Genomic DNA, 137,411 nt, shown 5'->3' on the forward strand with positions numbered 1-137,411 from the left:
CTCATGGGCTTTTCAGCCGGATCCGCATGCCTTAAGGGCTGATTATGAGGCCAGAGTGCTATTTAGGACATCTGCCAATCTATGGGTCTGCTGTGTATCCCACTTCCCATGTTGGATCGTTCTCTCCCTTTTTTATTCTATCGGTTAGTATTTGCAGACACTAGTCTTGTTTATGTGATCCCTTTGACTCTTAGTCCTATCATTCTGATCAATTGTGAACAGAAACTGATCACTTGGACTAGTAAGATGGCATTGGTACATGCCACCTTGATGGGATTGAATTGGAATCCCCTGGTATGTTTCTAACTCTACCGTTTGGATACTCATGGTCTTATAAGACACATCTCATTGGCTACCTTCCCTTCCCCATATGGGTTCTCTGCCCCCCTACCAGTGTCTCTGAACCTCCCAGATTTCAAGATGGCAAGACCCACCCTCTGCAAAATGTGGGGCTGGGCTGGATCTTGGTTCAAGAGGCAGAGCTGAGACCCCTAGTGAATGTAAATACAAACAGTAAGCCAGAAACTTGGAGTTCCATGGAAAACACTGGCACCTTAGCTTAGATTATCTGGGACTATTGCATCTGAGTACGCCAAGGAAAAGGAAAGTCTTGGGAGTCACAGATGAGCATCCGGTGTGTCACCTGCCACTGTCTGTGTGAACTTGGAGGATCACTCAGTCTCTCTGAGCTTTTGAAGTGAATATGTCTATTAGAGATGGCAATATCTGATTTGTAGAACAATTTTTAAGAATTAAGTCAGTAGGATGATGGATGTGAAAACCTTAGCAAAGCACAGAGTATCTGGTCCATGGTGGCCCTTTAAAGATGTTATTTCCTTTTTAAAATCAGAAATTATCACAGTCATTGGTGAGATCCCTGAGGTCACTGGAATGTTTGGGTCTAGGGTTTGTGTGCAAAAATAAGCAAATAAATAAAAATAATGAAAATACAACCAAAACAAGTGGGAGCTGGTGAGGAGGTAGGTCCACAAGAAGGGGTTGGGGGAAGGCAGCTGTGGGATGGATAAGGAGCTGCAAGTCCAGGCTGGTGGTCTCGGGCTTGTGTGTGACCTTGGGTAACTCCTGCAAACTCTCTGAGATGCTATTTCCTCATCTGTAGAATGCAACAGTGTGTTATGAAAGCTGATAGTGGTGCTGGCTCAAGTCAGCAGCCAAGTCCATTGCTCATCCCAAACCTTAAATGAAATGGTGAACCTGGGGCGTGGGCTCCAGAGAGAACAATGGGGAAGGAGGTCTGTCCCTACCACCTCCCTCATGAGGGAGGTCTCAAGCTGGAAGTCCAGAGACTGGGGCTTTGGATCCTGGCATTAACCAATCCTCCCACAGTCAGGTAGATAAGCTGAGGGTTTGGTCCCTTGGGCCAGGCAGATAATGGCTGATTAGTAACGGCCACTGCTCTGCAATCAGGTCCAGAAGTGACCTCCTAGTTACTTATCTATTTGTGGGTCCCTTGGGCTAGCAGAGGAGGGGAGAGGAACCCAGGCTCTCTGGGCCATTTCCCTGCTGCTCTGGAGAGTTGGACTGCAATGTGGGCAGCAAAGATGCATTGTCCATTAGGACAACCTAGAATTAAGTCGCCCCCTCCCTACCCAAGTGGTCCTGGTGGAGAGATCCAGAGTCAGAGCTCAACCTTTGCTGGCCTCTCTTCGAATGGCAATGAATTTGGCTGGAACTCAGTCAGTTAAAATTTTGATATTTTGTTCGTCATGGATATTTTGCCTTAATTCTTATTTTTAAGAAAGATCTCATGTGGCATAGCAGATTAAGCCGTTGCCTGCAGAGCTGACATCCCATATGGGTGCTGGTTCATGTCCTGGATGCTGCATTTCCAATACAGCTCCCTGCTAATGTGCCTGGGAAAGCAGCAGAGGGTGGCTCAAGTCCTTGGGTCCCTGCCATCCATGTGGAAGATCCAGAAGAAGCTCCTGGCTTCAGCCTGGCCCAAATCCGGCCATTGTGACCATTTGAAGAATGAACCAGCAGATGGAAGATCTCTGTACTTCTGCCTTTCAAATAAATAAATAAATATTTTTTAAAAAGATCCCACTAAAGTATTATTTCCCAAGATTATTTCAATCCTGGGTCTTTTTGGTGCCTCTTTAAGATTTGTACTTGAGAGAAATGCCTCATTTGCCTGACCCTGGGGGAGATAGAGGACTGGCCAGAGATGGGAGGTGAGGGTAGAGTGTGAGGGTGATTGTCAGAGTGTCTGCATAAGTTTTTTTTTATTAGATAGGCAGATAGAGAGAGAGAAAGGTCTTCCTTCCATTGGTTCACCCCCAAATGGCAGCTATGGCTGGCGCGCTGCGCCAATCTGAAGCCAGGAGCCAGGTGCCTCCTCCTGGTCTCCCATGCGGGTGCAGGGGCCCAAGCATTTGGGCCATCCTCCACTGCCTTCCCGGGACACAGAAGAAAGCTGGACTGGAAGAGGAGCAATCAGAACTAGAACCCGGCACCCATATGGGATGCTGACGCCGCAGGTGGAGGATTAACCAAGTGAGCCATGGTGCCGGCCCCTGCATAAGGTTTTTTATCCCAGCTCTTTGCCAGCCCTGAAGACACACTCTGAGGTTGGACAAATTGGCACATCACTGGTGATCCCCAAATGTTCTTCTCCTATGGCACAGACCAGCAGGAGGCGCTCCTGCATTGAAGGGTATTGTTGAATGCTATAGGGCCACTTTGGCAGGCATAGATAATAGTTATGCCTGGATAACTGGCATGACATCTAGGGCTGTTTCAAGCAAGCCAGAGTGTATGAGCTAACATGTGAGGCACAGACCCTGCAGGCCCAGCACAGACAAAAAGGCATGACTGAGCAAACCTTATCAGTTCCATTGCTGCCCACCCCAGCCTGAAGCAACCATCCTGGCCCCTCCCCACATCCCCAAATGCCTAATATAAGAGCTTCTCCTGGGGGCACAGCAGCCAAAAGCACTGAGAGCAGAGGCCTCAGATTCTCAGACGGTGAGTGCTATCTTGGCTGCCCAGGGAGGTGAGCCCAGTATCTGGGGGTAAGCAGGACCTTATGTGGCCACTGTCCTTCCCCTCCTCCTTCTGAAGCACGAGTGAAACCAGCTCCGACTTTGCGCAGCCCTGTTCCTGCAGGGGCGGTGTCTGGGCTGAGTGTGCTCCCAGGGAGCAGTGATAGGACGTCTCAGGAACAAAGGATTTTGTTCCCGGATCACCTGTCTTCCCCATTCCTTTCCTAGTCACCCCAGCCCAGGGTAGGAGGGAGAAGCCATCTCGTTGGCCTTTCAATCAATCATTTAGACAAATGTCTCATTTACACCACCTGCCACAGGTTGTGCTGGACCCACAAGGACAGACCCAAGAAAGAAGGCGAGGCCGTGTCGCCCACAAAGGACTAAGCAGAGATGAAAGCCTCCTTGCTCATGCCCTTTCTCCTGCTGGTGACAGCTTCTGCTCTTCATCTGGGTAAGTCCTCTCCTTCCTTCTCATCTACCTTTCCCTTTTCTATGCCCTTCGATTTACCTTCAGTTGATCCAGCTCCTCCTGGTAAGATTTCTCCTGGACTCGGAGCTGGGAATGTTGGGGATCCTGCTAAGGAAAGGACACTCATCTGTCAGGAGGAAGGCTGGAGACTGTTCTATGCTCCTTATATGTGCTTGCTCTTTTCCCACTGTACACAGCTGTGATGTCAGCCAGAAGTCAAGTGTTCATGAATTTCAGTGTGTGATCTCTGCTTGCTCTGTCTTGGCTCCACATGGCATCTCTACTAGCAAAGCTGGAGAGGGACTGTTGGAGCTGTCCGCGGTCCTGGAATAGGGAATGCCCTATTACCCTGTTAGCAAGTGCCCTGTTACCGCCTCTCCCCAGAGAATGACGCCCCACGTTTGGAAAGCCTAGAGATGGAAGCAGACTGGGACCAGGATCTGGATGGCTCAGGGGAGCAGGAGGAAGAGTTGGCCCTGACCGAGGAAGGGATTCAGTCAACGGGAGAGGATGACCAAGATGCCGTGGAGTCAGACACAGCTGTCTCAGATGAGGACTTGCAGTGCCCCAGGGAAGAGGACACAGTTGAAATGCAGGGAGGCCCTGGGTGTAAGACCTGCCACTTCCGGTTGGTGAAGAGCCCAAAGAATTTTCAAAAAGCTGAGGTGAGTGGTGGGAAGCTTCTGTGGGGTACCTGGGGGAGGGGCAGAGAGTGGCTGCAACCTTCATGCCTTATTCCTTTACATTAGTGGTTCTCAAAGCCTAGTCTCAGGATTGTCTGGAAGTCTTACATCAGAACACCTGCAGGTTTTCTTTATAGCGAATTCCCAGCTGGTATTGACACGTCGATGGTATGAAATTTTGGAGGATGGCTCTTTGAAAACCACTGACTTAGATACAAGCCTTTGCTATTGGATACATCTGTGTTAAATCCTGCCTCTGCCTTCCTTTGGCTGTGCTACCTAGGAGGCTGTTTCAACTCCTAGTGCTTCAGTTTCTTTGTTTATAACATGAAGAAATACAGTTGTTGCTCAGCATAAGTGGAGGACTGGCTCCAGGACTTCTCATGGATACCAAAATCCATGGATGCTCAATTCCTGTAAATAAAATGGTATAGTGGCTGCCTGTAATCCATGCATATACTTCCATATACTTTAAATCATGTCCAGGCTACCCATAACACCTGATGCTATGCACATAGTTGTAGCTTTTTGTCTAGGGAATAGTGACAAGAAAAATGACACATGAATTTTTTTGAATAATTCTGATGCACCATTGGTCGAATTCATGGATAAGCAATTGAAGGATACAGTAGGCCAACTGTAGACTGCTACAGCTTTAAAGCTGTGGTGAGGTTAAATGTGATAATATGTGGAGAGTATTGGGAGTAAATGCTCAATAAATGGTGGCTATAATTATTAAGAATATTACCATTTTCTGCAAAAATGTTCTGATAACTGATTAAGAGGCAAAAGATAGGATTGAACAAGGCAAGTACATCCCTCCTTGCCTACCTGCAAAGGGATGTGGGGCTTTCCTGGTGGAAATACAGGAACTTGAGGGAAAGGAGAGTGAATTCTCTACCCTATCTTGTCTCTCTGCAGAAAATCTGCAAGAAATGCTATAAGGGCAACCTGGTCTCCATTCACAGCTACAGCTCCAATAAGCGTATTCTCTCTCTGGCCAGTGCAGTCAACCGGGGCCAGGTCTGGATTGGAGGCATCCGCAAATGCTGGGTAAGTCAGAAACCAATTGCCAGGTCCAAAGAGTTTTTTCTTTTCTCACAGATTGATTGATTGATTTGGAAGAAACAGTTACACACACACACACACAGAGAGAGAGAGAGAGAGAGAGAGAGAGAGAGAGAGAGAAATATCTTTCATCCACTGATGGTTCATGCCCCAGATGGCCACAATGGCTGGGGCTGACCCCAGGTGAATGCAGGAGGGTGGAACTCTATCCAGGTCTCCCACATGGGTGGCAGGGGCCCTAGAACTTGGGTCATCTGCTGCTTTCCCAGGTGCATCCATAAGGAGTTGGATTGGAAGTGGAACAGTGGGGACTGTAAGTGGTGTGCATGTTGGATGTTAGTGCTGTGTCCGGTGGCTTAACCCACTGCACCACAGCTCCAGCCCTGAAGGATTCTTTCTGATTGATTGTCCTAAGGCAGCACCTGATAAGGCCACACCTCAATCCAGCTGCCGAGGAGTTCTTGGAGTGACATGCTGGAGCTGGCTTGTACTGGCCTGGGAGAACTGATTCCACACTTCTCAGTGACTACATTCTTATAGGTTGGGAACCAGCATGATGGAAAAATGTACACCTAGGCAATGAGCAGTTGCTAAAATCAGGGCCCCTTCCTACCCCTCAGCTTTCCCCCAGGAACAAGATATCTTGAAACATGGATCAGGACATCGCTGGAGTCAGAAGTCAGGCACCAGGCACCAGGCTCAGCTCAGTCACTTCCTAGTGGGAGGGCTTCCCTGCAGCCCCAATTTCTCCAATTCTTTTTTTTTTTTTTTGACAGGCAGAGTGGACAGTGAGAGAGAGAGACAGAGAGAAAGGTCTTCCTTTGCCGTTGGTTCACCCTCCAATGGCCACGGCGGCCGGCGCGCTGCGGCTGGCGCACCGCGCTGATCCGATGGCAAGAGCCAGGAGCCAGGTGCTTTTTCCTGGTCTCCCATGGGGTGCAGGGCCCAAGCACCTGGGCCATCCTCCACTGCACTCCCTGGCCACAGCAGAGAGCTGGCCTGGAAGAGGGGCAACCAGGACAGAATCCGGCGCCCCGACCAGGACTAGAACCCGGTGTGCCAGCGCCGCTAGGCGGAGGATTAGCCTAGTGAGCCGCGGCGCCGGCCTTCCAATTCTTTTTAAATGAGGACTTTCTCTCAAGGGCGCTCTGGGATTGTGAATTAACAAGTGCATATATTGGACCCAGACACTTTGGTATGAAATCTTGGCATCCCAAGTAGTGTCTTAACTCCTGTGCCAAACGCCCACCCCGATGTGCTGTTACGGTGGGTGCTCAAGGTGTGCCAGTATCACTCGGTAGCTTGTCAGAACCACGGGCCGTTGAGCCCCTTGCAGACCTCTGGAATCTGCCTGTTAGTAAGCTCCCGAGGAGCAGTGTGTGTGCACAGTACACATACGGGAGGAGCCTACTTGTGTGACAGCCCGGAGAGAAGGCTGCTCTCCCGTTGCCTGCGATTCTGCAGGGACGGGTCTCCAGGGCCCTGGCAGTGACAGTAGCCAGCAGTGGGTGTTCTCTGGGGCCCCTGGATCTGCCTGTCTTCCTGGACATTTGGTCCTCTGATTTGACCCCTAGTTTCTCCTCTTCAAGAAATTCTACTGGACAGATGGGAGCTGCTGGAATTTTACCTTCTGGGCCCCAGGGGAGCCTGGGAATGGGCATGGCAACTGTGTGTCCCTGTGTACCGGAGGTAAGGGGGATGGGTCCCAGGGCGAGAAGAAATCTCAAGGCGGTCCCTCCCCTCTCCACAACTCATACCTCTCCCAGACTCTGCCTGGGGGGAGGGGTGGAGTGCTCTCTAGGGCACGGGGTGTTGGATGGAGGGTCCTTTGCCGCCTGTGATGCAAGGGCGACGAATGGAGCGCCCGGCGAGACAAATAACAGCAGATGTGAATGTAAGGTGTGGATCGGGGAGAAGGTGGGACTGGGGTGGCTGTGAGACAGGATTCCAGCTGCGGCAGCTGCAGGGCTGCCGGGTATGGTGGCTAAGACCACTCGGCTGGCTTGGTGCCACGATAGGGCACCATTCACATCCCAGCTCCCCCCATTTGCCGGGTGAGACCCGGGCAAGTGTTTATCTACACAAAGCCTTGATTTTCTCATCTGTGAAATGGGGATGATGACGGCTCCCACCTTTTGGAGTCACGGTGGGACACAAACTCTGTAGTCCATGTAAACCACTCAACACACAGCCCGGGCCCGACAAGGCTGGCGGATGACAGTGGCTGTCCAAGGGGCCGTGTGAGGTGTCTGAGAGGTGGGGTGGGGAGAAGGGGCACAAAGGCCAGACCCAGGCACGCAGCTGACGTCACTGCATTTTCCACTGCCAGATGGCCGCTGGCGACGCATTCAGTGCAACAGGAGGCGGCCCTTCATCTGCTCCTACTAGGCAGCGGGCGCGGGGACCACCTCGGAGCCTCCCCCTTCCCAGTGCCCGCTTCCTGTCCCGCCCTCTGCCGGTAATAAACGCAGACTGCTCACAGCACTTCCCGCCTCTCGTTTCTTCAGTGCCCATTTTGGGGGACTTCCCCGGGTGTGTGTGTTGCGGCGGAGCCGGTGGGAGGAATCCTGGAAGCGTCCACTTTTGCTGGACGGGGACCGACGGGCGCCACCTGGAGGCGGAGCGCGGCCTGGCGGGCGCCCGGCCGTGGCCCGTCCCGGCGCGGCTCTGAGGCTGCCCCATCCCTGCCACCCGCGAGCAGCACTTGGGGTTCAGCGTGGGGTGCACGGTGAAACTGCTTTCCAAAATGGCAGCGAGGGCGCTGATGAAAGAGTCGGCGTGGAATGTTGAGATCCCACTGGGGGGACCCAGGGACAAGTGGGGGAGAAAGTGGACTTCTTTTCTTGGGCTTCTGATAATGGCCTCCGTTTCCCATTCTCTGAGCCACCTCTGTGTGAGTGCACAGCTCTCGGCTCCTTCTGGGATGTCCACCATCCCACTCCCAGGAGGGGCGCAGCCCCCCTCCCTCGCTCTCCTCCTGCCTGTGTGTGTGGGGGGGCACAGTTTGGGGGGAGCTGCCTCCCTCCAGGAGGATTGAGGGCCAAAGGCGAGCAGGGGTTGGGGTGTCAGCATGGCTCCCACTTCCTGGCTGAGAGGGGTTGGAATTCTTTGCTGTGTTCTGTGTGGGATGTTGGGTTGCAGGAAGGATTTGGTGGATGAAGCAGGGCACCCAACCCTGAGATTGGGGGTTAAGAGACTTCCTCGGGATGTATTTCTGCAAGGGACCCAGGGAGAGTGTGCAAGAATTTGTGTGTGCATATGCACACAAGTCAGTCTTTGCATGTACTCACCTGTATACATGGGCATCCATGTGGGTAAAAGTTCTGTATGAGGCCCTGTGCAGTGGTCTGTTATCTGGGTTACATTTAGAGCTCTCTGTATTTTTCTGGGTGTGTCTGTGTGCTTGTGTAGTTTTACAACCTTGCATGCTTGGATCATGTGCAGGCACATATGTGTAAGCTCTTTCTCTTTGACCAGCTGATGTGTGGGTGTGCATGTGTCAGGGTGTTTCCTCACATGGTGCGTTTCTGTGCGCATGTGGAGATTGTGTGTGTGTGTGTGTGTGTGTGTGTGTGTGTGTATACGTGTCTATTTAGACAGACGGCTGGTGGATGTGGGTTTAGGAACAGAAAGAAGAGTTTCCCCAGATGTGCTGTTCCCCAAAGTGCTGGAGTTGAGGGAGGATAAGATCAGAGAGCCCTGGGGAAAGCGGCTGTGGAGAGGCAGGAGGGATGGGTCCCTTGGACAAGCCTCTGGCAACAGGAGAATGGGCCCTGGCATTGCCACAAACTTTACCAGTGCTGGGCCCCAGGAACTGTCTCCAGACAATGGGCCTGTCCTCAGCAGAGGTGCCTGTGGCTCCCCCAGGAGGCTCCCCTGGGAGTAGGGCCCCACCCAGGTCCCTGTGCCGCACCTGTGATATGACAATTCCTGATGCTGTGCTTTTTAAAAAGAACAGTGGGCTCTGGCTGCAGGGGCTGGGAAGGAGAGGCAGTAGGGGAAACTGCGTGGGTCATTCGGGAGTGGGATTTCAGCTGAATGCTATGCCCCTTTTTATAAACCTCTGCTTAACTCTAGCCCAGCCCAGTTGCCCAATATCAGCCAAAACCAGGGGTGCATGTAGGGAGGAGAAGGGAAGGGGGCTAAGACCCCTCCAGACTAAAGACTTCGTGGGGCAGAACGGAGTAGTTGACTCTCTCAAATCTCCAGCACTATCAGTTACTGGGCCTTAACTTCAACCCTTATATATTCACTCCTCTGGCTTTTTAAGGCCTTCCCATCTTGACTAAGCCTTGATTAAAAAGCACGTACTCCAGAGAGAAGAAATTACCCAGAACGTTATCTATTAAAAGCCCTGGGAGGCTGATTGGCACCTTGCTGAGAACAAGGTCTTGTGAGAAGGAACACAGAGGGGAAGGATGTGTGGAATTGTCAGTGGGTTTGGCGGAGGTGGGCTGGGCGGGGGAGAAGAGAAGTTATTTTTAAAAAGAGAGATAATGAAGCAGAGACAGCGCTGTGTTTGCCATCTTCTCTCCCTGGAGACCCACAAAGACTACATTTCCCGGGATTCCTAGCAGCCAAGGTGTGCTCTGCACCTGGCCGCCAAATCCAAACAAGGGAATGTTATTGCAGCAAAGCCTGGTTCAGCCTGACTACCACATAGAGAAGAGAGGGTGCCAACAACTTTTCTGGCTTTTCCCAGACACGTACAGCACAGAAGCCAAGATCCCAGACTCTGGAGTCACAAAGTTCCAGGTGATCCGAGCCCCGGTTCTCCCATTTCAGCTTTTTAAAATTGGAGTAAGCCCCTGCTTCTTCATCTGTCTCGCATTTTACCCACTGTTTGTCAATGATGAGCAACTGAGGCATGTTAGCTTTTATGCTGAGTAGGGCAAGGAATGACCATGGGTGCCAGTTCCAATGTCCCTGGCCCTGTGCATTTCATTTTCCTTCAAGCCGGCTTGATAACCAATCACCCAACCTCTCCCCACGGTGGGTGTGAGGGTCCCTGCGATTGTGTTGGTGCCCGGAGTAAGTTAACCACGACACGACAGAGACACGAGAGCTGCTGTTATTACTACTGAGAGTAACCTTGCGTCTGGTACGCAGGAGAGTAACTGGGTTCAGACATGCGGAGGATGGCACCAGGCTCACACACACGCGCTGGCAGGCTCAGGACGGCCTGGCAGGAGGACCACCCCAGTCTAGGGGCTGGGGAGGCCCTGGGGTCCCTCCCAGGACACTGCCATCTCCGTATCCCCCTCAGAGAGCATCCCTGGGAGCCGGCCTCAGTCCAGCCTCGAGAGCTGGAACTCCGGGTGGAGAACGTGGCGCTGCCTTCACTGATACCTCTGTCTGCTGGAGAAATGAAGTCTGATCAGACCTCCAAGCACCGCTCAGTTCCTGGGGCTGGCCCTGGTCGGAGGGGGGCACTATCCCACTGTCCTGAGGATGGGGCTGTGGGTGAAGGAAGGGGCAGGGGGCCTCGACTGGGGGTCTTACCCCATCTCCCCCAGGATGGGGGGTCATTGGGGTGGGGCCCGTATCTGAGCCCCCAGCATCTCCCACCGAGGGGCCAGCCCTCCATCTACGGGCAAGCTCATTCCTGCTAAGACCTCGAGGTGGGGCCCACACGCCAGATCTTCAAGAGGCCGGTTCACTGTGAGGCTAATGAAACACTCAGGGCACTCACTTGCGGGTGTCCTTCTAACACCTCGCTTTGTACTGCTTTTGGAAAGCTATCCCCCCCCATCCCCGCCTCATACACACACACTGAATATGCTTAAGGTTTCACAGAACCTGGGTGTGTCCTGAGCTCTGCCCTGGTGCAATTTCACCCACCCTGGCGGTGGCCAAGTCATTTGCCCTGTCTGGCTACAGTCTGTTCATCAGCAGCAGGAGCACTGGACAGGATGGTTTCGGAAGCCCCTTTGGGCTCCAGCCTGGCCAGTTTCTTAGTGCCCAGAGAGGACCAGGCCTGGCTGACCAGCTTGCAGGGCACTGGGCCTCCTGGTGCCTTTTCACCACTGTTTTAGGTGAGGATAGCCAGCCAAGACGGGACCCTAAGTCAGGGGAACCCCTTCCACCCCGGAGGTGTCCTGAGCTGGCTCCTGGAGCGAGGGGGTCCAGGTCTGTGTGTGGTCCCAGAAGGAGGACAGGAATGGCCCCTTCCCTGGTTTGGGTTCAGAGCTGTGGGGTGAGGTAGGGAAAAACTCACTCAGTTTCACCTCTTGTTTCCTTCTGGGTTTGGAACACGCCTCCCCAAGTCATAGATGAGAACCCCACAGGCCCCCTAACCTGTGACCTGAGTTCCTAGGAAAATGGGGACTTACTCTATGGACCTGGTCAGGGGGCAGCTGAGCCACAGGGACACACGCCTCTCCCAGGGTGGGGGCTCATTCTCTCGTGGGTGTGGGCGATGGAGTCAGACCTGGGGTTCAGAATCCTGCTCTCTGGCTGTGTGGCCTGGGGAAAATGACTCAGTCTCTCTGAGCCTTCAAAACAGGGAAACGAGTATGTAGCTTGTGGGATTATTCTAAGGATTAAATGAGATAGTGCATGTGAAAGTGCCCGGTAGCACGTAGCCCTTGTGGCCACTTGTCCCTACTATTATGATCTCTACTTGTTGGAAAGGGGATGACTCAGGTGCTGCTGCTCTGGGTCAGGTAGAGGCAGGCGGGGAGCGGGGGTGAGGGTGTGGTCTTAGTGGGGAGCAGTACCTGTCTGCTGGAGCAATGGGAGGCCCATGGCCTGGGTCCTGGCAATGGCCTCATGGAATGGGCAACAGAAATGACAGCCCCCCTCCCCCCATCCACCTTGCCCAGGAAGGGCTCCCCTGTCGGAGATCTGCAGCCCATGGGTGAGTACTGGGCTCTGGGCAAAGGCCCTAGTGGCCAATGGAGAAGGCTCCGGAATCTGTAGACTGCTTCTCCTCCGTGGTCTGGTCACTGGGGTCCATGGTGTTGGCCGAGGCAGTGACCTTCAGCGTTGTCTCGTTCACCTACAGGTAGAAGGACTGGCATTGTCATGCTCTGCTACGGGCAGGCTTTGACAGGCGCGGGAGTAAGGCCCATTAGGGGAGCTAGGGCAAGTCTGTGTAATTCCAACGACTCTTTCCATGCCTCCAAGGGCAATCAGACACTGGAGCTGTGCCATGCAGGGTTTGCGTTCCCCAGAAAAGGAGGGGGGATGAAGTTCAGGTGAGGATGCTGGCGGTGATGACCCCGAGATTTTCTGCAGGGTCCACTCTTAGCCAAACCTCTCTCGTCTGAGGTTGTTTGTATGCTGAGGCCCAGTGAACTCCCCTGAGAGCCCCCAAGAGTCCCCCGAGAGTCCCGAGGTCCAGCGCCCCTCCATGCCCTGTGCCCCTCTGCCTTTCATGCTCCCCCGCCTCCAACTCACTTCCTCGAACTTCTTGGCTTTGTACTGGTCGGCCCCCTTGAGGAAGTTGAGCAGGATGATGTCGCAGAGAACAGTTCCCTGGAGAGGGGAGGCGCGCAGGCTCAGAGGAGCTCTCTGGCCTGGACAGGAGCAGGGTGGCTGGAAGAGGTGGGCTCGGGAGGCCCCTGAGCTGCCCGGGCCCTCCCTGGACGGGACTGCCCTTGGCAGACAACAGACCAGAGATAGGCTTCGAGTCCCTCAGCGAGGGCTGACTGAGGTTTGCTCTTAGAAAAGATCCCAGGGGCTTTGTAGGACGTCTTTACGGCCCCCTTCCCAGCTCCAGACCACAGCTGTGCAGACAGAGGGTGGAGATGTGGAGGGGCAGAGGGGGAGGAGTCCCCACCTTGCCCAGGTGGGTTGCATTCCTCGTTAAGGAGTCTCGGGTTTGTGGAAACCCCTGAGTTTCTTTTCTCACCTTCACGGTGAGACTATAGGCAGGTAACTTCAGGAGGAAATGAGCTCTTGAGACTCAAGCCCTGGGTGGGCTCAGCTTAGGTGGTGGGGAGGGGGACTTTATGTTCAGGCAGAAGCAGGCCTTACGCCTGCCCACCCAACCATGCCACCCTGGGCTCCCTGTAGGGGCTGAACTCACCACTCCCACGGATGTAAAGGCTGCCACGGAGCTGATGATGGTGGGGATGATGTTGAACTTGCCTGCCTGGATGCACAAAGACCGAAGCGAGTGGGCGGAGGGCTCAGCGGGGTAAGGGTAAGGCCTAGGCTAAGCCAGAGGGACTGTGGAGCCACAAGGGTCCTTGGTTGATGAGCAGATTCCACCCCATCATAGTACAGGTGGAGGCGGGAGATGGGATCAACCCAGGGTTTCAAAGCTGGTCAGTGGCAGAACCCTGCCCCTCCCCCAGGGGAGCCTTTTCAGGGCCCAGGAACCGGTCTGGGCCACCTCCCCGGTCCACCCAGCTGCCCGGCCTGGGGACTCACATTCCCGTACACCAGCACGTCGAAGCGGATGCCGAACGCCTTGAGCAGGGTGCGGTACTCACTGCCGTTCTCCATCTTGTAATACTTGGCAAACCTGGAGGCGAGAGGTGAAGGTGGGTCCCACCACGGGCTCCTTTCTCTTCTGCCTGAATGCCAGTGGTCCCCTAGAGCCCCATGGCCCTCACCGACCTTGGCAAGACACCTGCCGCGGTCCTCCCGGGGGGCCATCTGTGCAGGCATCATCCTGGGGAGTTGTTAGAGACCCAGGAACTCGGCAGCATTCCTGTAGGTGGGGCCCGAGACCCTGCCTTCTAAACACTTTGTCTAAATGATTCCGATGTATAAGGCTTCTCCAGTGCTACATGGTGGGGTTTCCAGGACCCAGCTCATTACAGATGGCTCCTCCCGCCCCAGGGGCTTCTCAGCTTACCTGGGCTCAAAGCCTGGCTCTGCCACTTGCTGGCTGTGCACCCTTGAGCCAGTTACTTAACCTCTCTGAGACTGTCCTTGCTTCTGAGTGGAAACAATACAAACGCCCAGCTTCAGGGGGCTGCAGTGAGAACTGAGTGAAACCGCATGTCTTGGGCTTTTACGCTCGGAAGGTGGTTCAGCACCTGGAAAATGCTCGCTGATTGTTGGCTGTTGTCAGTGCTGAGGAAACAGGTTGTGCTTGCGGGGTGACACCTCATCTCATCTCACCCTGGCCACACACCTATGGGGTTCTGTTTTGCAAATGAGCCTCTGGGGGCCTCAAAGCACCCAGAGTTCCCCCACTGGTGGGACTCAGCACTGGATTTGCCCCAGTGGGGCACCTTGTCTGCTACGCCTTCTCTCTGCGTTGGCTGCTGGGGTCTGGGAATGGTGCTGGGGACTTCTCAGGAGGGGCTCATCCTCACCACCAACAGCCGTGGGCGTCCTGTCCCCACGGTGCTGATGGCTGCGTTGGGGAAGGACTTTACTCAGTGCCGGGCTTGGGATTCGAGTTGCATGGGTCCTTGGCTCCCTGAGCCAGGCCATTTCCCCCCTGGTTTTGCCCAGTGTAGGCAAGACCCCTACACTAGCAGAGTCACCCCTCTGGGCCACTGCTCCACAGCTGGAGGATGGGTTCCTCATGCCATTGTCTTTGGAATGTGGTGAGGAGTACGTGAGCCGAGTCAGAGGCCCAGCAGACTGAACACCCTGACTTTTCCTGTGAGTGTGTGGGGTTGACACTGATGGGGTCCTGGCTGCTCCCCTTGCGGGCTCCCGATCCCTGCAGATTCCCAAGCCTCTCCCAGCAGGAAAAGGGGCTGCAGATACTCCTCCCCTCTGTGGAGGGCTGTGACGTCCCTCCCCAGGGCACTTGCTTTGCGCACTGCACAGCAGTGAGAAGGAACTCACAGCCCAAGCAAATCAATAACGTAGGGGCTACAGATGTGGGAGGCGTGAACCTGTGATGGGGAAGCGTCACCTTATACCAGGAAACACAGGCCGCCGTCTGCTCTGGCTGCCATGCAGAAATCTTTGCAGCCAGAAAGAAACCAGTCTAAATCCTGTCTCCACCACTTTCCAGGGGTCTTTTATGTTGCTTAGCCCTTGGGGTGTCAGTGTCCTTATTTATACCAATGGGTATGCTAGGGACACCTGGCAGGTTTGCTGGGAATGTGGGTAGACAGAGACCAAGCCTTCCATGCAGGCACCATTGTGGGGTCCCTGTGTTAGACTCTGTCCGCTCCTAAGCATGCATGTGCTGTCCATACTCTGCCCAGCTCTGGGCCCTGGGCACTGCTTCCAGCAGCTCCTAGGTTTAGCCAGTGGCAAGGGCAACAGGGCATCAGAGGGTGGGAGGCAGGAAAGGGCAAGGTGCTTAGTCTCCCAGGCCTCTGACAGGGGCTTGATCCCACCTCCATCACCACTAAGGCCAAGAACCTGTGGGGCAGCCCCTGTCCTGAGCCTCGGCTCCCTCCAGGTTCCGGGACCTGCTCCCTCTGCGTGCCGCGCCAGCCTCAGTGGGAGCCGATTCCAGTGTCTCCAGTGCTAGGCTCCTTCACTGGCCTTTTCGAACAGTCCCTCCATGCAATCGCTCCTCTTGAGCCTGTCCACTCTTTCCTCCCAGGACACCTCTTGCTCCCACCGCACCCCATCACCCCCATTCTGCAGAGGAGGTAGCTCAGGCTTGGAGAGCTGCGTCTGGGCCATGGAGGAATGAGTGCAGGAGAACTGGGGCCATATTTTCTGTCTCTGCTGTGCCTGAGCATGGCCAGAGACATGAGGCCTTGGTGAGGCACCTGTTGCCCTTGTGAGGCTGAAAACTGTGCCAGAAAAGTGTGTCGGGGGCAGCTTGACCCCATAAGGTGTTTCACGTAGGCTCTGCAGTGGAAGGGAAAAGCAGGCTTAGGCGAGAGGATCTTCTCCAGAGAATAAGACCTGCCGTAACCATCAGTAGGGCCACAGCAAGGAGGTGGGAGGAAGTACAGCCCCTTAGCTGGAGAAGAAAGGCTTGGAGGTCAGGGAAAGTGGGAAAAACCAGCTATGGTGTGGGAGGTGGCCAGAGAGAGTTTCACGGATCAAGACAATGAGAGCGACTTTGCTAGGGCCCAAGTTCTTAGGCCCCTGCACCCACGTGGGAGACCCAGAAGAAGCTCCTGGCTCCTGGCTTCGGATCGGCGCAGCTCCAGTTGTTACAGCCATCTGGGGAGTGAATCAGTGGATGGAAGACCTCTCTCTGTCTCTACCTCTCTCTGTAACTCTGTCTTTCAAATAAATAAAATAAATCTTAAAAAAAAAAGAAAAGACAATGAGAGCGAATTCAAGTTACAGCTGCCTGAGGATAAGAGGACGGACACCAACAGGGGTGTTTCCAGAAAGATGATGCTGCGCAAGAACCTCACCTCCAAGTAGGCGTCCAGGAGATTGGAAACAGAAGTACCTGGAATGGCTAGAAGCTTCCAGAAAGTCCTCCCTGAGGCTTTCAGACAGATCTGAGGCTAAGGATAGCTTGTCACTCACCATTTGTAAAGCCCCAGAAACATGCAAACCTCATACTATAAGCACCCCAGTGAATCTCATGAAGGATGCACTGCTGTGGACCCATTATACAGACAAGCAGGCAGATGAGAAGGTAACTAGGCAGGATTCGCACCCACACCGGAGACGCCACAGTCCCTGTTGCCCCCGCTGAGCCACCTTGCCCACCGGGGCTGCTAAGGAGAAGCAGCCCTTGTGAAGCTCTCAAAGCCCTCCCAAACTCTGGGTCTGTTTCCCAGGCGGGGAGAAGCCCAGGCCCCGCCTCTGAGCTGCGGCAGCTGATGCCTGGTGGGGACTGAGCCAGGGTTGGCCTGAGGCAGAGGCTCGGGCCAGGGCAGAGGTGGGGACTATGGGTCCTGCAGTCTTCATTCCCGGCCTAAGACTTCAACCATGAAAGATGCTCTGACATCAACTTGGAGAACGAGAAGCCGGCATCCTGGGCACTGCTGTTCAAAGCGAGGGCTGGCTAAATTTATCCTGGGAAGGAATGTGAAGGGAACAGGGAGAAAAATGCAAGCGGACTTGGTTTCCCTCCAGCACCTGCCTTCCAAGAGGCAACAAGCATGGGAAGATCATTATCTCACCACCACCCGCCCTCAGAGGAGGCTTGGCAGGGACCTGTTCCCTGCCTGGGTGGGAGGGAGGAGGAGCAGAACTCAGGGAGGGAGGGCCAGGCTGCAGACAGGGGAGGGGCCCAGGAGCCCTGACTACTGCTGGCAGGGACCCAGCCCATCCCCTATGGAAGACATGGCTCGGTGGTCACCAGGGACTGGGGTAGCTTCTCTCTGGCACCTGGCTGGGCCACGGTTTCCATGTCCCTGGCACCGAGGTGGGGCCCTGTGACTAGCTCTTGCCATGGAATGTGAATGCAAGCAAGGCTTGTGACTTTTTCCTCACCAGCTGGCCAGCTGCTCAGGTGCCACACGGGGAGGACCCTGAGCAGAGACAAGTCACTCCTTGAATGACTGTGTGGAGCTCCCCACCCCACCAGCCCACAATGCACCGTGCTGTGAGCAAGGAAACAGTGTGCCAAGCCACTGAGGTGAGGGGCTGCTTGTCACAGCCGGGAGCGTACTTAACCCACGCTGCTACAAATGCCCCTCGTTTTATGATCGAGAAAATTGAGCCTCAGGGAGGGGAAGTCATTTGCCAGAAACCAAAAGTTAGAGTTGGATAGTGATTCCAGAAAGAGAGAGAGAGAGCAAATCACTACACAGCTCCATCCCCAGGAACAAGCCCTCTGAGGGCCCTAGCAGACCTGGGTGTGGTGCTGTGGCTTCCCCACCAGGCCAAACTGCTGACCTCTCCAGGGCTTTTATCTCCAAGAAAAGAGGAAGGAGACAGGGCTATGAGGAGGCTGAATCCAGAGAGGGCCTCTCAGTTCATCCAGAGCGTGCCCAGCCATGGCGAGCACCTTCCTTTCTTATCCTAGGATCAGGATAAAAGGAAAACGTAATTCCTGCATTTTCCTTCACCATCACACCCTGCCGACTCTGGGAGACAATCAGGTTCTGCAAGGGACATGGCTGGGACGTGAAGTTGGTTGCAATATTAACAGCCAACATTTAGTTGAGTGCTTGCTATGGGCCCTGGCATTGCACCAAGTGCTCTACACTTAACTCATTGGGCATAACCACCTCCATGAAATTAGGTATGGTTGTTCTTCCTATTTCACAGTGCAGAATCGGATTCAGAGAGGTTAGGCCACTTGCCTAAGGGTGCTAAGCACCGCTGGGATTCAGAACCAGGCAGCTCAGCGGCTGAGGCCATATTCCTAACTAGCAATCTCATTCTTTGTGTTGCCTGATTTCTGTTAGGTCCTGACTCATTTCTTTCAGATCTCCAGTAGGGGCTCTTTCAAATGTGCTTGCTGTCGCTTGGCTGAGGGCAGAGCAGGAAGCACAGGAAGCACAGAGTGTTGGAAGAAGGACCCCCTTGGCTGAGCTACACCATGCCTGGGCCTTGGTCTCTTCCAAATTCTCCCATTCTCACCTCTCTGCCTTTAGTGGTCTTCTCTGGGAAATGGGGTTGGTGGGGACAACCCTACCTTAGAACACCTTGGCCTGGGATGCAAGTCCCCCAGCCTGGCTCAGTTGCCTTTCTGGCCTCCTCTGTAGGTTCCACTCTCATCGCGCTCCTCAGTTCCAGCTGCACCACACCCCCTGCCTCCCTGTGTTTCCCCCAACTCACCCCATGGACACAGACAGATGTCCATGCTCCTGCCTGCATGTCTCCGCTCTTCTGCCCTTTCCACCTTGCAAACTCCTGTTCATCCTTTAGGGCCCAGCTCAGAGAGCCTCTCAGTCAGCAACCAACAGATGTTGCACCTGCTGTGTGCCAGACCCTGTGCTAGGCACCGCTGATAAGGCAGCAAGCTCTGCTCGCACTAGAGGCAGAAGACAGCGATCAATCACATCACCCCATAAGCAGCTAACATGAGACAGAAGGGAAGGGCTGGGAGGCAGAGGGGCTCTACTCTAGGAGCCCAGATGCCAGAGACATTTGACTTAGCTGGGGCTCTGGCAAGGCTTCATGGGAAAAAGACACAGAATTTGAGACCTGACGAGTGGGCAGTGGAGAGGGAGGCAGGCCAGGGGAAGGGGCAGCTTTCTTGGCCGAGGGACCTGCAAGCCCTCTTGTGGGAAATGAGTCCCGAGTAGGCTGCACGCTGGACATGGATGGAAGCCCCTGCGGCCGTGTCCACCTTGCCCTGGCCAGCTGGGTGTGGGCTTTCCCAAGTCCTCCTTTAGCCACTTCTCGCTTGAGATTGGCCGCAGTGGTGAATTCACACCGTGGAGGTCAGCAAGCACCCCACATCTGGGCTTTGCTTTCTTTTCCTCTCCCGGGTGGGTTTACTGGTGTGAAATCGAGGCTGCGAACCGCCTGAGTTGCCGTTCCTATTCCCCACTGCATCGAGACCTCTAGCGCAGCACCTGCCACACCGGCTCAGACACAACCATTTGGATTGCAGACTACGAGCTGGGCGTATCTCACGGCCCGTCTGCCCAGCGGCCTAGAGCCGGAAGTCAGGGGCTGGGCTGGATAAATGCTTGCTGGGAGAACAAATGGATTTCTGAGATGCTTGAACATCTCAGAGACTGAGTTTTGCAATGTTGGCCTTAGGGTTTCCTCCTGCTAACTTGGGCCTTTCTGAATTCTGCTTGGGCAGGTGGAGCCAGGATGATGTGGTAACAACAGGCTGTTTCTCTCCCAAACAGAAAACATTTAGATCTGGCAGCTGGTGAGGTGGGAAAGGAGGTGCTGCGGGTAGGAACCAGACTCTGTGCTAGAAAGTGGGAATAAGAGTAGGGACACAACGTGTGTGGCGCCAAGCTCTAGGCTACAAGCTTCTGCGCCCATCATTTCTCTCAGGCCTCACAACAACAGCTCAGAGGGCCAGCTGGTGGCCTTGGGACTTTGGAATGAGATAGTTCTGGGCCTGAATCCCAGCTCAGCCACTTGAATTTGTTTATAAGGCCTCCTTGGGCAAGTTACTTGCCCTTGCTGAGTCTCGGTCTCTCCATCTGTAAAATGGAGATAATAGCAGTGACTGTAGGGTTGCTGTAAGGATTTAAACAAGCCCACTGGATGTGAAGGCTGGCACAGGACCTGGCACACAACTTTCAGGGAATAGTACTCATGACTCAGCCCGCAACACAGTCCCGATTTTACAAGGCGGGAGAAAGGCCCAGCAATTTTCAGGCTATTCCACCTTGTAAGGGGTACAGCTGGGACATGAACTTGGCTGTTGGAATCCAAAGCTCCTTCCTACCCTGCTGCTTCCCATGAAGAGCCAGAAAGGAGCCCTGGCTGCAGCGTCAGGGAGCGTGCTAAGCTGCTGCCGTGGAAACACCACCGAGAAGCTGTGACCACCATGGGGCCCTAAGCAGCAGAGGAGGGGACAGAGCCCAGACACCTGCCAGGGAAGGGGAGGGAAAGAATGCAGGGGCATAGGCAGGGTGGGAGCTGTCGGGGGCTTGGAGCCTCTCTGGGGGTGGGGGGGTCTGGCTGGAGGGGCCACCTGGGCCCAGATGCTTGACAGTGAGTTGGGGCTGACTGCCTTGCCCTGGTCCTGGGACCCAGGCTCTGGTCCTGGGAGATCTGCAGCTGCCTTCTGTAGGCTACACTTTCTGGCTCCCTGGTCCTCTAGTTGCTGGGGCATTTGGTTCGTGGGAGGCCCCAGCAGGGCGGGAAGGAGAAAGGTGGGATAGGATTCTGCTCACTGCTTCCCTATTTCATGCTGTGTTTGCCTGGGGCCCTGTCACTCTGCTCACTGCTGCTTCTGTTGGGACTCCAGTCCCAAACTGAGCTCCCGTTCCTCCCAGGGGCGTCGGCGGGTTTCCCACTCTGTTCCTGGCTTGCTGGGCCTTCCAGGTTGCTCCTCACAGACCTTGGTCAAGTGTGTTTTCTCATGGGCCCTTCACTGAGACACCCAAGGTGTTCTGGACTCCCTCAGGGTGGGCTGAACACAACGTGCATGTGTGCGTCCTTGTGCCGTTAGCGCTGAGAGATAAAGAATGAGTGAGTACAAACGTCAATTACCGTAATAAATCACTTGTCATATGTGCTTGTGCGGGCAGGGTTGAAGCTCCATCCCAATGTGATAGGTCTATAAATAACGGTGTGCACGCTTTGGCAGCGCCAGCCTCCAACGCCCTTCCTCACACACCCACGCATGTTGACTCAGACTTTCAGCACCTGAAGGGGGCTTGAAGGTGAGCACCTTTAGCTAACCCATTTTATAGAAGAGGAAACTGAGGCCCATGGCAGGGAGGCGACTTGTACAAATTCATACCCAGGATTTATGGCAAGGCCTGAACTGTAGCCTGACCATGGGTGATCACTCTCTCTTTCTGTTGTGTGCTGATTACTCTTTGTCCTAGCACTAAACATGTTTTTATTTTTCAGATGACATTTATGCGAGCTGGGTTCAGGTTGATCATTCCCACTCAATTAAAAATCCCTTGATCGTAGGAACCGGTCTCATTTGGCTCTGTTTTGGCCAGGAAGCCCAGAACACGCCACAATCTGGCAGTTGGAGGAGACACTCCATGTCCTCCCCACGTAATCCACAAGGGATTTCCCTCCTGTTGCCTGAAAACACCAGGCACAAGGAAACTCACTACCTGTTGGAGCAGCCCAGCGGCTAGCAGTGCTTCCCCACGCTGTGCTGACGCTTGCAGCAGCCAGCAGACGCCTGCTGAATGGAGGAGGGCTCTTATCAGCACACACGCAAACCTGCGAAGCTCTCAGACATCTGTTTAGAGATGATCCACTCTCCCCTAGAGCGGTGGAAATTCCTTCTTCAGGCAGGGACTCGTAACTGTTACAGCAGCCCCGAAAAACAGCAACAAACTTTCGGAATCTGGGTTTGACTTGCAAGAGACAACTTAGGCCTGGAATTTGGGTTTTGAAGTGAGGGAGGTGGCGTTCTCAGTAAAGCTCTGTCTGGTGGGAAGTAATTTTGCCAGCTGAAACACACTTGTGCAGTTGACTTTATGTGATGGGAAAATATCTCCTGGCAGACCCACTGCATGTGCTGGGGCCACATCCTCAGAGCATCCTTGGAGGAGGCTGAAAAGCTCCCCTGGGCGGGGGGGGCGAGGCCGTGTTCATTGTCTCCTATTCTAGGGAGCTAGTCGAGGACATGCAACCCACTGGTTCGTTGGTGACCTTTCCTTGAGCACATTCCTATGAATTTACCTTTGACTAACAAGGCAGGGAAGGGCCAACGGACACAGAGCCCAGAGCTGTACCCGAGAGCCAGGTTACTTAGCTGGGAGTGGTGTTGGCCTCAGTTTCCTCATCTGGAAAATGGGGGGAACCATACTGGTCCCACCAGGACACTCGTGGTCGCAAGCTCAGGCTCCGGAGCCAGGCTGCCAGGGTTGAGTTCAACACTGTGAGGTGCTGTGGGCTGCAGCAGGTCAATGAAACCCTAAGCGCCAGTTTCCAGCTGGAAAAAGCTGTCTTTTCCAAGTCAGAGAGATCATCTGTGCGGAGCACCTGTCAAGTCCCTGGCACACAGGAAAGTGCTCAGTGGCTGCTTGCTAACATTTTCCACTGCTCATAACTGGGTGTGAGGACAGGATAGACGGGAACGTTACGCAGGGCTTCATCCAGCCAGGATCTCTTGAATTGTCTCGCCTCCCACTGGCACCTAAAGAAGGTGAGGAAGACGGAAGCACGGAGAAGTCGAGCAAATGTGCTCCATGGGAGAGGGCGTTCGCGACGTCTGTGGCAATGATGGGAATGGCAGCTTTTTAACACATACTCTAGAGCTTCTGGAAGGAGAACAGTCCAGATTGCAGCGAGAGCGATGGAAGCCAGGGGCGCGCTTCCACTCCGTCTCTGTGGGATCGGCCTCAGATCTGGCTGATCTGCGTGTGCTGCCGCGCTGCGGGGAAGCAGAGCTGGTGCCAGATCTCAGAGATGCAGGGAAGCTGCTGCGGGTACCTCTCCAACAGGGCACGAGCGCTAGAAACGCCACACGCACCACGAACATCTAGCCGCTGAACAAGTGTTTTCTCTTGGGCCCAGACAACAAGGGAGGAAATCCAAAACTGCGTTGCCTTTTAGTAGCAAAGCTGTCTTAGGAACTCTCCAGAGAGAAGCAGGCAATCAGACATTGCTAAATGCACCATTTTACTTCTCACCCATCAAGGCAGCAATCACTGCTCCGTATATCTCTTACAGCTACTAGAAGCAATAGAGATCGAGCCCTCTGGGTTTGAGTCCTGATGTGCCTCTTAATTAGGCTGGGTAACCTTGGGCAAAGTCTCAGAATCTTTCTAAGTCTACCTGGGTGGGTGGGGTGGGGTGGGGGAAGGTGTGAGGAGCTGAGACTTCCATCCAAAGCAGGTGTGAAATGGCTTTGCAAACTAGCAGCTCTTGATCTGAGGTCTATAACAGGAACTTTGTGCTGCATAAATTTGAATGTATAGAGAAAGGACTAGAAAGAAACTCGCCCAACGGCCCTCGATGTTAACTTCCTGCACTGGAGTGGTGGTGGTGGTGGGGTTTGTGTGTTATTACTCTGCATGTATATCAGCACTGCTGGGTTTATTGCTCTCACGTGTGTTTATATCTTACTTGTGGAAATAAAGCGTCCTGGGGCCAGTGCAAGTTAAACTGCGGCTTGAGGCACCAGTATCTCGTATCAGAGTGCTGTTCTGCTGCCAATCCAGCTTCCTGCTAATGTGCCAGGGAAGGCAGTGGGAGATGCCCAAGATGCTTGGGCCCCTGCCACACACATGGGAGACTAGGATGGGGCTCTTGGTTCTTGGCTTTGGCCTGGCCTAGACCTGGCTGTTGAGATTCATTTGAGGCCATCTGGGGGAGTGACCCAGCAGGTGGAAGGTTTCCCTTCCTCTATCACTGTCATTCTGCCTTTCAAACAAACAAATAAATACATTTTACCAAAAAAAAAAATAGAGTATCCTTTAAAAAAAATTGCCAGGGCTGGCACCATGGCACAGCAGGTAAAGTTGCCACCTGTGGTGCTGGCATCCCATATGGGTTCTGGCTTGTGTGCCGGATGCGCCACTTTTTTTTTTAAGTTTTTGTTTATTTATTTGAGAGGTAGAGTTACAGACAGAGAGAGGGAGAGAAAGAGAGAAAGGTATTCTATCCACTGGTTCACTCCCCAGATGGCTCCAGTGGCCAGAGCTAAGCCGATCCTAAGCCAGGATCCAGGAGCTTCTTCCAGGTCACCCACATGGGTGTGGGGATGCAAGCACTTGGGCCATCTTCCACTTCTTTCCCAGGCCACAGCAGAGAGCTGGATCAGAAGAGGTGCAGCCGGGACTTGAATTGGTGCCCATATGGGATCCCAGCGCTGAAGGCAGAGGCTTAACCTACTACGCCACAGCATCAGCCCCACTGCTCCACTTCTGATTCAACTCCCTGCTAATGGCCTGGGAAAGCAGCAAAGGATGGCCCAAGTGCCACATGAGAGACCCTGAAAAGCTCCTGGCTCCTGGCTTTGGATCGGCCCAGCTCCAGCTCTTATGGCTATTTGGGGAGTGAACCAGTAGATGGAAGATCTCGCTGTTTGCCTTTCAAATAAACGAATGAATCTTAAAAATAAATAAATAAATAAATAAAAGGGGCCGGCGCCACGGCTCACTTGGTTAATCCTCCGCCTGTGGCGCCGGCATCCCATATGGGTGCCGGGTTCTAGTCCCGGTTGCTCCTCTTCCAGTCCAGCTCTCTGCTGTGGCCCGGGAGTGCAGTGGAGGATGGCCCAAGTCCTTGGGCCCTGCACCCGCATGGGAGACCAGGAGAAGCACCTGGCTCCTGGCTTCGGATAGGCGCAGTGCCGACCGTAGTGGCCATTTGGGGAGTGAACGAACAGAAGGAAGACCTTTATCTCTGTCTCTCTCTCACTGTCTATTACTCTACCTGTCAAATAAATAAAAAACTAAAAACTAAAAAAATAAAATTGCCAGGGGCTGGCATTGTGATGTAATGGGTTAAGTCACTGCCTGCAATGTCGGCATCCCATATGGTATGGTTCTGGCTGTTACACTTCCAATTGAGCTCACTGCCAATGTGCCTGGAAAAGCAGCAGATATGGTCCAATTACTTGGGCCCTGTACCCAGGTGGGAGACCCAGATAAAGCTCCTGGCTCCTGGCTTTGGCCTGACCCAGCTCTTACTGTTGCAGCCATTTAGGGAGTGAACCAGCAGATGGAAGATCTCTCTGTCACTCTGACTTTCAGATAAATAAATAAATCTTTAAAAAATAAAACAAAATTGCCTGCAAAATTGCTTGTGTCTAGGAGGGTGGGCATTTTTCTTGAGCGATGGTTGGTGCTTTCAGTAGGAGCATAAAGTCAGTGAGGGTGGGGGGTGGTTAGGACTCCTTCCCAGCCTCTGCAGGTGCCTCTGTCAGGCCCTCCTCTCTTCACAACCTTGTCTGTCTCCAGCAACTGCTTCCCCCACCTTGCCCCTTTTCACACCTGGGTGGCAACCAGCATCCTGTTCCTGGCCCCAGGCTCTATGCTCTCTTACATGGTTTCTCCTACACCCTGCCCACACCTTTGAAACAGTCCCTTCATTAAACTCCCCTCAAATTACCCAATTTAAATGTGCCATCTGCTTCCTGCTGGGACCCTGACAGATACAGTATTATTAATCTGTCATTGCACCATCAATGTCTGCACATTCACACACATGTATGCACATACACACTCACACATTCACGCACTACGAACACGCCCACTCTCACAGGCTCACATGTGCACGCACGCACGCACACACACACACACACACAGTCGCATAGGACGTTGCCTTCTGTCCTGGCACTTTGGGGAGTGCTATGCTCCCGTCACAATCCTGCTCTGGTGAATTGAGGTCTCCTTGTCTAACCTGCAGGCTCTGCCTCTTGCCACTGGGGTGCCTTTCACCTGCCCACTGCTGAATGGGTAACTGGCGCAGGTTCCTGGCTTTGGAAGCATTTTGTCCACTGCAACGCAGATGACCCCAGCCCTTTACGTTCTGTATGCGAAAGGGGCTTCATCAAAACGCTATCTGAAGGCGCTGCACAGAACTGTTAGCCATGGAAGTTAGACCCAGGAATAAACACAAAAATCTAGGAGACCACATAAATGATGACTGTTTTACATGGAGAGGACTGAGTACGTTGGCAAGAGTTGAAGGGGACACATTTTGGCCCATTTTGAGGCTGCCTTTCCAATAACTGGAGCTGTTCTATGACTGACAGGGCCACCTTGTGAAGCAGACCCTTGGCTGAGGCTGTGTCACAGAGAGGCTTGTGATGACTTGGGATCTAATACCTCTAAGGGTGCCCTAATGTGCGATGATGACCTTGGGCAAGGCACCTCTCCTTTGCGGCCTCTGCTTCCACATCTCTGAAATGCCCCCTTAGTCTGCGTGTCTTCCACAGCCATAAACGCACAGAATTTCTGATTTTGTAGGCACAGAGCTGCAGAAAGTTGGGGAGGGGGTGGCGTTTGGAAAGGAGCTGCAGAAGTAATTAGCGATGGAAATGCAAATCTCTAGCTGCCTCTGGGATGTCTGCGTTTGCAGATTAAAACAAGGCCGAATCTTGGATGAATAATTCCATTCCCTCCAGAGTCAGCTGCAACAGTAGGACATGGAAAACCCTGTTCTCTGTTGCAGGGGGAGACTGAGGGCCAGGTTATGAGTTGTGCCCCCAGCATCTGCCAGTCTTAGAGCCTCCTTGCAACTCAGTCTTTGTTTTTCTGCAGGGATGAAAATACCAACCCCAGAGGCACGCTTCTCTGAGGAATGATAAGTGCAAAGCGCATATCTGGGCCTTTCTGGTTGGGGTGAGATCATCCAAGAAAATATTTGCATCCAGGGCTCCCACACCGACCTACTCTGGGATCCTGGAGATGGCATTGAGCTCTGCGAGCCTCCATTTTCTAATCTGTAAAGTGGGGGGCCTGTAGCATTTCCCTCGTCGGGTGGGTGAGGCACACTTTGCAGACAGACAGGGTAACTGGAATTGTTCCTACCGAGTAGCCTGCGAGGTTCTAGGGAGCAGCCTACAATTCCTGCATCAAAGAAGCCACGCCTGTCTTAACGATTCTTTCTCTTACTCACTCAGAAGCCAGCCTTTCAGCCTCTCAGCATCTTGTGGCTTAGCCTTGGTGTCGACGTGGTGCCAGCAGCCAGAAGGGAGTGTGAGGGCCATGGGTGGACACCCAGGTGGAGGGTTCCGGGGAGCTCAGGCAGGGCCCTCTGCTTGCCATGGCTGTCAGATATTCCCCACGTCAGCCTCTGGAAACTGTTTTAACCACAAGGGTCAAACCAAACAGCCTTGCCTCTTCCCATTTTGGCCCGGAGGGTTTTGGTGAGAGTTGAGTCAGTTACTTGGGGCTGGTGGTGGTGGTGGGGGCACGCTTCTGAGACGGCTTCCTTTAGGACCCTGGGGATGATGCTGGCAAGACCCTTGGAGACCCTGTCCCCAGCACAATCCAAGCAGCACCAGGCAGGCCTATCTCCCCATCCTGCTGTGCCTTTGTGGTGGGGGGTGGGAGGCAGGGGGTGGCCCCTGCACAATAAATTGGAGATAAAGAACTCCAAACCAATTCTTCTGTAAATAAAAAGATGCTCTAAAATGTATGACACCAGCTGTCGGGGTCTTCATAATAGTTACATTCCTCAATAAGCTTTCCTGCCAAGTGAGTTATTTGGAGGATTGAAGAATTCCCTGTGGCCAGGGGGAAGTTATGAAGATGAAAACTTGCATTTTAGATCACGAGAATTTTATTAATTTGTTACTATTTTAAGCTTCCATACAAAAATCCTTTGTATTGATTTCAGTGTGATGTACTGACTGAATAAATATGCCAATTTCTTCCAGTGAGCCAAACAGTATTTTTAACCTACTTTAAAATATGTGTTGTTTCCTACGGTTTTTTAAAGTTTGGAGTTGATTATGAAAGCATTTTCAATTTTTAAAAAATTCTTCTTTCCAGAGAATATACATATATTTTAAGGTATTAAATATAAAGCTTAATGGGGTGGATGAGTGTTTTCTAAGTTGCAAATTAAGGTCAAGAAAAAGAGATGAAATGATTTTTTTGTCTTATGCATGCCATTGTATTGGGAAATACTACAACAAAGGAGATTTGAATAAAATTTTCTGCATATATAATTGAAACAGATTCCTACAAGTAGCTTTTTTTTCCCATCACTGCCTATTTAGTCTAATTAGTCTATTCAGTGTATACACTGTGTACTTAATCATGGCCCTGCCACAAATGTTGGAATCTTCATACATTAAGGGAAAAACAAGAGGGTGTCAGAGGTTTCCAGGCACTGGCTAATGGGGTCCTCAACCCAACAATAGGAGAGGCAGCCATCTGGAACAGCCCTTAAGACACAGCTTGCGGGGGTGGGGTGGGGTGGGGTGGGTGGGGGGGTGCATCTTGTCCTGGAGGGCCTGGGTTTAAGTCCTGGCTCTGCTTCCCATTCCTGGTTCCTGTTTGTGTGCACCCTGAGAGGCAGTAAGAAATGGCTCAAGTAGTTGGGTCCCTGTCACCCACGTGGGAGACCCAGGTGGTGTTGCTGGCTTCTGCCCAGCCCCATGTACTGTGGACATTTTGGGAGTGAGCCAGGAAATGGATGATCTCTGTTTCTTTCTCTCCCCATCCTTCTGACTTTCCAGTAAATAAAAGACAAAATAAAATAAAGGCATGGTGACTTACTGGAAAAAAAAAAAAAAAAGAGAGAGAGAGAGATGCTAAGGGTGTCATCACCATTTCACAGGTGGGGAAATCAGGTCGGGAGGGGGTCAAGCACTTGTTCCAAATGCTTTATCCTGGTGCGTCTCTCAATCACTTTCTTCAAAATGGAAAATTCACCCAAAGATCCCTGAGTCTCAAGTCATGAGATTTAAAGGCGGGTTTGAGTCCTTGTTGGGAAAGCCACTGTGATCACCATAGTTGTTATTTGTGACTCACATGACATTTCCTCTTTAGCCAGAAACACAAAACTCTTCTGAAATGTAAAGGCCTTTACTTTGTGGGGTGAGAGATCTTAGAAGATCCAGGTGCAGGACAGGGACTAGGGGCTCTCTGGGGGTCACCTAAGCACATTACAGCATCGGGGCCAGAGCTGAGGACAGGAAAGGGGTCACAGCACCCCGACATTTCAGGAGACCTTGATCACCTGTTCTGACCTCCCATCTGGAGTGGCAGTGCCCCTTCCAGCGATGGAGTGACTACCCACGGTGCAGCCCACCCCATCACCCAGCGATGCAGCCACTACCCTTGGTACAGCCCATGTATCACCCAGCAATGGAGCCACTACTCACAGTGGAGCCCACCCATCACCCAGTGACGGAGCCACTACCCACGGTGCAGCACCCCCATCACCCAGCAACAGAACCACTACCCACAGTGCAGCCCACCCATCACCCAGTGATGCAGCCACTACCCATGGTGCAGCCCATCTGTCGCCAGGTGACTGACTGTACAAAGCCCTTCCTGGAGCTAGTGTTGTGGCTAAGTCACTGCTCACAATGCCCACTTCCCACATGGATGCTGGTTCAAGTCCCAGCCGCTCCACTTCCGATCCAGCTCTCTGCTAATGTCCCTGGGAAAGCGGTGGAAGATGGCCCTTGCACTGACGTGGGAAACCTGGATGGAGTTCTGGGCTCTTGGCTTCTGCCTAGCCCAGCCCCAGCCATTGTAGCCATTTGGGGAGTGAACCAGCACATAGAAGATCTCTCTTTCGTCTCTGCCTCTGTCTGTAACTCTGCCTTTCAAATGAAGCAAGCCCTTCCTGGTTTTGAGCTGAAACCCTGGGGTCGAGGAGGGTGTGTGTGTGTGGGTGGGGGTGTCCTTCTTTCCCTGCTGCTTGAGACAAAGTTCACAGCAGCCTGTGCCTCTCCTCCTGACATCCCAGGAGGCCGGGGATTACCTGAAGTTGTAGCCTGGGGAGACGCTGCTCTTCTCAGAAACGCCATCCAGCCGGGTGAAGGAGTATTTGGGGATGCACTGGTCCCAGGCCTTGTCCAAGTCACACACCCAGCCGATCTTGATGCCCAGAACGCCGCCCTGAAGGGAAGGGCAGGGTGTCAGCTCTCCCACAGCCCTCAGACCCCCCTGATACAGTCAGGCAGCAGGGGTTGACTGCTGGGATTTGAATAGGTCCCCCGGAAAGTTCAGGTGTTGGAACCCTAGTCCTCAAACTCCCGTGTTCAGGATGTTGGAGAGTGGACTGTGGGGGTGATTGTGAATGGATGAGGTCACGAGGGTGGGGCCCATGATGGCGGCAGTGGTTCTGGCAGAAGAGAGAGAGCCCAGCTAGCACACTCGCTCTGCCCTGACTCCCCAGCCTCCAGCCCCATGCGCTAAGTAACTCCCTGCTCTTCGTACTGCTCTCAGGCGTTTTGTTAGAGCGACAGAAGACCGACTGAGAGGGTGAAAAGTGATTTGCGCTCAGGAAAGAAGTGCTGTGGCCAGGGTGAGAAGCCCAGAGTCTCCAAATCCTACTTTTGAACTTCTCGATCCATTAGCTACAGCACAGGAGGAGAGAGAAACCGACTACCGGTCCACTGTCCTGGGGTGGGACCCCCTTCCTGAGACCTAAGGTCTTTCCTGGTGGTGCAGCGTGAAGGCAGGAATGGGAAATTGAGGGTCAGGGACAGCTTTAGGGGGCGGATCCGCAAGACCACATAACTCAGGGCAAGAGCAGACCGAAAAAGGATTGACCCAAAGCCAGTGGCAGGCCTGGGGTGCTTCCACCAGGTGGCGCTGTCTCACTGTGGCTTCTTCTTCCTGGTATCCCAGCTGCCTGCAGTGGGGTGGGGCGGCCTGGAGTCTTAGTCAAAGATTGAACTTCCTCAGTTCAGGGTCATGGAAGAAGGGCTACATCCTTACCGTGCTGGCCAGTTTGGCAAAATCCTGCCCCGCAAACTTGACCACATCCCCCACCCGTAGGATGGGGCAGAAGGGGGCCTTGTCTGGGTGGAAGCGGCACGTCTTCATGTCCCTGGCTGTCAGGTTGGGAAGCAGGTTCCCCCTGGGGGGAGAACAGAAGAGAGAAGCAGGCCCAGGGTGACGGGAGACACACACGTTCTCCAGCTGCTGGAGCCTGGGGGCTCTCCTCACCCAGGGAGGGGGGTCTGAGGCCCGAGTCGTGGACGCTCACCACTCCCCGTCCCCCCTTCTCCTGCATCTTTCCTGGGCACCTCCCACCCTCCATCCCATATTAGAGTCACATGTATCCATGTCTGACCTCCCCCCCAGGCTGCCAGGCAAGGGGCTCGTGGAGGGCAGGAGCCACCCCCTCATTGTCCTCTGCCCCTCTGTGGTGCCCGGCATTGTGCTTTGCTTCTGGTCAGGGCCCAGCCGAGCAGTTTGAGCTGAACTAAGCAGGGGACCTGGCGGCACCTGTGTTCCAGGGCCAGGTTTACACTGTTCCCCTGCCCCCATCCTGAGAGCCTCCTGGGTTCTGAGCCCTTAGGGAGGACATCATGGCTATCTGGGAGGCTGGGAGCCCCCGGGGAGGGAGGAAGATGGAGAGATTGTACAAGGGGGAACCTCTCTCCTAAAATCAAGTACAGGGTTGCGAGGAGGGGTGCTCGGCACCCAGGCTTCGGGCCGGAAGGGAGGACTCACTTCTCAAAGTTGAAGAGAGGGAAGCGGATGCTGTTCTTGATGAAAATGGTGAAGTTCTCAGCTTCCATCATGATGGGCCTGCGGGCACGACCAGGAGGCCTTAGCTTCTCGGGAGGAAGGGAAGATGGGATGGAGTGGGGAGGGGGAGGATGGTGGGGAGCCTTTCTCCTTTCTCCTAGGGGCCAGCTCCCTTCCCAGGGGTCACTGCTTACAGCTGCAGGCCTCTGAGAGCTCACCAAAGGTAGGCCTGGGGGGCCTGAGGGTGGCGGGAGAGGAGAGTGAATGTGGAACGATGCCCTGGGGCCACTTCCCACCCTGGGAGGGGATGTTCTCAGGGGAGCCACAGCCCTGTCACCAGCTCAGAGATGCTCAGAGAGGCAGAGCCCAGCCTGGCCCTCTGCGGTCTGGCTCAGGTCCCCACCTTTCCACCGTGTCCACTTCGGTGGGGCACCAGCCCTGGATCTCACAGGTCCGGAGGTCAGCGCTATAGTTCACACAGCGGCCAGTGAGGATGCCTGGGAGGGTGAAGCCACAGTGCTGGGTGGCCCTGCCCTGGGCCTCTCCCTCCCTCCTCCTCCTTCTCCTCAAGCCTACCCCAACCAGCAGGCACAGGGAGAGACAGGCAGGTTTGCCCTGCTGTGCTCTCTCCCTCCTCTCCTCCTCCCTTCTCTCCACCAGAGCCCCAGCCCCAGCCCCAGCCCCAGCCCACCCATCCACCACCTGTTGTCTTTTCACCCTTCCACTTTTGCCCCCAGGGCCTGCTGCAGCCAGAGGAGGCCCCCTCTGTCCTGCCAAAGCCCTCCCAAAAGCCCACCACCTCCGGAAACCTTTGAGGTCCACCCATGCAGAACCAGTGTCGCTCCCTTCCTCGGGCTCCCAGAGTCTTTTCTTCACCTCCTGAACAGCACCTGTCACTACACTGTACCCTCTGCCAGTGCCCAGACTGGGAGTTCCTCAGGGGCCAGGGGTCGTGTTGCCCCCGTGGCCCTCATGGGGTCTGGCACCCAAAAGCAGAATGACACGGGGTGGGTTGGCTCCCACTCCCTTTCTTGGGTGGGTTCCGGGGTCCCAGGCACTCACCCCCACCAGGAAAGCGCTCGGGCCCGCACTGGCTGTCAGACACACAGCGGTATTTCTCTTCGTTCTGTGGACAGACAGGTCGGCATGTGGGTGAAGGGCCCTGCCCTGGCCCCCAGCTGAGCCTCTGGGTCCCCACTGCCTCCCACAGCTACAGCCTCTGGAGGGCGGAGGTCCCTGGTCACAGCCCCATGGCTGGACTTTGGGCCTCTGCTTACTCCCATGCCCCTCCCTGCCACCACCACCCCAACTCCCTTCACCAGCTTCCTCTGACCTCCCTTCCTCCCTCCCTCCCTCCCCTCACCTCTGGGCAGAACCCTTGCATCTGGTTTTCAGTAACGATCATCTTGGTGATGATGACAAAGACAGAGGTGCCCTTGGGAAGAGAAGAGAGAAGGGGGGAAGAAATGCAAGGGCCTCAGTCCATGAGGTCGTGATGGTCGCTCTCCCCACTCTACGGATGAGGAACCTGAGGCTCCAGGGAGTGATTTGGCCCAGTGCAGAGCTGGGATCCAAACCAGGCTCTCTTCCACCCCCACACCGTCCTTCTTGCCCACTTTTTGTGTTGTCCCTCGTTGAGGCAGAGCCTGGAGGGGGCGCTGCCTTCCTGATGCTTAGCAGTGAATGCTGCAAGGCAGGTCCCAGCAGCTGGGGAGAGGGTCTCTGGGTCACTGACACCACAGGTTCTGGCTTGCAGATCCCATTGCCACTGTCCTTGCCCTGCCCAGCGTCTGGGCATCCACAGGCTGCCTGGAGTAGGGGGTGGGGAGATTGTACCTGGGGTGGGGTCACGTAATCAGACACGTCCATGACTCTGTTGGCATAGCGTCCGAAGCCCTTCACCTTGGTCACCACCGAGGACTCGATGGCAGTGTCCCGCACCTGGTACGCCTTCTCATGCAGGAAAACCCACCTGCGGCAGGACAGAAGGGACAGGGAGAGGGGAAGAGACAGAGAGACAAAGAGGTGCCCACAGGCTCGGCAGATAGGGGCCACAGCCAGGTCTCCTTCTACCTACATTAGGACGATGGGGGTGGGGGTGGGGCGTTGCCTGGCAGGGGAAAGCTGGCACTGGAGGGGAGGGAGCCCTTGGTTGGTTTACAGCAGCCTTTTCCACCTTTTCCCCATGACCACCCATCTCCTGAGCCTTTGAACTTTGGAAACTTTAGTATCAAAGGTATCTGTTTATGCGCTCTATGTGTATTTAGGATTTACGCATAAAATCAATTTGACCTCTTAAGAACCCACTTTCACCCCTCAGGGTGGCATTGCCCCACTGAGAATGCGTGGCTCAGCTCTTCTCTCTGCTGGAGACTGTAGGGGCCGAGGAACCCCACGGGCTCTCTCATGCTGGGCATCCCAGCTTTGTTGGTGGCTGTATCCCCAAGGCCCAAATCATTGAAGGACCCTGCGGACAGGGTGCCTGGGTGTCCATCTGCCCAAGTGTGAGGTGATAAGGATGGAGGAGGAAGAGAGGGGCAGCAGCTGTGTGTACATGGCAGGTAAATGGAGCTGGGTTGGAAAGGTGGTGGCCGTGGTGGTGGGAGTAGAGAGGGCCCCTAATCTTATTCCTTGGATTGTGCTGCCACCCAGTGGTCATTTACTTGCACTGGCTTCTCCTTGCATCTCTGAGCCGTTCTGGGCCCACAAGGACCAGGGGAGGCCTTAGCTTCTGTCACCCCATGGGCCTTCTCAGGCTCTCCCAGCTGTCCCTGCCTGCACACACTTGCTGGCAACTCCTTCCCTGCGCTTCTGCCAGGAACCAGTCTTTCCACCATTCAGCACAACCCTAAAATCTCAAACCTCTCTCCACCTCAATCAGTACTGCTCTTGCAGCCTGCGTGACACACTGAGAGGCAGCTGCTGTCACTCTCCCCCCACCACAGGTGAGAAAAGCCCACCAGCGTGTTTGCAAAATGCTTTCTGCTGCCCTTACCTCCTCAAGGCAAGACATCCAATGCAAACAAACAAAAAACAAATAAATCTGCTAAACCTTGTTAACCTTGCTGCCTCCCAGGCTTATGGGACCACAGAAGCTAGCTTGGGAGGCATGGTGGTGACATCTCATGGAATCGAGGAGCTCACGTTTGGAAATGCTAGGGTCACTCTCTGCACCTAACCAGGGTGGAATAAGGTTGGAAAACCACCTCAAATGCAGGAGAGTGGCAGGAAAGTGACACTGCACAGCTCGGGGACAAAGCTCTGGAAATCCTTGGCTGGGTGGCTGCAGAGGCCACACTAGGGCCGTGTGAAGAGTTCAGAAGGCAGGCAAGGGGTCTCAAGCTCAGGAGCTTCTTTCTTTCAAGATGTACTTGTTGGGACTGGTGCTGTGGCATGGCAGGTAAAGCCATTGCTTGTAGTGCTGGCATCCCGTGTGGGCACCGGTTCAAGTCCTGGCTGCTCCACTTCCTATCCAGCTCCCTGCTAATACTTCTGGGAAAGCAGCAGTTGATGGTTCAAGCCCTTGGGCCCCTGTACTCACGTGGGAGACCTGGAAGAAACTCCTAGTTTCTGGCTTCAGACTAGCCAAGCTCTGGTCATTGTGGCCATTTGGGGAGTGAACCAATGGATGGAAGACCTCTCTCTTTCATTGCCTCTGCCTATCTGTAACTCTGCCTTTCAAAAAAAATATATCTTTTTTTAAAAATATGTACTAATTTGTTTGAAAGGCAAAGTCAGAGAGAGAGAAAAGAGAGAGAGAGAGAGAGAGAGAGAGAGGAGAGAGAGTTTTCATCTGTCGATTCACTCCTCAAATGGTCACAACAGCCAGGAACTTTTGCTGGATCTCCCATGTGGGTAGCAGGACCCCAAATACTAGGGCCATCTTCTGCTGCTTTCCCAGGTGTATTAGCAGGGAGTTGGAAGTGGAGTAACCAGGACACGAGCCAGTGCCCATATGGGATGCCTGTGTCGTAGGTGGTGGCTTAACTCATTATGCCACAATCACCCAGGAGCTTTTAACAACCCCAGTGCTGGCCATGAATGGTCAGCTCTGGGATGTGGTGGGTGCCCCATGATTGGGGAAACTCAAGAAGAGACTTTAAAAAGAGAATTTTAAAAATGTATTTATTTATTTATTTGAGAGAGAGAGAGGGAGAGAGAGAGAGACATGCTTCCAAATGCCCATAATGGCCAGGCCAATGCCAAAAACTCCATCTGAGTCTCCCATGTGGGTGGCAGGTACCCAACTACTTGAGCCTTCACTACTGCTTTTTGAGGTCTGATAGGAGAATTGGAACTGAAGCATTCCCAGGGCTGGAGCTGGGCACTCTGAGATGGGATCTGGGCATCCTAATTGGTGTCTTAACAACTCTGCCAAACGCCTGTCCCTCAAGGAGGAACCTGAAGCTCCCCTTCCAGGTGTGCTGGGAGGAGACCCCTTTCCTGGGTAAAAGTCAGACTGGGTGACCTTTGGGGTCCTCCACTGTTGGGAGATGCAAACACATGAGGGTCAAAGTCACTTGTAGGGTGGGAACCACAGTCATGTTTACTGCAAACGCTGGCTGACATTTGCAAGTGGCTCTGCCTCAGTTCTCAGTGCAGGGCTTGTGGTTATCCTGACAATGGAGCTTTCTTTGCTTACTTACTTAATAATTTTCATTTGCAGTGGGCAGGTAATCATTGTATGTATTTATGGGGTGCAAGGTGAGCACTGTGTATGTGTAATATGTACTTGTTGTGAAATGGTATAGCAAGCGATTGCATCACATGTCATTTTCCCCCTGTCACTCACTTGCACTCGGCATGCTTTCTTGAGTTGGGGAGAAAGGGTGGAGTCACGGCCGGCCCTGGCAAATGGCTCCAAGCCTGTTACCTGTTTTATTGCTGCTGCTTACAACAGCAACATCCAAATGAACGCACCATTAGGAGTTACTCATTTGCTTGTAAAATGCTTTTATGAATGCCATACCTCTACGGAAGTCTGTGGCTCTGTCCACTTTACCTCGCTAGCACTTTCCTCCTCTATTTGGGAGAGGTGGGGTTTCCTTCAGACCTCCCGAGAAGTGTGCCTCAGACAGAAACCTTACCCGCCCCACGTTAGTCCTAGCAGAGGAGTGGGCAGCACGCAGTTCTCCAAACGGGCATGACTGGCTCATGGCCCGGGATCCTCCACAGTGAAGCGAGTGAGGGCTCCTGGCCCAGGCTCTCTGCTCCCAGCTGAGACGGCTGCTGCTGCAGCTGAGCACTCTCCAGAGTGGGAGCCACAGCCTAAACACGCCCTTCCGGAGCCCCAGTGTGCCTAGTCACAGATCACGCCACAAATGAGGAAACCGAGGCACGGAGGTGTGTGCTGATGCTCCCAACACCATACAGCTAGCATGTGGGTTCCAAACCCGGCATTCTGCTCCAGGCCTCACATGGCCACCTCAATGCAGGCTCCAGCTGTGCCCTAGCTCAGGGCCCGAATTGGACCCTGGTGCTTGTCCTGCCAGCCCCTGCTCCATCACCAGGGACAGCATCTCCTGGTTTAGGAAAGTCCCCGGAGGAAGGGGCCAAGGACTCAGAAGAGCATTAACACCCTCCTTCCTCCTCCTTTAAGGCCTTCCTGTGCCAAGCAGGGAGGAGAGGCCACATTGGTCCCTGGCGGGGGCTGAGGATGTTATCAGGGCAGCTGGAAATAAGGGGAGGCTTTGTTTCCAGCACAGAAGGGTTGAGTCTGTCTCTGGAGGCCTGGGCTTGGGAGATGGGGCAGGACTAAGCCTCCGGTTCTTGGCATTTACTCGGATGCTTTTATTTTTTCTCGCATTCCCAGTTTATTATTTATAGAGCGGAAGGCGGGTGGCAGCTCCTTGGCATGTGGGATGTTTAGGGAAGAGGCCAGAGCAGTGTCCTAACACCCTCCCGTCCACCCGACAGGGAGTCAGGAGGAGGCCAGCAAGTGGGCATGAAGAATGTGCATTGTGTATGCCCAGGAAGAGTTTCTTCAGGAAGTGTGAACAGGGCAGAGGGAAAGGCAGGAGTGCACTGGGGGTCTGTGGAATGATGATAGTTTCCACCGATGAGAGTCACCATCTCAGGCAAGGCACTTGACGCCTGTTACCTCCCCTCCTCTTACTCCCTGGGAGGAGGTATTCCTGAACCCATTCTCCAGGTATGAGGACTAAGACCTAGAGATGGACAGGAACTTCTCCAAGGCCCTGCTCCTTGTTGGTGTCAGAGCTGGGTTGCTCCATGTTCCCTGCTCCCCCAGCCAGGGCAGGCACAGAGGAATCACTAATCTCCTTGCACCTGTGACATGGGGAATTCCCACAGGTCTCCCACCATAGTTGTCATCTGCTGACTGATCAGGTGCTGCAGGGTGCTACCTGGGGCTCAGGGGATGAGGTGGGGATGGGAAGAGGTGGAATTCCAAACCCTTCTCTTTAAACCAGGGCAATGCCTCCCTTTTAACTGCTTTAAGCATTGGACTCATTCATTGGATCTACAAAGAGACTGAATATTACAGGTGGTTGCCCACAGGGTGAATTTGCAGATTGGTCTTGGTAAGAGGAGGAAGAAGACAGGCAAGGCAGGCCTGTGATTGGTTGGAAGAACCATCAACCACCACTGGTTTTCCCAAGGAATGGGGTATCAAAGGGCCGGGAAATGCCTTGCCTGCAATGAGGCAGCTTCTTTGGGAAGGGCCCTTGACCAACCTCAGGCCAAGCACCAGCCAGCATTTGTAAAGATTGGGGTCCCAGGGTTTTCCTCTACTTCCTCCTTAGGTCTCCACATGGGATCCAGAACGGGGGTTAATGTTAGGAAGTCCCAGCCCATGGGGTGAGAAACACCAGGTCAGTCCTGGTCTCTGTGCACTGGGGCTGGGTAAAAGAGACAGAGAAGACATGGAGTCCACCACAGACACGCAGCCCAGGGCTTCAGGCGGGGGTGACTGTGTAGAGATAGCTGGATGCTGTACTGTTGCAAATGCACCCAGAAATGGCTGGTTCTCCCTAGTTATGTTCTAGGTCAGTTCTGCCCACATGGTGGGATGACAGGGCCCAGCACTAGTTAGACATTACCATCACAGCAGTAAAAATCCTTACACAGTCTGCCAAGTCTGGGCTGCTGTCGTCTCTTTCCACTTCTTTTTTTTTTTTTTTTTTTTTTTTTTTTTGACAGGCAGAGTTAGACAGTGAGAGAGTGACAGAGAGAAAGGTCTTCCTTTTCCATTGGTTCACCCCCCAAATGGCCGCTACGGCCGGCGCTGCGCCGATCCGAAGCCAGGAGCCAGGTGCTTCCTCCTGGTCTCCCATGTGGGTACAGGGCCCAAGTACTTGGGCCATCCTCCACTGCACTCCCGGGCCACAGCAGAGAGCTGGACTGGAAGAGGAGCAACCAGGACAGAATCTGGCTCCCCAACCGGGACTAGAACCCCGGGGTGCCGGTGCCACAGGCGGAGGATTAGCAAAGTGAGCCGTGGCGCCGGCCTCTTTCCACTTCTTAACAAGTTTTCCTGCACCCACTTTCACTCTCTCCAGTGCCTTGGCATATAAGCAAAGGCGACCTTCATAACTCAGATCTCATCATGTCTGTCCCTCTCCATCTCTCACACACACATGTGTGCAGAGTTAAACGCTTCTGTGGGCAAGCTCTCCGAGAGTCTGAAGAATGGCCTCTGTGTGCACATCCACCTGACAGCACCTTTGCCTCTGCTCCCTCCATTCCAGCCACAGGGCACCCTCCGCTTTGCTAGGCTCTTTCCCCATGCTGGGGGTGGGGGGGACTCTCAGCCTCGGGCCTTCCTTTCTTTCCCTTGAATTGCTCCCATCCGTCTTTCAGATCCTGGCTCGGTCATCACATCTGTGGGAACACTTTCCTTCATCCCTGCCCACTCTCATAGCAATAGTGGCTCTCCTAGTTCGGTACACCTCTGAGTCATAGTTGCAACTTGATGTTTGTGAGGTCATGGAATTATTGTTTTATACTGGAAGCCCCATGAGGGCGTGGACCCCGTCTGCTTTTGTCTACCATTCCATCTTGGTGCACAATGGCTGGCTGGAAGGGATACTGGCTACATTTTTTTTTCTGAATTTACTATGACAGGTTCATGAAGTCACAGAAGTGCATGGGCTCATATGTCCAGAGATGGATGGGCTCAGGCCAAAGGGCTAGACTGCAGAGTGCACGGATGTAACCGGAAGGCACTGCTCCGTGGGGAGCTGTCAGGCTGGGAGATGGATGGGGCTGGAAACCAAGATGCCAAAGAGCCTCGCATGCTTGCTGCAGCCCCGTGCACTGATGCTAACGAGGGGGAAACATGAGCAGGGGCGGCTGTCCAGGAGCCTGCATCTCTACCTCCCATGACTCCCGGCTGCAGCCAACGGAGCCAGCCAGGCTGGGGATGTGCTGAGACAGCTTTTGCGCTCACCTGGCCCAGCACACTGTCTCTTGGCTATAAATGGTCCCAGCCTTGAGCAAACACACAAACATGGGATGTTTAAGAACCCACTTTGAACTGTGCTCGGGAGATACAGATGCAGAACATCAGCAAACATCACATCTCACCAAACCTCAGTACTGGAAGGGAATACCAGGCTGTTCAACCATTCCCCAAAGCTACTCTGCTAGCCCTGCAAGGAGCACTGGATGCGCACCCTTGCTACAGTATCCTCAAACAGAAGCCTACGGGCTTTTGTCAAGCATGTGGAGCAAAAAAAATTTGCTTAAAAATAATATCTTCCCATTGTTTCACGTACATCCTTACCCACTACTCTGATCTTTCATGTAAGCAGGCTCCTGCACACACACACACACTCAGGATGTCTCCATCGCTTGCCTGAATTCATTCATGATGGGCAATCCCTGGCTGCTCTCACACACATTGTGAGAAGCATTGTGAAACTAGGCACCCACACACACCAGAAAAGAAAACTTCTGAGGTTCTGCCCATGTTTTCAGGTGCCCACTGCTACGTGGAAATGACCACAAGAAAGATAGAACCTGTCTTTTTCCTGCCTCCCTCTTGCTACCCCCAGCTGCTGTCTGGTCCATGGCCCTTTGTGTGTATGGAGGTGTGAGCCTCCAAGAGGTGGGGCCGGGAGGGGTTGTCTGGGCCTGGCCAGCTGCCAGGAGCTCAGGCTGGGTTATCAGGCACCAAGGCGGGCAGAAGCAGGGAAACTGTGCTGTCTGACAACGGGCAGTTCTGGATTCTTGCAGAGGGACCCCCACTCTGTTTAGGAACACTACCTTTCTCCTCTGCAGACACTCTCCCCTTGAGTGGTTATCTGTGCCACCTCAGGGGGCAGCTTCCATCTTTGTCCTAGCCTCCAAGAACAAGGGTTTCTCCCCTTTCCAAGCCCTCTCACCGTCTCCCCATGCCAGGAGGGGAGTTCCTCGTCCCAACGCAGAGCGGTTCTCCCTCCCTCTCACCCACCATGAATCCCATCAACCGACCAATCCTTACCATCTCCCCTGTTTCCAGGCCTCCCCCAGGCTCCCTCGCCTTTTTGAGACCCCAAAGAGCTGATTGAGGGGACTGGGAGGATGTGGGGAGGGGCTGGCTGTTCTCTGGTGGGGGGGTGGCTGGAAGAGAGAGAGAAAGTAGAGGAGAGGGGCCACCTGGGATTGCTCCCGGTGGAGGGCAGTGCCAGGCCAAAGACCCCACTCCTTGGAGTGTGGATCTAGAAGTCATTCTCCAACTCTGGAGGACTTACTGGGGAAAAGTATTCACCTGGGGGCCAGATCCCAGTGCGTGGGGCTGACGCTAGTCTGTAGGAAGTGGCTGCACAGTGCAAAATGTTTCCCCCAAAAGGCAAAGCCCGTAAACCTGAAGAGCAGCCCTGTGGGATGGAGGGAGGGCAGGACACCAGGACAGGGTCACAGACTCACCCCACGAAGTAGGAGATGATCAGAAGCTGCACGGCTCGGTTGATGATCCCGATGGTCCAGCTCTTCACAACCACCGACTTGGTGGTCTCATAGGTGAAGAAGTCTGATACACAGTTCATGCTGCCAGAGAGCTCAGGGGCCCCTGGGAAGGGGCCCAATGGCAGCTCAGGAAAGACAGGTCCTCGGGGCCAGGAAGCCTGGAGCAGGTAGCTCAGAGGGGCTCCAGGAATGGGAAACCTGTTCCTTTAAGCCAGACAACCCCAGCCCAGTGCCCAGGCTCTCTCTGCTCTTGACACTCTGGCTGCCAAGAGTCCAGGGCCAGGGCGGGGGACCCCCTTTTTATTTGTCTCCACCCCACTCTCCTGTGATGTCACGGCAGGGGTGGGGTCTCCAAGCCTGGGCTCCTGATTGCCTGGGATGCAGCTGGCTAGGGCCCTCTGGGACTCGTGTTTTATCTGCACTCTGTCTATCGCTTCTGTTCCGATCTCTTCTGTTGCATCCTCATCCCAGCTCACCAGCTGCTGTGAGCTCTCCCTAAAGCCCCTTGCAAATGCCCCATCCCCCAGCCACCTAATAATCCGCCTGAACTGGGTAGCCCCTTTCATCTGTGAGTGCCTGTCTCGTTCCACCCAATTCTGCAGCCACCCCCTCCCTCCCTGAGTTGCCTCCAACAGCATGAGTTGGGGGGGAGGGTGTGTCTTCAATATTTTCCTGGATCTCTTGGGAGGGAGTAAATAGCATAGAGTCACATATTTTTAAACTGCAGTTGATCACAGCTAAAGCTCTACCTGTAGCATAGCAGTTATATATACATATATATATAAAACTTATACAGCAGTTATATATACATATACATACATATATATATATATATATATATATATATATATAGCAGTTATATGGATATACACACTCTCAGGTCATTTGTTGGATTATGCTTCCCTGGAAGGCTGGAGTTGTTTTCAGCTTGTTCACTGAAATCCTAGAAGTGTGTTGGATTAATTACAGCCCCCGGTACACTGAATTTATATTCAGATAATGTTAGAATAGCCACTACCCAGAGGTTAAAAGCCATGATTTTGGGGTGGTGGTGGGGGCAACGGTGTGTTGTCTCTTATCCCAGGACTGAGTTAGCAAGCTGGTGTAACCAGCGTCAGGGAAATCTTGAGTTTAAATATCCCGTGTAACGAATGCTTTTCTGCAGGACACATGGGCTCAGTGGCTCGGGACGTAAAACCACTGTGGTTACAGCAGAAGAGAACGGGACCGGAGTCCGAGGCGGCTTCCTGTCTCCACCTGGGTGGCCGACTCCCAGAGCCGCTGGGCAACTGCTCTCCGCAGGAGGCTGGAGGAGATAAACTCCAAACCTCTCTCCCAGCTCAGGCCGGCTCTGATTTTGCAAGGTGCACCTCTTCCAAGATGAGCTCATGTGGTTTCCAATCAGTTCTGGCTCTAAGGTGAACCCGACACCAGCGCTCGAACTCGATCCTGCCATTTGCCAGTCACTACCAGCGCCACTGCGGTTACAGAGGTGCAGAATTTGGGTGTAGACGGTGAACTCATTTCAGAAAGGATCAATCCCACTTAGCAGGGGGCAGCCGGCCAGCAGGCCTGCCACAAAGGACACGAACGCCCGCACGCGTTTCTCTCCGCAACTCTGAGGTATTTTTCTTCGTGTTCCACAGCTTCCTTTCTACCCCTAGAAATTAACCCCTACAGAAATTAACCCCCCAACCTCCGAAATCTGACAAAAATAAAGCCACGGTACACGATTTCCCTTTAGGATCCAGTCTCCGCTTGACGTGTCCGCAACGTTCTAAGAAGCCCGATGAGCCTTCATTTTCTAGTCAGTCGGACTTCACCGCTACCGCCCCGGCCTCGGGTCCTCCAGCGTCGCCGTCGCTCTAGGCGACTGTCTCTGCGGCGGGCCTGGTTGGCGTCTCTCTAGCCAGCTCATCCTCTCGATGGTCAGTGCGCGGCTTCCGGTGGCGGGACGCGGGGCCGCGCACGCGGGAAAAGCTTCCCCAGCTAACTCCCGTTCCCCGCGTCCCCGCCCCCCTCCCCCGCATCCCCCGAAGCGCCCACCGCCCGCGCCCGGCCCGTCGCGAGGCTGCAGCTTGAGGAGGTGGGTGGTCGTCGTCCCTGGGCCCCGCTCCCCCGCGGGACGCTCCGAATGGGCCGTTCCGCGTTCGAATCTGCAGGCAGCGGGCGAATCCATTTTAGCAGGAGGGGAGAACCATGAGGGCCAGGATGGAACCTAGCGCTCTGAGCTGGGTTGGGGCGCGGGAGATGTGCACGCTGCGGGCAGGCCTTGGGGTTCCGCTGCTCGTTACCATGGCTCCCGGTGTGGCGCGCAGAGAGGGTGTTGGCTTGGGGTGGTTCTGCGGGCCTGGGATTACCGGGGCTGACCCCCGGAGCACGGCACAGCCGGCCTGTTGGTTCCCGGGCAGAGGAGAGTCTGTGAACCCCCAGGGGCGGCCACCTGGCTCCATCCGTGAGCAGAGCGCGGCGCTGCGTTTCATGACTCTCTCTTGAATTCAGATTCCCAACCTGCTGACCATCTGCACACTCACCCAGGACTTGGGGCCCAGCGCCCAGTGTATTCGGTTTCCCTTGTGAGGCCTAGGGCTCTGCCCAGGCCACCAGGGGCAGGTCAACATGGCAGAGACACTGGAGTTCAACGATGTCTATCAGGAGGTGAAAGGCTCCATGGTGAGAAGGGCTTGCGTTTTTAATAGAGATGGAAGGAGGGAGCGAGCTAAAGTTGATGTACATGAACGAGAGCTTGTCCTGGTGACGTTTCTACTGGGAAAAGGAAGTCTCTGTATAACGTGCACCTGGTGTTTCCCCCCAATAAAAGGCAATTCTGAAAAGTCGCGAGAGTTGTAGGATCTCAGGGTGTGAAGGGACCGTATTTGCTATTCTGTGTTTCAAACGAGGAGACTGATGGCCTGCGCAGGTTCTGGATGCCCGAGCCAGGTGCAGAACCGAGACTTCCTGGACACTTGTGTCTCTTTACTGGTCCTCGCTTCAGCTGTTGCTCCTGCCCTGATCACCTGGCAGTCAAAGTGAATGCTGGGTAGAGCTGCACCCAGGACACGGTCTGTACTGTCCCCGTGCATCTGGGCTCACTTTCCCAACAGAATGACGGTCGGCTGAGGTTGAGTCGCCAGGGAATTATCTTCAAGAATAGCAAGACGGGCAAAGTAGACAACATCCAGGCTGGGGAGTTGACGGAGGGCATCTGGCGCCGGGTGGCTCTCGGCCACGGACTTAAACTGCTCACGAAGAATGGCCACGTCTACAAGTATGACGGCTTCCGAGAATCGGTGAGACGCCCTGTTGCCGTGAGCCCCCTTTTTACCGTGCCATCCTGTCTGCTTTTAGTCTTCTAGAGGGAGTTGAGGTTCCCTCTGGTAGCCCCCGTGGTGCTGGTTTGGCTCCCTGGGCAGGGCCATTGAGGCCATTGAGCAATCAGTGGGTCAGCTCTGAGTGTTCTAGAGCGTTCACAGCTTTTCTGTGTTTTGGTTCCAGAAGATCTGCTTCCTACTGTTCTGGTTTAAATCGTGCTTTCTGCTTGTTTGCTCGTATCCAGGTTCAGAATCTTAGCTGGATGCTTTAGTTCAGGCTTTGCTTTTCCCTCTTAAACTGTTCTGAGTGAAAGACTTAACTTTAATGTCCACTTCTATTAAAACAATGAACACACAAAGTTTAGGAAGTCAGATAACATGGTGAGGTCCAGAAACAGGAATGCCAGTCCCTCTCTTTACTCCTCCCCTAGTCTGAGGTCCAGCTCCCAGGAGCAGCCTCTCTCCACAACCTTTTAAACCATTTCAGAGCTGAGCTGCTGAGTCAGCATGGACTTTTTTTTTTTTTTTTTTAAGACTTATTTATGTATTTGAAAGGGAGAGTTACAGAGAGAGAGAGAGAGAGAGAGATCTTCCATCCACTGGTTCACTCCCCAAATGGCTGCAAAGGCCAGGGCTGTACCAGGCTGAAGCCAGGAGCCAGAAGCTTCTTCTGGGTCTCCCATGTGAGTGCAGGGGTCCAGGGGCTTCGGCCATCTTCTGCTTTCCCAGGCGCCTTAGCAGGGAGCCGGTTCAGAAGTGGAGCAGCTGGGACTTGAAGCAATACCTTTATGGGGTGCTGACACTGCAGGCTGTGCCACAGCACCAGCTCCCTGCATGGATTTTTTGGTAGAAGTCCTATTGGGGCAATTTTTTGGATATAGGTAATGTCAGGACATTCGTGTCGGTTAAGGCCACTGGAGCTGACTGTGGTTGCACTTTCTCCCTTCCACTCATAGGAGTTTGAGAAACTCTCTGATTTCTTCAAAACTCACTATCGCCTTGAGCTAATGGAGAAGGACCTGTGTGTGAAGGGCTGGAACTGGGGGACGGTGAAGTTTGGAGGTGAGTCTTGGGGAGCAGGTAGGATCAAGGGCTGCAGCCTTTCTTATTCTCTTCCTCTGCCACAGTCTCCGGTTTCCTGTCGGGTGGGTTGCTCAATGCACCTGTGGTGTGTCAGGCTTTGTGCCTGGTCTCGGGGTGCAGCGTGAACAAACAGCCCCGGCACCCCGCCCTTACGGAACTCCAGGTTCGGTGGGCTTCTTGTCGATGCAGACGTGGGGGGAGCCTGAGGCTTGAGCAGCCCTCTTCTCACAGGGCAGCTGCTTTCCTTTGACATTGGTGACCAGCCGGTCTTCGAGATACCCCTCAGCAACGTGTCCCAGTGCACCACAGGCAAGAACGAGGTGACGCTGGAATTCCACCAGAACGACGACGCGGAGGTGTCCCTCATGGAGGTCCGCTTCTACGTGCCTCCCACCCAGGAGGACGGCGTGGATCCCGTGGAGGTGAGGCCTCCCCAGGCGCCCCGGTGCAGACGGGGCTGAGCAGGCCATGGGCTGGCCTGCTGCCGGGTTAACAGTGTGTGCTTCGGCAGGCCTTTGCCCAGAACGTGCTGTCCAAGGCGGACGTCATCCAGGCCACTGGAGACGCCATCTGCATCTTCCGGGAGCTGCAGTGCCTGACTCCCCGTGGTCGTTACGACATCCGGATCTACCCCACCTTTCTGCACCTGCACGGCAAGACCTTTGACTACAAGATCCCCTATACCACGGTACTGCGTCTCTTCCTGCTGCCCCACAAGGATCAGCGCCAGATGTTCTTTGTGGTGAGCAGAGCCCCTGGGGGCGGAGGATCCCGATTTTTGTCTGAGGACTTTCTTTTTTTTTTTTTTTTTTTTTTTTTTTTTTGACAGGCAGAGTGGACAGTGAGAGAGAGAGACAGAGAGAAAGGTCTTCCTTTTGCCGTTGGTTCACCCTCCAATGGCCGCCGCGGCTGGCGCGCTGCGGCCGGCGCACCGCGCTGATCCGATGGCAGGAGCCAGGAGCCAGGTGCTTTTCCTGGTCTCCCATGGGGTGCAGGGCCCAAGCACCTGGGCCATCCTCCACTGCACTCCCTGGCCACAGCAGAGGGCTGGCCTGGAAGAGGGGCAACCGGGACAGAATCCGGCGCCCCGACCGGGACTAGAACCCGGTGTGCCGGCGCCGCTAGGCGGAGGATTAGCCTAGTGAGCCGCGGCGCCGGCCTGTCTGAGGACTTTGTGACTGGGTCTCACTGAGGTGCAGGTCTCACTATTGGTCCGTCAGAAGTCCTGGTGGAGCCCCGCCTGGTGCTTAACCTTGTCTGCTGTTCCTTATCAGATCAGCCTGGATCCTCCCATCAAGCAGGGCCAAACCCGTTACCACTTCTTGATCCTCCTGTTCTCCAAGGACGAGGACATCTCCTTGACTCTGAACATGAATGAGTGAGTGTCTCCCTGGACTCCCGTCCTGCCGCTGTGCAGGCAGGAGGCAGATGATGCTGGCAGAAGTCTCTAATGCCGGTGATGTGATCTTGCTCTGTTTGTAGGGAAGAGGTGGAGAAGCGCTTTGAGGGGCGGCTCACCAAGAACATGTCAGGATCCCTCTACGAGATGGTCAGCCGGGTCATGAAAGCACTGGTGAACCGCAAGATCACAGTGCCGGGCAATTTCCAAGGGTGAGCATGCGAGCCGGGTTCCCTGTCCAGGGAAGGGAAATGCTCCCTCTCCGTGGCGGACCCCTTCGCAGATGGGATCGCGTGTCGTGACGGTGGTTGGTGTCTGTTGGAGCAGCCGAGTGAGACTGACCGGGCTGAGGCTTGGAGCTCACCTGTGTTGCAGCTGCCTGCTGGGCCCTTTGGCTTTGCTGAGGTTGGCATTGAGTCGGCCCCCTGCTCCTTCCTTCAGGCACTCAGGGGCCCAGTGCATCACCTGTTCCTACAAGGCGAGCTCAGGACTGCTGTACCCGCTGGAGCGGGGCTTCATCTATGTCCACAAGCCCCCCGTGCACATCCGCTTTGATGAGATCTCCTTCGTCAACTTTGCTCGTGGCACCACCACCACGCGCTCCTTTGACTTCGAGATTGAGACCAAGCAGGGCACTCAGTACACCTTCAGTAGCATTGAGAGGTGAGAGCCTCCCCCAGTCACTGCCTGGGTGTCCCCCGTCCTGACCCAGCCTCCCCTGGGAAGCCTGGCCGGGCCTGGGGCCCTCTCTGGGCCCGTGACTCTTTCTTCTGCTTCTCTGAGGTTTGATCCTTCTCCTTGGAGTCCTCAGACTTTGGAAGCCTCTCTTGCTTTCTTTCTGTTCTTCAAAAGAAGGTTATTTTCCCTATGTGGAAGCCGCGTGCACTTGATTCCAGCCCTGATTCTCCTCCAGTCTGCCGGTGATGGAAACGCTGTGTCTTTCCTGGAGTGAGCTTCCTGTCTGAGAACACTGCCCCTGAGTGTAGAGTGTCCCCTGTGGGCTAAATGTTTTACCGAACGTCTTCGTGGTTAATCCTAGTAACAAGCTGGTGAAGCATGAAATACAGGCCAGGGAGTAGGTGCACGGCCCCCTGCCCGGACAGTCTGAGCCTGCAGTGTAGGTACCTGGTGAACAGGTAACCTCCGTCCGTCCTGACCTTCAAGAGCTCCTCCTTCAGGACTCAGCTGTGACTCTTCCTGGCTGCTGTCCTCTGAGGCTGCTCTCTGAGCTGTTGGGGTCGACGGTGTGGCTCAGCGCTCCAGGCCCACAGTCCACCCCAGCTTCTGGGTATCTGAGCATCGTTTAGTCTTGCCCTACTCAGCTGGTGACGTGGTGCCTCTCCCCTCACAGGGAGGAGTATGGGAAGCTGTTTGATTTTGTCAACGCAAAGAAGCTCAACATCAAAAACCGAGGCTTGAAAGAGGTATCTCTGTGTGGGAAGGCTGGGGCTCTCCTGGTCCCTTTTGTAGGAGAGAAAAGGGAGAGATTTTTTTTCTGGCTTCTTTTTTCACTCTCTTCTCTTCTTACCCTTGTAGAAAAAAGAGGTGCGTGTGACCCTTTCCCTTCCTGATGCAGGTTTCCTCTGCATGACCTTAGACTCAGCCTGTGCAGCCTCGCAAGAGCCCCCACTGTGGGGCTGGGAGTGGGAGGGGCTTGGGCTAACCCAGTTGCCAGGCAGTATATGGGCACAGGCCCTGCACCTTGGCTGTGTGTGGACAGGCTAGCCCCAGGGACTCCTGGGAGCTGCTTCTGATTTTACAGGCATGGGGGAGTGCTGTGAGTGTGCAGAGTCTGATTCAAGGGCAGATTGGGCCTCACTTGCATCTCTTCCCTGGACAGGGCATGAACCCCAGCTACGACGAATACGCAGACTCTGATGAAGATCAGCATGATGCCTACTTGGAGAGGATGAAGGAGGAGGGCAAGATCCGGGAAGAGAATGCCAACGACAGCAGCGATGACTCAGGAGAAGAGACTGGTGGGCCAGCCTCTGCTGGGGCATGGGGTGGTCGCTGGGTGCCAGGGTTAAGGGAGTGAGATTTCCGTTGGGGCAGAAGCTGATGAATCCTGTGTCTTTTTGCAGATGAGTCGTTCAACCCAGGTGAAGAGGAGGAAGATGTGGCAGAGGAGTGAGTTTTGGTTAAGATTTCTGGACGTTTCTCAGGTCCTGGCGTTAGCCACTGACCCAGAGTAGGAAAGTGACCTCCAGTGAGGTGATACATGAAAATGTTTCAGAATTGTCAGGGCTTTATAAGTAAGTGCAGGCATGTTTTGAAGCAGGAAAGGTACAGTGGGGGAGAGGACAGGAACGAGAACTGGTGCTTCCCTGTTTACTCTCTGGGTGTGCCTGGATAAGTCCTTGGCTGCAGCCTCCTCACCTGGAAATGGCAGTGGTAGCCTTCGGGCAGGACTTTGGATTGCCAGCGTTAGAAATGTGACTTGGACTTGGGGATTTGTCTAACTTCATGGAACTGGAGAGTCGGAATAGTAATTGGCTTCAGGCACTGTGGGATCTAGGAGCTCACAAGTTGTAGGGAGAATCTGAGTACTTAGTGTTTCTTCCTTAGTGCTAGATGGGTTTGCCCCGTGAGGTGCCACATGACTAGAAGCCCTGGGCAGGCTTAATCCTACTGGTGTAGCTCCCAGAGGTGCCTCTGCCTCCAGTCTGCTGCTTAGTGAGCAGGTGTGATCACTTGTCCCCTCAGCCTGAGTTAGGAGGTGTGCAGAGGGGGCCCGACCCAGGCCACGTGCCCACCCTTAGAGTGTGGCTGGTGGTGCCTGACAGAACATTGGGACTCTCAACCCGGAAGGGTGGGTCATGAATAGTGGGTAGCAGAAACCACCCAGCAGGGGCCTGCGAGCGCTGCATGCCGCATGCTTGTGAAGGGTAATGAGCAAGGCCCTGGGACGGTGCCTGGAAAACTTGCGCAGCTTGTGGGGTGAGGTGATTGCTGCTTTCTGAGGCTAGGACACGGATTGGATAGGACAGTTGGGTTGTGCTACATTGGGTTTCATTGCTTTTGGTAGTAACTGTTTTCATCAGAAACACAACACTGTAGGAAGTGGTGAGGTGGACTTGGAGCATGTTGTAGGCCAGAGCGAGACGGTGTCTCTGTCCCTGGGCACTGGGGATGGAGTAGGCCCTGGATCAGGCCATGATGGAGAGTAGTGGAAGCCCAGTGGTTCCTTGTTTCTTGTTGATGGACTGAAGAAGTAACCTGTGGTCATTCCCGTGGTCTGGAGAGGGGGTGGTTGAAGCCACCCTAGCACAGGGGAGGGAGCAGCACTGGGGCCTGGCAGGGGGGTGCTGTGGGGTCTGTGGTCTCCTCCTCCCCACCCCTTCGCCACTTTCTGGGCAGGCGACTTTGGATTTGTTTTCCACCTCTCCTTTCCTGAGTCTAAGCCCTACTCTCCACCAGGTTTGACAGCAACGCCTCTGCCAGCTCCTCCAGCAATGAGGGTGACAGCGACCGGGATGAGAAGAAGCGGAAGCAGCTCAAGAGGGCCAAGGTGGCCAAGGATCGTAAGAGCCGGAAGAAGCCTGTGGAGGTGACGGTTCCTCCGGACTGGAGGCTGGGGGGAGGGGCTGCTCCTTTCTGTAGCCAGTGATCATGGCCTTGTGGGATATCATCGGAAATGTTTGTCTCTGGTCCTGAGATAATGAGCTTCTGGAAGATCTGAAGCAGGAGACAGGCTGTGACTGCTTCAGGAGCCCAGGGGCAAGGGGGCCCTTGGTGGGCACCGCCCTGAGTGTGGAGGGGAAGGCGGCACCATCTTGGCAGTCTAGCCTGGGCTACTTAGTCCTTCCTCCTCTGTTCCTCCAAGTAAAGTGGTCTGGATAGTTTCTTTGGGAGAGTGGGAGGTCTGGGAAGCAGATGGCTGAAGGCACCTGGGTTCTCTCCTATGTAGGTGAAGAAGGGCAAGGACCCGAATGCACCCAAGAGGCCCATGTCTGCATACATGCTGTGGCTCAATGCCAGCCGGGAGAAGATCAAGTCAGACCACCCTGGCATCAGCATCACGGATCTTTCCAAGAAGGCAGGCGAGATCTGGAAAGGAATGTCCAAAGAGAAGAAAGAGGTGGGTGGCAGCCGAGAGCAGGGGCGGGCGAGAGGGACTTTGTTGGGTGGTGAGTCTTGTAACTGGCAGAGGGGGCACGGGAGCCACAGTGGGACTTCCTGGGCAGGTTTTGCCTGCGTCACAGAGGGAGCGTCATCGTCCGCTGTTCTCTCTCTGTGCGAGTGACAGGAGTGGGACCGCAAGGCCGAGGATGCCAGGAGGGAATATGAGAAGGCCATGAAAGAATATGAAGGGGGCCGAGGCGAGTCTTCTAAGAGGTGAGCGTCAGGAAGATGGCCCAGAGGCTCTTCTTGGCAAGTTTTTTTTTTTTTCCAGAGTGAAGTTGGGAGTTGAGGTGTTGGAGTAGATAGGGCTTTGACAAAGCAGGCCTGTGCTTCTCCAGCTGCCCAAGAGTGGGTGAATTCAAGTCACCAGATCAACATGGCCCTTTTCCCTGGAGGGTCAATTTCATTTGAAGATACAGGGAAGTTAAAATAATTATGGAGAAGGGTGAGAAAAATCACCTGAATTTTCAAAGATAAAGCAAGAAATGCAAATGAGTTTGGCCTGTGGGGCTGCCTTGGGCTATGGCTTTTGGTTCTTCTGGTGTATTCACTCAGGGAATGCCCTGGGGGCACCCTGGGCAGCATGGGGCAGCTGTTCACCTTGAGAGTGAACGGGGCAGTGTGGCTGGGACTGGGCACGACCTGATGTAAGCTGGGAGAGGTCTGGCCTCACCCATGACAGGGGGATCCTGCAGGCGCAGCTCCCTTTTACCTCTCCCGATGCAGAGACAAGTCCAAGAAGAAGAAGAAAGTGAAGGCAAAGATGGAAAAGAAATCCACACCCTCCAGGGGCTCGTCGTCCAAGACGTCATCCCGGCCGCTGAGCGAGAGCTTCAAAAGCAAGGAGTTTGTGTCGAGTGACGAGAGCTCTTCAGGCGAGAACAAGAGCAAAAAGAAGAGGCGGCGGAGCGAGGTGCAGCGAGACAGCGGGCGCAGTTGGGCGGGGAAGGGTTTGGGGCGTGAGTCTCGGGTGCGGGGTGTTCCCGGCTCAGGGGTTGTGGTGGGTCTGTGAGAGGGAGGAACTGGCAGTGAATGGGAGGGGTTCTGAGGCTGGTGAAGGTGGGTGCTAGCGCTGCCTGGCATGGGGACCAGAGGCCCCGCACTGAAGTGTGGCCAGGTGTCTGGTGTGCTGTGCCTTTCCCCTAAGAGGCCTCTCTGGCTTTCAGGACTCAGAGGAAGAGGAGCCAGCCAGTACCCCGCCCAGCTCAGAGGACTCGGCGTCAGGATCCGATGAGTAAAGAGGAGGAAGAGAATCCGCTTGCCCCGTCACAGCCCCAGGCTCCCCACCGGGTTTTGGGCCCAGTTTCTGCTCACATGACGCGTGGTCCTCAGAGTCTGTGCCCCCGGGACACGCTCTCCCGGTGGTGCGCACTTCCCTGGGATGGGGAGTTGTCTCGCTTCTGCCGCTTCACGGGATGGCGCCTTACAATCTGGGGAGAGATTGGGTGGGAGGCGGGGCACAGGACCCAGATCCCTGTCCTGCGTTCCCCACCTTCGGGATACAGCCACCGCTATTTCTCCTTCAAGTTGCCGCAGCAGGAGTCGTGTGAAATCAGGCCTGAAACTCCTCGGTGGGGCCTATTTCTACCTTCATTTTGTATTTCTGGTCTGTGAAAATCAACATTTAATAAAGGGAACTGACTTTGGAACACGTGTCCTCCTCGTGCCTTCTTTCTAGCCCTCTTGCGCTGCTCCCGCTCGGCCCACTGTTCCTGGGCAGGGCGCTCCCGGGCAGCCGGGAAGCAGGTCTCCCAGGTCCGGCTGCACCAGCATTGGTTTTCACCCCCTCTGCCGGGATGGGCCACCTGAGAGTCTAGAAATGGGAGCTGATCTGATTAGTAAGCCTCCCTCACAGCTCCACTCCATCAGCCAGGCCAAGGGGGAGGCGGCCCTCTGCTCCTTGCTTAAATCACCTTATGAGTCAAGGGGTCTTGGAAAGCTTGGGCTAACACAATCAGGATTGACTGTCCTCCCGGGCGGGCGGGGGAGTGGAAACCGGAGCTGGCGGAGCAGAACGAGGGCGTGTGTGTGTGTGTGTGTGTGTGTCTGTGTAGGGCTGCAGGAAAGGTGTGCAGGGTGTTTGTGTGTGAAGCTTTTGTTCTGAGGTGCGGGAGGAGACAGAACCACACGTTAGGGTTGGAAGGAACTTAGGGCTGAGACAGATAATGGGAGTGACCCAGGGAAGCAGAGCCGCCCAGCTGAGTGGACACACGTCCAGCAGCCACGTCGCGAACGGCCTCAGGACTCAGGTGGCTGGGAACAGGAAGCCAACCCAGTCCGCCAACGCTACCCTCTTGCCCGACGTGGCTCTATGGTGCTGCAGTCCCTAAGAGCGGCCCGGCCCGAGGAGGGGGCAGTGCCAAGGCTGCCTCCTCTCTAGGCGATCGTCTCGGTGGCCATTTTACCCAAGCGCTCCCAGCCGCTGAATTGCGTCAGTTTCGCCCGAATCTGAGCCCCGGGGCGGGCCCCTCATTTGCAAGATCATGAATAATTGAGTAGCGGGCCGCGTCTGTTTGCATACGGCGGGACGGGCTCGGCCTGGGCTTCCCACTCGCGGGTTCCACCGGCTCATGAATATTCACAAGGCGAGCTGGGGGCGTGGTCGTGGGCGGAGCTGGGGGCGGGGCCCCCGCCGGGGCTCGCACTGGCTCGGTCCCGCGGTGACGGCGGCAGCGGCGGCGGCGGCGGCAGTGGCGGCGGGGACTGGCGTCGGGGCGCCGGCTGAGCGGAGCCGGATCCCGGGAGAGCGCGTGAGTGCGCGGGGCCCGGCGGGCGGGAGGGCCAAGGAGGAGGCGGGGTCCGCGGTGGGGCGGGGAAGGGGCATGGGAGGAGTGGGCGCGTTCCAACCAGGACCTCGGGTTGCGGTGGTGGTGGTGGTGGGTGTGGGGGGGGATCGTGACTAGGAAAGTTTGCAGGGGCTGGGGGCGCTGGGGCGGGGGGGAGGGGGCGCTGGCGCGTGTGCGCGGGCGTGGGGGGCGCAGGTCTGGAGCTCGTGCTGGCGGAGCCAGAAGAAAGGGGGGAGGGGGCGAGGGCTTGGGGCGGGGCTGGGGGCGGGCGGAGCGGCTGGAGGGACCCCCGCCTCCCCGTCCCCCGGGCCCGCGCCGTCCCCTCCTCCGGCTCCCTCGGCACGCCCCCAGCCACCCCAGTCCGCCCCCACGTAGCCGGGCCACCGTCTGCTCGCCTGCTGCTTCTCGTCCCGCGCGCAGGTCCACCGCTGCTGCCGGCGTCGCCCCCTCCTCCTCCACCCTCCTCCTCCACCCTCCTCCTCCTCCTCCTCCTCCTCCTCCTCCTCCTCCTCGGCGGCCGCCGTCCGCTCTGTGTCCGGAGCTCCCCACCGGGCCCCTCCAGACAGCCCCTTGCCCCGGGCTGTTCTGTCTTCCCGCTGGCCCTCCCTCTTCCTGCAGTTTGCACGCTGTCCCTGCCGACCTCTCTGGCCCCGGACCCGCCTGGAGGAGGTTCTAGGGTCCACAGGGACGCCCCGGCCTGCGCCCCCCTACGCGAGCCCGGAGCCGCCTGGCCCCTTCCCAGCCTTGCTGGCGATCGCCTGTCTCCCGCGAACTCCTGCGGGCTGGAAGTGCTGCGAGCTGCTGCCGCATCTGGCCACCGCCTTGGTCACTGGGGCTCCTGGCCGGGGCCTCTGAGTTGCTGCGGCCACCTCCCTAATGGGGTGGGGGGGTGGGGCTCTGAGCCCACCTTCATGGCCACAGCCTCTCATCCTGCCGAGGGGCTCATCAGGGACCCCAGGTGAAAGCGCTTTTCGGTTCTGGGCCGGTTCCTCTGCGTTTCCACCCACTCACACCCTGTCCCTTTTAATGACGTTCAAGGACAAGGAAGCAGTCTTGTGTTTTTTAATTTATTTTTTCTATCATGTGCTCACCCCCTCCCCGTGCGCGCACTGCACACTTGGCTTGGCGCTGCAGTTACTCGCCCACAGTGGGCAGGCCTCCGTGCTGGTTGCCTGACCAACGGGTTGAGTATCTCTGCTGTCTTTGCACTCTCTTGTGTCTTTGCAACCAGCTGGGGCCGCGGCAGAGTCGGGGGTGGGAGGGTGAAGGGGACAGGTTTGCAAAGGTTAGGCACCTGTTTTTGGGGAATTGGTGCTGTTTTTCTGGACTACCTGGAGCAGGTAAGGAAGGTGGTGCCAGGTGCATGTTGGAGAGCCTTGTGTGGCCCTCGCCCGCTCTGTACCTGGCAGGTGATAGGTGACATCCCCCTTTCTTTGGAACCAGAGTGGCAGGCTGGAGAGCCTGGTGTGGGGTGGGGGGTGTCTTGTGGGTGGGAGGGTGCCTCCGGAGCCGGGATGGGAACTGAGGAGGTGTGTGCAACCCAGGTGACAGGACTGGGGCCTGGAGAGTGAAAGAATGGCCTTGGAATGCAGGCAGCCTGGCCTTGGGGGGAGAGGAGGAGGTGGTTGCCAGGGATGTTAGCTCATTGGTGGCCCTGAACGGAATCCCAGGAATACTGGCCAGCGTTTATTGGACACTAATGTGCTGAGCATTGTGTGAAGCAGCTTCCAGGCATCATCTCCCCGAAGCCTCCGGATAGCCTCTGTAACCCCACTTCTCAGACCAGGAAGTTGAGGTCTGGAGAAGTTGCCCAGCTAAGGAAGTGGCAGACCCACCTGACCCACCCAGATTGGAGTCCTGAGATATCGCACGTGGAGGCTCACCTGTGTGGCTTTACCATGGGGCCGCGTCACTTGATTGGCCTGCTGATGCCCCCCTCAGAACCCCTTCAGGCCGGTCCTAGCCTATGGGGACTGCCCACCTACCCCCTTCCCACAGGCTCTGGCTGTCCCACCCTGACAGTCCTGGAAGGGGAAACCCCAGGGAGTTTTCCCCCAGCACCCCCCCCCCCCCCCCCCCCCGGATGTTCTCAAGCCCTGTCCCGTTCTCCCAGCCCAGGCCTGGGCCGGCTCCTCCTTCCTCTTGGCGAGGCTCTGGAAATCCAGTGGGAGGCCATTGCTATGGCAACAGGACTAGGCCCTGGCTTTACCTCATCAAATTCCAAGCTGAAGCCAAAGCGATTGAGAAATTAAAGAAAAAAAAATGTGTTCCAGATGTTTACTTTTTTTATTCCTTATTTTTCCGTGTTTGGATGAGACAGCTCCAAGGAGGGGTGGGGGGAGAGCCGGGCAGGGATGTGGAAGGAGAATGGGGAGAGAGGGGGGAGAGGGAACCACTCCCAGCTGCTGGAGGGAGGGAGGCAGGGAGAGCGGGAAGGGGGAGGCATGCCGAGGGGCGGAGCCCCAGGTTGGGGAGGAGCGGGTTTTTCCCGTCTCCCTGGAGGTGATTCACGGAGAGGCTTCAGACTGCACTCTTCTTGCTCTGTCTGCAGTAGATTCCTTACAAGGGGCTCCTGGCCCAAGCAGGGGGGCCTCCCTGGGAGCTGTAAGTGGGGGTGTCTCGGGGAGCTGGTAGTCCCTAAAGCTCCAGGACTTTGGGGTTAGGAGAGCAGAGCTGGAGAGGATGTGGGAAGAGTTGAGGACACGCCTGCTGGGGACCTGGCCTGACCTCCCCAGCCCCCTCCTGAAGTTCCCTCTTCCTGTCCCACACTCCGCCTCTGTGGAAGTAGGAGACCCCTGGGCTAAGCCCGCTGCCCACACCCAGCTCTCTCCCGCTGTCTCTTCCCGAGCCTCCAGCCAGCGCCGCTCACGCGCTCTGCTTCCTATTTCTCAAGCAGGATCTGCCGCATGTGATGAAAGTGTCTACTCTCAGGGAAAGCACAGCCATGGCTTCCCCACCGCCCCGGGAGCCGGAGGAGGAGCTGCTGCCCGCTGGCTCCGAGCCAGGTACCCATGGGTGCAGGGTGGAGCCGGTGGCTGAGAGCAGGGTGGGAAGGGCGCAGGCTGCACCCCCATTCCATCCTGGGGGGTAGCTGAGTTGAAGTGTGTTGAGGTAGCTGCGAGGCAGGGCCGCAGTACTAGGAAGTGCGGGATAGGGTGGGAAGGCCCTCGGCCCGGCTCTAGCACCTCTAAGGGCAGACAGGACCCATGGGGGTGATGTGGGTCCAGCTGTGTGTTTTGCAGGTGGGGGCAGGGGCTGCGGCCGGGAGAGGGGACCCCTGAGACCCAGAGGGAGGCCTGGAGTGCACCCACCCAGGCTCCTGCCTCCATGTCTCTAGACTCTTAGCCAGCTGAGCGGGTGATCGAGGGTTCCACTAGAAGGGCTGTGACCCGGAGTGATTGCGATGCTGTTTATCTGGCATTGGAATGCCTTATATAGAAGGAAGATTTCTGGTCTTGGTTTTGAGTTTTTTTCCCCCGCTGTAGCAGATTTACTTTTGTTTGGCTTAGGTCAATAGTAAGTTTGCATTCCTTGGTCACACACCGGATGACAGTGGGGAGGTGGCCTGGGTGTGTGCTGGAGGCGGGGGTAGCTGGAAGGCAGGATGAAGAAACAGAGTTGGGGTGAGTTTACTGTGGGGGATGCAGCGGGGAGAGGGCTCCATGGGAAGACAGTGGGCGACTGGTGTGGCGGGAGATATTTGTTTATTGGCTCATTCATTCATGTGTTTGATTAGAGCATGTGCTGGGTACAAAGTAGGGTGCAAGGGGAAGTGAGGTGCCAGCAGGGCCCTTACATAGCTTTAGTTTAAAAGGGGAACTGGTGAAATAACTTTGGGAGTTTGGAGAAGGGAGAAGATGTTTCTGGAATGTGTGTGGAAAATCAAGGAAGCCTTCATGGAAGAGGTGGCATTTGACTTGTGCCTACACAGGCGTGAGCATTCTGAAATTGGAGGGTGGGAGATGAGGTGGAACAAGAAACACAAGAAGTTCTGCTTCTTGGTTCTTCTGACAGCCCCCCACACCCACTCCTCTTTCCTTTTGTAGGTGACCCTCGGGCCAAACCCCCTGTGAAGCCTAAACCCCGGGCTCTGCCTGCCAAGCCAGCCCTGCCTGCTAAGCCCAGCCTCCTGGTGCCTGTAGGGCCTCGTCCCCCCCGGGGTCCCCTGGCTGAGCTACCTTCTGCCCGGAAGATGAACATGTTGGCGGGACCCCAGCCCTATGGGGGCAGCAAGCGTCCCCTTCCCTTTGCACCGAGGCCTACGACCGAGACCTCTGTTGGAGGAGAAGCCACCCCAGAGCCTGGGAAAGAAGAGGCTGGGAAAGAGGAGCTGCCTCCTCTGACGCCCCCAGCTCGCTGTGCCGCCCCAGGGGGCGTGCGCAAGGCCCCTGCCCCCTTCCGTCCAGCCTCAGAGCGCTTTGCGGCCACCACGGTGGAAGAGATCCTGGCCAAGATGGAGCAGCCCCGGAAGGAGGTGCCTGCCAGCCCCGACCGCCTCTGGGGCTCCCGCCTCACCTTTAACCACGATGGTAGCTCACGGTATGGCCTCAGGACCTACGGTGTGGCTGCTGGTCCCAAGGAGGAAGACAGCAGGAGCCTGGCCAGAGATTGTCCCCAGGAGGGGTTGGCAAAGACTCCTGTAGAGTGCCAGGAAGAACACAGCAAGACCCCCGAGGAGAGGTGAGGCACGGGGTGGGGCGTCCTGCTATATATTTTGTTGTAGCTTGGAGGGCTCTGAGGGCCAAGGGCCAAGTGGGTGGCCCTGTTTGGGGCCATGACTTTCATCTTGAGGCTGGTTGTGTGCTGTGAATATGGACAGACCTGGTCTAAGTCACAAAGCCCTGCCTTGGTAGATGGCGTTGTCATTGCTGTGTGCTTTTGAAACAAACATTGTCATTCTCTTTACAGAACGGATGCATGTGTATCGCAGAGTGTTCGATCACACAGGATAGAAGTGTACTTTCTTTTTTGCTTGCTATTTTTTAAAATATTTATTTATTTTATTCGAAAGGTAGAGTTACAGAGATACAGAGAAGGAGAGAGATCTTCCATCTGCTAGTTCACTGCCCAAATGGCCGCAGTGGCTGGAGCGAGGCCAGACCGAAACCAGGAGCCAGGAGCTTCTTCTGGGTCTCCCACCTGGGTGCAGGGGCCCAAACTTTTGGGCCATTCTCTACTGCTTTCCCAGGCTCACTCATCAACAGGGAGCTGGATAGGAAGTGGAGCAGCCAGAACGTGAACCGTGGCTCATATGGGATGCTGGCACTGCAGGCGGCGGCTTCACCCACTATGCCGCAGTGCCGGCCCAGTTTACTTTCTATATACTGAGAACTGGGCAGCAAACCTTGCCTCCTTGAATCCTGTTTGGTGAAGGGAATGTTAGATCCATTTTAGAGATGGGGAGACAAAGGCTCAGTCCCTCAGCAAGTAAGAAGCAGAAAGGGGGTTTGCATTCAGGTCTGATTGCCAGGCCCCTCCTGTGTGCAGAGTGTCAGGTTTGGGGTGCAGGTGTGTGTGTGTGTGTGTGTGTGTGTATGTGTGTGTGTGGACCAGTGGGGCAGAGCCCCCTGAGGAGGGCTCTATGGAAGACAGAAGACAGGAGCACATGGTGATGCTGGCCCAGCTCTTTCCTGCACAGAGATGACACCTGGTTGGATACATTTGCATATTGCATATGATCCATTTCCCCTTTGCACTGGAGCAGAGGAAGACTGGCTAGGAGGTACCCCTGCGGGTGGGGGTGGGGGCACAGGTCGCTGGAGGAGGCTCAGGAATCTCAGGAGCGATCAGCTGCACAAGGCCCTCTGGGCAGGCAGAGTCAGCTGCAGGCTGGGCTGGGCCCAGGGACTCTTTTCTGCTTTGCATTGCTGTGAAGGCCAGGGCTACTGTGGTCTGGCTGTGTGGAAGCCGAAGGCCCCTGCCCTGCCCTGCCCTGCTGTCCAGCCCTGCCCATCTTTCACCTGGAGACGTAGACCAGGGCGCTGTGAGGTTGTCAGGCTGGGTTCTGCTCTCCCTTCTCTGCCCCTTCCTCTCTCCACGTGGAGCTTAAGAGGAACAACTTCAGCCTTGGAAAGCCTCTCCCCTACTTCCCCCCCAGCCTCCCTCCCACCCCCAATCTCCCAAGGAATATTGGCAGGACAGTTGGGACCAGCTGCAGTCTCCTGGGCTAGAGGAGAACTTTAACCCTTCCGGGGTAAAGGAAGGAGGCTTTATCTTCTGGGTATATGGGACGCTTTTCCTGCAGGAGCTGGGCGGTTTAACCTGTTAGGTGCAGGTTGGGGATTAGCGCTGTCCCCTGGGATGCTTGCTGAGTGGAAGCTGGACAGTCTTCCCGCCCCTCGCCCCTTGCCCGCCCCTCGTGGTGCCAGGCAGGGCTCAGGAGTAAGTGCCTGGGGGTGTGACCTCGCTGCATACTGAGACAGCCTTTCACATTGGTGCTTCCATTTCCTGTCTCTCTCCCTCACAGGAGCCCCACTTCTGCCGTGGCCATCAACGGGGACCTGGCTAAGCTGGCCAGCTCTGAGCCAGCTGCTGACGTGAGTTACCTGCGACGATGAGTCAGGACCACAGTGTTTTAGAGCTGGAAGGGTCACTGAGAACCTCTGGTCCACTTTCCTGTAGCTCACATGGGGACACGGAGGGAGTGACTTGGCCTAGTGACTGGCTCCAGGACCCCAGGCCAGTGCTCGGGATCACTGAGGGGGCTACATGTGGCTCATGCTGTTAGGCTGTTTGCTATAAACAGTAATCAGAGTGCCCGAGCCCACTGGCACTGATTAAGCACCTACTGTGTGCTGACCAACTTAATCCTCACAGTAGCTCTGGCTAGTCCCAAGTGACAGGTGACAGTGCCAGAGCTCACAACGACTGAGTGACTTACTCAGGCCAAGGCAGGGCTGAAGTATCTGCTTCCAGTGCCCTCTCTGGGTTTGGAAGAGGGAGAAGTCTTTCTCTTCGGAGTTCCTGGTTTACCTCCCCTCTGTTCCCGCTCAGTGCCTCCTTGCCCGAGGAAACACCGTAAACTGTGGCCCTTCTTGCTCAATGCCCCTGCAAACCAGACGCCACCATCCCCTCTACCCTGTGTTGGGGACTAGACTCCCTGTAGTTGTCATTCCAGCAAATACTTACTGGGCAACTGCTATGAGCCAGGTGCTGGGGAAACGGCAGAGAATGAAGCATGTACCTTCCCTGCCCTCAGGGAGCGCACCTTGGGAGGCGGTCACACAGCCCAGCGTCTCTGTAAGCCCAGCAGATATGTAGTGTGTCACACAAGTGCGAAAGCTTCAAGGGGAGAGGGTGCTGGGACCAGGTAGCCGGGGAAGCCCTCCTTGCAAAGAAGGTATGAGCCATGTGCATGTGTGGGGAACAGCATTCGTGGCAGAACGCATTGCACGTGCGATCCAGAGAGCTCTGAATCCGGGAGCTCGGGATCGCAGGGAGAGAGGCGGAGGACTCGGCGGTGATGGGGTTGGATGACACGGAGCCCGCAGGCTTCTGTCCCTGTGGGCCGTTGGCTTGAGTGAGGAGAAGAAATCTCAGGTGGGTGGAGCTGAGGAGTGTCGCGCTGCTGACTTGGATGGAAGGTCACTTTGCCTGCTGGGCTAAGAAGAGCTGGCTGTCAGGAGGAAGGGGCAGCAGCAGAGACCAGGGAGGGGGTTCTTGGGATAATCCTGGTGGTGGACGGTGAAGGCTTGGACCCTGTGTGGAGCTGAGAAGTAGTAAATTCTGGAGAGAATGCAAAGGTGAGGTGGGCGGGGCCTTCAGGTAGATTGATACCAGCAGAGAGAGAGAGAGAGAGAGAGAGAGCCGAGCCATGGGCGACTCCAGGGTATGGGCTGAGCAGCTTGGAGGATGAGGCAGCTGTTTACTGAGATGGGGGCTTCTGGGAGGAGCGGGGGGGTGGGGGTGGGGAAGGATTGGGAAGACAGGAAGCGTTTGCTCTGGATTTGTTGAGTTTGAGATGCTTTTTAAAAAAATGTTTGTTTATTTTCATCTGCTTGGAAGGCAGCGTGACAGAGAAAGAGGGTCAGAGAGAGAAATCTTCCATCTGCTGTGTCTTTTTTTGTCTCCCAAATGCCCACCATGGCTAGGGCTGGGCCAGGACAAAGTCAGGGGCCAGGGACTCTGTCTGGCTCTCTCGTGTAGGTGACAGGGGCCCAAACTAGCATGTGCTGCCTCTCAGGATGCATCAGCAAGAAGCTGGATTGGACACGGAGCACTCCAGTATGGGATGTGGGCACTCCAAGCTGTGGCTTGACCCGCTGCACCACAATGCCGACCTTTTGTTTTTTTAAATTAACGTATATTCAGTTAATCAATTACATATAGAGCTCTTCCCCACCTGCTGGTTCACTTCCCAAATACCCACGGTGGTGAGATTGGTCCCGGCTGAAGCTGGGAACTCAATCCAAGTCTCCCGTATGGGTGGCAGGGACCTAATTACCTGAGCCGTCACCTGCTGTGTTAGCAGGAAGCTGCAATTGGGAGTGGAGCCAGGACTCAAACCCAGGGCACTCTGATATGGGATCCAAGCATCTCAATTATGGGGCCAGATATGTGCCCCAAGATGCCTTTTAGATATCCCTGTGGAAACACGGAGTGGGCAGTTGGAGAGCCAGGGCTGGCACTCAGGGGGACGTGAGTTAGGGAGAAAAGCTGAGAACTTGGCAGTGTAAGACTGTGGTTCAGACTGGCTGAGGTCACCAAGGGAACAGATGAAGGTGCAGGAGGTAAGAGGCCTGTGGCATAGCCAGAGGGCCTGGGCGGGAGGGGAGGCCTGTCGAGCTAGGGCAGCCTGTGGCCCTGGAGGAGGATGCCGTCCTGTGTGCCGTCAGGTGCCGCTGCCAGGTCATCTAGGGTGAGCACTGAGAACTGGATGTGGCTTCTGGGAGGTTCACAGTGACCTTGACAGGAACAGGTAGGTAGGTGGAAAGATAAAGGAAAAAGCCTGTTTGGACTGGGCTCAAAAGAATGGGACAGAGAAACTACAAAAAATGCCTATAGACCACGCTCGCGAGCAAACAGTGGTGGCTCAAGAGAGCTGGGGTCAAGAGTGATTGTTCTGATTTTGTATTCTGAAGGCAGAAGAAATGAGAGCAGTTGGTGTGCTGATGGAAAGAGTCCAGTAGCAAGGGAAAAGTCAGTGATGCAACAGAGAGAGGAGGGGTTGGCCTTCGCCAAGAGCAAGGACAGTGCCCTGCGGTGGGAGGGGAGGCAGAACACTGGGCTCACCGGCAGGTGGCAGGTGGATGTGGGCACAGGACACTAGGGTTCTCTGCTGATGGCCTCTGAGTTCTTGGAGAGGACACAGAGAGGTTGGGGAGGAGGTGCTGGAGTTGGAGGAGAGATGCGGAGGCAGTGCCTGGGAGCCTCGGGGAGCAGATGGAAGGGGGACTGCGTTAGGATCCTGGGCAGCTCCGCACCAGTTGGAGTGAGTGGTGAATTTCAAGAGAGGTCAAGGCTGGGTGCTTTTCTGCAGCCACATCCAGCTGCTCAGGAGGGGCCAGGCTTGGTGGAGAACGGTTTAAACTGTCTGAACAACGTGGGGAAGGGAACGAGGGAGTTGGGGGTGTGTAAGAGGTGGTAAGAAGAAAAGTGAGGAAGGAAGTGGGAAAGATGAGGGGGAGGTAGGCTTCGTGGGCCGTGCTTCCCAGAGGAGTTCAAGAAGGAGAGGAGCTGAGGGCTGGCGTTGTGGCACAGCTGGTTGAGCCACTGCATAGGATGCCTATATCCCATGTCTGACTTCCGGGTTGGAGTTTGGGCTACTTTGCACTTCTGGTCTACCGTCCCACTAATGTGCCTGGGAGGCAGTGCACTGTGGCCCAAATTCCTGAGTTCCTGCCATCCACATGGGAGACCCAATTGGAGTCCCTGGCTCCTGGCTTCAGCCTGGCTCAGACCTGGCTTTTGGCCATGATGTGGGGAGTAAACTGGAAGAGGGAAGATCCATCTCTGTATCTGCCTCTCTCTGCCACCCTTTCAGGCAAATAAATACATCTTTAAAACAAAAGCAAACAAGAGTGAGCGGAACAGAGAGGAGTAGGGACAGGTGAGCAGGACCCACAAAGGTGGCATTGTGGAGGGGCTGCAGATATTGGTAAGGACGAGGTCTGTGGCCTTGGAGGAGGAAGGCCCCAGAATCACTGGGGACTGAGGAAGAGGAGGTCAGAGCACAGGGAGCCAGGATGTTGGAAGGTTTGACTCTGGCTGTGGATTAAAGCAGCAACACTGGAGGAAGAGGAGGGTGGAGGGGGCTGCAGCGGGAAAGGGCTGTGGGTGCAGTTTAAGGCCGTCAGCTTTGGAACTAGAATATTGTAGAGAAGAGGGAGGGTGGCAGGAACAGGAGGGGCCTTGAGAAGCAAGTCAGACCTTTGTCTCTGTCCAGGCCTAGGAGGCGCTGGTGCAGAAAAAAAAATGCATCAGAGACAGAAGCCAGGGGAGCTTGACCTCTGGGGAGGGCAAAGGTCAGAGGGAGCCAGACTCACTTCATTGTCTGGGGACTGGCAGAGCAGAGGAGTGAAACGTGCCAGGCCTTGGGACCCCCTCTGCTGCCTTCCTCCCGCCAGTGTCTTCCTTCCGCAGCAGCTGTTGTCCTCTGTATACCCCAAGGGCTGTGTGCGTGAATCTGACACAGTCCTGGCCTGTCCAGGTCGCGTGGATGTTGTTGTTATCAGCCCCGTGGTACAGACAGGGAGGCTGCTGCAGGCTCAAGAGACCAGTGGTCGCCATCCAGAGCGAGGGCTTACAGCTTATAGGAGCAGTGCTGGGTGGCGCCATGCTGGGCACTTTCCCTGGCTCCCCAGCTCCCTTTGCCAAGTCCATGGCCTTCCTCCTTTGCTTGGGCAGCACTGGGTCCTAGGGACGCACAGGGGGAGTCGGGGGGAGTTGGGGGAGTCACTACTCCTGGGTGCTTCCCTGGAGCTGTGCTGGGCTTCCGGTCCTCCCACTCCTGCACGCCCAGATGGTCAGAGTCCCGGTTCCCCTTTTTGCTTTTATAAAGCAAGTGTTCTTGACCCGTTACCATGGCCTGCTAGGGGATCCTTAGATGCACTTTGGGTTGGGTGGGCGAGGGGTGGCTCCAGCCTCCTGAAATAGTGTCAGTGACCCTCAGTGAACAGAGCCAGGAGCCCTTCCTGGGACAAGACCCACAGGATGGCTCCAGGACCCCAGGAAGTTTGCGAAGCCCTCCCTGGGCCAGCTCCAGGGTCTCTTCCCACTATCCTGAGCTCTAGTTTCCTCCTCCCATCTGGGGAGTGAGAGGCCCAGGGAGGAGCTGGCCTGGGGTTTCTATGGGGTTGGAGGGGCCTCCCCGACCCAGCGGAGAGGGGAATGATGGCTCTTGACCTTTCTCTTGCAGGTTTCCAAGCCCTGGGATCCCTCAAGTCCAGGCCCTGCATCAGAGCCCGGAGGCTCTGCCAGCCTGGACCTCTCTTCCCCAGCCTCTGCCCCCGGGTCTCCTCGCCTTCCTCCCCACAACGAGGGCTCCCCCTGCCATGCTCTGCTGCCAGAAGCCCAGAGTCCTGCAGCTCCCCACGCTTCCCCCTGCCTCCCTGCAACCCCGGCCTCCCCGAGGGCAGCCCTCCCTAATGAGGGCCCCTGGCATGGCCCTAGCCCGGGACTCCCTAATGAGCATGTCCCAGAGGCCCCTGCACCCAGCAGCCCTCCCCTTGAGGGTGTCTCAGGGTGCCACGGAGTGGAACAGCCCCCACCCATCTCGCTCCAGCCCCCTGTTGAGGGGAGTGAGTTGGTGGATATCACTCGGACTTTCCCGTGTGGGGAGGAGGTAGCGGCCAGGGCTGACCCAGACCCCCGCCCTGTTAGCCTAGCCCAGCGCAGATTCTCTGAGGGGGTGCTCCGGCCATCCGGTGGCGGCCAGGACCAGGAGAAGCTGGGGGGCTCGCTGGCTGCCCTGCCCCAAGGCCAGGGGAGCCAGTCGGCTCTGGATCGTCCCTTTGGGAGTGGGACAGAGTCCAACTGGAGCCTGTCGCAGTCCTTTGAGTGGACATTCCCCACACGGCCCTCGGGCCTGGGGGTGTGGCGGCTGGACTCCCCACCCCCCTCCCCGATCACCGAAGCCAGTGAGGCCGCTGAGGCTGCAGAGGCTGGCACCTGGGCTGCACCCAGCAGGGAGGCAGGGGCAACCCAACAGGGTCCAGGGGCCGGGTCAGCTCCAGGGGGCTCGGGAAGGCCTAGTTCCTGGGTTCAGGGGGAGGATCCAGGCATCTCCCCACCTCCAAAGGGCGATGGGGAGAGTCACCCTCAGTCCCCAGCTGCTCCCCCGGAGCCCCTACCCCCAAGCAGGGGCTCCCCTGAATCACCCTTGCTGCAGGCAGAGGAGCGCTATGAGGAGCGGGAGCCTGTGGCTGGACAGGAGTGCCCCCTCCCCCTGGCCACCAGAGAGGAAGCCCTGCCCGTGCTGGAGCCGGTCCTGGGGCAGCAGCAGTCAGCACCCCCTGACCAGCCCTGTGTCCTCTTTGCTGATGTCCCTGACCCTGGGCATGCGATGCCTGCCGAGGAGGAGACCCTGAGCTTGGCCCGGGCTGAGACCACGCAACCCAGGACAGAGGCACCAGACCCCTGTCGAGTGTCGCCGGAGCCCACAGGTCCTGAAGGCGGCTCTCGCTGGCTAGATGACCTCCTGGCTTCCCCACCACCCAGTGCCGGCAGCACGAGGCGGGGAGCTGGAGCGGAGCCAAAGGATGTCCAGTCACAGAGTACCCGCTCTGAGGTGAGGGCAGGGGCATGGGGAGGTGGGGCCTTGGGATAGAGTTGGGAGCGGGGCAGCTCTGGACCTGCACCCTTAGCCCTGTGATGTGGTGAAGCTGGCAGAGTTGTACAAGACTGTGTGTAGGATTTAGAGTGAGTGCAAGTCCTGATGCCAGCAGTCTTGGGAGTGTACCTTAACCTCCAAGCTTCAGAGTCTGTTCATGACAGTAGCGTTTGCCCCTGAGACTTGTACTGCAGGTCACATGAGATGGGAAGGGCGCTTGGTACAATGCATGGCCTAAGTGTCCCTTCCATCATTACCAGGAATGTTCTGCAAGGCCAGACAGCGTAGCCATTCTGAGTGTGGGCTCTGGAACCTGATGGTATAGCTTTGTCACTTGGCTCTGCTATTTCTTTGTCCAGTACCTTGACTAGGTTGCTTTTTTGCCCTCTGCCTCAGTTTCCGCATCTGTAAAATGGGGATAGCAGGTGAGTTGTGGCTCAGAGGGTGATGGTGAGGGTGAAAAGAGTTATGATGTATGAAGTACTGAGGATCCCGCTGGGCTCATCATAAGTGCTTTAGTAAGTATTCATTGATGTTACTATTATTGATCTTAAGGCCTGCTGTGTAGACTGGCAGCCGAAGCCCAGAGTAGGCAGAGCCTTGTGTGGAATTATCCAGCAAGGTGGTCACTGGACCTGGGCCAGGACACCAGTTCCCAAGCCAGTGCCCTTTCTCCTACCTGGCTGCCTCTGAATTTAAGGGCCAGGATCCCAGGTCTTTTGAAATCTATTCAAGCCTGGCCTAGGCTGGAAGGGGCAGGGCTAAAGGGAGAAAGGGAGGAGCCTAGGGGCTTCTGGGGTGGGCAGAAGAGGAGCAGGAAGGGGTTAAGGCCAAGCTGACTCTTGCAGTGGGTGTGTCTGTCCCGGGATGTGGGTGACTCAACGGGCTTCTGGGCGGGGCTGCCAGAGCCGCAGCTGCTCCTGGAGGGAGCGGAGTGGAGCCGAGCGGAGGGAGTGGGGCCAGGGCCAGCGAGAGCCAGAGCTGTCGGACAGGTCTGGGCTAGGGAACTGAGGGAGCAGCCCAGCCCTGTGTCGGTGCCTGCCGCACCCAGCAGCCCCAGGCTGATCTGGGGGCGGGGGCCATGTCCCGGCCTGGGGACGGGGAGGCCAGCATGTCTGTCCTGGAGCGCCTGCTGGCCAACGCAGCTCTTCGAGATGAGGCCGGCCGGCTCCGCGCCCCTGAGCCCCCGCCTCGCAAGCCCACAGGGGTGAGTCAGAGCCAGGTGTGTGTGTGTTGGGGGGATGGGGAGCCCCGTGCCAGCGGCTGCCTCTCCTGTCTTCCCCGGGGAAAGTGAGGGCCCAGAGGTCTTCTGGGGGGAGGGCATTTGCTGTAGGGAAGAGGGGCCTGGGTCCTCACTCGCTGGTGTTGAGGCCTTGCCTTGCAGTAGAGGTTGGGGAGGGGCTTTGAGGCTTGACAGTTGAAAGTGTGCTCCCTTCCCCTGCTCCTATGCAGAGACCACTCCTCCAGGCAGAATTTCTCCTGGCCTTTGGCCAAGTGTTGCCCAAGGGCTGTAAACATGACCATGGGACCATCGATTGAGTGCCCATTGTACGCCAGGCACTTCACTGAGTACTTGGTTTCCATGATCTCGCTTAACCCCATCACAGCAGCCTGGTGCAGTAGGAATTACGCCAGCCTGGGGATGAAGACCCTGAAGCTCAGAGAGGTGAAGTCATTTGCTCAAGGTCACACAGCTGGCACCCAAACCCAGGCGTTCTGTTACCAGAGCAGGGCTCTCATGCACGAGGCAGCTCCAGCTTCCGGTCCGGATTGACTTCCACCCCAGCTGACTCTAAGCATTGATTCTTCTTCCCCCCGCCCTCCCCCTTCCCAGGGACTCCTCGGCTGGGCCCAGAAAGATCTGCAGAGTGAATTTGGGATTGCTGCAGACCCACATCCCACCGGCTTCAGTACTTCCAGCTGGTCCCAAGATGCTTCTCAGGACTATGGCCTGGGGAGTTCGAGCCCTGGAGGAAACCCAGGCCTTGGAGAGAGGGACTGGAGCAGCAAGTATGGGCAAGGAGCGGGGGAAGGGCGTGCCAGGGAGTGGGCCAGCAGGTGCGGTGGCATCAGCCTGGAGGAGATGGAAGTCACCAGCAGCCAGGATGGGAGTGAGGCGTCTGCCCCAGGGGGCTTCACAGCCCAGGACCGGGCCTTTGGAAAGCCAGCCCAGCCGAGCAGCCCGCAGAGCCAGGAGGCGGACGTTCAGGACTGGGAGTTCAGAAGGAAGGATTCGCAGGGCACTTACTCCAGCCGGGATGCCGAGCTCCAGGACCAGGAGTTCGGGAAGAGAGACTCGCTGGGTACTTACAGCAGTCGGGACGCAAGCCTTCAGGACTGGGAGTTCGGGAAGAGGGATTCTCTGGGCCCTTACGCCAGCCAGGAGGCAGACGAGCAGGAAGGAGGCAGGGAGGACCGCCTCCGCAGCTACAGCAGTCAGGGTGCTGGGGAGCAGGACCGCGAGTTCCAGAAGAGAGATTCCCTGCTCGGCTCCTATGGCAGCCGGGCTGCCGCGCAGCCGGACCAGGAGTTCGGGCAGAGCACTTGGCTGCAGGACTACAGCAGCGGGAGCAGCTCCAGGGCCCTGGGCACCCAGGACACAGGCTTTGCAGCAAGAACCCTGAGCTCGGGGTTCAGTGCCGAGGAAGCCCAGCAGCAAGATGAGGAGTTTGAGAAGAAGCTGCCCAGTGGAGAGTCCAGCAGGGATTCAGGCCGGCCAGAAGAGAGAGAGTCGGGGGGCCTGTTCAGCCTCAGCACCCCTCAGTTGCAGGACGGTGGGACACAAGCACAGAGAGACCAGAGCAGCTGGCAAGGCAGCGACACCAGCCAGGAGGTTGGAAGGCTGCAGGGGAGAGAGCAGGCAGGGGGCCAGGGCCCCGATGCTGCTGCCCTGGAGGATGGGGAGACGGGGAAGCGAGGCTGGGCCGATGAGTTCAGCCTCGGTGTTGCCCCCCAGCTGGAGGCAGCGTTTAGCCCCGGGCAGCAAGCCTGGAGCAGGGACTTCTGCGCCGAGGCCGCTGAGAGGGGCCATCAGTTCGGCATCATCGGCAATGACAGAGTGAGCGGTGCCGGCCTGAGCCCTTCCAGCAAGATGGGAGAGACTCACCCTGGGCCTTCTGGGAAGACCACAGCCGGGCCCATGGACTGGACTGACCAGCTGGGTCTCAGGAACTTGGACGTGTCCAGCTGTGTGGGTTCTGAGGGCTCGGGTGAGGCCAGGGAGAGTGCTTTGGGACAGATGGGCTGGTCAGACAACCTGCACTTGCGAGACGTGGACCTGGCCGGCAGTTTTGAGACTGTAGGGTCTGCAGAGCCCAGGGGCACTGGAGCTGGGGAGAAGGACTGGACCTCCGACGTGGGGGTGAGGAGCAGAGATGTGGCTGGGGTAGGAGAACTGGGAGGCCACGGCCAAGCCAGAGAGAGCGGTGTAGGGCAGACTGACTGGTCAGGTGTGGAAGCCGAAGACTTCTTGAAAGCTCGCGAGCGTGGAGTGGGACAGGCAGACTGGACGCCTGACCTCGGGCTTAGAAACATGGTCCCGGGAGCTGGCTGCAGCCCTGGAGAGCCCAGGGAGCTTGGGGTGGGCCAGATGGACTGGGGCAACAGCCTGGGCCTGAGGAACCTGGACGTGCCCTGTGCCCTGGAGTCTGGGAGTGCTCGGGGGTGTGGAGTGGGCCAGATAGACTGGGCCCAGGACTTGGGGCTTCGGAACGTGGAGCTCTCCGGGGCCCCCAGTGAAGCCAGGGAGCATGGGGTAGGAGAGGTGGGCCCAGGCCCAGAGCCGGGCCTCAGGAGCAATGGTGGCTTGGCCCTTGACCTGGAGGCCAGCGATGCCTTGGAGACCCGGGAGCTGGGGGTTGGTGAGACAAGCGGGTCAGAGACCCAGTGGGAAGACAACACCTCACCTTCCTCGGAGACTCACCCTGAAGACCCCAGGATGGAGACAGGAGAAGCCCCCAGCTTTGGAGCCAGGTAAGGGAGCCGCATGGTGAGATGGGGGTGGGAGGGTGGGGGGAGGCGTCGGAGCTGTCCAAACAAGCTGGACCTCTTTGATGGGGCCGAGAAGCAGCTTTTCCCATGGACTTGGAGTGTTTGGGAAATGCAGACACTTTGGACTGTCAATATTCAGTTCTGTTTTTGAAATGTGACACCGACAGGTGACGGTGAGGTGTTTACTTTTTCGCAGCCCGTGCTTGGGTCTTTCTTGGCGGTTTTGCATTGTGTGCTTGGTTTCTGTTGGGCTCCGCCCGCGGCCACTCTGGTGCTGTTGCCCAGCCTTGCTTTCCCTGGAACTTCAGGGGCTGCGGCATGGATACTCTCGTAGGCAAGGGGAGGAGGAGCCCACGTGTTTTCCGTCTGGGTCACCGGCAGCCCAGGGTGGAGTGCATGGTGGTGCTCCCTGGTTCTGAGGGGTTAAGCGCTTTGGGCTTCTGGCCTACTCATGTCATAGAGCCAGGAAGAGCGCCTGAAGGGTGTTGGGACCTGGCTCCCGGCCTTGTGACCTTGGCCTCCGTAAACCAAGGTACTGATAGGGAACTTTCCAAAGGTTCAACTGGTGGTTTCCAGGCCAGCCACAGTCTGGCTGTTGGTTGCATCCATTTCAGACATTCCCATCCATTGAGATCTGGCTTTGTTCTCTTTAGTGGGTAGAAGGCAGCATTTCCAGCCCTGGAGTGGGAACTTCACACTGGGCCCAGGCAGGGGGCACCGAGGGTAGGGGGCAGAGAACAAGGACAAGAGAGATTCCTTGGAAGACTGGAGGGTTGGGAGACACCGTTTAGGGTGGAGAAAAAAGGAGGGAGAGTTGAAAGTGGACAGAGCATGGGACCAGCAATGTACCCAGCAGGGGTTGAGCAAGGGACCCACATCCCTGGAAGGAGGCTGTGATGAGGCCCTCAGGGAGAGGGGTGCAGGTGCACAGGACCAGGCATCAGGAGGGATCCTGGAGGAGCTGCCAGACCCCCTGAGCCTCCTTTTGAATGGTTAGACCCAGGAAGTCCAGGGTCCCAGCTGAGCCGTTGCTGGTGCAGGGGCCGGTGCAGGCGTGGCGTGGCTGCTCCCAGTTCTCTTCCTGGGCCTCTCAGAACTCTGTACACCCTGGTGCTCAGCTGTGCATCTTGCTCTCTGTCCTCCAGGGCTGCCCTGTGAGATAGGAAAGGGATTTTGATCCTGTTCCGGGAGGCAGGGTGACCCGTGTGGGTCAGAGTCCGCGGCAGCTCATGGAGACTCATGTTCACTGCCTTCAGGTGTGGTTCCCGTGGTCTGGACTGTTAGACTACCCAGGAGCGGGGCCTACCACTCTCTGCCTGTCCCTTGACTGGGACAAGTCGGGTGGCACTTGATTGAAACAGAAGGACAGAGGGAGGAGGCTGCCAGCAGGTGGGTGGGAGTGTGGGTGGTGATTGCAGAGGCAATGGGTGAGTGGCAGGAGAGCAGGGCAGCAGAGACACGTGCTGCTGTCTGAGCTTTTGTGTCCCTCCAACCTTGGTGTGCTCAGGTTTTCCCAGCTGCGTGCCTGTAACCTGGCCGGTGTTGACATGACCTGAATCCAGGGCTTAGCTGCGATGTCACTCGGGCTAGCCTCACTGCATTGCCACTGAAAACGTGCCCCCTCCAAAGCTGAGAGGAAGCAGTTGCCTTTGAGGGGCTTGTTTGCCTTTCGGCATCGGCAGGCCGCCTTTTCCGAAATGTGTTCTCAAGAATCCCAGGCTGTGAGCGCGTTTGCAAAACACAGTCCGCTCTGGCCACGCTGGCCTCGGTGTTTGTACCTTGGGACAAGGGCTGCAGTCTTTCCCAAGCCTGTTTTTTTTTTTTTTTTTTTTTTTTTTTTTTTTTTTTTTTTGACAGGCAGAGTGGACAGTGAGAGAGAGAGACAGAGAGAAAGGTCTTCCTTTGCCGTTGGTTCACTCTCCAATGGCCGCCGCGGCTGGCGCGCTGCGGCCGGCGCACCGCGCTGATCCGATGGCAGGAGCCAGGAGCCAGGTGCTTTTCCTGGTCTCCCATGGGGTGCAGGGCCCAAGCACCTGGGCCATCCTCCACTACACTCCCTGGCCACAGCAGAGAGCTGGCCTGGAAGAGGGGCAACCGGGACAGAATCCGGTGCCCCGACCGGGACTAGAACCCGGTGTGCCGGCGCCGCTAGGCGGAGGATTAGCCTAGTGAGCCGCGGCGCCGGCCCAAGCCTGTTTAACAAACGGCCAGGGACTTAGTGTTCTGAGCACAGAGTCTTGGAAGAGTCCGCATTGTGGAAGGTTGCTCTTGCGAGTCCTGGAGGTTCCCTTTCTAATGAGAAGTCCTTGAGGTTGGCTCCTGGTGGCCTGGCTTTGGGCCTGCCTGCCAGGTTTGGATCCTGAGTCTTTCACCAGCTCTGTGACCTAAGTCAAGGTCCTTCTCCTCTCAGGGCCTCCGGTTCCCCTATCTGTAAATTGGGAGTACTTTGATCCTAGTACCAGGCGAGCTAAGAGTGTCCTGATAAACCAGCCTGGAAGAACAGTCGATGCCCAAATTTGCAAAACATTTGCAAATTTGGATGTGAGGTGTCCATAGAGCACGCCCTGGGGGACATTTCTTGTCATTGTTCCTCATGTTGGACAGGGGTGTCCTTAATGGTAGTCATTGGCTGTACCACTCTCTGGCACAGCTGTGAGAGACGGCATGGAGGTGGGTGGGGGTGGGGGTGGGGAGAAGGTTGGGAGACCTCTGGGTCTGGGGCTGCCTCGTCCTGGTTGGAGTGGTGCTCCTGCCCCCTCCAACCCCCCAGAGCTGGTGCACTGTCCTCTCTCCCTGGTCTCCTGCCCCTTGCCTGGGCCCCAGAGATGCAGAGGCCATTTTTGGGGTCTTCACAGCGTCCAAGAGGACCCTTAGAGATCACTGAGCCCAGTTCCCCCATTTTGTGGGTGGGGCAGCTGAGGTCTGGCTGAGACCGCCTCTCAGGCTGGGCACCTGTGGTGAGGAAGATGATGACGACCCTGATAATGTGATGTATTTGCCAGGCACTGACATGTGCTAGGTGTGTGTTCTGCCAGCACCCGCAGCAGAAGTTGAGGTCCTTTCATTAGCCTCACTTTACAGGTGAGGATTCCGAGGCTCAGTGTGGCGCAGCCCCTCTCCCCTCACCTCCTGCCCATGGTAGGGGACAGAGCCAGGTCTGTTCTGAGTGCTGGGGCTCAGCACCCACTTCCTAACCACTCCGCTTTTCCTGTGTCCCTGCCAGAAGGGCATCAGGGTGTGGGTGTTCTGGGCCCTGGCAGGGGGTGGGGGTGACCTGAGTGCCATGGAGGGTGCGGCTGGGCAGAAGTGGGGGGTTGGGAGGGGTGCACGCTGCATTCCCTAGGACTCTCCTACCCTCCACCCTCCCTCCCTGTGCCTCCACCCCACCTCCTTGCCCCCAGAGCCCTCCAAGCTCCTGCCACTGGCCTCTGCCCAGGTGGCTTGAAAGTAGTTCTAGACCTGGGAGTGGATCTTCCTACCCTCCCTGGGACGTTTCACATCCCCTTAGCTGCAGGGCCTGCCCTCGGCCTCCTCGCCCCACCCCAGGGAGAGCCTCTGGGCCTGGCCGCTTTAGGCCGGGGTGGAGTGCCCTCGCCCTTCCCAAGCCTCCCTGACTTTAAGCTGCCCGTCAGGGTGGGTTGGCTTTGGCCCCCAGCCAGGGCCGCTGTCCCTGCCGCTGCCTTGCTGCGCTGCTGCCTCCCTCCCTCCCTCCCGCCCCCCACCCCCGCCTGCTTTAATTCCAACTGTCAGCAGCTTGTGGAAGGACAGACTGACACGTTCTCCCTCTCCCTGCCCCCTCTTCCTGTTCCACATTGACTCACCTGCCTCACTCTCCTCCCCCGCCAATCCCGCTGGGAATTCGGCGTCCTGGCTTCCGGGCACTGCCCTGCCAGCCTTTCCCACACTTGAGTGCGCGGTGTGAGTGTGTCGGGCGTGGCTCTTTGCGGAGCCGTGGGTGCCAGCACGCCCCCTCCCTGCCAGAGGTGTGGGTGCAGCACGTTCATGGTTTCGGGAGTGGCAGCTGGACATCAAGCAGGTGCCGATGAGAGTGTGTCTGTGCCGTGCTTTGCTTTGCAGGAGCAGCAGGCAGAAGATGCCTGAGCTGCGTCCAGGTCCAAGGTGACCCAGTGTCTCTTTCACTCTGCAAACATTTGCTTGGTCCGGCTCCTGGCCAGGCACAGGGCCAGGTGCTGGGGGCATAGAGGCAAAAAGGAGAAAAAGGCCCTGACTTTGCCCTTGAGGAGTTCCCAGACAGGCCGTGGTGACAGAGTGGCAGAAGTAGGCGCTGGCACAGGCGGAGCCCATGCTGTAAGGCTGAGAAGGCCCACAGTGGCCGGGGGCAGGGCAGGCTGGGGGCATGGAGGCAGGACCTGAACTTGAAATGAGGGGAGAACCAGTGAGAGGATATCTGGGTATGTGGGGAAAGCTTGCCAGGCGAGGGCAGCTTGTTCAGACAGCACTCAGTGTGGGCCGGGAGTGTGCTGCCCTTCCAGGTGGCTCTGAGACATTGGGAGCAAAGGGCTGTGGCATGGCGGGGGCATGGGGCTGAAGATGACCAGAGTTGAACAGGCAGGCAGGCAGGCCAGCACCTGGCCCATCCCAAGGAGCGTTACAGCCCCAGCAGATACCCCTGGGAGGGAGCACTTTGATAGCATGGAATGTAGGTGCACTAAATGTTTTATATAACATTGTGTCCAGTCTATGTGTGTAAGGTGTACATAAATACAAATGAACTTTGTGTGTGTGTGGGTGTGTATTTTTTTTTTTTTTAAGATTTATTTATTTGAAAGGCAGAGTTACAGAGAGAGAGAGAGCGAGAGAGAGCGAGCGCTCTTCCATCCTCTGACTCACTCCCCAAATGGCTGCAATGGCTGGGGCTGTGCCAGACCAAAAGCCAGGAATCCAGAGCTTCCTCTGGGTCTCCCATGCAGGTGCAGAGACCCAAGCATTTGGACATTCTCTGCTGCTTTCCCAGGTGCACCAGCAGGGAGCTGGATTAGAAGTAGAACATCCGGGTCTCAAACCAGCACCCAAGTAGGATGCCGGTGTCACAGGCGGTGGCTTAACCCATGCTAGGCTGCAACACCGGCCCCAAGTTTCCTGTTTAGACTTGGGTCCTGTCCCCAGAGTATCTCACGTGTATGCAGATATTACAAAATCTGGGAAAAACCTGGAATACGGAGCACTTCTGGTCCCAAGCATTCAGATAAGGCAAGCTCCATCTCTAGTATGTGGCAGACTGGGACTTTGAACCCCCCAGGCCGGCCCAGCCCTCCTTCCCCCCGTGTGCTGTGCTGCTCAAGGCCCTGACCCTGTCCTTGCCACAGGAGTCTGGGCAGGAGAGGGAGGGAGAGGCTGGGGCAGGAGCAGATGACTCCTGTGAAGTGGGCTCAGGAGGCTGGGGAGGTGGGCCTCATGGGTGACCTTGTTCTCTGTCCATCCCCCTTGCAGCCCCAGTGGGTGCCTGGCCCGTTCCCCGCCCTCCGGCTCCCAGGACCTGCTGGAGGACATGCTGGCATCTGGCAGCTCCAAGGCTGGGGCCCGTAGGGAGTCAACTGCTTCGGGCCACAGGGACCTGTTGGAGGATGAAGGAGCCGCAGCGAGTGCTGACCAAGGGGAGCCTTTGCCCGCCTGGAGACCCCAGCCTGATGGTGAAGCCAGCCGGGTGGAAGAGGTGGATGGCAGCTGGGGCCCGGCAGGGGCCAGGCAGGGCGAGCAGGGGCCAGCCCTGAGCCCTTGGCGCCCTCCGCAAGGGCCTCCCCCCAGCACTCCCAGCCAGGACTTCTCCTTTATTGAGGTCAGTGGAGGGTGAGCCCAGGGCTGCGGGTGGGCTGCGGGTGGGCTGCTGGCGGTGCAGGGGCGTGGCGGATGGCGCCAAAGCCCCGTTGATGGAGTTTCCCAGAGGAGCCTCAGCCTGGGAAGAAGGCTGGTGGTGGTGGTGGGGTCCTGGGAAAAGGAAGCTCCACCTGCAGCTGTTGGGGGCGCTCCTGTGGGTGGGGCAAGGCCATGGCGCAGGGATGGCAGGGTGTCACCATTGTCCTAAGCAGGATACTGAGGTCCTTGACAGTGCCATGTACCGGAGCCGTGCCAACCTAGGACGCAAGCGTGGCCACCGAGCCCCAGCCATCCGGCCAGGGGGTACCCTGGGCCTGTCGGAGGCGGCAGAGTCGGATGCACGGCTGTTCCAGGACTCCACGGGTAGGGGCAATGTCTTCTTTGGTGGTGTTTCCGTTGATGTTGGGGTTAACTGGGCCCGGGTTGGCAGGGTGGGAGGTGAGGGTGGACATCTAGCGATGCTGCCTGCACTCACCTCCTCCCTCCCGGGCCTGTGCAGAGCCACGAGCTGCTCGGGTGCCATCTTCAGACGAGGAGGTCGTGGAGGAGCCTCAGAGCCGCCGGACACGGATGTCCTTGGGCACCAAGGGGCTGAAAGTCAACCTCTTTCCTGGCCTGAGCCCGTCAGCCCTGAAGGTATCATCGGATCATTCAGCAGACACGTGCAGCCCCTGGACCAGCTGACCACCTTGCATCCAGCCTTTCTGCTACCCATCCTTCTACTCATCACCCATTTCCCATGCCTCTCCATTCTGCTCTCCAGTGAGGGCCTCAGGAGATCCCTTCGGGCCCTGGTGGACCCTGTGCTGTGTGCTAAGTGGGATGGAAGGAGAACACAGTGTGTTCTGGTCCAGGAACCTCAGGAGTAGTAGTGGACTTGAGCCATGCTCATAACTAGCTTGGGTGAAGGGGGAAGTTTAGGAGTCACCAGGGTAGGCATAGATAAGGGCTGGGCCTCTCCAGAGAGGGAGGAGTTTACTTCCTGAGGGTGGGTGTGAGGGGGAGGGAGGGTGGCTTGGGAGGGTCTCAGGAAAGCACCTGCCCTCAGCCTTGAGGTAGGACAGCCGTTGGCTGTGGGTCCTGGGGCAGTTGGAGGCATTGCAGACAGAGGGAACCGATGAGCAAATGCATAGGAATGGGAAGTGACCGGTCCAGCTTGTCTGAATGCAACCCGGCGGTATGTTTCTGAGGACCTACTGTGTCCTGGCTCAGCTCCCAGGGGAGCTCACCTCTAAGGGCACTGGGGTAAACAGACTGCAGAGGAGTCAGTGCGTGGTCCTGGGGACTGCGTGGCGCTCCGTGAGACCTCCTGCCTGTCCCTTTTACACCTGTCTGCACCCGGACTTGTTTCTCAGGCCAAGCTGCGGCCCCGGAACCGCTCAGCAGAAGAGGGGGAGCCGGTGGAGAGCAAGTCCAGCCAGAAGGAGTCTGCAGTGCAGCGCTCCAAGTCCTGCAAGGTCCCAGGGCTGGGGAAGCCCCTTGTGTTACCTCCCAAGCCAGAGAAATCCTCAGGGTAGGTGACCACAGCTCCAGGCACCGCTGACCTTAGAGAATTTGTTTGCAAAGGGAAAGCGCACTTCACAGAAGTGCAGAACTGAGCCCGAGGGAGGAGGGTGCATGTCCCAGGTTCACTGTACGAGTCAGTGGTGGAGTTCCAGGCCCCCGGCCGCTCTTCTGGTTGGGAGACGGAGCGGGGGTGGTTCCATCCCTGCCACATCTCCTTGTGTTGTTCCCTTTTCCCGAAGTTTGTCTTCCACCCCCTGCCTTGTAGGTCGGAAGGATCCTCGCCCAACTGGCTGCAAGCCCTGAAGCTGAAGAAGAAGAAGGTCTGAGAAGTCACTAAGGTGAGGGCAGGTCCTGGGCGTGGATCCAGGCTGGGGTTCAGGTGTGAGCAGGGCCTGCCCTGGAGGACACGGGAGAGACCCTGTGCCCACTTATAGCCATGCAAGACCGGGAACAGGTGGGGATGCCAACCTCTCGGCACTGAGTACGGCCATTGGCTCCCCAGGTTTTATCCCCAGGGCAGGCTGTTGTCTGGCCTGAGATGGAAGATGAGGGGTCATCCATCCCACCCTGACCCCCCGGGCTCAAGGACGGTCCCCCATGCCTGTGGCTCATCTGAGCAGGGACAGCCACCTTTTCTGGTCTGGGACCTGTGGGGGCACTCACCAGGCTCAAGGTCTCAGTGGGGACCTCGCTCACAGATGGGCTCGAGGAGGGGAGCCAGGGTGGGTGCCGGGGAGAGGAAGCAGCAGAAGCTGCCCCAGTCTGCCTGACTGACCTCTTCTCCTCCCTCCCTGCTGCAGGCGCTACCATCTGGCAGTCTCAGGCAGTGCCCGCTCCTGTGGGGTCCCTGGGTGAGGAGACGGCTGGAGCCCCACCATGCCCCAGGCTGCAGCCTCTGTCCCCCTCCACCTCTGAGGAGCGTCTGGGGAGGCACATTTATGCACTTTGTATCACCTGCCCAACTTCGCCTGCCCCATGCCCTCCCCTTTGCCCCTGCCTGGATTCCGTCACTAGTGGTCGAAGGTTTTGGTCCTTCCCTCGCTGTCTTCCCTCCCCTGTCTCTGCTTCCTCCTCCGGCCTCCCTTGGGTTTTCTTTTGATACCAGTTTATAGCATTTTTTATAAAAGCCTTTGATTTTTGTAATGGGTGGAGCACTGCCCCAGGCCCACCCTGGGTCTCCCCTCGTCCTGCCAGGTGCCTCACAGACACCAATGACATTTTGCCACTTGAAACAATAAATAAAGTTTTTTTGGAAATTGGTGCTGCCCAGGTCTGCAGTGTGTGGTCATGGCTGCCTACCCTCCCGTCCGAGATTGTGGTGGGCAAACGCTGGTTCTGTCCCTGGAGCATACTCTTGACATTGGACATGTCACTTTTCTACTCCCTGGACTCTGTGTCCCTAAGGAAGGTGTGTTGGTAACAGGATTCAGACAACCCCGAACCATGGCCCAGGCCAGGGTGGGCTGTGGGTGGGGGGCGCTCTGTGCCCTGAGGTCGGTGGAGCCCAGGTTCCTGCCCTGTTGTGGCTCAGCCACAGCCAGAGGCTTTGTAGTGACAGTGGGGAGGGGGGCATCCTTTGGGAGATGGCCGTGGGCCTTTCAGGATGCTGTAACAAAATGTCATGAAGTAGGTTCTTGGAAAACCATAAAAAAATGTGTTTCTCGCAATTCTGGGGGCTGGGATGTTCACAGTGAAGGCACCGGCAGGTGTGGTGTCTGGTGAGATCCCAGCTCCTCTTGCTGTGTCCTTACACGGTGGAGGGGCAAGGCAGCCCTCTGAGGCCTCTTGTGTAAGGACTCCACCCTCATGACCTAATCACCCCCAGCGGGCCCTGGCCACCTCATGCTGTCACCTTCCGGGTTAGGATCTCAGAGTCTGTCCAACGTCTCCTCTCAGTCAGACGTGGGTGAGACTCGAGGTATGATTCACGCTAAGGCAAGCTGCTCTCTGCTTGTGAATCTGACACATGTTGGGAGCTTCCAGATATGTCACGTGAAATCAAACATGGATGTCCAAAATACAACAGCGGGATAGGCTTAGGGCAGATCTTACCATTCCTAAAGGGAGAAATAGGTAAGAAAGAAAGGGTAACCAGACCCAAGCAAGTCCAAAACCATATGCCTTGGCGATGGATCATCTTCAACTTGAGGCTCTGCCCTCTGGGCCCATGGGGCAGGGGTCCTGCCTCTATATCTACCGAGCTTGTGGCTGTGTCCCTTGACAGATCTCTGTGTTAGCTTCTCTTCTGCGATGGTTCTGGGCCTGGGCCATGTACCCATGGCTTTCTGTGGGCTGGACGTGCACACTGGGGGCTGGTCTGAGGTCTTAGGGGCAGCTCCACTCCGTGGCTCCACTGGGCATTGCCTTAGTGGGGGACTGTTTAGTGGCCCTGCCTCTGTGGAGGGTCTCAGCCTGGGCTCTGAGGTTCTTACAGGCATCCTTTGGAATCTAGGGAAGTTGGGGCCTGGTGTTGTGGCACAGCAGGTTAAGGTGTCACCTGTGATGCCAGCATCCTATATGAGCCCTGGTTCAAGCCCTGGCTGCTCCACTTCCCATCCAGCTCCATACTAATGCATCTGGGAAAGCAGTGGAGGATGACCCTAGTACTTGGGCCCCTGCACTCGTGTGGGAGATCCAGATGGAGTCCCTGGCTCCTGGCTTTGGCCTGACCCAGCCCTGGCTGTTGTGGTCATTTAGGGAGTGAACCAGCAGATGGAAGATTCTCTCTCTCTCTTTCTTCTTTCATTGTTCACAAGTTCTACTTACCACGAAGCACTAGTACATGAACTGAACTCAGCCAAGTTCTTGGCCACTTTATAGGAAGGGTTGCTCTCTGGTTATCAATAATGAGTTTCTGATTTCCATTTGTGACCTCATCAGCATGGCCTTTGCAGTCCAAATGCCACTATACACTGCTAGTGACCATGGAAGCATCTCCCGAGAAGATGCAGGCTTTCTCTGTAGCTTTCGCCTTCCGAGCCCCTGACAGTCAGCTCATGGCGGTGAAGGCTTCCTCTTGCCCTCATCTCGGCATCCTTCCAGCCTCTGTCCGTTACCCAGTTCCCAAGTTGCTTCTGCGTTCAGGTATGTGTCGCAGCCTTGGCCTGCTTGTCGCAGATTTTGTCTTGGCTGGTTGTGCTGCTGTAACAAAATACCACAGCCTGGTAGATTATAAAGAGCAGAGACTCATTTCTCACAGTTCTGGAGGCTTGGAAGACTGAGATGGGGGCACCGGCAGATTTGGTGTCTGGTGAGGCCCTGCTTCCTGGTTCTCACACGCTGCCTTCTGGCTGCATCCTTGGGTGGTGGGATGGTCAGGACAGCTCTCTGAGGCCCCCTTCACAGCGACTCTGATCCCGCTCACACGGCGTCCGCTCTCGGGACCCAGTCACCTCCCGCGAGGCCCCACTCCTAATGCCATCATCGCCTTGGGGGTGAGGATGTCGATACATGGATTATAGGGGCACACTTCCAGGCCCTAGCAGAGACCCACATTGCATTGGGCAGAGTTCAGCTCACGGCCCTTGCTAAGTGCAAGGGAGCCTAGGAAATGTGATTTGCTATGTGTCCAGCGAGACAGAAGACTGCATACTGATGGAAAGTCAGGCTTCTTGACTTGAGGTTGATTTCTTTGACCATCAGGGACCTTTGATCCCAGGCTCCCTGAAGTGTCCTCTAGGCTCTGTCCCTCCCTACCCAAGTCCCTGGCCACTGGCATCCTACTGTCCCCTTAGCCTAGTACTCTGTCATCCTGCTTTTCCCAGACTTCCCAGCCCTTCGGGGTCAGCATTGTGTTTGCCTAATATTTAGCAAAATGAGGATGTCCCATAGTCTAACCCTGCCAGGGGTCTGAACAGTCCCTGAGTTGAAGCAAATCAGAGCTACAACTAGACTTAAAAGTTATCTCATTTACCAACGCCTCTTAGCCTTTCTTTTTTATTTTAAGATTTATTTATTTATTAAAAAAATCACAGAGAGATCCCTCATCCACTAGTTCATTCCCCAGATGGCTGCAATGGCCAGGTCTGGGCCAGGCCAAAGCCAGGAGCCAGGAGCTTCGTCCACAGGGGTGGCAGGGGCCCAAGCACTTGAACCATTTTCTGCTGCTTCTCCCAGGCCGTTAGCAGGGAGCTGGATTGGAAGTGGAGCAGTCGGGATTTGATCCAGCACCCTTGTGGGATGCTGGCATCACAGGTGGCGGCTCTACCTGCTATACCACGATGCCAGTCCCAAGCCTTTCTCTTTTGAAAGGGGCTTGGGGGCTACTGACCTACACTGAGAATTTGATCAAAGCCATGGACTCTCTAGAAAGATGCACGCATACACAATTTTGTGAATCAGCCCGGAATCCTTTTCATTGACTTCCTATAGCAGTGCTTATCATCCTTCCCTGTGCATCAGTGTTCAGGGGTGTTTATTTAAAAAGCACATTCCTGGTCCCACCCTCGGGATTCTAGTCCAGGAGGTGTGCATTTGGAGAAGACCCTGACGTGGAGGCTAAAGAAAGGCCGTGGGCCCCAGAGTGCCTGGGTGGGTTTGTGCCAAGCAGCTCCTGTGCCAGTCCTCCCAGGGCTCAGCTGAGCTGAGCTGCCATGAGCTCTGGCCCATTCTCTCCCGCCCCCACCTCCCTGTAGGAGTTGGACTGGCAGGAGCCCAAGCCAAACACTTAAGACTCATTAGTGGAACAAATGGAGCCTGGGTGGATCCCAGCGCCTGGGTTCTGTACTGGGGTGGAGATGGGGGGTGGGCACTGCTTCTGGGGAAGGCAAAGCCGGGTCTGGAGTGCAGGTAGGAGTGTCACACCCTCCTAGTGATTCTAATCACGGAGCGAGGGGGCACCGCGCAGGCACACTTGGACACAGAGGCAGGAATCTGATGAGTAACCACTCATACCAAGATGCTATTCTTATCATGCAGAGGGGTTCTCAGGGGTGGTGTCAGAGGGTCAGACCTTTGTCTTTTGGGTATGGATTCGGGGTCTGTCCGATATGGAGTGGTTTCCAGGACGATGGGAGTGTGCCTTGGAGTGGGACCAGCGAGCAGTCCCTGGTGCTCTCCCACATTGCTCAGGACCCAGGAGTTGGTGGTCGGGCTTTAGCACAAGATGTCCGTTGCCCATGGAGCCCTCGGTATTTCAGTGGTGGTGGTGGGGTGTCGTGGGAAGTCTTCAGAAGGGTTACTGCTCCTCGGTGTGGTATTTCCTGCCTGCCAGCATCCTGTCTTTCCGAGTTGGTCCAGCTGTAGTCACAGCGCATCCTGGGGAGGGTTAGAGACAGGAGCCCCTGTGAACTGGGGACTCTCAGAGCCTCAGCTTAAATTTTTAAAAATTAATTTATTTGAAAGGCAGAGTGACAGAGAAGGAGAGAGATCTTCCATCTACTGGTTCATTTCTCAAGTGGCTGGACCAGGCTGAAGCCAGGAGTCAGAAACCCTTTCTGGCTCTCCCACATGAGTTTAGGAGCCCAAGTATTGGTCCCATCTTCTGCTGCTTTCCCAGGTACATTAGCAGGGAGCTGGACCGGAAGTAGAGCAGCCGGGACTTGAACCGGTGCTCTGATATGTTATCCCTGTGTCACAAGCAGCGGCTTAACCTGCAGCAGCACAATGGTTTAAAAGAGGTGCAGAGGGGCCAGTGCTATGGCGCAGCGGTTAACGCCCTGGCCTGAAGTGCCAGCATCCCATATGGGCACTGGTTCAAGTCTTGGCTGCTCTACTTCCAATCCAGCTCTTTTCTATGGCCTGGGAAAGCGGTGGAAGATAGCCCAAGTCCTTGGGCCCCTGCACCTGTGTGGGAGACCTGGAGGAAGCCTCTGGCTCCTGGCTTCAGATCGGTGCAGCTCTGTCCGTTGAGGCCAACTGGGGGGGTGAACCAGCAGATGGAAACCTCTCTCTCTCTCTCTGCTTCTCCTCTCTTTGTGTAACTCTGACTTGCAAATAAATCATTAAAAAAAAAAAAAAAGAGGTGCAGAGATAGAGAATCTACTTTCAGGAGTGTGAAGGGTGGTGAACAATATGCCTGGATCAAGGTCATGTAGTCCCTGCCGGGCTGGCAGGAACCGCAGACCATAGCACTGCTCCTGCCTCCTGGGCCGATGACCCGGAGAAGCAGGTTGACTTTGGGCCTGCAAACTGTTTGATGCGATTTTCCTGGGGCTGATTTACCTCCAGGATCTGTCTGAGCTAGAAGCGTGGGCTCACCTGGAGCAGCCCACTGGCCGCTGCAGCAGCTGTCCTGGCTCCCTGCCTCTCGCTGCCGGCAAGTGCCCATCTCAGACGGGGAAAATGCTGGCGGGCTTCAGAGGAGCACCACCCTCCCCGGGGAGAGTGCCAGGCCCGCGTGGCCGGAGCTACCCGGGCGCAGAGTGATCAAGTGGGTTTTAATCGCTGCCCGGGGAACAACTCTAATAATAATTGTATGTATGTAGCACTCTGTTTCCAAAGAGTCCAACACCCATTCATTCATTTTTTCCCCAAGGTTTATTGAATTTTTTTCTGATGACAAAAGCAAAGTGTATTCACAGTAGACCATTTACAAAATACAGAAAAGTACAATAAGTAAAGAAATGGCCTGTAACAACCTCATCATGTTAAACTACTAGTGTTTTTAAAAAGAGCTGTTTATCTTAGAATAGATTTAAGCTTACAGAAAAAGTAGAAGTGACAGTACACAGTCCTCCTACCCCCCACTCCCTCATTCCCCTATTTTTTTTTTTTTCAAGATTTATTTGTTGGACCCAGTGCTGTGGCATAGCGGGTAAAGCCACCACCTGCAGCACAGGCATCCCATACAGCCACTAGTTTGAGTCCTGGCTGCGCCACCTCTGATCCAGCTCCCTGCTAACGCGCCTGGGAAATGTGGGGGACCTGGAAGAAGCTCCTGACTCCTGGCTTGGGACTGGCCCAGCTCCGGCCATGGCAGCCATTTGGGGAGTGAACCAGCGGATGGAAGATTTTCTTTTTCTCTGTTGCTCCCTCTCTGTGACTATCTTTCAAATAAATAAATAAATCTTCAAAGAAAAAGATTCATTTTTTCATTTGAAAGGCAGAGAGTTACAGAGAGAGGGAAAGAGACAAAGAGAGATATCTTCCATTCGCTGTTTCATTTCCCGCATGGCCTCTGCTTTCCCAGGTGCATCAGCAGGGAGCTGGATCAGAAGTGGAGCCTCCAGGACTCTCTGCCAGCAACGCAGGTGGTAGCTTAACCTGCTGGGACATGACATCAGCCCCATTCCCCTAATGTTAATATCTTCCATGAGTATGGTACATGTGTCACATATCGATATATTTTTGGTAACTAAAGTCCATACTTCATCCACATTACTTTCCACCTAATGTCCTGTTTGTTGTTCTGGGATCCCACCCAGGATCCTACATTCCACTGAGTGATGCTCCTGAGGCTCCTATCCCATGTGATGGCTGCTCAGACTTGCCTTGTTTTTGATGAAGTTTTGAGAAGTCTTGGTTAACTGTTTCGTAGACTGCCCTTTGGTTTGAGTTTGCTGGTGTTTTTCTCATGAAAGCTGGGTATGGAGAGGTGGAAGCAAAGTGCTGTTCTCTGTCTATCTGTTATCTCAAAGTCCATGCTATCGGCACTGTTTATTGCTTTTGACTTGGACCTTGATCAACCGGCCAAGGTGTAAGTCCTGCCCATTCTCCATTGCAATGTCATTCCCCCCGCCCCTTTCCCCACTGTACTCTTGGGAAGGAAACCACTAGCTTCTAGCATTTTCATGTGATTTACTTCCAGTCTAAGCCTATCCCTTCACCCACACCATCCGCAGAACAAAAGGCCTGGCTTTCCTGGATGGCTCTGTTCTGGACAGTTCAGAGAAATTGACTGGCAGCTCCCCTGGGAGCCTTTGCCTAGGGGCTGATGGCTCTGTAGCCTAGGATAAGTTGCTTCTCATCTGTATACTTCAGTTTTCTTACCTGTTCAATGGAGACATTAATATTTTCTTCGTCACAGGGCTGTTGTCAGGGTTAAATTGGTTAAAACAATAATCAGCTCAGGGTAAGCAGTGAGTTTTCATTTGCCCTTCTGGCCACAAATCTATCCAACCAGCTATGCACCCATTATCCATCCATCCATCCATCCATCCATGTATCCATCCATCCATCCATCCATGTATCCATCCATCCATCCATGTATCCATCCATCCATCCATCCATGTATCCATCCATCCATCCATCCATCCATGTATCCATCCATCAATCTATCCATCCATGTATCCATCCATCCATCCATCCATCCATGTATCCATCCATCCATCCGTCCATCCATCCATCCGTCCATCCATCCATCCATCCATGTATCCATCCATCCATCCATCCATGCCGTCCATCCATCCATCCATGTATCCATCCGTCCATCCATCCATCCATCCATGTATCCATCCATCCATCCATCCATCCATATATCCATCCATCCATCCATCCGTCCATCCATCCATCCATCCATCCATGTATCCATCCATCCATCCATGTATCCATCCATCCATCCATCCATGCCATCCATCCATCCATCCATGTATCCATCCATCCATCCATCCATCCATGTATCCATCCATCCATCCATCCATCCGTCCATCCATCCATCCGTCCATCCATCCATCCGTCCATCCATGTATCCATCCATCCATCCATCCATGCCATCCATCCATCCATCTATGTATCCATCCATCCATCCATCCATCCATATATCCATCCATCCATCCATCCATCCATGTATCCATCCATCCATCCATCCATCCATGTATCCATCCATCCATCCATCCGTCCGTCCATCCATCCATCCATCCATCCATGTATCCATCCATCCATCCGTCCATCTGTCCATCCATCCATGTATCCATCCATCCATCCGTCCATCCATCCATCCATCCATCCATGTATCCATCCATCCATCCATCCATCCATGTATCCATCCATGTATCCATCCATCCATCCATCCATGTATCCATCCATCCATCCATCCATGTATCCATCCATCCATCCATCCATCCATCCATCCATGTATCCATCCATCCATCCATCCATCCATCCATCCATCCATGTATCCATCCATCCATCCATGTATCCATCCATCCATCCATGTATCCATCCGTCCATCCATCCATCCATCCATCCATCCATCCATCCATCCATATATCCATCCATCCATCCATGTATCCATCCATCCATCCATCCATCCATCCATCATTAAGAAGCACTGCCTAGGGGGCTGGCATTGTGATGCAGCAGGTTTAGCCACCTCCTGTGGCACCAGCATCCCATATGAACATTGGTTTGGTCCCAGCTGGTCCGCTTCTAATCCAGTTTCTTGCTAATGCACTTGGGAAAGTGGTGGAAGACAGTCCAAGTGCTTGGGCCCCTGTCACCCATGTGGGAGACCCAGATGGAATTTCCGCTCCTGGCTTCAGCCTGGTCCAGACCCAGCTCCTGCAGCCATTTGGGGAGTGAACAAGTGGATGGGAAGATTCCACCCCCCGTGCCTCCCTCTCTGTCTCTGTCACTCTGCCTTTCAAATAAATTAAGTACATTTTTTTTTTTTTTAAAGAAGCACTGCCTGGGGCCAACGCTGTGGCTCACTAGGTTAATCCTATGCCTGCGGTGCCGGCATCCCATATGGGTGCTGGGTTCTAGTCCCGGTTGCTCCTCCTCCAGTCCAGCTCTCTGCTGTGGCCTGGGAGGGCAGTGTGGATGGCCCAAGTGGTTGGGCCCCTGCACCCACATGGGAGACCAGGAGGAGGCATCTGGCTCCTGGCTTCGGATCGGCGTAGCTCTGGCCATTGTGGTCATTTGGGGAGTGAACCAATGGAAGGAAGACCTTTCTCTCTGCCTCTCTCTCTCTCACTGTAGGAATTCTCCACCTTTTTTGTATCATGGACATTCTTGGCAGGCTGATAAATAATATGATAAAACTTACTAATTATCCTAAAATACAGTTATCAAAATATTAAAAGCAAATTTGTGATGTAATAATAATACATTTGCTTATTTGTTAATCCGCTAAACTCATGGTGTACCCAGCTGTTACAGTTTTAACACACTAATAATAAACAATGTTTTGAGATTTCTGCAAAGCCTGTAACAAGCTGTGAAAAGACCTGTCATTATTTGTGATGACAAAGTATTAGGTACACCTATTTCTGATTTGCTTCCTACTCTTCTAATAGAAATGCTAAATTTCAGTTAGAGTAGTGAACCCTTTTCCCCCTCAATCCAAGTTTGTGGATGGCTGAATTATTTTTTTTATTTATTAAAACTTTTTTTATTTGAGGGAAACAGATTTCACATATTTCATACATACAGATTCCGGAATATAGTGATGATGGCTGAATTCTTATCACAGATCCTAGGTAAAGGACTGAACTGGGGAGTACCTGGGCTCCGCCCAGCTCTGAGTCTTATTGGAGGGAGTGCTTGGGGGAGGGGGAGACCCTGTGCTCCGGGATGACGACCCCAGCAAGGCCCACAGAGGGCCTATCACAAGCCTGGGCAGGCTTTCCTGGACATTGCAGACCAGCTGGCCAGCTGCGCCCTCTGGAGCCTCGCCCTGTCGATCAATGGCGGCTGCTGTGGATTTATTGACCCAGGCCTTTGTTTTCGGGAACCAGCCTATCTCGCTCTTTTTAACCCCAGCCGGCCTGGCCCAGACAGGGCCCCTTCTGTGCTGAGGGCAGGTTGGACACCAGGAGAGGAGCAGCATCTCTCGGATGAAGGGCACCCACATTTCATCTAAACGCTTGGCTTGTTTCATCCGCTGGTGCCGGAGGAGCTAAGCTTCTAACCAGGTCTGTCTGAACTTCAAAGGCAGTGCTCCCCTGAGGGTGCCAGAGGCTTCCAGCCCTGCTTTATCACATGGGTGAGTTTAGGGGTTTTTCCACTGTAAGGTTCCTCCTCTGGGCCTTCCAGAACATGCAGACACACACATACACACATGCACACACACACTTTTCCTGGGACTCAGATAGCCCAGGGCTGGTTTCACCCAGCATGAGAAGGAGCCATTAGGGCCGGCGCCGTGGCTCGGTAGGCTAATCCTCTGCCTGTGGCGCCGGCACACCGGGTTCTAGTCCCAGTCGGGGTGCTGGATTCTGTCCCAGTTGCCCCTCTTCCAGGCCAGCTCTCTGCTGTGGCCTGGGAGTGCAGTGGAGGATGGCCCAAGTACTTGTGCCCTGCACCCCATGGGAGACCAGGATAAGTACCTGGCTCCTGCCATCGGATCAGCGCGGTGTGCCAGCCGAGGCGGCCATTGGAGGGTGAACCAATGGCAAAGGAAGACCTTTCTCTCTGTCTCTCTCTCTCACTGTCCACTCCCTCCCTCCATGCCTGCCTTCCTTCCTTCCTTCCTTTCTTTCTTTTTAAAGTTTACTTGTTTATTTATTTGAAAGGGAAAGAGAGAGAAAAAGACAGACAGACATAGACAAGAGAGAATTCCCTTCAGCTTGTTCACTCCCCAAATGCCTGCAACAGCAGGTCTAGTTACAGGCCAAAGCTGGGGTCTCTTATATGGATGGCAGGGATCCAATTACCTGAGCCATTATGGCTGCCTCCTAGAGTTTGCATTAGCAGGAAGTTGGAGTCCAAGCAGAGCTGGAATTTTTTTTGAAGATTTATTTATTTATTTGAAAGTCAGAGTTACACAGAGAGAGGAGAGGCAGAGAGAGAGAGAGAGAGAGAGAGAGAGGTCTTCCATCTGCTGGTTCACGCCCCAGATGGCTGCAATGGCCAGAGCAGGGCCAATCCGAAGCCAGGAGCCAGGAGCTTCTTCTGGGTCTGCCATGCGGGTGCAGGGGCCCAAGGACTTGGGGCATCTTCTACTGTATTCCCAGGCCATAGTAGAGAGCTGGATCGGAAGTGGAGGAGCTGGGTCTCAAATGGGCGCCCATATGGGATTCCGACACCGCAGGCGGTGGCCTTACCTGCTACGTCACAGTGCTAGCCCTGAGCTGGAAATGGAATCCAGGCACTTAGATGTGGAACATGGGCATCTTAACCACGGGGCTAAATGCCCACCTCTGGGCTTTGGTTTTAGAATATATCACCTCTAATTCCATGCTAAGTCTTGGCCTTAAAGTGTTTCTTAGTGCAGAGCAGAGTGCAAGGTGGATGCACAGAAGGGGAAAACAAGAGGTCTGAGTCTGGGGAGCCTGCTGGGGGATGCTGAGACAAACTGAATTCAGCCCAACCGATGTTTTATCATCAAGCCATCTGTTATTCATGCTGGAGATGCAGACATAAGTCAGGTACAGAGCCAGAGACTGGCAAGGGAGATGGCTCCAGAAGATAAACCAAAATGTGATGTCATAGTGATTATAATGACAACACATGCACAGTCTTCCCCATGATCCAGTTTTGTTTTCCGTGGCTTCAATGGCCTATGTTCAACCATGGCTTGGCAATATTAAATGGAAGATTACAGAAATCAACACGTTACATGTTTTAAATTGTGTGCTGTTCTCAGCAGTGTGATGAGATGTCTGCACCATCCTGTTCCATCCTGTCTTGGGTGTGACTCTCTCCTTGTTCAGCAAACTGACACTGCATACATGACCTGCCCATTAGTCACTTAGAGGTCTTGGTGGCTGGATCAGCTGTCTTGGTATCGCAGCGATTCTGGCCCCAAAGTGTAAGAGGAATGATTGCAACGGTTCAGATATGCCAGAGAGAAGTGATATAGAGCCTCCTTAAGTACTGTATTGGTTCTTGTTACTACAACTAGGTAGCTGGCACAAGCTACTTACAGAGGAAGGAGGTTGAGTTTGGCTTGTAGTTTTGGAGGTTCACAATCCAAGATTGGGTGTGACCTTTCAGTTTAGCCACCTGGTGGGGATGGAGGATAGAGGCTGGCAATGGCAGACCGTGGATGGAGAAGCAAGCACATGGTGAATTGGGAGGCAGAGAGAAAAAGAAGGAGCACCCTTGTCATCTGTGTGGTCCTTATCTCTAACGCCACCACGATGGGGTCCTGGGGCTTCAACCCCAACAACCTAATCCCATCTCACCACTTCCCAAAGGGCCCATGCTAAGCCACCATAATTGGGTCTAAGTTTGCACTGTGAACCTATTGACCATTAACACAAGTCTCTGGGGACCAAGCCTTTAACACATGGGCCTTCGGAGGTCACTCATGAATTTCCAAACCAAACCATAACAGATATCATCTTGGGCCAGTTTTTTGGCACAGTGGATTAAGCTGCCACTTGTAACATCAGCATCACATATGGGCAGCAGTTCGAGTTCCATTTGCCCCATTTCCAATCCAGCTCCTTGCTAATGGACCTGGGAAAGCAGCAGAAGATGACCAAAGTCCTTGGGAACCCTGCACCCATGTGGGAGACCCAGGTGGAATTCTGGGCTCCTGGCTTCAGCCTGATCCAGCCCTGGCCATTGTGGCCACTTGGTGAGTGAGCCAGGGGATAGAAAATCCCCCTCTCTCTTTCTCTGTCTCTCCCTCTCTCTGTAACTGCCTTTCAAATAAATAAATCTTTAGGAAAAAAAAAACAAGTATCATCTCACATTATTATAAAAAGAAAGGTTAGTACAGTTACAATAAGATTATGTCAGAGTATCAGAAGGAGAAGATTCATATAACTTATTACAGCATATTGTTATAATTATCCTTTTATTATTATTGGTGTTAATCAGTTACTGTGCCTAATTTATAAATTAAATTTTATTTTAGGCTTGTGCGTATAGGAAAATTACAAGTGATATATATATACAGGGCTGGGTACTAGCCATGCTTTCAGGCATCCACTGGGAGCTTTGAATGTAACCCCCTGTATTAGTCCACCCTCTGTTACTTTAACCAAAATACCCAAGAAGAGCTTCTTGGGAAAGAAAAGGCTTAATTCAGCTTACGATTTGGAGGTTACACTCGGGATTGGGCAGCCCCAGAGTCGGTTGTCTGAAGGTTGTCAGAGCAGGTGCACAGCAGTGATCATGTGGTGAGCCAGGAAACTGAGAGAAGCTGGGCTGACCTGGAACTTGGGAATAATTAACCTCTCACTAAGGCACACCCTCAACGACCAAAACACCTCCCACCAGACTCACTACAATTAGATCAGATCTCCACCCTTACCCCATCAACCATGAGCATGAAGACCTCAAGGTTTAAACATCAGCGTGAGTTTGGGGAAGACAAATCCTGCTCAGCCCATGACACCTGCTGTGGATGAAAGGGGACCGCCTGGAGCAGTTTGCTGACCTAGGGAGCCGGAAGGGCAGTCTCATTTGAAGTTAGCAAGGAAGGCCTGGATGGGGTGGGGTGTGTGTGGGGGGTCTGCTGGAGGGTGGGAGGAGGGAGGGCAGTCACCTCGGTAGGGGGCTCAGCACTGGCAAAGGATGGATATGCAAATATGTGCCACTTGGAGGCAGGAGTGGGTGGCCAGGCTGCTTGCTGTACCAAAATGCCACAGACCTAACAGAAATGTATTTTCTCACAGATCTGGAGGCTGGAGTCTGAGAAGGGGCTGCTGGCAGGTTTGGGGTCCTCTGAGGCCTCTCTCGCTGGCTTACAGAGAGTGCCTTCTCACAGTGTTACATGTAGCTTTCTTCTGTGGACAAGCATCCCTGGGGCCTTTTTGGGTTACTAAATTTCCTCTTCCTGGAAGGTCACCAGTCAGGCTGTTTCTAGGTTCACCCTAATGGCCTCGTTTCAAATGAATCAATTTTTTATTTTTTTTTAGAGATTTATTTATTTTATTCAAAGGCAGAGTTACCGAGGAAGAGACAGAAACAGAGATCTTCTATCCGCTGGTTTACTCTCCAAATGGCCGCAATGGCTGGAGCTGGGGTGATCTGAAGCCAGGAGCCAGGAGCTTCTTCCAGGTCTGTCACATGAGTGCAGGGGCCCAAGCTCATCCTCCACTGCTTTCCCAGGCCGCAGGCAGGGAGCTGGATTGGAAACAGAGTAGCTGGGACTCAAATCTGCTCCACAGGCAGAGGCTTAAGCTACTACCCCACAGCGCCAGCCCCTGAATCACTTTTTTAAAGGTGTCAGAAATACAGTTAGATTCAGAAGAACCGGGTGGGGTAAAGACTTCAACATTTGGATCTTGGGGGACACAGCTCAGCCCATAACAGGAGCCAAGTGTGGAGGAGGGGAGAAATGGGTGTAGGGGATTGTGGGAGTGGGGTGGGCAGAGCTAGATCAGAAAAGCTCTAGACCATCAGCACTGAGCATCATGTTTTAGGACTCAAAGGTGCTGGCTCTTGGTTCTGGCCTCGGGAGGCCCATTAGGAAGCAAAGCGTCTCCTCTTCCTGTTCCCAGTGCTGTGGTGATTCTGGGAAGGGTGAGATCTCTCAGGCCCGAGGCTCCCAGGCCTGGCCCCGGGGACCACGCCCCGAGGAGGGGCCAGCCTTGGCTCTCTGCCTGGGCTCTGGGAGATCTCCGCCCAGCTGGGTGGGTCCCGGAAGCTTATCAAGTGGGAAACTTTTCTGCTTTCCAGAAGCTTCCACTACGAGAGACTTGGTTGCCCAAAGCCCACCCTGGGCAGGGAGTGTTGGGCTGTGAGGAGCGCAGCTGTGCTGTGAGGAAGACAAACACCAGAGGAGCAGGGTTCTGGCTTCAGCACAACATTGCCGTCAGAGGAGGCGTGCAGTGGTGCGTGGCTATTCCGGGCCTGGAGTCGGGGAGGCCTGATGTCCCAGGCTGCCTCCCTGGGTACACGTCCAAGGCCCTCCACCTCTCCGCTTCCTGCTTTCCTCCTCCATAAAACCAGGGGCTGGACTCAAATCGCTGAGGGCCGGGCTCTTCCTGCACCTTTAGATTCTGAAACAGAGAAGGAAGTGGGGGTAGAAAGGCAGAGGAGTGGGTGGAAACGATCACGCCTCTGTTTGCCCGCCCCTCCCCGCTCCCATGCTCCTCCTGCCAGCCAGAGTGGGAAGGCCTGGGAATCTGCTTCTCCAGGATGCGTCAGTCTGGCTGAGGGCACGGGTGGAGAGGGGGCTGTGCTCTGGCTAGAGAATGCTTCATTTTCTTTCTTTTTTAAAATTTGTTTTAAATTTATTTGAAAGGCAGTGTTGAGAGAGAGAAACAGAGAGTGAGATCTTCCATCTGCTGGTTCACTCTACTCCCCAAATGGCCTCAATGGGTAGGGGCTGGGCCAGACCAAAGCCAGGAGCCAGGAGCTTTTTCTGGGTCTCTGGTTGTACCTGAGCGAGTGCAAACAGAGGAGCACCGCACATTGATAAAATTTAATGGTCCTTTGTTGCTGGTGGTGGAGAGCAGACTCGTGCCCTAAGGAACTCTTGACCTCGAAGCTCAAAGCAACAGGGTTTATAAAGGCAAAAACCACAAAAATGGGAGGGGGAATACATGGTTGCTAGGATTGAGGTGGGGGAATACATGGTTACTGGGGTCAAGCTAACCTAAAGCCTATGTGAAACTAATATCAATTATAACCTTAACAATACCAGTTACAATCTTAACAGTTTTAATTACAATCTTGACATTAATCCAGGTATTGGCCTAAATCATATGTGGGACATAGACAAATTACAATCTTATCATTAACCTAGGTGCAGCCTATCTGTTTTTAAGCTTGAGCCATCATGCTAGGGGTTTTCTATGTTCTGCCAAGTGTGAGGTAGTGGACTGTTATTGTCTGTTTTAGGTCACAGTTTCAGACCAGAGTCTCACATTGGAGTGCGGGGTTTGCTTTTTCAAGATGGAGCCTCAGGTGCTCCAAAATGGAGTCCCTACTGTCAAGGCGTTAGTTCACTCCCACGTGGGTGCAGGGTTCCAAGCATGTGGGCCATCCTCCACTGCTTTTCCAGGCGCATTAGTAGGGAGGTGGATCCGCAGTGGAGCAGCCAGGACATGAACTGGTGCCTATGTGGGATGCTGGGCATCTCAAGCAGTGGCTTAACTGGCTGCACCCTGGATAACTCTTTAAAATTTTTTTTTTATCCAGGTAGAAAGTGCATGGTGTGGTCAGAGTGTGAATTTTAAGTGTAGAGCTTGATTAATTTTTTACAAATGAATACATGAATGTGACCATCACTGGGATTAAGAGAGGGAACTGCCGGCACCGCGGCTCACTAGGCTAATCCTCCGCCTTGTGGCGCTGACACACCGGGTTCTAGTCCCGGTCGGGGCACTGGATTCTGTCCCGGTTGCCCCTCTTCCAGGCCAGCTCTCTGCTGTGGCCCGGGAGTGCAGTGGAGGATGGCCCAAGTGCTTGGGCCCTGCACCCCATGGGAGATCAGGATAAGTACCTGGCTCCTGCCATTGGATCAGCGCGGTGTGCTAGCCGCAGCGCACCGGCCGCGGCGGCCATTGGAGGGTGAACCAACGGCAAAAGTAAGACCTTTCTCTCTGTCTCTCTCTCTCACTGTCCACTCTGCCTGTCAAAAAAAAAAAAAAAAAAAAAGAGGGAACTGCCAGAGGCCACCATGCTCTCTTTCTTCTGCTCCTTTGCCCCCTCCCCCAGGGAATGATGACCCTGTATTTCACATGTGCAGTCACACAGTGTGCTATGTTCTTTTGCACTTGGCCTCTTTCCCACATTGTTATGTCTGGGAGATCTTTCCATTGGATTCTGTGGGAAACAGGTGGTAGGATAGGGAAGGTGCTCCTCAGTCTTTGCTGCATTTGCCCTGAGTGTGGCTGCTCCCTAGAGGTCAGGGCATGGAGTGGGTGTTTAACCTAGTGGTTAAGAGACTACATTCCACGTGAGAGTGCTTGGGTTCAGTTCCCAGCTCTGGCTCCTGACTCCAGCTTCCTGCCAATGCAGACCCTGGGAGGTAGTAGTGATGGTGTCCCCAAAATGCCTGTAATAGCTAGGACAGGGCCAGGTAAAGCCAGGAGCCTGGAACTCAATCAGTCTGCCACGTGGGTGGCAGAGACCTAAGCACTTGGGCTAGCATCTGCTGCTTCCCAGATGCAGTAGCTGGGACCTGAACCAGGCACTCCAATATGGGATATGGGTGCCAAAGTGCTGCCCCTTTGGAACTCTTTTCTGAGGGCCCAACTCAGTGTCAAGTTCATTAGCTACACTATGCAATGTCACCCTTACTACGTATGTGGAGTACAGTCTGGAACATCAAATGAGGAGTTGGACATGGTGGTTTCACCACTTGCTACCCATGTGACAGTGGAGAATTTGACTCTTCTGAACCTCAGCTCCCTAGAAAGGGCATGGTAATAAATAGTCCTGGCTTTGCAGTGGAGACTCACAGAGATAATAGTGCATGCACAGCATTTGCTTAGAATATGCAATGCCTTCCATCAATGTCAACTAATGAAGACACAACACAGCAATACCAGGGCGGGGGTGGGGGCAGCTTGTATGATTGACATCATTACTGAATATTTTAACAGAGGGAGATAGGCTTGAAGTAGCAGAGCTAATTGATAGAAGAGATGTGGTGCCAATTTGGGTCTGTCTGTTGCCAAAGCTCACTCTGCTTCCTCTCTGTCTATGGAGCAGGTGCCTGTGGGTCTGGAGCACCTGCATGATCTGCAGAATTGCGTGGCTCACCTGGACTCAGCCATGCCCCAGGCTGGCCGAGCTGCATTATTCTCCTTGGGATTGCAGCTCATCCTCCAGCTTTAGTGAGCCTGGCCGGGCTGGCCATTGTCAACTGCTGGAGAGCTTTGCCTTCCAGAAGACCCTGTTTACTCCTCTGCCCCAACCCCCATATACCCCCATTATGTAGGGATGAAGAGTCTGGTTTATTATCTTATTAAACAGCTTCATTGAAAGACATCACTCCTTGAAAGTGTGCGGTTCAGGGCCAGCGTTGTGGTGCAGCACGTTAAGCTGCTGTCTGTGAAGCAGGCATCCCATAAAAGTGCTGGTTTGAATCCCAGCTGCTCCACTTCCCATCCAGCTGCCTGCTAATGCACCAGGGAAAGAGGCAGAGGATGGCCCAAGTGCTTGGGTTTCTGCACCAACGTGGGGCACCCAGCTGGAGTTCCAGGCTCTTGGCTTCTGTGTGGCCCAGCCCTGGCCATTGTGGCCATTTGGGGAGTGAACCAGTGGGTGGAAGATATCTTTCTCTCTCTGTCTCTCTCTCTCTGTAGTTTTGCCTTCCAAATAAATAATTTTTATTTAGAAAACATTTATTTTATTTATTTGAAAGGCAGAACTACAGAGAGGGGTGGAGAGAGAGAGAGAGAGTATTCCATCTGATGGTTCACTCTCCAAATGGCTGCAGTGGCCAGAGCTGGGCCAGACTGAAGCCAGGAGTCAGGAACTTCATCCAGGTCTCCCGCCTGGGTACAGGGACCCAAGTACTTGGGCCATCTTCTGCTGCCTTTCCCAGGTGCATTAGCAGAGAGCTGGATCTGAAGTGAAGCAACTGGGAATTGAACTGGAGCCCGTATGGGATGCCAGCACTTAACTTTCTATGCCATAGTGCTGGCTCCTAAATAAATAATCTTAAAAAAGAAAGAAAGACTAAGTGTGTAGTTCACTGGCATTTAGATATTCTGAATTTCACAACCATCATCACAATATATTTCAGAACATTTTCCTCACCTTGAAAAGATACTTTGCCCATTTTAACCATAATACTCTACCTCCTCTCTCATCCCTAGTCTTAGGTAACTCCTAGTGCATTTTCTGTCCCTACAGATTTGCCTGTTCTAGGCACCTCATATAAACAAAGTCATATAACATGTGGTTCTTTGAGAATGACTTCTTTCTCTTACAGTATTTTTAAAAAAGATTTATTTATTTGGAAGGCAAAGTTACAGAGAGAGAAGGAGAAATTTATCCATTGGTTGCTTACCCAGATGGCTTCAATGGCCAATGCTGGGTCAGGCTGAGGCCAGGAGCCAGGAACTCTATCTGGGTCTCCCACATGGGTGCAGAGGCCCAAGTACTTGGGCCATCTTCCACTGCTTTTCCCAAGGACATTAACAAGTGGAGCAGCTGGGACATGAACTGGCACTCATGGAGTGCCGGCATCCCGGTGGTAGCTTTACCCACTATGCCACAACGCTGGCCCCTTGCTTAGAATATTTTTTAGGTTCATCCTTGTTAGAGCACTTGTCAACACTTTATTCTTTTTTTTTTGTTGACAAGTAAGATTCCATTGTATGACTGTACCCCTTTTTATTTGGTGGGCATTTGGGTTGTTTCCATCTCTTGGCTATTACAGGTAATGCTTTTACGGAAAGTCACCTGCATGCGTTTATGGGGTCCTTTGCTGGGCCACGTGGTCTTGCTGTTTAGCCAGGTTGTTTCCAAGGAGGCTGCTTCCATTTTGCATTCCTCACCCCTGCAGCGAATGAGGGCTCTGATTTCTCCACCTCCTCACCAACGCCTGTCTTTTTGATTCTAGCCGACCCCGTGGGTGTAAAGTGGTATGTCTTTGTGGTTTTGCTTTGCATTCCCCGATGGCTAATGATGTTGATTCTGTTTCTCTTTGCTTATTGGCTTTTGGCATAACCTTGGAGAAATGACTATTCAGCACCCTTGCTGATAAATCTTTTTATTGTTGAGTTAAGAGGTTTTTGTATATATCCTTGGTACCAGTCCCATGTGCTGGTTTGTTTTCAAGGCTCCTTAGGAGAGGCCTTTTCCATAACTTCCTTGTTTCCGTGTTTTCTGGCTGGAGGATCATAGCAGAACCAAAACTTTGGCTGAGCTAACATCTCTTGGAAGCAACAGTGCACATGCATTCCTGTGCTGATAGTAGAAGTAGATGGGTTCCTCCTGGCACCCCGTCCTCTCTTCTCTCTTTTCTTCAGCTTCACCTACCTCCGTGGACCCCAAGTGGCACGGAAGGAAGGGGTACAACAGAATCCCCTGTGGGGCCCGGCATTTGGCCGAGGAGCTTCGATGCCTGCATCCTGCATCAGAGTGCCTGGTTTAAATTCCCAGCTCCAGCTCCTGACTCCAGCTTCCTGCTAACGCAGGTTCGGGGAGGCAAGGGTGATGGCTGGAGTGATTGTGTTCCTGCCTCCCCAGCTCCTGGCTTTGGCCTGGCCCAACTCCAGCTGTTGTGGGCATTTGGGTAGTGAACCAGCTCTCCTGGTCTCTTATATAAAAAATGAAACCAAACCAAAATCATCAAAATCCCAAAGAATCACCTGTGGGTTTCTGTCAGTCTTCGCAAGCCTCAACTACGTGACAGAGTTGAACTTTCTTTTTCCTGCCTTCTACTTTGGAAAATCCTCCTCCTCAAAGGAATACTTGTGAGAGTAGCTGTGATATAGCATGACATGGCCCCTGGGTGGCAGCAAAGCTGAGACAAAGGCCCAGAGAGGGCGTCGTGGCCAATGTGACTCTCAAACAAAGGAAAGAACATTCCCTCCTCCAGGCATGTGAAGCCGGGTTAGGTCAGACTGTCCTCTGGCTGAAGCCAAGGGTGTGATGTCCTGAGACTCGATCATACCCTGGGGGATGCAAGAGGGAACGGTGACATCTTTTTATCTCCAAGATGGGCCTCCTGTTGTACTAAGCTGTATGAGTTGTATTAAGGCATGGTGTCTTATGTTGTGTTGAGCCAGATTGGTGTTAAGTATTTTATATTCCTCATCTCATTCAGTCCCATCCATAACCCTATAAGATAGGCACAGTTCATCTTTATTGTTTAAAAGAGGAACGTGAGCCCAAATAGGTGCACTTGCCAACTATCACGTAGCTGGCAGGTGCCAGAGCTGGGAGTAAAACCCAGGTTGTTTGCTTTCAACACTTGCACACTGAAACTCCTCCTGTCTGATGCTCAGAGCACCGGATCTCTTGAATCCAAATCCTATTGACATCCATCTTTAGGTTGTCAGTTTCTATAGAGATTTGCATGGGAGGTAGCTGAGCTGCTGAAGAAAACGCTGAGCGTGGATTAGAAACACATGGCACTCCCGGGTTCTGTGTGACTTTGATCCATTACATCAGCCTTCTCTACATTTCCTTACCATACAATGGAGATAGCATACCCGCGTCATAGGGTTATTGTGAGGGTCAAATGAGATTAAAGTTGTAAGTATGATTTGTGAGTGCCCAATGTTTGAAAAGTCAGGGATTGTTATTCTTATTACATTGTTTGCTTAATTCAGGTCAAATCCTGTAATTAGCAGCCCCAAACTCCGATAACAAGAGTTCCAAGTGCTAGCCAAGAAGTTCAACCTCACTTACTTCTTCTGAGTAATATTCAAGACAATGGAAATGAGGTACCGCCCAAACATTAGGTTTTGGAGCTTTGTACTTGGTTAATCCAGGACTCTTATCCATTCCTCCCCACTCCTCAATCATCAGCCTGAATCTTGGCCCTTTTCCATCCTCCACTCCCTCCGCCACACCCTGACTGACTGGCTGAGCAGGTTAAACCTTTCTACCTTGGCAGCAGCTGTGTGGTTCTTTGTGGCAGAGACAGGATGTGTTCAACAAATGCGCACACACTCTCCTTGGTTCAGCCAGTGAAATGTGGGCAGACATGACAGGTGTTCTCTCGAGGCAGGGGCAACTGGGAGATAAGTTCCTCTTTCGCCTTCCCCATTCCATGTAGGATGGAGGAAGGCCACTTGACCCCCATCAGTCTGTAACATGAGCAAGAACTCATATGATCAGCTACTGAGGTTTGGGGAATTTATTTGTTCAGAGTGTGGCCAAAAGTATTTCCTGTGTCGCTACATAGAAGGGAGGAGCAAAGACCCCATTGCACGCAGAGTAGCATGAGTGAAGATTTGACCTGCAAAAGGAAGAGTGAGAACATTGGTGTGGCTGGAGCTGCGCTTCCTTGTGCCCAGGGCCCTGGGATACGGAGTTCCTCTCTCTGAACCTTGCTTCCCTTCACTGGAAATTGTAGACAGTGACAGCCCCCAGATCATGGAGTTGTTATGATGGTGGGGTGAGTGCTTGGCTCAGAGCCCAACGAAGGGTACGTGCCTGATAAAGATCAGCTGTGTTAAGTATCAGTCACTGCTATGGCAAGGGAAACTGAATGTCAGGACAAGGGAAGTGCTTTCTATCCTTATAGTAATCTGGAGCCTAGGGTGGTACATATGAAAAGACAAGGAGACTGAACACTAGCAGAACTCTAATTCATCTGCCTTTCACCCCAACCTTCCATCCCTCTAAAAATAATTCATAAATTTCATTCTCTGAATCTGTAAGGAAGTCTCTAACCAATGGGGATACAGAGTATAAAACACTAGGATTATAGGAGAAGCCCATTTAAGGTCCTGCTACCTCTTTAGCAGGAGCTAGGGGGAAAAAAATAGACAAGTTGGGAAGAGAGCCAAGGTCAATGACGTCTGGATAGGAAGGGCAGCGGCAGGAAGCCAGCATCAAGGCCAAGTGCTTCTCCCTGGGGCGGGTCCTCCTGGTGTGAGGAGCTTGGTGGGGAGTGGGGCATGGGGAGAGGGAACGTGGGGGAGGGGAGGAAGAAGGGGGGATGGGGAGGTGGGGGATGCCATTCTAGGATATCATAGTGAAGGGTGCCCAGCTTTCAGGCCACCAGGCTTCTGGGCTGCTGCAGGGAGAAAAGAGCGGTGAGAAGCCCTAAGTGAAACCTCTGAGCCGCAGAGTGGGGAGCACCACCAGGAATCTCTACAGCAGTTCTGGCAGCCCCGGAGGCAGGTCAGGAGCGTGGGTAAGCAGATGTGGTCAGAGTGAAGGCAGTGGGCTTTGTTTGCCCTGCTTCAGAGCCTCGTCTCCTGATTATCGAGCCTGCTCTAAACCCGCTGTTTCAGTAGAGGGCTGATTCCATCTCCAGAGACCGAGGCCTGAGCAGTCTCAGAATCAATTCTTCCAGGCCACTGTGATAGGCTCTGGGCTGGGTTTGTGATCAAATTGGTTCAATGGGATTCTATTTGTGAACCTTTGTTTGAACTGTTGGAGAATAGAGTCTGTCTTTTCAATAGGCCTACAGCTGGAAGGATCTGGGCCTGGAGCTTTTAGAAGCTGGAGAATACAGAGAGAAATTCTGCTTAGGCAAGAAGCTAACAGCAAAACATAGTGCTTACATCCTGATGCCACTGCATGTGAGACCCTGGATCCAGCCATGCCTGAAGGCTCACTGAACTTTTCAGTTATTTGGGGGTCCTGATTAGTATACTGGCTTGGTTTGCCTCAGACTTATTTATTTAAAGATTTTATTTATTTATTTGAGAGGTAGAGTTACAGACAGAGAGATGGACAGACAGAAAGGTCTTCCATCTGCTAGTTCACTTCCCAAATGGCCGCAAAGGCCAGCGATGAGACAATGTGAAGCCAGGAACCAGGAGCTTCTTCTGGGTCTTCCACTTGGGTGCAGGGGCCCAAGCACTTGGGCCATCTTCCACTGCTTTCCCAGGCTATAAGCAGAGAGCTGGATCAGAAGAGGAGCTGCCAGGACACTAACTGGTACCCATATGGGATGCTGGTGCAGCAGGTGGAGGCTTAGCCCATAACGCCATAGCGCAGTCCCTATTTATTTATTTAAAAAGGAGAGGGAGAGAGAGAAATGTTTCATCTGCTGGTTCACTCCCCAGATGGCCACAGTGGTCAGGGCTTGGCCAGTCCAAAGCCAGGAGTCTGGAGCTCCATCCAGGTCTCCCACATGGGTGGCAGTGGCCCAAGTACTTGAGTCATCATCTGCGGCTTTCCCAGGCACATTAGCAGAGAGCTGGATCAGAAGTGGAGCAGCTGAGACTCAAAGCAGCCTGGTGTTGCAAATGGAGGTTTAATCCACAGTACCCCCATGCTGGCCCTTGGTCTGATTCTTAAAGGCATCTTTGGCTCTCTGAACACCATCACATGGGGCACCTCACCACCAGGATGCATCTCCATTGCCTACCCTTCCACCCTCCCATAGTCACAATGGACAGCTTAGTCTGCATCAGCTCTGAGCTGCACTCCCTGGATAGAAAAAGGAATGGGGGCCTGGGCCTTTTCTTCAAAGGGCGACAGTCTGAAGGAGGTGACAAACCCAACAAGAACAACTCAATGTAAGATGAACAGAAATCAAATGAGAACCAAGTGTCGTGGGAATCAGAGGAGAATTTCACAGACAGAGGAGAGTTTATTAAAGCTTTGGAGAGGAGGTGATTTCATTCAATCATCCATCCAACAGGTATTCACTTAGTGTTTAATGTGTGCCTCATACCGTGCTGGGTACTGGGGATGTAGTGGTGACAAGGGACAGGCCTGGTCCCTGACCTCGAGGAGCTGTGGTCCAGTGGGAGCAGGGGCATCAGACTGCTAAGAATGACCTGCGGGGAGAGGACAGGAACATGGCGCTTTGAGAACAAATAACAGATGGACCATTTGGGATGGAGTGGAGGCTTCTCTGCAGATGTAATGCTTCCGTGAGAGTCGAAGGAGGAGCAGGAATGAACCCGGGTGAGTGGAGGGAGTACGGAGTGAAGGGAGCATCTGTGGCAGAGGGAACAGCATCTGCAAAGGCCCTGTGGCAGGAAGGAGAAAGACATAGGAAGAGAACTAAAGGACCCTGGAGTACAAAGAGAGGGGAGGGGTTGGCTGAAGGTGAAGCTGGAGAGACAGACAGGAGCCAGGGCCTTGAAGGCTTTTGCTTTCCTATGGATTTTTGGTGTTTGCCCTTGAATTGGATCTGGAAGGGTAAGTGAGTGAGTGGCAGGTCAGGAGGAGGAAATGGTGTGCACACAGGCCAAGTGGTCTGCAAAGGAGGGTTTCAGAGAAGAGCGGGTAGCTGTGTGAGCCTGGAGTGGGAGGAAGCATCTTGGGGCCAGTGCATAAGAGACCTTGTCGGTCTAACTGTGCATCATCAGGTTCTCTTGCCGAGTCTTGCCCTGACCCCTGGCCCTGCCCTCTGTCTATTGATGACGTGTCTTTCTCATTTTATACCCCCATAGCTCCTCCCTCTCCAGGTAGTATTTCATCTAACTGTTGTAGAAAAACAAGCTACTCCCAAACTTGATGGCTTAAGACAACAAGGATGATATCACTTTTCATGATTCTATGGGTTAGGAATCTGGGCAGGGTTCAGCTGAGCGGTTTTCTGTCGGGCTGTAGTCACTCACTCTATTGCATTCATCTGGAAGCTGGCCCGAGGATGCTTCTTTCAAGTATCTGGCATCTTGGTGCTCTTGCACTCAGCCTCTGTCTCTCCCTCCATGTGTCCTTGTCTATGACTACCTTGGGCTTCCACACAGTGTGGTGGTCCCAGGGCACCTAGACTTTTACACGGTGGCTGCCTTCCAAGAAAGAAGCAGTGGAATGTCTAGAATCTCTTTGGGTCTGTTCTGAACTGGTACAGCATCACTTCTGCCATATTTTATCAGTCAGATCAAGTCATGATGAATGGGGCAAAAACATAGACCTTAGGTCTTTTAAAAAATTTATTTAGTGCTGGCATTGTGGCATAGCAGGTAAAGCTGCCACCAGCAGCACTGGCATCCTCTAAGGGCATTGATTCGAGTCCTGGCTGCTCCACTTCCTATCCAGTTCCCTGATAATGTGCCTTGGGAGACAACAGAGGATGGCCCAGATCCTTAAGTCCCTACACCCACATGGAATACCTGGATGAAGCTCCTGATTCCTGGTTTCTACCTGGCCCAGCCCTGGCTGTTGCGCTCATTTTGGGAGTGAACCAGCGGAAGGAAGATCTCTCTCCCTCTCTCTTTTTTTCTCTCTCTCCCTCTGCATTTCCTTCTCTGTAACTCTGACTTTCAAATAAATAAATCTTTTTAAAAAAGAAAAATTTTGTTTATTGACTTGAGAGGCAGATGGATGGATTCAGACACATGAAGAAACACACACACACACAGAGAGAGAGAGAGAGAGGGAGAATCTTCATCTACCTGTTCACTCCACAAACGACTATAACAACCAGGGCTGGGCCAGGCTGAAGCTGGGTCTGGAACTTTATCCAGATCTCCTATGTCGGTGACAGAGACCCAAGTCCTTGAGCCTGCTGCCTCCCAGGGTGTGCATTAGCAGGAAGCTGGGATCAGAATGGAGCTGGGCCTCAAATCCAGGCTTTCTGCTACGCAACACAGGTGTCCTGAGCAGCATCGTAACTCCCAGGCCAAACGGCCACCTGACCTCAGTGTTTGACAGGAGGAGTTGTGAACATGAGCCGAGGGGGACGGACTCTATGACACCATCGTTAGAGACTATGGCCACAACCTGGGCCTTCCTAACTCCATCTCTGCACCCATCAGTCAGGCATAATCCTGGCCTTACTCCTTCCGAGACTGATGTGTGACCTCCAGGGAGGTGGGCTTTTCCTCCAATCACCCCTCCTAGGCTTTAATGTGGAGAAAACACGAGATGCATCTACAAACCCATGTTAAAGTCCCAGCTCTGCCACATGCCAGGTGTGTGACTTTCAGCAATAACTTCACCTCTCCTGTTATAGGTTCAGCGTGCACGCAATGCTGGTGTGTATGGCAGAGAGTTTTTGGGTACAGGAGTAGTTGTTCTTTATTTTTCTATGTGATGCAAAAATGTATTATTAATTTTATATCATCACCAAGCAGATAGAATGAACTGTCTGCTGTTTAACTGAGAAGTTGAGATGCCTGCGGCTTCTCTAACAATAGATTTATTTAAAAAAAGATTTCATTTATTTTTTTGAAAGGCAGAATGACAGAGATATCTATCTCTATCTTGATCTCTATCTCGATCTAGATAATATTTATAATAATCTATCTATATCTATATATTTGGAACTCCATTCAGGTCTGCCATGTGGTTGGCAGGGGCCCAAGCACTTCGGCCAACTTCTGATGCTTTCTCAGGTGCATTAGTAGGCAGCTGGATTGGAAGTGGAGCAGCCTGGTCTCAAACTGGCACACATATGGGATGCCAGCATCGAAGGCGGTGGCTTAACCCGCAATGCCACAATGCCACAATGCTGCCCATCATCTCCCACCCACCAACTTTTTGTTTTGTGTCTACACTATGGGTTAACAACACCCGCTTGACAGCTTGTGGTGGGGATGTAGGGAGACACCCCTCCACTCACCTGCTCCCCACAGCCCCACTCCCCCGACTCCTCCAGGTGGCCAAGAAATGGGGGTTGGGCCATGGGCTGAATTGTGCGTGCCCCCGCCCCCTCCTCAGGGAGTGACTACCTTTGGAGACAGGTTCTTGAGAGAGGCCAGTGAGTTAAAGTGGGGTCATCAGGGTGAGCCCTGATCCCGTCCTACTAGCGTCCTACTGAGAGGAGGGTGTTTGGAGGCAGATGGGTGAGAGGGAACACGATGTGAAGTCACACGGAGGCCAGGGCCACCTACACTGTTCCCTCCTGGTCCTCAGAGAGAACCAATCCTGCCGATCTTGATTTCAGCCTTCTGCCCTCTGGCACTGTGAGAAAAGAAATTGCTGTGAGTTAGTCCTCCTGTTTCGTGGTATCCTAACCTGTGGTTAGGATAGTCCTGGCCAACAAAGAGCAAAGGTAAGAGCCAGAGACACAGGGAGGCACCTGCTTCCTCCTAAATGCTTCATCCCGCCTCCCCCCAGCAGTCCCCTGGGGCTGGCAGAGGAGGCTGCATTCTCCTCTCCTGGGACATAGGTGATGGAAAAGACAAGGGAAAGGAAGAGAGAGGCCCTGGGGAAAAAAGGATCTTTGTCTTTCCTCTTTTGCCTTCACCTGTTTCCCCTGTTGCCTTCACCTGTAATGGGATGTGGACAGTGAGCTATGACATCTCTTAAGCCAGGCTGGGATCAGCCTCCTTGGTTTCTTATATCCTGACTTCACCACTTCCTGGCTGTGTGACTTTGCAGAAGTTACCTACCTTCTCTGTGCCTCAGCCTCATCTTCATTAAAAATGGGAACATTAAGTATGCCTACCCCACTGAGCTGTTGTGGAGATTATGGGACAGTGTCTGGAGCAGGGTTGATGCTATGCAAGGGCTCGTGAGATCTGGGATAGAATGGGAGGACTGTTCCTGGCCTGTTGAGCTTATGCTAAAGCCGCATGAGGACGTGGGACATGAAAGAGTCCACGCATGTTGGGTGTTAACCCAGCTCAAGCCCTAGTTCTGCCACCTGCTGGAGACATCTTGTCATGGGTTTTAGTTCCTTCTCTGGTAGGAGGCTCAGTGTCTCTTCATGCCCCCTGCCTGCCTCAAGGAATCACCATGAAGTGCAAAGGAGACAGGGATTTTGAGATCACCTTGTAGAACTGTGAGGCGCCATGCAAATGTGAATTTATATCTACATCGCAATGATGTAACAGGAGCTAATACCGACAGTATGCTCTTCTATTAGGCTCAGCATTTTCCTAGGTGCCATACACACATTTATCGCTTATTTTATTATTTATAAAAGATTTATCTGTTTATTTGAAAGGCAGAGTGACATAGAGAAAGAGAGACAGTGACAGAGAGAGAGAGAGAGAGATATCTTTCATCTGCTGGTTCACTCCCCAAATGCTCACAACAGCCAGGGTTGGGCCATGCTGAAGCCAGGAACCAGGAGCTCCATTCTGGTTTCCCACATGGGTGGCAGGAAGCCAAGTCCAAGGGCCATCATCTGCTGGCTCTCAGGCACATTAACACGAAGCTGGATGGGAAGTGGAGTAGCTGGGACTTGAACCAGGCACTCTGATATGAGCTTCCGTGTCGCAAGTGGTGACTTAATCCAGTGCGTCACAATGCCCATTGTACATTTCCCATTTAGTCCTTATAACATGCCTGAGATCTGAGGCCTACAATTCCCCATTTTGTAGGTGAGAAAGCTGAGGACAAGGCCAGTTAAGTGCCTGAGGTTACCAGTAAGCGGTGCATCTGTGAATCGAACTTCAGTGCTGAAGCTCCATCACAGGGCCAGCCTGCCCAGTAGGATTTTCTGTCATACGGTATTGCTCCATACGGCATTGCTCCATAGCTGCCCTATTTCATGCTGTAGCCCTATTGAGTGCTTGAAACATGGCTAGTGTGACTGAGGAACTCAATTTCTAATCCAAATTGATTTTAATTAATTTAAATTTAAACAGCTACATGTGGCTTTCGGCTACTGTACTGAACCAGGAAAACATTAGGCTACACTACCTTCCCATTATGTGCTAAAGCTGGACTGCGGATGACACTCAGGTGAGAAAATTCTCTGAAAATTCACAGCTTTCAGCTGCAAAGCTGGGGCTCTAACTCACTGCTGCTGGTGTTAACCCAGACTCCAAGCCAGTCCTGGCTCATCCTTAGTGAAGCTTAAAACAACTGGTCTACCTGCCCATTCCTGAGAGGACACAAAGGCAGGGGAATTTCCTGGTGCGGGGACCCAGTCTTCCACTTCTGAGAGGGGAGGTGATAGCTGGGGTTGGCTGTCCCTCCGCTGCTCCCCCACTCTCCTCCCTTCTCACCCCTTTGGCTGTGAGCTCTGTGCCCCCAGCAAGGTAGAGGGAGAAGCTGAAGGAGAAGCTGAGACGAAGCGCGTGTGTTTCCTCTCTGAGCTGGCAGCTGAGCTGGCTGGCGCTCAAGGTTTAATTAGCTGAAATAACTGTGCATAATAATCTTTCAAATGATAGTGGTTAAAGCTCAGGCCTCACTGCTTCTGATTATGCAGGCGCCCGGCATGAGCATCCCATTGCCAGCTCCGCCATGCCAGCAAGTCTGCAGGGCTGAGTGGATGACTCCGGCGTGCTCCGCTGCAGCTCTCCTCCTGCTGTCCATCCTCCATCGTCCTCCGTGTGCAGGGGGAGGCTGGGCTCAGCGTCTTAGGGGCTCAGCTCTGCACCTGTGCGATGCAGGACGCTTGAGGGGGGCTCAGCCAGAGGCTTTGCAGAACAGAAAGAATTCCCAAAGAGAGACACTAAGATAGGCTGCGTGGAGGTCACAGACGAGGGGATGTGGGGCCTTGCTGGGTGACCTTGAGCTTGGCATTGCACAACTCAAAACTCCTTTTTCTCTGAAAAAACGGGAACACTCACCTTTTAAGGTTGCCTTGGAGGATTAAATGAGCCCCAGGGCCTGGTGCAGGGTGGCTGCACCACACACTTGACCGTGACCCTTTTGCTTTTTCTCTTTCCTTTCTGTTAGCTCCTTGGAAAGTTTCCTGGTGCACAGTGAGAGGCAGGATGTGGTCAGGAGGCTGAAATGAGCTGACACTGCAGAAGGCGTCTTTCCCCACCTTACCTGTCAGCTCTGTCTCTGAGGCTGTAGAGTTTGGGGTGGTGGGTGCAGGGCTTGTGAGGAGGAGGCAGCGTGCAGGACCCCTGTGAGAACAGGCTGTGTTCTCCCACAGACGTCAAGTGAAGGGGTGGCCTCCAAGGCTATGCCATGGCCATTGCTATTTTCCTTGGTTGGATGCAAACAAGACTTGTAAATAAATGAGCCCACTGCACTTGACTTCAACAAATTAATTCAATCTGCATTAACGGGTGTGCTGCTTCTATGGAACTACTTAATGACATAAGAATAAAAGTATAAATATTTCAATAAGGAGACTTGAATAGCCCTTCAAAACACAGCAGGAGAGAGACCAGCAAGCGGGCTGTAATGAATTGGCAACAATTTGTAAGAAAGTGATTAGCGTCTGAAGTGAGAGTTGAGTCCCTTTAGGAATTCAACAAATATGTATTATGTGCAAAGCCAGCTTCTGGAGGGTAGAGAACAGCCCTCTAGGATCTCATCATTTGTCAGTTTTTGGTCGATGGATGTGGCCCAGGCTGTGTTAGCCGGGGTGAGTTAGATTATGCTGCAGTAACAAGTAAATTTTGAAGTCCAGTGGCTTACAACAACAGCCGGTCTCTTGCTTACTCTGCATTTCTGACCCAGCTCAGCTGTAGCACTACCTGTGAGATCTTTATTTAGGGTCCTGGCTGAAGGGGTAGCTTGTATCTGGGACATTACTGCTGTTGGAACGGAAGGAAAATGAAATGTGATAAACCCTGTGCTGGATCTTACAGCTTCAGCTCAGAAGTGAGGCGTTTCAGGGGTCAGCATGTAACACATGGGTTAAGCTGCTGCCTTCAGCGCCTTCATCCTGTATGAGTGCTGGTTTGAGTCCCGGCTGCTCCATTTCCGATCCAGCTTCCTGCCAATGTGTCTGGGAAAGCAGTGGAGGATGGCCCAAGTCTTTGTACCCATGGGGGAGACCCGGATGAAGCTCCAGGCTCCTGGCTTTGGTCTGGCCCAACCCCGGCTGTTGCAGTCATTTTGGGGAGTGAACCAGTGGATGGAAGACCTCTCTCTCTCTCTCTAACTCTGCCTTTCAAATAAAAAAAAAAAAAAAAAAAAAGTGAGGTGTTTCCTTGCCAAGAGCAGACTGTGTGGCCAGGCCAGACTGAGTTTTTTCAGTGGGGTGGGGAAACACCATCCCATCCCCCTTCCCTGGGGAGCAGAGGAGCAGAGCCTTTGAACTGAAATCAGCAGTTTCTCACTGATATTTGCATCGGCTGAGAGTGAGCGGTGAGCGGAGAGCTGTGATCAGGGCTTCACTCTTTTGCTGTTGTAGAGAACCCGTTTAGCTTCCTCCCATAGCCATTCATGGACATTTTCTGGATAAGAGAGAGTTCTTTACAAGACAGGTTGCGTTGTGCGTGAGGCCCCAAGACAAGTACAAATGTGCCGTCTCCTATTTAAAGACTGCCAAGGCTTTCAAGACAGCAAGAGCAGAACCCATTTTGGGCACTGGGTGCCGTGCACCTTGACCAGCCCTGCGTAAGGCAACCCCCGGTTCCAGTTCCATCGCATCCAGGCTGCAGGGAGTGCTTCCAGCTCCCCCGCTTTGCTCATTCTGATGCCTGCCTCTCCTTTGCGCTCCTTGCATCTCCCTATTCCCCAGGTCGGAGCTGGGCTGTCCATTTGTCACTGGCTTGGCAAACAGTCCCTCCATCCCTTTGATAAGAGCAGAGAGAGAGAGAGGAGAGAGAGAAAGCCTTCCATCTGCTAGTTCACTCCCCAAATGGCTGCAATGGCTGGAGCTGGGCTGATCCAAAGCCAGGAGCCTCTTCCGGGTCTCCCACATGGGTGCAGAGGCCCAAGGATTTGGGCCATCTTCTACTGCTTTCCCAGGCCATAGCAGAGAGCTGGGTAGGAAATGGAGCAGCCGGGACTCGAACGGGTGCCCATATGGGATGCTGGCATGGTAGGCGGCGGCTTTACCCACTGCACCACAGTGCTGGCTCCCATCAAGTACTTTTTTCCCATCCTGTTCATCTGTCAGCAGCATCATCCCAACACTTGAGTGTTCCTTCCTCATTGTTCGCTTCTCTTGGATTCTGTGATTTGGCATCCCCCACCCCTGCATTGGCCCTTGTGCCTGAAGTTGTTCTCTGCCTCCTTCATGGGCTCCTTCTCCTCCTGCAGCCCGAAGGGGGAGGTGCTCAAGAGTCTTAGCTGATTCCTGAGAAATCAACTTCTAGAGGTGTCTGTGGTTAGAGCCTCGGAGACTGCAGTTAGGCGTTGGCTGGGCCTGGAGTCATCTGAGAGCTCGCCTGGGATTATGGCCTCTGCTCCAAGCTCCCTCCCTGGCTTCTGCAGTAGGATTCTTTTCTGGGTAGCACGGTGGACTAAGGGCTTGAGTTCCTCACTGGCTGTTGGCTGGAGGCCTCCCTCAGGCTCCCAATATGGCAGCCGAGTCTTCTTGGAGCAGGTGATCAAGACAGAGGGCCCTCACGATGGAAGTCAGTTTTCTCGTGACGGCTCATCACTCTTGCCATTGTATGTCTCAGAAGCATGTCACCAGCCCCAGCCCCATTCAAGGGGAGCAAACCACACAAGGATATAAATACCAGGGGGTGGGGCTCTGTGGGGGCCATTCTGGAGAGTGCCAAGCACAGACAGCATCTCTCACTTTCCATCTTCTTCCTAAATTAGGCACATTCGGGCTGGAATCACCAAGCACAGACCAGGGGGAGATAATTCAGTCCAAGGCCCTTCTGGCTTCTAGTTGATAATTTGCATTCCATTGGATTTCTCCAAAGCTGCTAACTTAACTCAATCCCCGTCTCATCCCACAGTCCCTTATGTGTTAGTAAGATAGGACACAAAGAGGTGGGACATTAAACATAGTCCTTTTTCTTGCTACTTTCCCTGTGCATTAGCAGGGAGCTGGACTGGAAGTGGAGCAGCCTGGATTCGAACTGGTGCCCATAGAGCATGCTGGCACTGCAGGCGGCAGCTTCACCTGTTGTGCTACAACGCCAGCCCTTGGTCGCCTGTTTTAACACAGCCCCCTGTTGTCCTCTGTTCCAGCCTCACCAGCTTTCTTTCAGCCTCTGTTTTCCTCAGCTCCAAGCTGCACGTGCTCTGCCCAATGCTCGCCGTAGTTTGTCATCCTTTGCACCTGTCTGCCTTCTCATTCTGCGATTCAGCACAGCCACCCTGTTCTCGGGGACGTCTCCCCTGGATTTCCTGAGTAGGTCAAACTCTTTTATATATGCATCCCCAGTAGGCACACGAAGGCTGCATTCAGGCTTGGTGACCCAGGATCACTCCCAATATGTCATGCTTTGCTATTTGCTTTTGAAAATTAAACTGGTTTCAAAAATGTCATCATGGGATTTCTTTCCATGGACCCCTTTTACTCTGTTGGTTTTTATTCTAAAAGATTTTGGAGAAGGTCATACTTTTTTGGGTGTCTAAATCCTTTCAAGGTCAGACTCTGAAATCCTGAGTGTGGATGTATCTCATCATTGCAGCTCCGCTTTTCTATGTCACTTGTTAGTAGGCATCTCTCTTCCACAAGGCTCTCAAGGACAGAGGCCCACGAGGTGCTGTTTATTTATTTGAGAGACAGAGATATGGCGGTTGTAGGGGGAGAGGAGCATAGAGTGAGAGAGAAGGAGAGAGCAAGGCAGACAGAAAAAGACAGCTCCCTTTGCTGCCAGTGCTGGGCTGGGTTGAGGCTGAAGCCAGGAGTCTGGAGTTCAATCCAGATCTCCCATGTGAATGGTAAGATCCCAGTTTCTTGAACCACCACTGCTGCCTCTTGGGGTCTGCATTGACAGGAGCCAGGAGCTGGGTGTTGGACACAGGCATTGCATTGTGGGGTAGAGACATCTTAAACTCTAGCCTGCACACCTGCTCCCGAGGTGGTGTTTGGACTCAGTGTCCTCTGAGCTTAGTGCAGGGTGCCCCTCCAAGGAGCCACTCCAGGAACATGTGCTGTGGGAGCCCAGAGCTCCAGCTGACAACCCGCTGCTGACCTCTCTCCCTGACCTGTCTGTCCTGTCTTACCAGAGCGGCTGGTGCCTGAGAAATAGGAAAATGTATTTCCTCAGAGAGAGAACGAGGAAGAGAGGAAAGGCATGCTTCTTCTTCTTCTTTTAAAAATTAATTTATTTGAAAGGAGGAGTTACAAAGGGCCAGGGCAGGGAGGCGGTTGGATAGGAAGAGGGAGGGAGAGGTCTTCCACCTGCTGGTTCATTCCCCAAATGGCTAGACAGCCAGGGCTGGGCAAGGTTGAATCCAAGATCCAGGAGCTTCATCGGGGTCTCCCACGTGGGTGCAGGGGCCCAAGGAGTTGGGCCATCTTTCACTGCTTTCCTAGGCACATTAGCAGGAGCTAGATTGGAAGTGGAGCAGCTGGGACTTGAACCAGCCCCCATATGGGATGCTGGCATCCCAGACAATGGCTTAATCTACTACACCTTGGTGCTGGCCCCACACAGCTCTTTAAAGAGCTATGATTGATGAAATCATTGTGTGATCTTCATAGTACCAGGCCTATGACAGGAACCACTTGGAGGGGTCTTGGAGAAACATACATCTTGCTTGGGCCAACTCAATGGTGTACCCATTTTTTTCATGTGAAAATTAGTGGGTTTAGTGAAATAGATTTACGTACAAAGTTCTTGTAGATGACAGGTCCAGATAAAGGGCTTAGGGATGGAACTAAGGTGAAAGGCACGGAAAAAGTGCTCCCTGTCTTAAAACGAAGCAATGAGTGGAAACCGAGGCTGGGGTCGCTGTCCTGAGAGTAACCACAAGGTGGCGCTAGGTGCTCAGCAATGATGTTCTGGCCTCCAGGGACTTCCCTGCCTGTCAACTATTTTCTTACTAACTGTCAGTTTATTAAAACAATTTCTTAGTCTCTTTCTAGTCCGTAATTTTCCTTTATAAGTCAGAGTTGTAGCTTCCCTTGCGCGTGTTATCTTCACAGACTGACAAACTCGAGGAAATCAAGCATAATATTCGGGATGATTCAATGTCTCTTCGTTTTGCTCCTGCCCCACAGAGAGGGGAAACTGTAAGATGAGAACACATCTTTGCTGCGGCAGTGGCATAATGTGATGCTGTGTTATCACAGTGCGGGGTGAGCACGGTTCAGGAGAGAACTCGCAGCTCAGAACTCGGAACCGGGGCGGGTGTGGAGGGTGTGGGGAAGGGCCCAGGCTTGAGTTTCCAGGAGACAGAACCGGTGCTGGGCTCCAGGCCCTTTGCAGCCCTAGAATCATCAGTTGCTTTGAGTGTGGGCGATGCCCTTCTGCTGAGCGTTCTTCCAGCCTCGGATGCACAAGATTCAGGGCTTGGTCGTTCCACGTGCCGTGGGAGCCCAAGTGGGAGAGGGGTCAGCTTCAGCCGGGCCCTCAGGGTTTCGGCTGCAGGGTCTGAGCCTCCCCCTCCCCCACTCCCCTCGCCCAGGCCGGACGGACTGGAATCCTGGGCTCAGGCGAAGGTCTAGGCTGAGTCTCCACCAGGGGTCAGCCTCGCCAAGCGGCTGGTCCCGGGAGGCGGCTTTTTGGCTCAAGTCTGTCTCACTCAGGGTTTATTTCCACCTAAGCCACCCCTAGACCCCACGAGGGTGGGAGAGGCCGTAGCAGGAGCACGGCGCTTTCTGGCCATTGGATGCCTGCCGTCCCTGCGGTGCGCTGCGGCTGATGGGTAGCTGCATCCAGGGGCAGCTTCCTGTCTGTGCTCACACAAAGCTGCTCACGGTCCCAGGGGCTGCTCTCGAAGCCTTGGGCAGGCAGAGCAGGCAGCTTGTACACTGTAAAAAAACAAAGGTGCAAGATATTAACACAGAAAACCACAGGAAAAAAATACCACTTTGTGGATGGTTCAACATCAGGGATGTGGTAAATAAGACTGCAGACCCCACAACCAGCTGTCCCAGGTTCAAATTCCACCCCAAGTATTAGAAGTGGCAGGGCTTAGACAAGCTTCTTACTTTTTTTTTTTTAAGATTTATTTTATTTATTTGAAAGACAGTTTCAGAGAGAGAGGGAGAGACAGAGAGAGAGAGGTCTTCCATTCGCCGGTTCACTCCCCAAATGGCTGCAACAGCTGGGACTGGGCCAGGTGGAAGCCAGGAGCCAGGAGCTTCATCTGGGTCTCCCATGTGGGTGTAGGGGCCCAAGCACATGGGCTGCCCTCTGCTGTTCCCAGAGAGCTGGATCAGAAGTGGAGCACCTGGGACTCGAACTAGCACCCAAATGGGATGCTGGTGCTGCAGATAACCCGCTGCATTATGAGTGCCAGCCTCTCTTATGACATTTTAAAGAAATATTATGTGGGCAAAAACATTAAGTGATTTTTGTTTGGTAAATTTAAAAGTATTCAGAAATACTATGTTAAAAACACTTAAGTGGTCTTTAAAAATTTAATTAATTAATAAATTTTTATTTGAGAGACAGAGAGTGAACTTCCATTTACTGGTTCACTCCTGAAGTGCTCATAATAGCTAGGACCAGGCTAGACTGAAGCTGGGAGCCAGGCCCTCAATCCAGATGGCAGAGATGTTAAGTACTTGAGCCATCACCTACCCTCACCTGCTGCCTCCCAGGGTGCACATTAGCAGGAAGCTGGAGTTGGAAGCAGAGCTGGGACTGGAACCATCCACTCAGATATGGGATGTGGGCATCTTAATGGCTAGGCTGAATGCCCACCCCCAGTGTTTTCATACAAGACCCAGTCAAGACTCTTACCTCTCAGCATGAGAGAAGCAGTCTGTTACTTGTGGTTCTGTTTTCGCAAAGGTCTAGCTTGGGCAGGATTCTATCTTGTCACAAGAGACTATGACTGGGGGACTGGAACTGTGGCATAATGGTTAAAGCTGCCGCCTGCAGTGCCGATCCAGCTCTCTGCTCTGGCCTGGGAAAGCAGCGGAAGATGGCCCCAGCTTGAGCCCTGCCCCTGCGTGGGAGAGTCAGAGGAAGCTCCTGGCTCCTGGCTTCAGATCGGTGCAGCTCTGGCTATTGTGGGCATAGGTAGAAGATCCCTCTGTCTCTGCCTCTCACTTACTCTGCTTTTCAAATAATTAAGTAAATCTTTTTTAAGAAAAGAGAGACTGCGACTAGAAGATTTAACTCTAAGTCTTATTCCTATTGCTCCCTTCCAGGCTTCCCTTCCAGCTCTTTGGTCTGGAAACTTCCTCTGTTTCCTGGAGCCCCTTCCCTCTCCCCACCCTCAAAGATGCCTCACAGTGAGGATCCCAAGCTCAGATCTGACTGTCGGCTCAGACTGTCCAAGAAGGAATAGAACATAAGCCCAAGGTGACTTTAATTTTTTTGAAGTAGCCACACACAACACACACACAAACATGAAAGCAACAAATACACTTCATTTAAATAATACATTGTATTTAGCTCAGTGTAGCTAAAATATTATGAATTCGACATGCACTCAATACAAACAATTACCAATGAGATATGCTGGGTTCTTTTTAAAAAAGATTTTTATTTATTTATTTGAGAGGTAGAGCTACAGACAGAGAGAAGGAGAGACAGAGAAAGGTCTTCCATCCAATGGTTCACTCCCCAAATGGCCTCAGTGGCTGGAACTGAGCTGATCCGAAGCCAGGAGCCAGGAACTTCTCCTGGGTCTCCCACACAGGTGCAGGGGCTCAGGCACTTGGGTCATCTTCTACTGCTTTCCCAGCCATAGCAGAGAGCTGGATCGGAAGGGACTGGTGCCGGTATGGGATGTGATGCCTCAGGATGAGGCTTAGCTCACTCTGAACCCCAGTGTGTGCTTTGCACCTGTGGCTCCTCTCTGTTGGCATGGCCCCTTTCCCAGTGCTCACCAGTCACGCACTGGGGTAGCCGATGGGTTGGGCCAGCTCTCCAGCAGCTGTTGCTATTTTTTTCTGTCATTGTTGAACTTTAATGCTGGGACATTTAAGCTCCTTATTTTATGTGTATGTCTCCGCTCCTTGGCCCACATCTTTCTGCCTGCGTGCTGGGTCCATTACCTCCCACTGAATTCTTTTTTTTTTTTTTTATTTTTTCTTTTCTTTTCTTTTTTTTTTATTTTTTCTTTTTTTTTTTTTTTTTTTTTTTTTTTACAGGCAGAGTGGACAGTGAGAGAGAGAGACAGAGAGAAAGGTTTTCCTTTGCCGTTGGTTCACCCTCCAATGGCTGCCGTGGCCGGCGCACCGCACTGATCCGAAGGCAGGAGCCAGGTGCTTCTCCTGGTCTCCCATGGGGTGCAGGGCCCAAGCACTTGGGTCATCCTTCACTGCACTCCCTGGCCACAGCAGAGAGCTGGCCTGGAAGAGGAGCTACCGGGACAGAATCCGGTGCCCCGCCCGGGACTAGAACCCGGTGTGCTGGCGCCGCAAGGCGGAGGATTAGCCTAGTGAGCCATGGCACCGGCCATCCTCCCATTGAATTCTAATACTACCCCATGAAAGGAGATACTATAGTAACTCCCCTTTTACAGATGAGAAAACTGAGGCTTGAAACCAACGGGTTCCTTGCCCAGGCTGATGGCAGCTTGTTATGTGGCAGCACTGATGCCCCGCCCTCTGAGCCACTCTGCTCCATGGAAGGTGACAGAACCGAATGAGTAGGGATAGACTGGCTGGTACAGAAGAGGCCCTGCAGGACCCTTGGACTTGGGTGCCCTCGATCAGATGTCTGCACTGCCTCGGGTGGTGCCTCTCTAGCAGTTCTGAGTGCCTAGGATGGTTTCCCTTCTCTGGGGAGAGTGGATGGGCTCCATTGTCTCCTCCGTGCCTGCCTGCTCAGGCCCCAGGGTGGGGAGCTGGGTTTCCTCCCTCAACTCTGCACTGCGGGTCTTCTCCCGAGCTCCAGGCCCCCCGGTGTAGCCCCTGGGCTGATTGCGTTGATCTTCTCCCCTGGAGGGCCCAGCCCTGCATCCTGCCATTGTCAGCGCTGATACAGAGCCTCGTTAATTTAGCCTTACTGTAAATATTTTTGGAAACAGCGCATTGCTCTCCTGAAGGCTGGTAGGGCTTGGGTGTGAGCTGGCCCAGGTCCTGTCCGCCTCTTCCTGACCTCCTTCCTGCCTCTGCTGTTTCCTGTCCTAGCTGCCTCCTGCCCAAGTCACTCTTCACAGCGGAGCAAAGGTCAGCGCGTCCGAGGAGGACAAACGTTTCTTCTGCATGCGCTCTTCAGAGGTGGCATGGGTGGCACCGGACACCTCGGCAAACCAATTCCCTCTTGGGGCCTCGCTTTCCCAACCTGGGAGGCCCCGTGTGTGCAATGGATGAGAAGTCCTAAGCTTTCCACCATCAAAGGCCACTTTGCCTGCTTTCCTGTCCTTCTCCGCCCCCCCCCCCCCGCCCTCTACGTGAATTCTCTTTTTGGCCAGGATTCTGTTTATCTAACCCACTGCGTTTATAAAATAATAATAAATTCATCATCTCAGTTTTTATTCATCAAAGCATCCTGAGCAGCACGGGGTAACCCGAGTCATCACGCCAACTTGTTAAAATCCAGGCTCAAAGGCCTTGACATTTAGAGTGTTGTCTTAGAAGTGGAAGGCAATGGGCCATTTCCAAAGGAGTCTGTGGGATAATGATCTGGGTCCCCTGCTCCCGCCTTTTCTTCCACTGCCATTTTCTTTCTTTCTTTCTTTCTTTCTTTCTTTCTTTCTTTCTTTCTTTCTTTCTTTCTTTCTTTCTTTCTTTGCTAGGCAAAGTGGACAGTGAGAGAGAGAGACGGAGAGAAAGGTCTTCCTTTTGCCGTTGGTTCACCCTCCAATGGCCGCCACGGCCAGTGCGCTGAGGCCGGCGCACCACGCTGATCCGATGGCAGGAGCCAGGTGCTTCTCCTGGTCTCCCATGGGGTGCAGGGCCCAAGCACTTGGGCCATCCTCCACTGCACTCCCGGGCCACAGCAGAGCGCTCACTGCCATTTTCTAAGTGTCTCCCGCTGCAGCCTGGGCAGCCATAGCCTCCGTGGACTTTTGGAGCTTTTTTGTTCGAAGTCCTAGCACTCTAGTCTCCTCTCCCTTGTGCAGGCTGCCCTACAGGAGGTCCTGGCTGCTTCTGAGGTTATGGAAATAGTGGCCCTTGAGTCCCTGCCTTTCATACAGGCCTCCATGCACAAGGTGCTGTGCTAAGTAACGGGACGACGGGTGGGTGATGGGGAGATGAGGAACGGCTTCCGGACCCCTACTGCTCACTGTCTAATGAAGAACTCACCAGGTAGGGTTTGGCGCCCCGACAGAGAGAATGGATTCTCATCCAATCCCGCCATCCACTGATGGGGAGGCTCCACTTGTCCCCCCTTTTTGATATGTTTAGCAAGAAACTCACTTCTCCAACCCCTTCTGGGAGCCACTGCCACCACTGTCGGAATCACAGACAGCCGAAGCCCAGGTGATTCAAAGTCCTCTTGTCCAGATGAGGCTCAGAGAGGGTACAGAGCAAGCTCTTCTTGCAGGCTTTAGCCAGAATGTCAGGGATCTGTGCTGGCTAAAAGCATAGCCCCTCGTCTATTCTCTGGGACATCACCCACTTTAACTGCTTCTAGCACCCATCTATATCTGAGGGCGTTGCGTGCATTGTTCATTCCTGAGGTTCGTTTTCTTCCCCACCTCCAGAATCTACGGCCTGAGGTGTGCACCCTGCATCCCCCCGTGTCTCAGCAGACTCTGCCCAGTAGTGCAGCTCCAGACACCTCTGCTCAGGGAGTGCATCAGAAGCCAACGTGGGATTAGAACTCATGTTCCCAGGCAATGAATCTGTCTGCCCTTGCTCTCCTGGGAGCCCAGGGAGCTCTTGCGGGGTGTTTTGGAACAATGCCAAATGGTGGGGTAGGGCTGCTGATGGGGGTTCTACTTTAATTGCCAGCAGGCAGCTGGCCATTTGTTTTGGGTCAGATAAGCTGCTGAAGCAGGGTGTGTGTGTGTGTGTGTGTGTGTGTGTTTGCACGTGCACGCACAGGGCTGTAATGGTACCGGGTGTTATGGGGCTGGAGAAAGGTAAGACAGAATTCTGAAGAGTGGGCTGAGCAGCCAAGTTACATCCCACCCGCTCCTCTGTCCTGCCCTCCCCTCTCCCTCAGCTAACAGGGCCAGCTGTTAGTGACACAGCTGTGGTTGCCTCTTGGGAAGGAGAGAAAAAGGCCCTGTTGCCCTGGGTGAGTTCCCAAGCTGTGGAGTTCAAAGCAGACCTGCAAAGTGAGGGGGCTGCAGCAGAGAGCAGGGAGGGAGGAGGTGAGAAGTCAGGAAGGGGCAGCTAAAGGCAGCTCTTCCACTTTGATGTCCGCAACCCAGAGCTTTGGGCAAGGGCTGGTGACGTCTCAGCAGAGGGCTTCTGCATTGCCCCCAAACTCTTGGTGATCCAATTAACCACCCCTTCCTGTCCTCCAAGCAGGATGTTTACCCAGATCCCTGATCCACTACACACAAGCAAGCCTGCTCTTCTCCGTGCACGAATGCCTGTATCCAGCACAAATACCTATACCCAGTGCACACGCCCACCTACACACACACACAAGCAAGCACGCTTCTACAGGCACAGATGCCTGCATCCAGCACACTCACACCTCACACACATGAACAAGCATGCTCTTCTACATGCATGGATGTCTTCATGAAGTGCACACTCACATCTCTCTCTGTCACACATACACATGAGCAAGCATGTTCTGTCACACATACACATGAGCAAACACAAATGCCTTCATGCAGCCCACACGCCCACCTCACACACACACACAAGCAAGGACTCTTCTACATGCAGGAATGCCTGCACTCAGTGCACACTCACCACACACACACACACATATGAGCAAGCACGCTCATAACATGCACAAATACCCACATCCAGTGCATAGTCATACCCCAAGCACACACAGAAGTCCAGTCTGCTCCCAGGCGTGTGCAGACTTAGTGCCCGAGTGAAGAAAGCACACACAAAGCTTGCACTCACAAAGTCTACACAGCCACACACATCCACAGTCCAGGCATCCTTTGCTGCTTAGGCCAGGAACAAACCTGGGGGTGGGCTGCGTGAGGACTATTTGAATCACTGACTCCAGAGGTCTCCCAGAATCTGTGCCCTCCTTGAAGGGCATTGCAGCAGGCCTGGTGCGCTTTTCTGCCAGGAGCTGTTCATCTCAGGCTCATCACAATCTCCTGAAGAAATCACTCAGGAGAGAGAGAGAGAGAGAGAGAGAGAGAGAGAGAGAGAGAATCACCCAGGAAACCTCCTGTGTTCTCCAGAACAGGCCAGTCCTGGGGACCCTGGCCAACAGTCCTGCCTTGGCTTGGGGTTTGCCAGATGGCTGAGAATAGATTATTTTGCATCCACTTAGCCAAAATGATGCTCTTGGTAACGCAGTTGAGCAGCCCTGAGGTGAAGACCCACGTCATCGCTGCCCTTCTCTTGAGCACATTTGTATGGCTTTAATTCAGCAGACATATACCAGGCACCTGCCAAGTGGAGGGGGCATAGAAATGAAAAGCAGGTCTTTGTCTTGGATTTAGCATGTGCCCAGTGCTCCCAGGCACACAAGGTCAGCCTCCAGTCTCCAGTTTTGCTTGCCAGTCTCTCACTCACCCTCTGTTTGGGATGGGGCAGACTCTGCTCATTTCAGTCTATCACTATGGGGGCATTCAGGCCATCTGGCTCCAGCTGGTTCCCGGCTGGAGGTTGATCTTATCAGCATTCCACCAGCTCTGTCCTCAATCAGTAGCCACCTCCAAGCCCCCCAAGCCCCCCATTCCCTCCCCTTCCAATAAGTCTGGTTCCTCTGGTGAGAGTCAAAGCTTCTGCACCCGCTCAGGGTGGCCACCTGGAGGCCAGTGGATTAAAGAGGTGGATCCCTATCCTCTCCCACAGAGTCTCCAAGCTCCCAGGTGGCTCAGGATCCAAGTGGGAACAGCTGGGGAGAGGGAGTTGGGACCCGATTCCAGGGGCAGCTAAGCTCCCTTGCTCCCCTCCCTGTGTTCCCAGCTGCAAAGTGCTTGGACATCTGCATTTGCTGGGGAGAAGCAGGGAAGATCTGGGGTCACCAGGGCCTTCCACCTTGGTCCCTATCCTGCTATGTCCTGAGCAGTCATTCCTTTGACTCATAATAGGGCTCTCCATTAGGACTTGACCTGTGCCAGCCTGGTCCCTGCACACCTCTCAGGTGCCTTTAGATAGGTCAAAGTAACCCAGCTCTGAAGGGGTTAGATGGAAGTAAACATTGCCTTCCAGATGTATTCTCAGGTTACAGTGAAAGCCATTCTGCCATTTGAGCAGAACTTCTTCAAAAATTAAAAAAAAAAATTTATTTGAAAGAGGGTGGGGGAGGGGAGAGAGATGGAGGGAATTTTCAATCTACTGGTTTACTGCAAGAGCCAGCATGTGGGAACTCAATCCGGGTCTCCCACATGGGTGCAGGGACACAAGTACTTGAGCGCTTACCTGTTGCCTCCTCTGGTGCACATTAGCAAGAAACTGGAACAGGAAGCAGAGTTAGGCCTCGAACCAGGCACTAGGATATGGGATGCTCTGGTCACAAGAGCCGTCTTCACGCTGAGCAGAAGGCCTGTCCATACGTCCCTTAATTAGACAAAGCTGCAGGATCAAACAGGCCCCCAGGCAGTTCTGACCCTGTGTTACTAGGACATTGATGATGTCCCAGTGCTGGCTGCTATGGGGTGTCCCGGCCTCCGTTTCATAGACTGCCAAGATTCCAGAAGCGGGGTCCTGCGAACTTCCTGGCAGGCGCTAAGCATCTCGGAGTTCCTTTTGGCAATGGCTGGACACAGAGAAGTTTCTGGATCAAGTTTCTGAGGCGAAGGGGTGCATATTGTGCCCTGGCAGGATCCCTATATCCTGTCTAATCAAGGGTGGGAACTTTCTTTAAATAGTCAACCTATTTTAATCTTACCTAAATGAGCTTGTTTTAAAGCAAATCACAGGTCTCCTAGCATTGTTCTACATTTCTATAATGCTTAACAGATGACAAATCTCCCAGTTTGAACAGAGTTGGAGTGTTTTATTCGGGGGCATAGTGGTTTAGTCCATGGGCTCCAGGCAGCTCTGGGCTGTGACAAACATTAGCCGGGTGACCTTGGCCAAGTCATCTATCTCCCTGTGCCTCAGTTTCCCCACCTCTAAAAGGAGGCTGTGAGGGTGTATTTTGATGGCTCAGAGAGATAAAAAGCACATGTAAAGTGGGTAAGGTGTTCAGGAGCCTGGCACGCAGCGTGTGGGCAAGACCTGATCCCAGTGATGCTCACCACTGCACACCTGCTCGAGGGGGAGCCATCACAGGCCCTTGGCATCCTTTTCCTTCTCTCCAGCTCTCCCTTGCATCTCCCCCATGGCCCCTGGGGGCGTCGACCAGGCCCCTTCCGCATTGTTCTGCCACCTTCAGAGAGCACCGACTGGGGTTTGAGGACACATCTGACTTGTCTTGTTCCGTTTCTTTTTAAAATGGAATTACTTCCCAGATTTACAACTCTGGGAATTTCTCATAAGAATCTAGATTTTGAAATTGTCTTAAAAAAAAATCCCAAGGTGTGGTAATGCTGAGGTCCACATTTCTGCATGGTGCCAGAGGCTGAAGCCGGGGCTGGAGGGTGCACATGTCAGTTTGCCAAAGTCCCTGCTATTCCCCATGGTCTCAAACTGGTTGTTCTGACCCATGTATACTAGGCCTGCTCCTGTAGGTCACTGAGCCCCTGCTTGAAGGTCCTTGCAGGACACTCCCCAACCAATCCTTCCTCCGGGAAGTGCATTCCAACTGTGTGAGCCTTTGCCTGGGAGCAGGTTGAGACTCATCTGATTTTGCTCCATCTCACTCCTGTCCAAACTTAGATGGCCTCCCCTACTCCTGAGAGTGATGTAAAGTTTGCCGGTGTATCTTGTCCTGTGCTTCCTTCCTTTTTTTGTGCCTGAAGGCCCTGGAGAGGTGAGCAGACTGAACAAAATGAGTTTCTATGGGTCTCTGCCCATGGTGTCCACTCTGTATTTGTCTCTTTCTCTGCATCTTCCTGTAGCTCAACTTTCTGACCTTACATGGTTGTTGGTCCGGGCTGGCCGTTAAGAACCCAAGGACTGAAGTGTGCCTGTGTTCTCGCCACTCAGTGATGCACACACTTGTTCCTCTCTCTCTGGGCTCCTCACTCCTCTCCTAACTCAGCCACCCCCTCACCCCCAAACCACTCAGTGATCGCCTAGTACATGCCAGACACTGTGTTCCACGCTTGCCTGCAGGAGACAAAGAGCAAACAGTCAACCACAAGACAGTTCACCCTGTGACCCTGGGCAAGACGTTACCTCAGTGTTCCTGTGGATTTAATGACCCGACGAGGCACTGTTTCTGTCCCGAGTTTCTGGCGTCCTGTGACTCGGTCCTCAGCCTTCTGAAACTTCTTTCTGCACGCTGCACACTGCCATCCTCTAATGGCTTACGAATGCTGGAGAAATCCCCCTTACTTGTGTGTGTAAACCACAGGAGTTCTCAGAGAGAGAGAGAGACCGAGAGAGAGAGAGAGAGAGAGAGACAGACAGAGACAGAGAGAGAGAGAGAGAGACAGATAGACAGAGACAGAGAGAGAGAGAGGAGAGGTAGTCAAAGCTGGGGGTAGAGGAAGAGCAAAGAAGAGGGTCCTGGTGCAAAGTCTGCTTTGAGTGGGGGCTGGGAGTGCAGGAGGGAGTGGAGGGGTCGGATCCCCAGATCTGCCTGCCAGGAGGCCCAGCCAGATGCTCCAGCCATCCTGCGAAATCTCACACCCTCCTCGCCCCCTGCCCGCCTGGCTCCAGTTCAGGCTGGATTCCAATCTGCATAATTTGTCCTATTTAGAGGGGATGGGAGGGGGTGAGAACAGGAGAGCTGGAGGGGACAGAGGAGGGGATGCCCCCAAGGGCGGGCATGAGGTGGTGGCCAGAGGAAAGAGAGGGAGGGAGGCTGGGGAAGGGCTGGGTGGCAGCCAGGGGGAGGAGGCAGGGCCAGGAGAGAGCAGGCTTGCAAGTCACAGATAACGTTCTGCCCAGCACAGCAGGGGTCAATTTGGTCCACTAGTCCAGTGACAAGAAGAAAAAAAAAAGTGGGCTGTGACTTAAAGATCTTAAGACTCACAAGTGAGGGGTTGGGCTGGAGGTGGGAGGAGGAGACAGAGACCCAGGAGGGGGCAAGGAAGTGTCAGAGCTAGGCTGGGGCAGGGCAGGAGACTGTGGAGGGAAGTGTGCAGGACAGAGGCGTCCTCCGGGGTCCAGGAATCCAGAGGCTGCTCCTGGGACTGCATCTGGGAAGGGTTCCGGGCACTTCCAGCCCTTCTCTTCCTCTGAGGCTCAAGCCAGAGCTCGGGCTGCTTGCTGAGTTGGTGACACAGCCGCGGAGCTGGTACCCGAGGGATCCCCTGCCCGTCTCCTCTCCGCTCCCCAGCATGGAGGAAGGTGGCGATTTTGACAACTACTACGGGGCAGAAAACCAGTCTGAGTGTGAGTACACAGACTGGAAGTCCTCGGGGGCCCTCATCCCTGCCATCTACATGCTGGTCTTCCTCCTGGGCACCACGGGCAACGGCCTGGTGCTCTGGACCGTGTTTCGGACCAGCCGGGAGAAGAGGCGCTCTGCCGACATCTTCATCGCCAGCCTGGCGGTGGCCGATCTCACCTTCGTGGTGACCCTGCCGCTGTGGGCCACCTACACGTACCGGGACTACGACTGGCCCTTCGGCACCTTCTCCTGCAAGCTCAGTAGCTACCTCATCTTCGTCAACATGTACGCCAGCGTCTTCTGCCTCACCGGCCTCAGCTTCGACCGCTACCTGGCCATCGTGAGACCGGTGGCCAACGCTCGGCTGAGGCTGCGCGTCAGCGGGGCTGTGGCCACGGCGGTGCTGTGGGTGCTGGCCGCCCTCCTGGCCATGCCCGTCATGGTGTTCCGTTCCACTGGGGACCTGGAGAACACCACCAAGGTACAGTGCTACATGGACTACTCCATGGTGGCCACCTCGAGCTCGGAGTGGGCCTGGGAGGTGGGCCTGGGGGTCTCGTCCACGGCCGTGGGCTTCGTGGTGCCCTTCACCATCATGCTGACCTGCTACTTCTTCATCGCGCAAACCATCGCCGGTCACTTCCGCAAGGAGCGCATCGAGGGCCTGCGGAAGCGGCGCCGGCTGCTCAGCATCATCGTGGTGTTGGTGGTGACCTTTGCGCTGTGCTGGATGCCTTACCACCTGGTCAAGACGCTCTACATGCTGGGCAGCCTGCTGCACTGGCCCTGCGACTTCGACCTCTTCCTCATGAATGTCTTCCCCTACTGCACCTGCATCAGCTACGTCAACAGCTGCCTCAACCCCTTCCTCTACGCCTTCTTCGATCCCCGATTCCGCCAGGCCTGCACCTCCATGCTCTGCTGGGGCCACAGCAGGTGCGGGGGCACGTCCCACAGCAGCAGCGGGGAGAAGTCGGCCAGCTACTCTTCCGGGCACAGCCAGGGGCCTGGGCCCAACATGGGCAAGGGCGGAGAGCAGACGCAGGAGAAATCCATCCCCTACAGCCAAGAGACCCTTGTGGTTGACTAGAGCTGGGGGCAGAGAGAAGCCTGGTGCCCTCTGCCTGCCCCGGCCTTTGCCCTTGCTCTCCGAGGATCAGGCAGCGTGCTGCGCCTTGTCTGCTGCCTGTCACTCTTTCCCCTGCTCCCTGCCTCCTGTCTTGGTGTGGTCCTCCTCTGGCTCCTGTATGCTCTCTCAGAGGTCTGGGGCGTAGCAGGAGGGGGCTGAGGCCAGCAGGCCCTTGCTCCGTCACTCAGTGTTCGAGAGGCTGACCTTGGACAAGTCTCGTTCAGAACCTCAGATTCTCCGCTGGTATAAAATGAGGGGAAGTCGTACTGACCCTGAAATGATGACGTGTGAGTCCTGGCTCTGTAAAAACTTGTTTCCTGCCCTCCACCTCATTTTCTTAGATCTCCAGCCTGCTTTGCCCTCTCCTTTCCGTTTGATTTTTCTTTTCTCTCTCTGCAATTTTTACACCTCATCCTTTCTTTCTGGGCTCTCGTCCCCTCTCCCCCCAGTTTGCTTCCTCCTCTCAGCCCCTCATCCCTCTCCCGTTTACCTCCCTATGCTGAAAGGGCTCCTTAGAGTTACGAATCCTGAAACTTGCAAAGACAGACCTTGTCCAGGCTCTTTGTCCTGTTTTCTGAGAGCAAGTCAGGAAAGGAGCCGGGGCGGGAGTGAGTTGTGTATCAGCAAAGACTTAACTGCTCCAGTCCCTGGAGCCAGGGGCTCCAGAACTCACTCCAAAACTTGGATCAGTTCACCCTGGGCTCACGCACGGAGCCAGAGTGATTCCCGAAGAATGTGCCCGAAGTGAGTCCTGCAGCCTCCCGGGGAGGCCAGCTCTGGCACTTCCTCAGGCCCTCTTCTTGCCTGTTTTCTGTGGGAATTGGAAGGCAGTGGGCTGAGGAAGCCACAAACTCCTTGATTTGAATGGGGAGTTGGGAAGGGACACTAGAGAAAGAGAGGGTGGAGAGGTGTGAGAACCTACTGTGTGTGCTGCCTGGTTCCCTCCTCAGATCCTCATCCCTCCAGCCTCCCCCACAATGGTGGGCTGCCCCCACGCCCACCCCCTCTCATCTGTTGGATGTTTATTTTGGTCTCTATTGACACTTGGTGCCAAGTGTCACTTTGGATGGGTGGGGTGCTTGCTTTGTGTCTCTGTGAATATATATCTGCATACAGATGAGCAGAATATGGAGAATGAATGAACTTGGACATTTCTCCCTGCCACCTCTCACTCTGCACCGCATCTCTGTCTTCACACAATGCCATGAAGAGCAGAAGGGACATACTGGGGCAACGTAGTGTAAGAACAAGCCCACTCCCCACTGGACTTGGGGGGCGCTGACGGCTGGTCCGTGCTTCAAGGGAGAAGTCCATGTGTGTGCCAGGCTCCCCATAGGAGCTGTCTGGGGACACCCAAGGCTTGGGGAAGTCCTACTGTGCTGGATGCATGTTCCTTCTCTAGTTCTCTGCTATGAGATAAGAAGCATTCCCTTCTCTATTCTCACCTTTTCCAGGGTCAGGGGTCATCTTGCTAAGAAACCATTGCTTGTGATGGGTGAAGGGCAAGGGGAGTGGGTTTTTTTTTTTTCTCCCTGTGCTATCAGAATTGGACCTCCTGGCTCCTCCTGCTGGGTTGGGGGGCTGGGAACAGCGCCTGGAGCAGCTGTGGTGGGGGAGGGGACTGACAGCGTGATGTCTACGCCACCGGAGAGGCCTCGAGGACAAATGAATAGTGGGGCCTTGGTGAGCCCGGGGAAAGGGGTGTTTATTCCGGGTTTTGTTCTTGGAGAACGGTGGAGATGAAGGACAAGACATGTGCGGCGGCGACAGGAAGAGCTCTGCTTGATGGAAATGGACATCTTGACCATCACTGGCGTGGAGCCAGCTCTGGGAGCAGGGGGAGGAGGAGGAGGGCGTCTCCTCCCAGCTTGCTCTCCCTGTCTAGGCCCGAATCTTTCACAGTCACTTTCTCTGCCCAGGGCTGTCCTATAAGTGTGCAGTGAAGGTTGGAGAAGGCTTCGTGAAGGCACCTGCTGGGTGGCCCGCAGAGACTCCCAGCCGGAACCAAGTCACTTGCAGTTTGGGACAGAAGGCAGAGGAGGCTGCCTCGTGGCCCACTTGTCCTTTCTTTAGAATGTGCTATTCACTGATCCTGTTAGTCACTGTGGTTCATCAAATAAAACAGTTTCGTGTTAAGTGTTGTGTGCAAAGCCTTGTCTCACAACAGTGTTTCAGTGGGAGGAGGGATAAGTGCGGTGGCTGGGGGAGCGAGGAGGAGGGAGTCAAGTGGGAAGCCGGAAAGGAAATGGGGAGGGGTCGAGCAGATGGAGCCATAAGACAGCAGGAGAGGGACAGCACAGGGGAGGGGGGGCAGGAAAAGGAAATAAAGCCACTGGGGGAGGGTTGACTACGTTTTGTGCTCTGAAAAGCCACAGAGCAAATGGGTGCACGTTTTGGAGTCCAGAGAATATGTCTGGGAAAAATACTGGCATTTCTTCCCTTGAGGGAAGATCTATTATCCATTCATTGGTCCTGTTAGTCACTTACCATCATCTGTTAGTTCACTGACCCATTCACTTAGTATCACTCGAGTGCCACCTGATTCAGACCAGAGGTTTGAGTCCCTGTTCTCTATCAGAGTCACCTTGGATGCTGCCTGTCACCCCAGACTCAAGGAGTCAGAATCTCCGGGGCTTTCCCCAGTGTTCACACTTGCCACCACCTCCTCCCTGGGGTGATTTCCTGGGAAGGCCAGGCCTAGGGAGCTGGCCACATGAAAGTTTGACCAGAGAGTGAGGGCCAGAGGACACCGTTCTGGATGGAGGCCTCTTTGGGGGACCAGGGGCTGATCCTTGGGGAAGAATGTTCAGGGCAGAGGTCTCATCATTTTCAGTGACGACACAAAAGGCAGTCGGCTTTGCAGAGCTGACACTGAGGAAGTGCTGATCGTGCGGCTTTACCGCTGTGCCAGCCGATTGCCAAGCGTGATCCCTTTTACTCCTTGCAGCTGTCTGTTGGGAGGGACGTTTTAATTCTCATTTTGCTGCTGAAGAAGCTGAGGCTCAGAGACATGGTTAGGTCTCTTGACCATGGTCACATAGCAACTACCTGGATGAGCCAGGCCTGGAACAGCCAACTGCGTTCAACTTCAAAGCCCATGCTTTGACCACGGTACAGCGATGCTTCTCCCAGAGGCCAAAATGAGGCAATGCCAGGTGGGCGGAAAGGAAATAAGATCTCACCTTGGAGACGTCTGCTCTGCATGGGGCAAGGGCTTGGTGAACAAGGCCTGGGGCAGGAGAGGACTGGTGGGAGAGACATGAAAGAGAGAGGGGAAATGGGGGTGGGGAGAGGAGGAAACAGAGAGAGAGAACAAGAAGAAAGAGAGAGAGACAGAGACATGAGACACTGGGGGGAGGGGAACAGAGAGACACAGAACGAGACTGTGAAAAAGTCACAATGGAAGATTTAGGAAGATTCAGATTCTCTAGGCAGAGTAGGGGAAGAAACAGAGACACACAGAAGAGAGACAGAGAGACAGAGTCTGAAAATGAGACAGCAGCAGAGAGGGAAAGAGAGACAGAGACAGCAAGAGAGAAAGAGAGAGAGAGACAGCGAGTGAGAGAGATCCAGACTGATGGGAGAGAGATGGGGGCAGAGAGGGGCAGAGAGTGAGGAGCCAGGTGGGAGGAAGAATCTGGGAGGCAGGGCCAGATTTCTGAGTCTGTTTTGCTTCTTCTGAAAGACACCAGGGGAAGCCCTTCAGGAATTTACAACTGGAACAACAAGCTTTTGAGCTATTTTTGAAAAACAGATGCTGTAAAACAAAAAACAAAAAACAAAAAAAAACCTCACCAACTGTCCTGGGAAATTTAAGGTGGGTTATCTAAAAAAGTCCAAGACAATAGGGCTTTTAATCATTCGCTTGTTCTCACATTTCTTCATTTTTCTTTGCTCCTTCATCCACCTGTCGGTTCAATGCGCCCTTATTTACTCCTGTGTGCCAACCAGTCTGCTGGAGGCAGGATTGCGCAATAACAAAGCCCTGTGGGCTCCTTGTTCCGGCTGGATACAGACAGGGAAGCGAGTGTCTACACTGAGGGCCGCGAGCTCTGAGCGAGGGAGCAGCACAGTGTTCTGAGGACTTATGGTTATGACCATGGCCTGGGTCTACACAGAGCGTGGAGACTTCAGGGCCACGTGCATGCCAGGAGCTGCCCTCGGAAGCATGGAGGGTGAGACGTTGGAGATGAAAACTGCTGTGGACAGAGGAGATACCTGGCATAAGAGCGGGCACAGCCCCTCTGAGGATCTGGAAGGAACACTCGCCCCTGCCCCAGCTCTGGGAGGCGGGTCAGCCAGAGGCACAGGAGAAAACAAAACAAAACAAAACAAAACAAAACAAAAACACGTCCAGGTCTCACTGTGTGTGCACTGAAAATGTTTGAGAATGGGACTAAACGCCAGGTCTCCAGACAGTTTTTGAGAGGTGGGAGGACAGGAATTAAAAATCATTTTTTGGTTGACTTCCAGCTTCTTCTAGCCCTAGGCTTGGGTTGGTTTCCTGTAGGTTTTCTGCCAGGACCTCCTAACTGGGGGCTGGCAGTTCTGGACCTCTTCGTTCTGATTTTGTTAGAGAAAGAGACTAAGAAAGAGCAGACGGGTCCCTTGGGAAGACCCCATTCTCCTGTAGAAGCCAGGAAGTCGCCCACTACTAACTCAGCTGCAGCCCCTCTGTCTGAGCTGCAGGGAGGGAGGAGGATGCTCGCAAGGGCCTGAGCCAGCAAGTGCAACTCCTCTCAGTTACTGCCCAGATGTCGGAGACTGACAAAGAGGTGTGACTCAGGGAGGAAGAGCAGGGAGATTTTGGAAGATGACACTGACTCTGGAAGTTTCCATTTGTAGTTAGAATCAAGAACAATGTGTATTGATTTATTCTGTCCTAGTCCATTTTCTGCTGCTGTAACAAAATGCCTGAAGTGGACGACACAAATAGAAGAGGTTTATTTAGCTCACCATTCTGGAGGTTGAGGAGCAGGTGCCAGCTACCACTTGGCTTCTTGTGAGGCCCTTGTGCAGCAAAAACTCATGGCAGGGAAGCAACAGAAGAAATGGCCATGGACAGAAGTGGACAAGAGGTTGGGGTGTCCTCGTTTTGTACCAAGACCTAACTACTGCAGGACCTAATCCAGTCTTGAGAGAGCTCTAACCCCATCTCTCCAGAAAGACATTAATAATCCACTCATGAGGGCAGAGACCCCAAGACCTAATCACCCCAAAGGCCCCCACCTCCTGACACTGCCTTTAGGACTTAAACCTTAGACATGGGGGCCAGCATTGTGGCCTTGTGGTAAAGCTGCTACCTAAGACACTGTCATCCCAAACTGGCACTGGTTCGAGTCCCAGCTGCTCCACTTCCTATCCAGGTCCCTGCTAATGGCCTGGGAAAAGCAACAGGAGATGACCCAAGTGTTTGGGCCCCTGCTACTGTGTGGGAGACCCAGACGAAGTTCTTGGCTCCTGGCTTTGATCTGGCTTGGTCCTGGCCATTATGGCCATCTGGGGAGTGAACCAGAAAATGAAAGATCTCTCTCTCTCTCTCTCTCTGTCTTTCCCTCTCTCTCTCTGTAACTTTGACTTTCAAATAAATAAATGAATATTTAAAAAAAAGCCTCAAATGTGAATTTTGGCAAGGACAAGCCACACTCAGACCATAGCATATTTGTTTAACAAACAAAAAAGCCTATTCATTCCTTTGGTGTTCTCCCATGCACTTGGAACTATTTTAGGAGCTAGAGAGACTGCGGTGAACCATACACCATCCCTGCCTTCAGGCAGCAACTTGAAGAGCCTTTTAGTCTTACTTTCGCATCATATACAAAGGTAAACTGAGGCCTACTGGGCAGGGGAGACAATTGCGCTTGGTGGTCCAGTGGATGCTGGCACAGGTGGGACCAGAACTCCGGCTGCCCACTGCCAGGCTAGAGTGCGTTCTAGGGTTCCAGGCTTGGAAAAGAGATGTCTTCTGTCACTGAGAATCCGAGAGCCAATGGAGGGTGTCGGATCAATGATGGGCTACTAGCTGGGGAGGCGGGGCATAAAGGTGCCCGATGACTTTCCTATGCCTTTGTTAATAACCTTTTGTTTGAGAAGAGCTCCAAGTTATAGAAAAATTGCTGATGTGGTGCAGAGAGCCCCCACCTATTCCTCACCAAGTCTCCTTTCTTATTAACATCTTGTATTAGCATAACACCTGTCACAATTAATGGGTTGTGTTGATACATTACCACCAACTAAAGCCCATCCTGTGTTCACACTTCCTTACTTTTCCCCTAGCATTCTTTCCCCGTCCTCAGATTCTCCCCAGCACCCCACATTGGCAATTCGTCATCTTGTCTCTTCAGTCTTCCTTTGGCTGAGACAGCTTCTCAGATTTCGCATTTCGTGACAGCTTTGAGGCGAACTGGTCAGCTATGTTGTTCCATGTACTTTTTAAACAAAATATTTATTTATTTGGGCAGCCCAGGCACACACTAGGTGAGGGGAAGAGAACAATGAGTAATGCAGAAGTGATGGCTGCTCCTTTGGGGCTGAATAATCACCAACAAAGTGCAGGAAGCACCAGTGCAGAGGACAGGGGGCAGCCACGCATCTCCTGGTCTGCATCAAAACGTCGTAAATAAGAGTGTCAATTGTTAAATCAACAACAGGAGTCACTGTGCACCTGCTCCCCATGTTGGACCTCTGTCCTTAATGAGCTGTGCTATGAAAATTAACAGTAAAACTAGTCTTCAAACAGAACTTTATACTTTGTGTGTCTGTGGGCTGCCAACTGTTGAAATCTTTACTTAGTATAGAGTTGATCTTCTGTATATAAAGATAATAAAAGTGAATCTTAGTGAAGAATGGGATGGGAGAGAGTAGGAGGTGGGATGATTTGGGGGTGGGAGGGTGGGTATGGGGAGAAGAACCGCTATAATCCAAAAGTTGTACTTATGAAATTTATATTTATCAAATAAAAGCTTTCTATAAAAAAAGAAGAAAAAGGGGTCAAAAGACAGAGCACCCTCAGTTCCACCAGGCTTTAAAGTGTGATCTCTGTCCTAGTATTCATTTTCTTCCCTGAATAACTGGAAACGTGGGGGCGTGAAATGGATCTTTGTGTTGAAGGTGCCTACTCTTCTGGACTTGATTATTTTGTTGTGTGGCACATTTTTTGCCCATCTGAGGCTGCCTCTGGCATGGACAGTGCAGGATCAGAAATGGGTTCCCCAAACCTGCTGAAAGCATCCAACCTCATGCTCCTATGTGGGGTCCTGTGAACAGCTCCTCCAGTGAGGGGCTCTAGTTATACCTCTTTGTGTTCCCAGTGCCTGGAATCCAGCAGGTGCTCAAGGAATATTTGCTTAAGTAATTAAACAACTGGATAAAGAAAGCACAGGAAGAAAGGTTAGAAAAATTGTTTTTTGCTTACAGCAAACAAGCTCAGAAAGATTTTTTTAGAAAGATTTATTTATATAAAAAAGATTTATTTATTTATTTGAAAGTCAGGGTTCCACAGAGAGAGAAGGAGAGGCAGAGAGAGAGAGAGAGAGAGAGAGAGAGAGAGAGAGGTTTTCCACCCACTGGTTCATTCCCCAATTGGCCATGATGGCTAGAGCTGTACCAATCTGAAGCCAAGAGTAAGGAGCTTCTTCTGGGTCTCCCACATGGGTGCAGGAGCCCAAAGACTTGGGCCATCTTCTACTGTTTCCCAGGCCACAGCAGACAGCTGGATTGGAAGTGGAGCAGTCAGCACTCGAACTGGCGCCCATATGGGATGCTGGCACTGCAGGTGGCAGCTTTACCCACTATGCCACAGCGCTGGCCCCTAGAAGGTGTTTTTTTTTTAAAGATCTATTTATTCATTTGAAAGGTAGAGTGACAGAGAGGAGGGAAGCAGAGAGAGAGAGAGAGAGAGAGAGAGAGAGAAAGGGAGAGATTGATCTTCTATCTGTTTGTTCACTCCCCAAATTGCTGAAACAGCCAGGACTAATTTAGGCCAAAGCCAGTAACCAGGAACCTATCTGGGTCTCCCATATGGGTGGCAGGGATCCAAGTACTTGGGCCATCATGTACTACCTCCCAGGAAACGGGGTTGGATGCACAGGGTAGCTGGGATGTGGGCATCCCAAGCAGTGTCTTCATCTGTTACGCCACAACACCTGCTCGCTAGGAAGATTTTAAGAGCCCAGAAACATGACGTAAGGGCTGGTGCCAGAAGAAATGCACTGGAGCTGCTACGTCCTCAGATTCCCAACCACGGCCCAATCAAACCTGGAGTCTGGTCCTCCTGGAGCTGCCCCTTGGGAACACAGAGCCAGGGCAAATGACTTTTTTTTTTTTTTTTTTTTTTTTTGACAGGCAGAGTGGACAGTGAGAGAGAGAGTGACAGAGAGAAAGGTCTTCCTTTTCCATTGGTTCAACCCCCAAATGGCCGCTACGGCCGGGGCTACGCCGATCTGAAGCCAGGAGCCAGGTGCTTCCTCCTGGTCTCCCATGTGGGTGCAGGGCCCAAGCACTTGGGCCATCCTCCACTGCACTCCCGGACCACAGCAGAGAGCTGGCCTAGAAGAGGGGCAACCGGGACAGAATCCAGCGCCCCGACCGGGACTAGAACCTGGTGTGCGGGCGCCGCAAGGCGGACGATTAGCCTAGTGAGCCATGGCGCCGGCACAAATGACTTTTGATTATGATCTGGGGACACTCCATTAGGATGCCTTAGACTATGGCTTTGCAGTGACCAGCTCAGTGTGTGCACTGGAGACTCTGTCCTCCAGTCTCTTTGGCTGGATGGTGGTGTATGAGGCTGTTGGCTTCCTGGGGAAGCCATCGGAGAGCCAAGTGAAGCTGGCCCTGAGTCTGTTTCCAAGGATCCACGTCTGGATACCCTCTGTTGACGGAAGAAGGACTCTCCTGATGGTGACGGGGATGTACAGACTAAATGGAAAATAAAACCCTGGACTTTCCCCTCTATAAAAACACTCAGGGAAATCTCCTTTTTCCGGTCCCTGGGAAAATCAGGGCCAGGTTTAAGGCTATCCAAGAGGATCTGGCAAACTGTCTTTTGGAATACGTCTGTAAATTCAAGAGTCTTCCTGCAAAGTTGGGATGAAGTAACTGGTAAGGAGAGGAACCCCAGCTTCACCCTTGGCAGTGAGAGGACTTCGGTGGGAGGGAAGACAATGACCTGGAGTGTGAGGATTGCCACTCTAAGGGGATGTGACCCTTGCCCTTAGGAAAACACACACACCACTATGCTTGTAGTTGGGATCTGGGATAAGACCTGGAAGTTCCCGAGTGTCCTTGCGATCCAGCTGGCTGCAGACCCTGTATTGGGGGTGATTGTCAGGCTGTCAGGGTGGTGGTAATTTTGCTGAGTTAAGAATAAGTGCTTTGGCTGGCGCCGCGGCTCACTAGGCTAATCCTCCACTTCGCGGCGCCGGCACACCGGCTTCTAGTTCCGGTCAGGGCACCGGATTCTGTCCCGGTTGCCCCTCTTCCAGCCCAGCTCTCTGCTGTGGCCAGGGAGTACAGTGGAGGATGGCCCAAGTGCTTGGGCCCTGCACCCCATGGGAGACCAGGAGAAGCACCTGGCACCTGGCTCCTGGCTCCTGCCATCGGATCAGCGCGGTGCACCGGTCTCAGTGCGCCTGCCGTAGCGGCCATTGGAGGGTGAACCAACGGCAAAGGAAGACATTTCTCTCTCTGTCTCTCTCTCTCACTGTCCACTCTGCCTGTCAAAAGAAAAAAAAAAGAATAAGTGCTTTTTTTTATATTTGGAGAAAGCAACACAACAATTACTAAAGGAACTAACTAAAGACAGACGGTGCAGAGTGGAGAAGGAAGGAGTTTCCACTCTGGTTGTGTCAGGAGCACAGCAGCCCAACCTGGAAAGGCCTGTTCCCTTCACTAATGAAAAAAGCAAGACCCTGCAGCTTTGCCACTTGATTCGCCGTATTGCTAAACAGTGGCTGACTTCATTGGCTTGAGTCTTTGATTCCCAGGCCTGCTTGCCATTCACATGACCAAGTTGCTGCCTTTTGATAGTGTAGATGGCTTTGGAAGGGAGGCTTGTCAGGTTAGACAGGCAATTAGATGTGGTGTTGATGAAAACAGCCTGTGTGGGTGATGCCTGATTCTTCAAAACCATAATGCTCGTGTCTCTGCTGTTCATTCTGCTATGAGTGCCATCCAAAGGACCTTATTCACTTGTATCATCTAGACCATATTCCAAATTTTGTGTGCAGAAGAATCACTGGGGAGTGTTGTTAAGATACCAGTGCTGCCGGCGCCGTGACTCACTAGGCTAATCCTCCGCCTAGCGGCACCGGCACACGGGGTTCTAGTCCCGGTCGGGGCGCCGGATTCTGTCCCAGTTGCCCCTCTTCCA

At 54.0% G+C, this 137,411-nt stretch overlaps 5 protein-coding genes and 2 long non-coding RNA genes across 13 annotated transcripts; 4 read left to right on the plus strand and 3 right to left on the minus strand.

Annotated features, from left to right (window-relative positions):
• The first annotated feature begins 2,951 nt into the window (after window positions 1–2,951).
• Window positions 2,952–7,706, plus strand: PRG3 (proteoglycan 3, pro eosinophil major basic protein 2). Of its 2 annotated transcripts, XM_008271333.4 has the most exons (6): window positions 2,952–2,988; window positions 3,326–3,459; window positions 3,862–4,142; window positions 5,082–5,213; window positions 6,818–6,917; window positions 7,558–7,706. In XM_008271333.4, exons 2-6 carry the CDS (start codon window positions 3,399–3,401, stop codon window positions 7,614–7,616), a joined length of 633 nt encoding a protein of 210 aa, XP_008269555.1. In that variant the 5' UTR covers window positions 2,952–2,988; window positions 3,326–3,398; the 3' UTR covers window positions 7,617–7,706. The 2 variants fall into 2 exon arrangements, with proteins under 2 accessions (XP_008269555.1, XP_008269547.1); XM_008271325.4 differs by lacking the exon at window positions 2,952–2,988 and having other exon boundaries at window positions 3,325–3,459; window positions 6,803–6,917.
• A 2,577-nt stretch (window positions 7,707–10,283) lies between these two features.
• Window positions 10,284–42,834, minus strand: P2RX3 (purinergic receptor P2X 3). Of its 2 annotated transcripts, XM_051854032.2 has the most exons (12): window positions 41,624–42,834; window positions 33,590–33,725; window positions 33,117–33,188; window positions 32,816–32,879; window positions 32,157–32,250; window positions 31,736–31,813; window positions 30,995–31,136; window positions 30,033–30,169; window positions 13,608–13,701; window positions 13,261–13,326; window positions 12,630–12,707; window positions 10,284–12,228 (listed from the first exon to the last, which is right to left on the minus strand). In XM_051854032.2, exons 1-12 carry the CDS (start codon window positions 41,740–41,742, stop codon window positions 12,115–12,117), a joined length of 1,194 nt encoding a protein of 397 aa, XP_051709992.1. In that variant the 5' UTR covers window positions 41,743–42,834; the 3' UTR covers window positions 10,284–12,114. The 2 variants fall into 2 exon arrangements, with proteins under 2 accessions (XP_051709992.1, XP_051710012.1); XM_051854052.2 differs by lacking the exons at window positions 10,284–12,228; window positions 12,630–12,707; window positions 13,261–13,326; window positions 13,608–13,701 and adding an exon at window positions 21,146–22,773.
• A 1,359-nt stretch (window positions 42,835–44,193) lies between these two features.
• On the plus strand, window positions 44,194–53,229 carry SSRP1 (structure specific recognition protein 1). Its single transcript, XM_070070311.1, has 16 exons — window positions 44,194–44,335; window positions 44,767–44,952; window positions 45,930–46,035; window positions 46,288–46,478; window positions 46,568–46,798; window positions 47,331–47,434; window positions 47,539–47,667; window positions 47,897–48,118; window positions 48,807–48,879; window positions 49,296–49,434; window positions 49,540–49,585; window positions 50,876–51,005; window positions 51,366–51,536; window positions 51,705–51,793; window positions 52,307–52,493; window positions 52,747–53,229. Exons 1-16 carry the CDS (start codon window positions 44,282–44,284, stop codon window positions 52,816–52,818), a joined length of 2,130 nt encoding a protein of 709 aa, XP_069926412.1. The 5' UTR covers window positions 44,194–44,281; the 3' UTR covers window positions 52,819–53,229.
• A 990-nt stretch (window positions 53,230–54,219) lies between these two features.
• Window positions 54,220–79,725, plus strand: TNKS1BP1 (tankyrase 1 binding protein 1). 5 transcript variants are annotated; one of them, XM_051854015.2, is made up of 12 exons: window positions 54,220–54,330; window positions 57,263–57,371; window positions 58,413–59,046; window positions 60,833–60,902; window positions 65,723–67,093; window positions 68,970–71,107; window positions 76,577–76,922; window positions 77,173–77,323; window positions 77,460–77,596; window positions 78,316–78,473; window positions 78,732–78,804; window positions 79,267–79,725. In XM_051854015.2, the coding sequence occupies exons 2-11, from the start codon at window positions 57,278–57,280 to the stop codon at window positions 78,790–78,792; spliced, it is 5,160 nt and encodes a 1,719-aa protein (XP_051709975.2). In that variant the 5' UTR covers window positions 54,220–54,330; window positions 57,263–57,277; the 3' UTR covers window positions 78,793–78,804; window positions 79,267–79,725. The 5 variants fall into 5 exon arrangements, with proteins under 5 accessions (XP_051709975.2, XP_051709980.2, XP_051709988.2 ...); XM_051854020.2 differs by having other exon boundaries at window positions 54,247–54,330; window positions 57,260–57,371; XM_051854006.2 differs by lacking the exon at window positions 54,220–54,330 and adding an exon at window positions 56,834–56,970.
• LOC138848939 (uncharacterized) lies at window positions 72,665–73,452 on the minus strand. Its single transcript, XR_011387152.1, has 2 exons — window positions 73,318–73,452; window positions 72,665–72,934 (listed from the first exon to the last, which is right to left on the minus strand). It is a non-coding gene; the product is annotated as an uncharacterized lncRNA (long non-coding RNA).
• Window positions 79,726–83,339: 3,614 nt separating the features above from the next.
• LOC138848938 (uncharacterized) lies at window positions 83,340–92,428 on the minus strand. Its single transcript, XR_011387148.1, has 2 exons — window positions 92,333–92,428; window positions 83,340–83,722 (listed from the first exon to the last, which is right to left on the minus strand). It is a non-coding gene; the product is annotated as an uncharacterized lncRNA (long non-coding RNA).
• A 33,021-nt stretch (window positions 92,429–125,449) lies between these two features.
• APLNR (apelin receptor) lies at window positions 125,450–129,175 on the plus strand. Its single transcript, XM_008271294.4, has one exon. It carries the CDS (start codon window positions 125,858–125,860, stop codon window positions 126,998–127,000), a length of 1,143 nt encoding a protein of 380 aa, XP_008269516.1. The 5' UTR covers window positions 125,450–125,857; the 3' UTR covers window positions 127,001–129,175.
• The last annotated feature ends 8,236 nt before the right edge of the window (window positions 129,176–137,411 follow it).

The sequence above is a fragment of the Oryctolagus cuniculus genome, chromosome 1 (genome assembly GCF_964237555.1).
Source record: "Oryctolagus cuniculus chromosome 1, mOryCun1.1, whole genome shotgun sequence".
NCBI lineage: Eukaryota > Metazoa > Chordata > Mammalia > Lagomorpha > Leporidae > Oryctolagus > Oryctolagus cuniculus.

What these genes read in the sequence shown, in the direction of transcription:
- PRG3 (XM_008271325.4), top strand. Translation starts at nt 3,399, where the DNA reads ATGAAAGCCTCCTTGCTCATGCCCTTTCTCCTGCTGGTGACAGCTTCT. An exon ending in AGCTTCTGCTCTTCATCTGG is followed by an intron (nt 3,460 to 3,861) that starts GTAAGTCCTCTC and finishes GCCTCTCCCCAG; the next exon opens with AGAATGACGCCCCACGTTTG. An exon ending in AGAATTTTCAAAAAGCTGAG is followed by an intron (nt 4,143 to 5,081) that starts GTGAGTGGTGGG and finishes GTCTCTCTGCAG; the next exon opens with AAAATCTGCAAGAAATGCTA.
- P2RX3 (XM_051854032.2), bottom strand. Translation starts at nt 41,742, where the DNA reads ATGAACTGTGTATCAGACTTCTTCACCTATGAGACCACCAAGTCGGTG. An exon ending in CGAGCGCTTTCCTGGTGGGG is followed by an intron (nt 32,251 to 32,815) that starts GTGAGTGCCTGG and finishes TCACCCTCCCAG; the next exon opens with GCATCCTCACTGGCCGCTGT. An exon ending in AAGCCAAGAAGTTCGAGGAA is followed by an intron (nt 12,229 to 12,629) that starts GTGAGTTGGAGG and finishes TTCTACCTGTAG; the next exon opens with GTGAACGAGACAACGCTGAA.
- SSRP1 (XM_070070311.1), top strand. Translation starts at nt 44,282, where the DNA reads ATGGCAGAGACACTGGAGTTCAACGATGTCTATCAGGAGGTGAAAGGC. An exon ending in GAGGAAGATGTGGCAGAGGA is followed by an intron (nt 49,586 to 50,875) that starts GTGAGTTTTGGT and finishes ACTCTCCACCAG; the next exon opens with GTTTGACAGCAACGCCTCTG. An exon ending in AGAAGAGGCGGCGGAGCGAG is followed by an intron (nt 52,494 to 52,746) that starts GTGCAGCGAGAC and finishes TCTGGCTTTCAG; the next exon opens with GACTCAGAGGAAGAGGAGCC.
- TNKS1BP1 (XM_051854015.2), top strand. Translation starts at nt 57,278, where the DNA reads ATGAAAGTGTCTACTCTCAGGGAAAGCACAGCCATGGCTTCCCCACCG. An exon ending in AGCAAGACCCCCGAGGAGAG is followed by an intron (nt 59,047 to 60,832) that starts GTGAGGCACGGG and finishes TCTCCCTCACAG; the next exon opens with GAGCCCCACTTCTGCCGTGG. An exon ending in AAGCCAGAGAAATCCTCAGG is followed by an intron (nt 78,474 to 78,731) that starts GTAGGTGACCAC and finishes CCTGCCTTGTAG; the next exon opens with GTCGGAAGGATCCTCGCCCA.
- APLNR (XM_008271294.4), top strand. Translation starts at nt 125,858, where the DNA reads ATGGAGGAAGGTGGCGATTTTGACAACTACTACGGGGCAGAAAACCAG.